Source organism: Oryx dammah, unplaced genomic scaffold, assembly GCF_014754425.2.
Source record: "Oryx dammah isolate SB20612 unplaced genomic scaffold, SCBI_Odam_1.1 HiC_scaffold_18, whole genome shotgun sequence".
Classification (NCBI taxonomy): domain Eukaryota; kingdom Metazoa; phylum Chordata; class Mammalia; order Artiodactyla; family Bovidae; genus Oryx; species Oryx dammah.
Genome location: NW_024070202.1, coordinates 43,953,263 through 44,097,441, shown reverse-complemented (window position 1 = coordinate 44,097,441; position 144,179 = coordinate 43,953,263). Strand labels below are relative to the sequence as shown.

Sequence of the window (144,179 nt, the reverse complement as noted above, 5' to 3'; positions counted from 1 at the left end):
TTTGCCAAAGGTTGTGTACCATAATGTCTGGAACTGTATTTTTCAGTGGATGAATGGATAAAAAAGTGGAAAGACAAGTAGATAGAAGATAAGATAGCTTATCATTTTAGATAATTTTTTAATGTTTTCTTCTTAAGAAATCTTGTTTTCTAGGTACTTTAAAATATAAATGACCTGTTTTTTAAACATGTTTATATATGGTTGTAAGCCACAAATCCCAGTTGGAGAAATTTGGGATCTAAAAAATTGGGGGAAATTATCTTATAATTGTATGATGAGTAAAATGATTTGAAATATATTACGTATGTTTTTGAACCTTTGCTCTGAGAAATAATCATAAATGTCCATTTATTATTTCTCTAACTACTTAATATGGAAGTTGAGGAATTAAAAAAAAAACTCTTAAAGCTCTATGTTCTGGAATTATTTTTGTAGAGATATTAGTTTGAAATGCTAGTCAACAATATGACTCTTTAATAAATAGTATTTATTAGAGACTATACAACTACAACTAAAATCACTTCCAAGAGTAGGAGATCTAAAGAGAAAATTTATTTTCAGATTCAGTAGCATGGACTTGGGATATAGAAATACCTCAGTAAGCAGTATCTCTAAGGTATGCATACATGCCTTTTTTCTTGTATGTAAAAGATAGTACCATCAGTTTATGCCAGAATTTTCAGTTTTAGGATTATTGAGTAACAACATCGTTGTTACAGTGTTAACAATTATTGTTAATTTGTGTTATGATCCTTGTTATGTTTATGTTGTATATTTTAGGAATGATATTATTGAATTCTGAATTTTTTCCTCACATGTGTGTTTTTTTTTAAGCACCTTAGTTTAGTATTTACTTTGTCATGCAACTGATAATACATCCTTAGTTCAGTTCAGTTCAGTCGCTCAGTCATGTCCAACTCTTTGCAACCCATGGACTGCAGCACGCCAGGCCTCCCTGTCCATCACCAGCTCCTGGAGTTTACTCAAACTCATGTCCATCAAGTCGGTGATGCCAGCCAACCATCTCATCCTGTGTCTCCTCCTGCCTTCAGTCTTTCCCAGCATCAGAGTCTTTTCCAACGAGCCGGTTCTTCTCATCAGGTGGCCAAAGTATTTGGAGTTTCAGCTTCAGCATCAGTCCTTCCAGTGAATATTCAAGACTGATTTCCTTTAGGATGGACTGGTTGGATCTCGGACTCTCGAGAGTCTTCTCCAACACCATAGTTCAAAAGCATCAATTGTTCAGCACTCAGCTTTCTTTATAACCCAGCTCTCACATCCATACATGACTTACTGAAAAAACCATACTCTTGACTAGACAGACCTTTGTTGGCAAAGTAATGTCTCTGCTTTTCAATATGCTATCTAGGTTGGTCATAGCTTTTCTTCCAAAGAGCAAACGTCTTTTAATTTCATGGCTTCAGTGATTTTGGAGCCCCAAAACATAAAGTCTCTCACTGTTTCCACTGTCTCCCCATCTATTTGCCATGAAACAATGGGACTGAATGCCGTGATCTTAGTTTTCTGAATGTTGAGTTTTAAGCCAACTTTTTTACCCTCCTCTTTCACTTTCATCAAGAGGCTCTTTAGTTCTTCTCTTTCTGCCATAAGAGTGGTGTCATCTTTAAGTATTTGATTACTAGGTTCTATTTTTTTTTTTTTTGTGGCCCTTGATACAGTTCTGTTATGTGGAAATATTAATACATAAAATAACTTTAATGAAATGGTTGAAGGTGGTCAGAAGTTTTTTAAAAGTAATTTTAGTAATCTCTGCTTGAAACAAACAGTACACTAGAACCTAATCTCTGGTAGATTCTTTAATTTCTAAAATACCTTTCAACTTCAAAAGTTGGTGATTGTTTTAACTGGTAATAAAAGCAGCCAAAGAGAGCAGTATACATTAGGACAAATGTGGCGACAAAAGGTGTATATATAAGAGGATCAGAAGATACAAAAGTACAGCAAACATTATTGTAGGTATAAACTAGGAATCCAAGAACATTGTTCCGTTCTTAAGTCCAGTGAGTAGGAGGTTGTGTTCTTGCAGTGTGGGCAGTGGCTCTCTTGAGTTGCATTTCTGCATTGCCACATTGATTCCTTTAATTATTGGAAATTCAACAGGCTCAAAATCTGACTTCCCCTAGAAGGTCTTTTCCTCTTTTGTCCTTTTTTGTTAATGGCACTTTTTCACCCAGAATAAGGAGTCTTTAATGGCACCTTCTTTCCTTTGTCACATATAGTCATTTGCCTGCAAATATCCTTACTTTCTCTTCCTGTTCCAGTCCCACCTGTTCTATACCTCATGCCTCTATTCTTGTCAATGTCTTATCTACCCCTTAATGCCATTCTGCATGGTACATTCATATTTTCAGCTTCTTATTTTCCCAACTATATCCTTAATATTCTCATCTATAACATTTCCTTTCTCTGATTTCCTAGCTTCAGTGTACAGATTTTACCACTTTATGATTTACTACCCTTTCACTTTTTTGTTGGATGGTTATATAATTCTTAAAGTTAGGGGACATGTCCTTTGCATTTTTGTATCCTTTCCAATGCTTGCTGTTCTGAAATTGAAAATGCAAGGAAAACGTACGGTTGGTGTGTTTGTGTGTGTGTGTTTGGTATTTGGCAGCAAAACCTGACTTGACATGACATGAGGCTATTTATGTTTTAATTATTACAAATTGCTATGTTTTTGTAGGTTAGAAACAGTTATTTAACCTACTTCCTGAGAATATTTATTAGATTTTGGTACAAAAATATTGAGTGTTATTTTGGGTGTATGATTTTTTAATAGAAATAATAAGCAAATGAATCACTACCATATTAGAGGAATCTTTATGACGCAGAGTCTAAAGTCTGGTGATAGTCGAGGGTCTAAAAGTGTAATGAAAAGTCCTGATTTACTTGAAGCAAAACCAGTTTATACTCGTCTAGGTGTACAAGTCCTAATTTGGACAATAAATTGTATGGTCACCCTATCTATAGCAGATATTCCTAAAACAGAAGCCTCCAATTTGAGAGGTAGCTAATGAAGGGTGAAAACTTTCATCTCATAATGTAACTCTTGTTTTGATTAGAACAAGATACACAGTAAGATGTGTAAGACACTTCAGATGCATCTGATATTAGGAGATGGATACACTAAAATTTGCTGTAGAGTTAAAGTCTCTGATTCCTTTTGTTGGGAATACTTAGTAAAAAAGGACATTGGCAAGAAACTGTTATATAAAGAAGATGCCATGATGGACATGGAAGAGGTTCATTTGATTAAAAAAAAAAGCAAACTACAGTTTCAGAGTTTTTAGTTGACACAGTTCATAGGGTCACAAAGAGACAGACACAACTGAGTGACTGACTTTTTAGTTGATTATAGTATCTAGAAAGATGTTTGTTTGTTGTTTGTTTTCTAAAATTATCTAAGATGTAGGCAAGAGTGAAAATCATTCTTGTCTTCTGGCCCAGAATTAACACAGCCTAAAATGAGGTACTTTCTGAAGCTATAAACTAATTCAAGGCAATGTTTTATATAATAATTTCACATCTCTATTCACAATCACAACTAAATACAACCTAAAGCTGTACTAACTCTGGATCATCCGTTTTAATGACTTCACTGGTCCATGCCACCAGCAAGAACCAAGTATATCCCTGGAGGCTCTGCCTGCCTTTTTTGGGTCCATTTGGTTAGGCAGTGATATAGGGGTTGTGTACCCTAATGGAGTAGGCATTCTATGTTGACAGAAGGATGGTGGAACAATGAATGATTAAAGTTCGTTTCAGGACCTGTTTAAAAATAGTAGGTAGCAATATATGTCTCCAAGGAGTTTAGGACATAAGACTTACTTTGTGGTTCCCCCTCCTCCAACATCTGCATGTTACAAATCTAGTGGTAGTGATGCCTTAAAAAAAAAGATCTTTGATCTTCATTTTCTTGAAACATCTGTTTCTTTGCAGGAGCATTTGAAGTATGTTGAAATGCTGCTGTATACGATTGACTTTTTTAGTAACTGGAGATGGACTTTTTTTTTTAATATTTTTCTCATTGAATCTGGCTTTTCATTCTTAAATATAGAAGATATAATGCCTATTTTATTATCTAGCAAAATTAACATTGCTTTAAAAATTCAAAAGCCCAGTAAAAAAGTTTATCTGAAACATGAGGAAGGAAAATTATTTTTCCCTTAACCTTAACGAAGCTTTTTTTCCCCTTGGCAGAATGAAGTTAACACTGAAAATATGATCAGCTCCATAGATCATGACAAACAAGATTCCCCCCCTCCAAAACCACCAAGGACCCGCAGGTATTGTATGTCATATTTTGTTTGAAAGGATACTTATCTTTTACTTACTGTTACTAAAACAACAACAAAAATCTGAATATTACTAAGTTTTTTTTTTAATAACTTCTCTTATCATTCTTTTGTTTAGAATGTAGCATATGTATGGCAGCTGATCTTTTAATGGTATACTATAAAAAATTATTTTCAATTTAGATAAATTTTCAGTAGTATACCAGAACAGTGAACATAATCATGAATTGATTATAGCTCATCTTTTGATATGGCACAACTAAAATTTTAGCTAAAGATTTACTTCAGTTTTCTAATAACAAGTAATGAGTGTCAGATTATTTGCATGTTGAAGTTATATGAAGACGTTAAATAATATTATTAGCAAAGATGAGTTAATTTATCTCTAGATTATCTTACTTTCATACCAAGTGCTCATTTATAATAGATAAAAATATATATTCCTGTTACCCTTTTTCTCTCCCATTTCTTTCAGGTTAGTGCTAGGTCAGGTAGATGGTAGTTTGGAAAGAATATATGTAGTCAAAATGATTTTGTTTCAAATCCTTTTCAGCTGCTTATAAGCTTTGAAGTTGTAAGTCACTTAATTTATTTGATTTTTTGTTTTGTGTTTGTTTGGTTGGTTTGTTGGTTTCTTTTTAAGTATTTTCCTGAGGAGTAAATGAAATGAAGTATATGAAAATGCTACGTATAGGACATGGAACATACTTGTTTTTCACCAAATGTTGTTTTTTTCTTTACAATGTGGAGTTAAGATTGAGTTACTGAATTAAAAGGAGGCACAGTGGAAGATTTGTAATAACACTGTTGGGATGACTTTACTGTTTCTTATCCTGAGCATAGATCTGCCCAAACAGCTTGAACTTCCTCAAAGTAGAACTTTGTTGTATAGGATTCACCAATTTTTTTCCCCTTAAAACTTGATAGTAGTTGACTAAAGTTGGGTGAGGCAACTATGATTGTGTCTTCTCATTGAGTTACTGTACTTTATGAGATCCTTCTTTACAAACGTAAAAGCTTATTATAAGTAAGAAAAAGATATAATTGTTATTATATATTATAGTCTCTAGAATTCTTTTGCATGCTTCTCTAAGGAATATCGGGAAGCCTATACAGATGGTTTTAGGCGTCAGTGTTTAAATGCTCAGGGTGTCAACTGCCCACTAGCACTTCTCAGCAGTTCTTGTTTGATTTTCATTTTTGTATTTGCTGTGGAAGGTAGCCAGTTTAAACCTATAGAGATTGCCAGTTCTCTAACTTTTTTGTCTCCCATATCAGTTCTTCAGTCTTAAAAACACTGTAATGACCTTAAAGGAAATTAAGAAACACTGTTTTGCTACACTAAAATCTTTTCATTTGGATTTTGAGAGTGAGCCAAGGTAGAGGTCCCCAAACTGTGCACTGATATTTGTGATTTATATGGTCATCTATCTCCAACAACAAATAGTGGTAGCCTCTTCCTAATTTTGAAGGAGAATGAATAGAGTGTTCTGAATTTTAAACCCTTCTCATATACCTTTTTTAAAACTTTGACTCCTGTTTTTCTTCAACAAACAAAAAGGTAATTTTTAAAAGTACTAAATGAGTGTTAACAGAAAAATGTTCATTCAGCTTACATCAGGGTTTTATTTGGGGATATATACTCAAATTTTTATGTGTGTGTGATTTGTGTAACACACTTAGGTCATCTTTCTTATTCATGCAGTAGAATAAATTCGGAGAAGGCAATGGCACCCCACTCCAGTACTCTTGCCTGGCAAATCCCATGGGCGGAAGAGCCTGGTAGGCTGCAGTCCATGGGGTCGCTAAGAGTTGGACACAACTGAGCGACTTCACTTTCACTTTTCACTTTCATGCATTGGAGAAGGAAATGGCAACCCACTCTGGTGTTCTTGCCTGGAGAATCCCAGGGACAGGGGAGCCTGGTGGGCTGCCGTCTATGGGGTCGCACAGAGTTGGACATGACTGAAGTGACTTAGCAGCAGCAGAGTAAATTGGCAGAATTTTGTTGTGTTCCACAAAGAATACTTTGCTAACTGAAAATAAAATTCAAATAGCATAAGACTTATTTTTTTTAAAAAAAGTATACTTTGTTTTTTAGTATGGCTGCAGTAAGCAAGTTAATCTGTTGTGTAGATTATATTAGAGTTATTGGAGAAGAAGGCTCGTTTGTTGTATTAGATTTAGTCAGTCATATGATTCTGGTTTATAAATATTTAAATTGTAGATTTAAAATGAATAGAGCCAGGAATTATCAGACATTTGATAAAGATTCTAACATGAAAGACATATCCAAATAAGCAGGGGAAAAGGGGATATGGATGAAATAGAAAAAACACACAATGGTGGGAGAGGCCTGTCTGTTTTCTCAGTACTTAATACTACAACCATGAAATAAGAACCAGGGAGCCAGATCATAACAAAGAAGATACTCTTGGAAATTAAAAATAATAGCATAAGTTTTTAAAATTAAAATTTAATTTTAATTAAGGAAGGCTCAAAGATAAGGAAATTTCCCAAGAAAATGAAGAAAAAGAGAAAATGTGGAGAAAAGATATTAGAGAATCAAACTGGGAAGTATGTCACATAGTAATAGTAGTAACAATAACTAAACCTAGCCATAGTCTGGAAGGAGACTGTAAGGGAATAAATGAGCAAAGAAGTCCCTAGTATTAACGTAAATGTTTGTATAGAGAGTTCTCAATATAACGGATTAAAAACTGTAATACAATGGATTTTGAAAAGTTAACACCGTGAGATTGTGGGCTTCCCTGGTGGCTCAGAGGGTAAAGAATCCACCTGCAATGCAGGAGACCCAGGTTTGATGCCTGTGTAGGGAAGATCCCCTGGAGGAGGGCATGGCAACCCACTCCAGTATTCTTGCCTGGGGAATCCCCATTGGTAGAGGAGCCGGGGGGGCTGCAGTCCATTGGATTGCAGAGTCAGACACTACTGAGCAGTTAAGCATGCATGAGATTATAGAACATCAAAGGTTTTTTTTTTCTTTTTAAAAAAAGAGAGAGAAAGAGAGAACCTGAAAGCTCCAAGAGGGAGAAAAAACAGCTCACATTCAAAGAAACAGGAATCATAATTCTGATATAAAATTCTGAAGGAAAGTTATATCTAGTCTAGAATTATATTCCTTTTCCAAAAGTCAGTAACCTTGAAAATATAATAATTATGTAGGTCTCGGGAAAGTTGTTTCCTTTTTATAGTTTTTAAGAAGCAGTTGGAGGGTGTAACCCACTAAATCAAGTGTGTGTACCTCGAAAAAGGAAGATGGGATCTGGGAAGCAGGATCGTCTGCTCTGTGGTGGCCTCTGGGCCCAGTGGTCCAAACTGAAGTGGGAAGATCAAGGTTTCTAAGACGGATGTCTGTGGTATTGATGGTTATGTGGCCAGTTATTGGCCTCTCTTGGTGGTTATTGACCAGTTGAGAGGAGGTGTTCAAATCTGCAGGAAAATTTCAAGGACTGAATTACTGATAATATATAGGAAACCCAAGGTAATTATTAGGGAAAAACAAGAGTTATGTAAGAAAAAATAGGAAATGATGCTATCATTGCTATGAATGATAGCTTTAGTCATAAGACTGAACTAGCCAAACATTAGTAATCTTAGGAAGATGGAGAAGACATTTACATAGCTGGAAGACAGTAAAGTATGTGTGAAATAGAAAGATCCAGAATAAGTTTGTGCATTTTATAATACTTTGAAATATGGATGTAATTCTTAAAAACGGCAGTTTTTAAAAAGTTGAAACTTTAGGGAGGGAGAAATGGAGAGAATAGCATGTAATACACTACCGTATGTAAAGTGGATAGCCAGTGGGAATTTGCTGTATGACTCAGGGAACTCAAACTGGGGCTCTGTGACAACCTAGAGGGGTGGCATGGAATGAGAGGTGGGAGGGAAATTCAAGAGGGAGGGGACTTACGTATACCTATGGGTGTTTCATGTTGATGTATGGCAGAAACCAATACAATATTGTAAAGTGGTTATCCTTCAATTAAATAATTTTGTTTAATTGAAAAAAAAAAGAAAGTTGAAACTTGATGTTTCAGGGTAACTGGAGGGCTGGGAGGGAACTGCTGATTTTTTATTAAAATTCTTAATATTATTTGACTTCTTGAAACAATGTTCATATATTACTACCTTGTTAAATATTTGATTTTCTTAGTTGGGCAAGTTTTAATTTTTTATTCATAACCACAGACTTTATTTGTTGACTTTTAACATAAGAGGCTTAGCTACATAACTTACCTATCAACTTATTTTTTAAAAGGATGAACATTCTTATAATACCTTTTTTTCATGTTTTCCAGTTGCCTTGTAGAAGGGGATGCTAAGGAAGAAATACTGCAGCCTCCAGAGCCTCACCCAGTGCCCCCCATCTTGACACCTTCTCCCCCTTCAGCTTTTCCAACAGTCACTACTGTGTGGCAGGACAATGACAGATACCATCCAAAGCCAGTGTTGCACATGGTTTCATCAGAACAACCTTCAACAGACCTCAACAGAAACTATAATAAATCAACAGAACTTACAGGGAAAAATGAATCAACTATTGAACAGATAGATAAAAAATTGGAGCGAAATTTAAGTTTTGAGATTAAGAAGGTTCCTCTTCAAGAAGGACCAAGAAGTTTTGATGGGAACACACTCTTAAATAGGGGACACGCTATTAAAATTAAATCAGCTTCGGCTTCACCGGGTACAGTTGATAAAATCTCTAAGTCACAGGAATTGAGTTCAAGAGATCTAAAAGTTGATGACATTTCCCAGAATTCCTGTGTGGACTGCAATGCAACACAGTCAAATAAAGATCCGATTATTCTACCAGAAGCACCACAGAAGAACTCAGACACACCTCCAAGGCCAGACCACTTACCTCTTGACGGAAAAGGACATTTAACGTGGTCATTTCGTGGACCTGAGAACACTCTACCCATGCCTGATTCATCTGAAGGCAAATCCTCAGACATCCACTGTCAAACAATGAAAACTGTGAGTTCAACACCAAGCCCCACAATACAAGTTGAAACCCATGATCTTGCAGATCATCATGAGAGTTCCCCTCTATTCAGAGCACCCCTCAGTTTTACTAATCCTCTTCACTCTGATGACTCTGACTCAGATGAAAGGAACTCTGATGGTACTGTGACCAAGAATAAAACCAGTATTTCAACAGCAAGTGCCACTGTTTCTGCTGCCACTAGCAGCATTTCTACAAGGAAAGTATTACCAATGTCCATTGCTAGACATGATATAGCGGGAACAATACATTCAGGTGCTGAAAAAGGTAATAATAATAGTATCTGCACTTAAAAATTTTTACTCTGTGCCAGTCAGTCACTGTTCTAAGCAGTTTTGTTATATAATTCATTATGTTTTATTCCACACATTACTCCGGAACATACAGCAAAATTCAATTATTTTTTATGCTAATTTTTAAGTAAGCCTCTACCATTGGCTTTCCTGGTGGCTCAGTGGTAAAGAATCAGCCTGTCAGTTCAGGAGACGTGGGTTTAATTCTTGCGTCAGGAAGATCTCTTGGAGAAGGAAATAGCAACCCACTCTAGTGTTCTTGCCTGAGAAATCCCATGGACAGAGGACCCTGGTGGGCTACAGTCCATGGGGTCACAAAAGAGTCAAACATGACTTAGCAACTGAACAGTAAACAACAATTTTTGTTACCTTAGTTTTATTTTATTTTTATTGTTACCTTAGTTTGATCACATTGCATTACCAGACTTTGTGTTTCCAAAATATTTCAGTTGTTGTAACTGAAAACTTTCTCTTCCTATATCTTACAATTGTTAGTATAAATGGGTCAAAGTTTCTATGATTGAATAGTTGGAAATAATTTAGAGAAGGTAGAGTTACTTAAAGTGACACTGACATATTGGCTATTTAATTTCACCCATGTATGTTACAGAGAGTAAAGGATTCCCAGTTGGCTCAGTGGTAAAGAATCAGCCTATCAGTGCAGGAAATGAGGATTCTATCCCCGGGTTGGGAAGATCCTCAGGAGAAAGAAATGGCAACCCACTCCTGTATTCTTGCCTGAAAGATTCTATCGACAGAGGAGTGGGCTACAGTCCGCAAAGAGTTGGACATGACTTAGTAACTAAACAACAAAAACATAACAGATAATCTATTTCATTATCTTTTATGATCTTTTAACTACGACATACCTTTTTAAAATTGTTCTTAGTAAAGGCTCCTTTCAATAATGAGTTTAACCAAGGAGCAGTATTGCAACTGCTTAACAGAATGAAAGTGAAAGGTGAAAGTGAAGTCGCTCAGTCGTGTCCGACTCTTTGCGACCCCGTGGACTGTAGCCCACCAGGCTCCTCCGTCCATGGGATTCTCCAGGCAGGAATACTGGAGTGGGTTGCCATTTCCTTCTCCAGAGGATCTTCCCGATCCAGGGATCGAACCCAGGTCTCCCGCATTGCAGGCAGACGCTTTAACCTCTGAGCCACCAGGGAAGCCTGGGAAGTTTAATTCAGTCAGTAAAAAAATGGGATGTTTCCATATCTAGTCATCAGTGCTACTATTGTTGAATTAATGACTCTTTAAGCAATCTAAGCATCTCAAGATAACATATGCCCTAAGTTCCACGATGTATTACTGGGTCTTGAAACTCCTGTTTAATCTGATAAAAATTACCATGATTGCTATCCTAAACAGACCATAAAGTTGAGAGCCAATATATAAACACAAAAGCTATTTACTGATAGATTATCAATGGTCTTTTACTTGTCCATGAACTTTGGTAGTGACACATACAGACTGCTATTTATTATGTGTGGGCAAAATTAGTACTGTGAACATGAAAGATGACTGTTTCTAATTCTGACCTGATAAGTTCACCCATACTGTGGTTCCTGTTTTCCTCATCTTAAACATTCTTTATTTATCATTTCCTTTATTTTGGGGATGTATCTGATAGAATAGATGAGAGTCTAAGCTAGTTTCTTAAGTTTACTAAGAATTAAGCTAGGTCTTGATTCTTCTGCATTTGAGGGATCCTTAGAAGATACTGGTTGCCATAATATTATAACAGTTTGGCATAATTTAAAATTGTTAATATTTTTTCCCTCAACTTCAGGATTTGAAAAATAACTGCTAGGTTATAGCTACACAAGAAAATGCCTGGACAAGAAATTGTCATTTTTGGTTTTTTTGTTTGTTTTAGTGTATAAGGCAGTGCAGTGTGACCAAAACTATGCTTAAATGACTTTGGCATTAAAGATTTTCCTGTAGATCATTCTGTGTTGCAACATAACTACAGGCAGTTATTTTTTTGTTTGTTTTGATCATACTGTACTGGGATCTTAGTTCCCTGACCAGGACTTGAACTTCTATATCCTGCAGTGGAAGTGTGGATTCTAAACCACTGAACTGCTGGGGAAGTCCCTCAAGCAGTCTTAAATTTTAATGTTATTCATTCTTTACCGTGTAGATGAACCATTGGTACCAGGATTAGATTATATGTTTGCTTGTTTTAAAATTTGTTATAGAATAATTTTGATGCCTGAAACAACCTTTTGCATAAGTTATTGCCTGAAAACAAATTCCTGGCTGTGAATTCTGATTTTAATATTGACTCAGGCTTCCTGAAAGATTTCTCAAACACGGCTACACTAGGCTCCCATAAAGTGCTATTATTTACAAAAGCCTATGAAAATGTGCATCTCTGGTTAGCTAACATCTGAAACAGAATTTTATTACACAGAAAAGGCAATTCAAAGATCCAAGGAGAAACATGCAATTGAGAAGCCAAGTATACAGTTAGAAAATAAAGTCTTAAAAATGAGGACTGTTACAACAGAAGAGGTATAGAGTTTCCAAAATATACTTGATACTTGATGTAAACAACCAGACTACTTCCTGATTTGTTCATTTAATTATGAAATGACACCACAATGCCAAGACTGTGCATTCCTTCCTTCCAGTACCCATCTCTTCACTGTGAGCTGTTAGTAACAAAGGGACAAGGGGAAATAGGATTAATACTCCAGACTGTTACTGCCAGGCAAGGTGGATAATTCTTTTACTTGCTTTAACTTTTATGCAAGAAACAGTTACAGTACTGATATATACATATATATATATATATATATATATATATATATATATATATATAAAGTACTGGACTGGAACTTTTCTCAGGAGAATCCAAGGGGCCTTATTTTCTTTGGCTTCAGTTAAATAAATGTAGGAAGGACCAGAGTAATCATACCTGGCCTCATGCATGTTGAAAATTGAAAAGGCTTTTCTTGATTTTCACTCTCTTTTTAATGCATGTCCTGTCAAATGTAAAACAGCAAAGTATCATAGCACAATTGTTAATATTTTTAAGGGTTAGGGATACACAGAAATGTATCTTCAAAGTATGGTCATATGCACTGTTCACAAGATTTTAGGCACTAAATAAATGAACATTGCAAAAAATTTTTTTCCATGTGAATCATTTTACTGGACCCTTTTTATAAATTATTTTTAATTGGAGGATAATTGCTTGTCAATATTATGTTAGTTTCTACCATACATTAACATGGATCAGCCATAGGTATACATAAGTCCCCTCTCTTGCCCTAAAATTTATAATGGTTATATTTTGTGTATTAGAAAAATAACTAGCACTATCAATCTATTTTAGTCATGAATATTTATTTAAAACATGACTAAAGTACATCATTAAGTTGAAAATGAGTGGGATTTAAATATATATTTATATGGTCCACAGTATGGCAAAACTCATAAAAGGAGTTAAGCAGTTGATTATAGTTCGTGAAAGGATCATCAGCAAGCCCAGTAGAAAAGGCACTTGCTTGCTGGCTTCTGTGTTGGAGATGCCTTCAAACTCAGAGGACAGTGTGGTTGATGCCTAGAGGGTGTCAGGAGAATCACTGACATTTCCTCTGTGCAACAATGATGGAGGGTTTTGCTCAGTAAGCTTCCTCATTCTTTTTGATAATGACTCTAGTGATAAGGATATCTTGTTTTATTTTTTGCACTTTTAAAGACTGGTTCTCTAGATACTTGTGACAGTGATCTTTAAGAATGTCAAAAAAGCTCTCATTTTGTTTAGATAACAAGTTCATTTTTAAATGAGTTAACATTTCTAACAAGTTCATAATTTGTCTAAATTTTATGTATTTAATATAGATGTTGATGTTAGTGAAGATTCGCCTCCTCCCCTACCTGAAAGAACTCCTGAATCATTTGTACTAGCAAATGAACCCAGTGAGTATATCTTCTGATTTTACGTATTTTATACTCATAATAAGCCCTGAAAAACATGGCTAATTGTAATCTGTTGTTCTTGATCTGCATAATTAAATTCAAAAACAGGTTTGAATTTATACTGATAAATGTTATTAATACTTTGTATGAAAAATACCTTAAAATGGTGTTTTTATTTGCTAAGACTGGTAATAAAATGGCTGCATTTATGTCAAATACTATAATTCAGTTAAATGTAATTATAACAGTATATAATTTGTCTTTTCATTCATTAAAAATAGCACTTAGATGAAAAGACATACATTTAAATTCTGTTGTTGGCAGCGTCACTCAGGTGATGTTAAGTAACACTTAAGTCCACAAGAATATCAGTGAAAAGTGGGAGAAAGTGATCACATACATATTTCTCCTCCTCATCCTGAAAAAGAGTTACAGAAACAACTTTACTATATTTACAATGTCTTGCACTCAGTGGAGGTGCTCACTACCAGTCTTATCCTTTGCATTTTACCAATATTTTATTAATTTTAACTGATTTTAAGAATTTTAAAATAGTAAAGCTGTAAACTTCACTAATACTAAATAAATAAGTCTGTCATACCTGTAGATTACACTCTGATATCGGAATTTTTAAATTTCAAGGAAGAAAAAATTGAAGGAATATTCTTCAGTTAATAAAAACTGGGAGAAAATTTAGTGGAAGTGATAATTTAGTATCAGTTTTAAAATATTACCTGAATGCAAGAAATTTCAAGGATTAAAGATGTAAATTTTAATTGCAAGGTTTTGTTTTTCTCAGATACATCTGTAAGAGCTGAGTGGAGTGAACTTCAAAATCAGGAACAGTCTGAACAAAAAAAACCTGAAGTGAGTCTTTTGGGGATTAGAACAGCTATAGCTCAGTATTTTTGTTCTTTTATTAATTGATGTTAACAGTTGTTTATTATTACTGTTGCCTTAAGACTATTAAATATAATTTTTGATAATTGTATCTTATGCTATGATTTCAGATAAAAAGCCTATATAAAATGTCAGATCAAAAAATTTTTTAAAGAACATGACCATTACTTCAGAGTATTATTTTCCAAGCTGCTTTTGAAATTTGTAAATTATGCCTTGTTTCAAACCATTTTGGAGGTATGAATGGAACAGGAGTTACTATTATCAGGGTCATAGTACATCCTAGATTTTGTTCTTTCTATTATAAAATCAGGTATATAGTCTCTCCCTTTGTTTCTTCTGGTTATGTGAGGTTTCCTTTCACATTCAGGAAATGTTTTGGTAGCTCAATATTTTAGTAATGGGAATGCTATTTTTATCAACATTAATATTTTGCATATTTTCCTCATATTTGAATATCTCCAAAATTGGAGTTTATCTTAAAATTGGTTAAAAAAAATTGTGATATACTTTAACTGGTGCATAAAGTATTGGTAACATAATAATAAAGATATGTCTTACAGTCAGTAATATAATTTGATGAATACAGTAGAGGCTTGGCAAGATGCACCTCTATGCATATTATCTCATCAGTAAATGCTGCAAGTTCAGTTTTCATCCAGAAGGAAAAATGAATTTCCCTGTCTTTTTATTCCCAATATAAAAACACATTAAACTTTTTTAACTCTTAATTGAAAACACCATTGTTTTCTTTTCCTGTGACACAGAGTCAAAGATAGATCTTGATTTATTGGGATATATACTCATAACACCACGTTTTCTATATTTTGTGCATGAAAGGAATATACTATAATAGTTTTTTAATGTCTTCCTTATAGGGCTTGATAACCTCTGGAAGTGAAACATGTGGTAAGTTGGATTGCTCTCGTCTGCTATAAATTATATAGATTAAGTTACATAAAATAGCATGTCTCATGGTGTACACATTTGGTTATTTGTTCTGTTTTTGGTGTTTTTGTTATTATTTATTTCTCCATGTGAAAAAATATGTAGGATGACTTCTGAAACCTGAATTATATAGTGTAATTCTTTTAAATTTATTATTATACCAGGTATTATTATGGGTCAGGAGCATAACAGCATTTATTATCAGTCATTAATGGCTGATAGGAAGGAAATCATTTTTAGAATATTTTCTTATATTTTATTTCTGTTATTTATAAAAACACCTAGAATCTAGATGTGCCAGTGATTTGAATAAATGCCCAAAATTAACCTAGATGATTGAATAGGGTTGTTTTGGAAATTTTCTTTTTAGGACTTTCACATTTGTGAAGGCCATTTTCCATTGCATTGTTTTTACTATCATAGTAAAATAGGTCAAATTATTGTTCATTCCTTTAAAGGAGTAACCATGTGAGCGGCTCACCAAACATCCTAGCCTGTACAATTCCCTCAATTTATCTATCATCTCTGCCCTAACCTCTCTTCTGCCTCATCTGGTGTCACTCTGAATCTGTGCCTAATGGGGCTCATTCCATCACATAAACTATTTATTACTCTCTATTTACTTTTCTGAGGCAACATATAAGGAAAAAGAGCAGAAGTTTTAGGGTCTAAGCCTACCGAGACTGGAATCTTATTTTTGCCATTTCACTTATGATGTGATTTTGGGAAGTGACCTAATCTTTCTAGGCCTCAATTTTCTTCTCTGTGAAATGCAGATAATAATAGTAACCTACTGTAAAGTAGGTTATGATTGTCATGAAGGTTTAAATTAAATCTTATATACCCAGTGCCCAGCACACGGTCGGCACTGAAATGGTAGCAGTGCTGTTCTTATTATCTGTATTATATCACTACTGCTAGATCCCTGGGTCTTTTATTTTCTTTGTGTCTGTTAACTCCTTTCTGGTTTCTTTTTCTCCTCTATTCAGTCTAGATACTTTCATCCGTCACTTTAATCACACATATAGTTATCCTTAACTTTCTTGTCCCTGACTCCCATGCCGTCTTATTTTATCCCTCAAGATTACTCAATACTGCTGGGGAACATTGTTCAGTTTTATAGATTGAGCATACAGTTCTGAGATTGATCCACAATTGAGCCCTCAGCATTTATTTTTTTCTAAAATCATGAATCCCACTAACTCTTACTTCATCTAACTTTTTACTTCATTCAGAAAATTGAGGCTTTTAATCTAAATCATCATTTCCTCATGGAAGGCAACCATGACTATATCACCGCCACTAGTTTCATCTACATGCCTCTCTTCTTTGTCCCTATACTTACCACACTGCTATAATAATTAATGTTCTTGTCTGCTTCTCCTACTATACCAAGGGTTGGCAAACTATATCCCATAGGCCTAATTCTGCTCTTCGCTTGTTTTCTTATTCTGCCCTTGAGCTGAATAAATGGTTTTTACATTTTTAAAGAGTTGTTTAAACATAAAAACAAAGAAACGCAACATTGTAAATCAACTATACTCCCATAAAATTAAAAAATAAATTTTATTGTTTTTTAAACCAGAATTAACTTTAGAAAATAAAAACAAAAATCAATGAAGAATATGGGACAGAGACCATATGTGGCTTACCAAGCCTAAAATATTTATTGTTTAGCCATATATAGAAAAAGTTTGTCAGCTTCTTTCTAGACTATGAGTACCTGATGACAAGGATAGTCTGTCATTTGACTTGTATTCCAAGTTTCCAGAAAAGTTCCTTACAGGGGTATAGGCAATGTGTTGGAGGTGGTGAGTGGTGAAAGAATGAATCATAGATGTTGATTTCTTTTGTTACTAGTCTTACACACTGGCAGTTAAATAAGTAAACTACAATTTAAGCAATGCTAAACCTTAAAAGAATTACATTTTTAGGTGCAAATATTAACTCCATTAATAAACTATGAACTTATTTGCTATTGATTTCCACAGAAAGGCATTTCAGTTGAAGTTAAAATAAGAGCATAAGGAGAAGTCTCACATAGCAGAAGTACTCACTGCAGATTTCTAGGTGCCTGTAAGCACACCTAACATGGTTTCCTGTGTTCATTACCCTTGCATTTGCCTGGGCCTCTAAAATTATGATGCTCAAGAGAAAACTGCTCTTTTAACTATTTGCCCACATTAAAAGCAATTAGAGGAATTTTTTACATATTATACTACAAATGACTGTGATTAATAATGGCTTTGGTTCGCATTTTAGATCATCCAGCACGAGGTATTCATACAGAGACCTGTACAGAATGTCCACCTACTTTTAGTAACAAGAAAGATCAACTATCAGAAAGTCCAACAGAAGCCACAGAGATTGGTAATTTGTTTACAAAATAATTTTTAAACTATAATTGTGTAGTTATTGCTGGCAAGAATGAAAAACAGTTATTTGCCATCACTCCAGAATTTCCTTAAGGCAAACTTTATCAAACTTTTTGCTATGATTTCTTCAGGTTTTTACACGACACTTGGTAAGAATAAAACATGTACTATCAAAGTTGCTTGGAATTAATTGTAAAATAAATTTATCCTGTTTCATACTGAGATTAAAAACTAAGATATAAAATGCATATGTAAACAAATCTTACTTTTGTGTTGAAAAGACTAAAATATTCTAAGTGTTTCTCTTACATTTTTATAGAATTGAGTTTTATAAAAGAAGCAATTATTTTCTCAACTGTATGAAGAAATTAAGAGTTGGTTTATGTTTGTAGATATTTGTTTACATGCTAAATTCCCATATGGAAATTTATTTGTTCCAGAAAAGAAGAATGTCTACAGATATGGTTTAATGGTATAAAAGTATTTCTGAACACTAGCCAACTATTGTGGTATTTTGATTATAGGTTTTGGTAATCGCTGTGGAAAACCCAAAGGACCAAGAGATCCACCTTCAGAATGGACATGATTCAGGGAACTAAAAGACACTTTAAATTATACTGGAAAATTCAAGTGCCACTGAAAGCCAGATTTATAGTATTCCATCTTAAAAATGTGGGACTAACAGCAGTGTAGATTGTTACCTTAGTGATTTTTTCTTTTTTCTTTTTTTTTTTTTTTTGCTGGGACCATCTACCTGCCTTATATTACACTTAGGAAAAGTATTATATTTGGTTTATTTTGTAACTTCAAGTATTATTGCCTTAATGTCTCTTAACCCTGTTACACGCTGCTTGTAGACATGTTAATATAGTAATACTTTTTATGATAAATTGAGTTTAAGGACTACTCTTTTTTGCTAATGTTTTATCATGTATGCATTATTTTGTATATGTACAGGGCAAGTAGGTATATAATTTGATAAAGTTGCAGTTATAAAATATTATTAACAGAAGATGTAAGAAATTTCTGCATGGTCTAAATCTTTGTGTACCTTATTTGTAAATTATTTGCCCTGAAGTTTTAGAAAATAGTTTCAGATTTTTAAAATTGCTGGATTCATGCAGCCAGCTTTACAGGTTATCAGAGATCAAAGATTGTAATAATAATACATTTTGTAAATTGTAAGCAAAAAGTTATTTTTATATTATATACTGTCTAATTGTCCATCCTAATTGTCTTTGTTTTCATCTAGTCATGGAGATTCAGTAAGTGCCTTGGAACAATATTGAATTCTCTTAGCTTGTGTGTGTTACTTTAATATTTGAACTCAACTGGGATTAGAAGACTATCAAACTATATGTATGTTTCAGGATATTTGACCTGCCATTAAAAAAACAAAAACAATTTTACAGTGCCTATTTGTTTTGGTTTTTCATTCCTCATTTTTTTAGAAAATTAGACTTAATATCCACCTTCCTGCCAGCTCAGTCTTATCTTTAAGTCATTTTGTGAATGGGGTTTAATCTCTTGATTAAAAAATAGGGAGCACCTTCTGCAGTAACATGGCTGTGCGGTTCTAAATATTTATCTTGAGTCAGCCCTATGCATACTTCTCAGCCTTATCATTATTGCCTACTGGGATCCAGGAAAACTCCAAACATAGGTGCGCTTGGATAAGGGGAACTGGTTTCTTCCCATCTTGCACTGCAGTAGAGGTCCTGTCCAAGTTTGAATTTTGACATCGTGGATTGAAGTTGATAGACATCTGTACTGTCCCTCTGCATACAAAAGAGGACGAAATTACAAGACTAAGGTGAGATAAAGTAATCATATATAAATAGAAGGAGGATCATTGTGGAAGAGAAAATACTACTATAATTTCATGTCAAAAATTTTTCAAAGTTTAATAGTCTTAGAATTTCACATTTTCCTCAGTCTCCATATACTTTATGACTTGTATAATATGGCACTGAAATCAGTTGTAAGGACTTCTTTTGGGAAGGAGTTGCTTTGGAACACCTTCATTGAAGTACTTCATTGAATTATACATGTATTCAGAGGGTGCAGAAAGTATACTAACCATCACAAAGTACACACTCCTATGAGTGTGACCACCCTCAAGCAGTAGAATAGACTAGCCACTGAGAAGCTTCCCTCTGGCTGTGTAAGATTTGTTCAATATGTGCAGCAGTTCCTTTATTCATTTTTCATTGCTAGAGTTTTGTATTGTGTGAGTATATCACAGTTTGTCTGTTCTGCTATTAACAGACATCTGTGTTGTTTTCAGCTTCGGAAAACTATAAAAATTTTGTTGCTATAAATACTTTTTAATGTGTTTTGGTGCACTCATATATATATATATATGCATCTATTGGTTATATAATTCAGGAGTGCAATTTTTATTAGAGTATGCATATATATTCAGCTCTGTAGATATGGCCAGTTTTCAAAATTGGTTGTTCTGATTGTTAGGTATTTCCCTCTCAACTAATGGGGTTGAGTACATTCTTTGGAGCTTAGGACCCTATGGCTGTTCACTTTTGTGAAGGACCTGTTCAAGTTTCAAAAAGATACTGTTTGGCATAGCTACTAAAGCTGAGTACGTACATATTCTATCGTCTGACAACTCTGTACCTGTTTTTCTCTTTAGTTATTTGTCTTTTTCATATTCACTTGTTGGAATTATTTATATATTCCACATTTTAATCCTTGTGGGATTGCCTGGGGTTTGCCTTTTCACTCTATTAATGGTGGTTTTTTATTTTTAATAAAAGGAGTTCTTAAATTTAATTAAATCCAATTTATGAATGTTTTATTATTCTTTTTTGGTGTTCTCTTTTAGAAATATTTGCCCACTCCAAGATCACAAAGATATTCTTCAGTTTTCTAGAAGCTTAATTTTTTATCTATATTTTTATTTTGTTATGTTTTTATCTAAAACTGCAGAATTAATTTTTGTATAGAGTATGAGGTAGATTTCTTTTTCCTTGATGAGTCACTATTTAATGTCCTTTCTTTATTAAACATATATACTTATCATCATAAGTTATATATTCATTGATCTTAGTCAGTTACTAGATTTTTTTCTTTCTATTCCATTGCCTATCTTTATGCTTTAAATTCTGCCTTTTTCCATCTTTAGCTTTCTCCCAGTGATTTTTATATTGCCTGCTGCTGCTGCTAAGTCACTTAAGTCGTGTCCGACTCTGTGTGACCCCATAGACGGCAGCCCACCAGGCTCCCCTGTCCCTGGGATTCTCCAGGCAAGAACACTGGAGTGGGTTGCCATTTCCTTCTCCAATGCATGAAAGTGAAAAGCGAAAGTGAAGTCGCTCAGTTGTGTCCGACTGTTAGCGACCCCATGGACTGTAGCCCATCAGGCTCCTCCGTCCATGGGATTTTTCCAGGCAAGAGTACTGGAGTGGGATGCCATTGCCTTCTCCTAGACAGTCCATAAAGTTTTTATTCATTTTTATTTATTATATAAAGCATATAATAAGTTTATTTGTATCTGAGATAAATTATTGCCAAATTCATCCTGCCACTTTATCTGAAACCTCTACCTTGTAGCTCATACTACAAAGACTTTAAATCTTTCCTTTTCCATTGTAACACTGTCAGTTACCTTTCTTTTGGAAGCAGTTTTTCACAAATAGTATTTTTTACTGTAGTATTTTTCACTTTATGGACATTTTTTCCTTATATTGATAAACAGAGCAATAAAGCCCTAGTTGTATGTGAGTGGTGAGCTAGGCTCAGACAATAGTTAAGTGACCTCCTCACAGGTAACAGCCTTGTAGGACATGTGGTTATGTTTTTGCCTGAGCAAATTTATATAACTGTATATCCTCAACCCCTGTGGTCACTTAAAATAGCTGAATCTATGAAATTCTTTCTTTTTTAATTGTTTAAAACATTTCTTAATGCTATGGCCTGTGTCATTTTTTAAACTGAAGTATAATTGACTTATAGCATTAGCTTTAGGTGTACAACATAGTGATCCAGTATTTTTATACATTACAAAATTATCACCATAATAACTGTAGTCACTATCTGTAACCAGACAGTTATTACAATAGTGACTATATTTCCTATGTTGTACATTACATGCCTGTGACTTGTTAATAACTAGAAGTTTGTACCTCTTAATCTTTATTACCTATTTCACTCATTTCCCCACCCCTTTTCCCTTGCAACAACTGGTTTTATCATCTATGAATCTGTTTCTGTTTTTTTTTTTTAGATTCACTTGTTCTGTTTTTTAAGTTCCGCATATAAGTGAAATTGTACAGTATCTGTCTTCCTTTGTCTGACTTAGCATATGCTAATACACTCTAGTTCCATTCTTTTGGTTGCAAATGGCAAAATTTCATTCTTTTTCAGGGCTAGGTAACATATATTCATTGTACATATACACCACATGTTTATCCATTTATCTATTGATGGGCACATAATTAGTTAACTAAAAAGAGACAATTTTGTGCTAAACGTGATGGGGAGCAATAAAAATAATGCAGTCTGAAGGTTTGAGAGAAATTCAAGTAAAGAATGACATCTTAATTTTATATTTAGTCTTAAAATGTGTTCTGATTGTAATATTTTTGTTGAAGTACATATTTGGTAGTCTTGATTGCAATCCATGAAGTCACTCTAGTTTAATCTTAAATCACTCTTGTGCTAGATTTGGAAAAACTTTTGCTGTTCTTGTTTTCTTACACAGATATCTCCTCTAATTGCCTGCTTTTGAAAGTGAAAGTAAATATGCTAGTCACTCATTCATGTTCAACTCTCTGCGACCCCATGGACTACTGTAGTCTACCGCAATCCTCTGTCCATGGGATTCTCCAGGCAAGAATGCTGGAGCAGGTTGCCATTCCCTTCTCCAGGGGATCTTCCCAACCCAGGGATCATACCTGGATCTTGTGCATTGCAAGTGGTTTCTTTACCCACTGAGCCACCAGGGAAGCCTTCCTGCTTTCAGTAATGTTATTTTAGATTTTGAAAAAAGATTTTCGTATATATCCATTCAATAATAGCTAAAAGTAGCTCTAGTTTTTAATACAAACTGTATTTTCTTAACAGATTTGCTGCAGTCTGTTTTCCCTGCTATTTGTCTTTAAGGTGCACAAGTCTTATATGATAGGCAAAAATGACCAATTAGATCGTGAACAATTTAACCAGTGAAAAAGCAGCTGTGCTTGAGTAGCTCAAGGTGTGTCTCAGTGTTCTAAACTACAACAAATCTGGGCTTTATTGAGTTAGTGGGGGAAGAGAATTCCAAAGATTCCAGCCACTTTTCATTTTTTAGAGATAAAATGCCGTATGTACTGAAATCATGATTTAATGTAATAGGAGTTGTGACATATCTCTTGCCAACATTGCAGCTGGAACATGTAAGTATACAAATATGCAATACATCTGTGATGTTTTAAAATATTGTGGTTTTTAAATTTTGTCTTTATCTACTTGTATGTAAACTTGTTTTCAATACTGTCTAAAATTGTGAGAAAGAATTTACTGTATTAAATATAAAAATCAAAGTATTTAGTTTTCTCTTTGCGTTTGAAATAAGTACACAAAAACATTTTCATGCAGCTTCTATATAAGCACTTTTAAATACCAGTCTGAGGATACTACATTATGTTGTGTAATTTGAAGGATATAGTGATTAGCTGAGGTTAACATTAGAAAATCATTTTTTGTTAATTTTTTTCCTGGCACTGCACCATTTGGCCTCCAGGATGTTAGTTCCCTGACCAGGCATTGAACCCTGGTCACACAGTGAAAGTACTAAGGCCTAACTACTGGACTGCCAGGGAATTCCCTAGGAAAACATAATTAAAATTATATATGGTAAACATTTTATTGTGTCAAAAAGGTAAAATGAAGTTTATAGGAAATTTACTATTACCATTTAGAAGAACAATAGTCTCAACATTTTTTCAACTTAAAATGAGTTGTCCATTTTCATATTTCATCTATCAACATCAATATCCATGGAACAGATAAAAACAAAAATCTGTATGTAGAGATTTTACATTTAGACTTTGCTTTCATGTGAATTCACTTGAATTTAGGGCAAAAGGTTTTTGAAAGTTGGATTCTTTAACCTTAATATCTTTTAGCAGTTTCAGTGGTTGCAGGGATGGGACATCATTGAACTCTTCCCCATTGTGCCAGAAGGGGGCAAGCAAAGCAAGCAAAGGAAATTTATAGGAAAACTTCCGCCCTCCTGAAAAAAAAAAAAGACTTCAGAAAGGCACTCAAAATTCAGAAAGGTACAGCCCCAAAGCTTCCTGGGGTGGCTTCACCGTTTGAGAGTGTAAAGTCCCTAAAGCCAAGTGCCCGCTCCCCCATAAGCAAATCTTAAGGCATCAATACACGTTCATGGAGACTCAGGCCTATCTAATAAAAATTATTAACCTTGCAGAATGCTTACCAAGTGCCAGACCTGCTAATCTCTGAATACGTTACCTTTCTTAATCTTCACAAAAACCTTGCCAGATGGACATTCCTGTTTATCTGGGGAACACAAACTCAAAGTCACAAAAAATAGCAAAGCCAGGATTTAACCCTAGCTCTAATAGGAGCTCTAATAGTGCAAAGTCCTTGCACTTAACTACTGACACTACTATATGCCCTGGTTTTCAGAGAAGCTAGGAGTGTAGGCTTTAGCAGGCAAGAAACATGATATGTTAGCTGACTAGAAAGGGGATTAGTTTCTTAAGTCAACTGTCACTAATAGGCTTTAAAATACATGGCTTGAAAACTGATGGTGGGCCAGTGGTTAAGACTTGAACTCCCATGGAAGGGGACATCCGGGAGCTAAGATCCCAAAAAGGTGGAAAAATAAAACCAGATGAGGTCCATTTGCCTGCTTTTCCTTGGTGTCTCTGTTTATTTCCTATCCTGCAGTAGAGTAATTCTAGGGCAAAAGTATGGGACATAAGTCAGAATCTGGAGTTTTACAAACTTGGTCAATTTTAACTTTATAGTTAACTTGGTCAGATACTGTGGCAGGTTGGAAATCACGGCCACGATATTTCCAGCTCCTCCCATCAAGGTGAAGTTTGTTTTCCCACCCCGAGTATCTGGGCTGGACTTGTGCTTTGCTTTGACCCATAAAATGCAGCAGATGTGTTTTCTTGGCTGACTTTATCTAGACCTTGAGAGGGCGGGCTACTTCAGTCTCTTGGGGCCCTGCTATCATGTATAGACACTCAGACTAAAACACTGAACAATGAGAGAATGATGAGAAACTACATGGAGCGCTAATACAGCCGACACCACATGGAGGAGCGTCTAGGAGGACTTCCTAATCACCAGAACTGTGAGAAACAAAGTGATGTTTTAAAGACATTATATTTTAGCATAAAGTTTATTATGTAGTATATAACCAAAACAAAAATGGGGAACAAAAAATGTATAAGTTAAATCTCAAAATATTTAATGTAGATTCCACTTTTTTCCTCTCTACTGTCACTTTTCATAAAGGTATAAAATATCCCTATGTGTTCTTTCTCTTCTTATACAGTTGGTAATGAACTGAAAATGTCAAAAGGCTACAGCTAAAAGCCAAGGACTTTCCAAAATCTTAAATAATACCTTATGAAACTCTGTAAGCAGCTCCAAGGGCTGGAAAAGCATTTCTCTGAGCTCTAAAATAAAAGGGCACAGTAGTAGTTCTTTTAGCAATTACATTCTTTAAGGCTATAATGATATACATAAATAATCTGTAATGTGAAAGGTCTTAAGCTCAAAGTTGCAAGTTAGCAGTAACAAACACTGTGTTATTATGTCCATATATTGCTGTCACTCACTCAGTAAGAAGGCACTATCTTTATATCCATTTATAGATAAGGCAATCAGGGTACAGAGAGAAGTTATGTAAGTTGTCCAAGGTTACAATGCAGGGAAATTTTTCTGTCTCTGAGGGATGAAGGGGGAAGGGTAGGAAGCAGAAATGGAGTTAGATGGTATTATGTATTCAAGTAACAGCTCCGTGTAAGTAATTCTTCCCAGGGAAGTAACCATGAGAGCAAGGAGGCTGTTGCATGTCATTTGAGGCCCATGATGTGTCTCCAGTATTTCCAGCTTTTATCCATCGCCACGGCCCCCTCCACCCTATAGCTATAGAAAATAGCGCCTAAATATACCTTGGAATTTTTCTCCTCTGTGTTTTGCTCATTTGGCTCCATCCAACAGCAACCCACTACACAGAACCTTCTTCACATGTGTAAGTGGAATCACATAACTTTAAAAGTCCACCAGTAGTACTTTCCCCACAAAGCCTTCCAAATTCTCAATATGTTAATATTACTCTCTAGACTTCCAGCAGAATCAATCGCTCCTTCCATCATGTTTCTTTAGCTCTAGGATTCTAAGCAATTTTTTCACATCACTTTCTTAAAATTTTTTTTTTTTTAAATTCTGTGGCCGTACTCTGCAGGATGTGGGATCTTCGTTTCCTGCCCAGGGATCAAACCTATGCTCTCTGCAGTAGAAGCACCAAATCCTAAATACCAGACCACCAGGGAAGTTCCTCCTACATCACTTTAATTAGTTGTTCATGCAATATATCTTCCATAGTAACTTGCAATTTTCTTGAGTGCCTAACCCACTTTTCTGCTTACAGTGTGTATTGGAAAACATTCATTGTAATGATATATCTGAATAGAGGTGGCATTCAGTCAGGGTGAAGAGGGCATCTTATCCAGACTCAGTTACTATAATATAAACTTAAGAGACAAGTAGAGGTGACATTTCTGATACTGTCAGTTTCAGGATAAGCAATCTCTTTATTTTCAGTTCAGGTTAGAAAATTCCACAGCAATTTCATATAAGCAAGAGTAGCAGGTGAAACTGGGGATTCCCTGGTAGCTCAGCTGGTAAAGAATCTGCCTGCAGTGTGGGAGACTTGGGTTCGATCCCTGGGTTGGGAAGAGTCCCTGGAGAAGGGAAAGGTTACCACTCTAGTATTCTGGTCTGGAGAATTCCATGGACTGTATAGTCCATGGAGTCACAAAGAGTTGGACGTGACTGAGCAACTTTCACTTTCAGGGGACAAAATCTAGAAGCAGAGGACACTAACAAAACAGTCAACCCACCAAGTTTTAGATTGCTTATGAAGCACAAAGTTTAGTGGAAACTAGCACTTACTACTAGTTTCACTGATAGATAAGCTGACAGACAGCCCAAGTCAAATGGGGCTGCAGTTCCTTCCAGGAGGTATCCAGTCATTCTTTTAATCAATTAATACCAATTTTCCATTAGGCAGAGAAGCCACAATTTTGGTGAATCATTTTTAGGAAGACAAGGTAGTACTTTGATTTCATAAGTCACTTGGAATCTGGGGGGAAAACACCTGTATGTGCTTGAGTATTTGCTTTTAAAATTAATTAAAAATAAATGTAATGATATCCATTTCTAACAACATAAAACCATGATTTAAAAATCACTGTATTCTGCAATGGAATATTACTCAGCCACAAAAAAGAATGAAATAATGTCATTTGCAGCAACATGGATAGATGTAGAGATTACCCTCCTAAGTGAAGTCAGACAGAGAAAGACATATATGTGACATCACTGATATGCAGAATCTTAAAAAAATGATGCAAATGCAGTTATTTATAAAACAGAAATGGACTCAGACATAGAAAACAAACTTACAGTTATCAAAAGGGAAAGTGGTAGAGGGATAATTAGGAATTTGGGATTAACTAAAACACAATACGATATATAAATAAACAACAAGGATCTATATAGCAGAAAGAACTATATTCAGTGTCTTGTAATAACCAATAATGGAAAATAATATGAAAAAAGAATATAGATGTATACTTTCTGGATTATTTTCCATTATATATGTGTTTTCCTATATATATTATTTTCCATTATATTTATGTGTGTGTGTGTGTGTGTGTGTATATATATATATATATATATATACACTGTGCTATGTACATGAAACTTTTTAAATTAACTATCTGTTAAAAATATTACTGTATTCTAAATAAAGCCTTTTGGTCTAAGCCAGTGTTTCTGAAACTTTTTTCCATTATTGCTCTACCCCTACAGGAGAATATTTAAATTAAATTTAAATTCTCCCTAGTGAGAGAGATAAGGAATAAGATTTTGTTGGGTAGAGTTGAGCTTTGAAGGGATCCAAGAGTTTTTTGCCTTTAAGAAAGTTTCAGAATGCATGGTATAAGCCCATTAACAGAAAACTGCAAACTCAAGATTGCAGCCAACTAGTTTCAGAGTCACTGGTGGTCGGGTGTCATCCCCTTGGCTGTGTCTGATAATATTAAGACTCTCAGTGTGCTACTCACCCTTATATCACCCTGCTGGGATGATGTTTCAGGTTTGTCTCCATCTTTAAAATGAGACAGTAGTTTCATGCCCTCTTATAGTTTCAGGGACAAGGCAACAATCTGAAAATACTTAAAACACTGAATCTAATATTTATTTTATGGAATCTAAGAAATCCGTTCTCTTGAATGGAGACATCTGATAATGTGCCTTACCCATTTATTAGCTAAAATGCTAATAGTGTTCCTTCCCTGACTCTGCTTCCTTGTTCCTTCCTAAACATACTATTGACAAGTGTACTTTAAAATAGACATTTGTTTTCATCCACACCCAGAAAGGCTATAATAGGTGTGTTTCCCTTAATGAACGCTATAATTTCCTTTTACCAAAGGACTGCTACAAGGATTAAATTATTTAATATACATAAAACGCCTAGCATAATATAGTTTCTTCTTAGTATAAAACACAAAGCCATGAATTGTGAAAGAAACAACATATAATCAACTGAAAAGCAAAGATCTTACTGTGTAAGTGAATAAAATGGCTGTTGACATGACCATAATACTATTATCAAATCTAAAAAATTAAAAATAATTATTAATATGATTAGTTTTCCAAGTTTACATGTTCAAATTTCCCTGAGAATCTCATAAAATGTTTTTGACAATTGTTTTGTTTGAATGAAGATACATACAAGATTCACACACTCCATTTACTTGATCCATCTTTTAAATTTCTTAATTTTAGGTTCCCCTCCCTTTTTTCCCCCTTGCCATTTATTTGTTGAATTGTGTCAACTTTCCTATATAGTTTCCCACATGATTTTGCTAACTGCATCCCTGTGGTATTTTAAAACATGTGCCTCTATCCTTCTAATTATTGTAAACTTGAGAGCTGGATCTAGTGAGCTTCTCAGATTCAGGTTTAATGTTTGGGGCAACAATGCCTCATATATGCTGTCATCTACTGATACCTAGTCAGAGTGTCTTGTAGTCTCAGTGGTAATATTGATCAATGAATGCAGTCAGGCTGATTTACTCATCAAAAAATGTTCAACGTTTCATATAATGCCATCCTCCTCTTAATATGCCTTCCTCCTGTTGATCTGCCTTCCTGGGCTTTAATATCTAGAAAGCTAAAAATGCATTTCTCAAACTGCCTTGCAGCTAGAGTTACTGATGTGATTTGAATTCCATCAACTATAGGCAGTTGTGTATAGTCAGCTGAGTTGTGGAGGGTCAGGTTGTGAAGCACCTTCATGACAGGGTGTATTATAGTGAAAGAAACGTGCTGTGGAAACAGTAGTTGTAGGGGTGTCTTCCCCATTCAGTAGGTAACCTCCTGAGCATGGCCTGATCAACAGTCCTTTGACAGCTCAGTTCTTTAGCCTGGATTTGTGAGTTACTCCTGAAGTTCAATCCACTGGCTGTTTCTTCAGCCCTGCCAACCATTTGTGATAAGACCATGTAATACATCCCTTTTGGCTTAAATTACCAGAGTGGATTTTGTTTTCTGCTTTGAATCCTGACTAATATAGCTCCACTAAGAAAAAATATTTTCAGCAATTGTCAAACAGTTGCCTCTCACTTTTTTAAAAGAGTGAATTTAGTTAAGCTTGTTAACAATTGCCTGAATATGTAAAATAGATATCCTAGGAAGATAAGCCTTTTTAAAAGAAAAAAATCATATAGCAATTTCACATTAACATTGTATAAACTTTCTAAAAAAACAAAGAAGTACCTTCCCTGCCAGTTTTACTGAGAAATAACCAGAATCACTGTACAAGGTTAAGGCATACAGTATGATGGCTTGATTTACATATATTGTGAAACGATTACCACAATAGGTTAAGTTAACATCTATTATCTTGTAGATGCAATAAAAAGAAAAGAAAAAAAATTTTTTCCTTGTGACGAGAGCTTAGGATTTACTCTCCTAATAACTTTCCCATGTCACACAGCAATGTTAGCTACAATCACCATATTATACATTACATCCTTGTACATATTTATAACTGAAAACTTGTACCATTTTACCACCTTCCTCCAATTACCCCCCTCCCAGTGTTTTTTAAACATTTAAAAATTTATGTTAAGAAAAATTAATCCACATCCATTAATGAAGACAATTTTATTGAAAAGTAATTTAAATATTATCTTCACAAAATTTTAATTCTATAATATGAAGTAATAGGTATAAATCTTCAGAGTCTGGCAAAGAGATTTTTATTCAATATTTTATTACATAAATGTAAAACAAGTTGAAAGAAACTATATATCATGACCTATTCAGTGACAAATTATACCTGTCACCTGAACTCTAAAATTAAGTTATATTTGTTTTACCACACATCTAATCATCTATACAACTCTCAATCATACATTAATCCATCTTATTTTTTGATACATTTCAAAGTAAGTTGCAAGCATGAGTACAGTGCATGCATGCTCAGTCATGCCCTGTCTGACTCTTTGTGACCCCATGAACTGTAGCGCGCCAGGCTCCTCTATCCATGGAATTTGCCATTTCCTACTCCAGGGGATCTTCCCAACCCAGGAATCAAGCTCTTGAGTCTCCTGCATGGCAGGCAGATTCTTAGCAACTGTGTCACCTGGGAAGCCCGAAACATGAGTACACTTCATGCCTAAATACAGAATAGCCAAAAAAAAAAAAAAAAAAAAAATCAAGTATAGTATCTGGCCACTGGAGGGCTTCCAAATGCCATAAAATGCATTAGAAAGTAAACTAGTCTATGGAAGTGAAAGTCGCTCAGACGTGTCTGATTCTGCAACCCCATGGACTATACAGTCCCTGAAATTCTCTTGGCCAGAATACAGGAGTGGGTAGCCTTTCCCTTCTCCAGGGGATCTTCCTGACCCAAGAATCGAACTGGGTCTTCCTGCATTGCTGGCGGACTCTTTACCAACTGAGCTATCAGTTGGAAATCCAAACTAGTCTATAGTGTTTAAGTTGTCAAGTCTTGGGGAAGGTCTAGGTAAGAAGTTGCATGGAGTGTAAAGGGCATCAATCAGACAGAGAGACCCAATTTGAAATCCAGCAAAATTGCAACATTTTTTATTTTTACCCTCATACCTCTCCTCCTCTTTTTACAGCTACTTCAGTTATAAAAGAGAAAACACATAACTGGCCCCTCTCCCACTCAAATGATTTGTGCTATTGAAGGTAGAAACTCTTTAAACCAGAATCTCAGAAAACTTGATGGAAATCAAGATGTTGTACTTGCAGAAATGAGCTAGCATCATGAACTCAATGTTAACTTTCCATGAGGGCAGGAGCTTAGTTTATCATTTATCCCTAGCATGTAGAACACTGCCTAGCACATACTAGTGCTCAATAAATATTCACTGAAGGAGTGGGTGAATTCAAATGCTTAATTCGAAATATAATATTCATATATTTCCTGTCATTACTAATCAGAGGTTTTTCTAAAATAAAAATAAGCTTCAACTTAAAAATAAGTGCATAGGTTGATTATCTAGAGCTAGAGCTGCAATTATACAGAAATGACATATGCATATGCAGTGGGAACTTCGGCGCAAGCCTATAGTGTATCCACCGCTGAGGCTCACCTCACTGGTGAGCAGGTTTTGCCGAAGCCCCTGGCTGGGCAGAAGCCACACTGCCTTTTGATGGAGACCACAGGAAAGCATCACAGAATTGTTAGGGCACTTCTTACACACACTCTGGGACTTCCTAGAAACAAATATGAAGTCTGTCTGTGACCCAGTGGGGACAAGTCAGTGGAATCTAAATTATTGCTATTGATGTTATTCTCCTTTTGGGCTTTTAGACTGGTGACACCTGAGGAAATTCAAATGTGCTGCAACTTTAAAATTACCTTGTTAGGTGATCATTTTCTTTGAGATTTCCTTGGCCTGGAAGAGTATTTCCATATTCAGCACAAGTTCATCAAGCTAGCACACATCTCAACAGCTACTGTGATTTTTTTCCTCTTCCTTTTTTTTCTTTTTCTTTTTCCCTTTCTCTTTGTCTTTTCTCCACCGCCCCCGCCCCCACCTCTTTTTTTTTTCCTCTGTGTCCCAGCGCTTGATGACAGAACCGGTAGACTGTGGCCACTATTACTGAAGACATGACACTGAGGGCGCCAGAGCCCATCCCTCATCTGTACCTTATGCGGATCGGGACTGCGCGCCTGGCCCTGCCAAGAAAAGGAGGGTCCACAGGCACTGTCTCCCTCCCTGAGATCCCCAGCCCGACCCCCAAGTTTAGTCAGCCATACTCACTCAGTCGCCGCCTTCCCTTGCTGTGATATTTTAAAAAACATATATTTTTGTCTCTTGGAGAGAATGAGAGACAAATTGTTTTTTAATGTGTCTATATAGAGGGCAACATAAATAATTTCAGATCTATCTGTTTTCCTGTTATAGATCACAGTTGGTGGCCTACCTAGATGGGAATCAAGGACAAACGAGATTTAAAATCCATAAAATCACCTTGTATTTTATACTCAAATAGGTATTTAGAGAAATTTCATAGCATAAGCTATAAAAGGTTAAATGTCCAAAGTAATCTGCTACAGCAAGTGCTACCCTCGCACTAAAGGTAGGTAAGATCTGCAGGCCCCTACAGACTTTCAAATAGCCCAGTGAAGATGGTCATTAAAACATACCGTAGAGAAACCACATTCTTCCAAGTGAGCCATCAGAGGCTCCCTGACACTTGGTATAATGTGATAGAATCCAAGCAACTGGATATTGGTGGGAGGTGGTTGACTGAGACCAAATATTCATTTGTTCTTTCTCAGAATGTTGCTTCTCTATGTCAAGGTTTACATTAACCACAGGTACATTCAGTGAAATAAGAAACAAGCAGCAAGCGTCATTTTCATAAAGGTAAATTCATCCAACTGAATTGGATTCCTTTTCTGTCTTTACGACCTTCCTATTTATTTTGGTGTTAAGATATCCTTTTTGTTAATAGTGGTAATGAATGATAGCTTCATGTTTTCATTGTACTTACCTTAGTAAAAATGAAAGTAAAAAACTCCATGTTAGTCTCCAAAATTATCTTGAAAATTTAATTGTACATGAAAGTCCAATGTCTGGAAAAGTCAAAAAGTCTCTTCCAAATTAAGATTCTGTAATGCAAAAATAAAATAATCAAGAACTCTATGAATTCATTTTCCCTATTCAGGTACTGGACATGAAACTGAATAAATAGAAAACTACTGGTTGTTAGGGCAGGAGTTCCTCCATTTTCAGCCCCCTAAAGCATCTGAAATTCCCTCAAGGAATGTAATAAAATTAACTATTACAACATAGCTTCTGAAGTCAACTGCCTAAGCTCTGACATTTACCAATTGCATTATCTTGGTCAAACTACTTAACCCACTTTGTGCCTTGATTTCTTTATTCATAGAATGAAGATAATAATAGTGTCTACATCATAGGGCTGTTATGAATATTAAATCAGCTAACCTATCTAAAGATTTCATCATCACTTTTTCATCATCATAAACTGAAACTCTGTACCGATTAAACAATAACTACCCATTATCTCATTCCCGGGGCTTCCCTAATGGCTCAGTGATAAAGAATCCACCTGCCAGTGCAGGAGATGTGGGTTCACAGGCTCGACTCCTGAGTCAGAAAGATCCCCTGGTTAAGGAAATGGCAATCCATTCCAGTATTCTTGCCAGGAAAATCCCATGGATAGAAGAGCCTGGAGGGCTACAGTCCATAGATGGAAGAGTTGGACACGACTTACCAAGTAAACAACAACAACCCCATCCCCCAGCCGCTTGGTAAACACCATTCTACTTTTCATCCCTATGAATCTGACTAATCCAGGCACCTTAAATAAGTGAAGTTATACAATATTTGCCTTCTGTGTCTGCCTTACTTCAGTTAGCATAGTTTCCAAGGTTTACTCATGTTGTAGTATGTATCAGAACTTTTTAAGGTTAATAATATTCACCTCTATGGATATACCACATTTTGTTCATTTATCAATAAAAACTTAGGTTGTTTCCACCTTTTGGCTATTGTCATATTACATATCCTTAATAAATTACTTGAATTATTCTTTAAAATAAAACTTACTACTTTTGAGAGGATCTTATATGCAAGACACAAAATCAAACAAAAATTTACTCTGAGTTTCATATCTCATCACCACCAAATAATTGGACTGTGTTTATAAAATTACTGTGATGGGCTTCTCTGGTGGCTCAGGTGGTAAAGAACCTGCCTGCAATGTGGGAGACCTGGGTTCAATCCCTGGGTTGGGAAGATCTCCTGGAGGAGAGCGTGGCAACCCACTCCAGTATTTCTGCTTGGAGAATCCCCATGGACAGAGGAGCCTGGCATGGTATATAGTCCATGGAGTCACAAAGAGTTGGACATGATTGCGTGACTAAGCACACACAGGTAGTAGGTAATTCATCTTTCTGCAATATCATTGCAAGTCACTTAAGCTCTCTTAATTTCATCATCTGTAGAATAAGAATAATAGACACCACTGGAGAAGGAAATGGCAGCCCACTCCAGTATTCTTGCCTGGAGAATCCCATGGATGGAGGAGCCTGGTAGGCTACAGCCCGCGGGGTCGCAAAGAGTCGGACACAACTGAGCGACTTCACTTCACTTCACTTTGGAGACCTATTACCTCTTAAATTGGTGTATTTTGCTTGTTTCTTGCCCTTCTGACTTAAAAGAAAGTAAGTGTTGTCACTGATTAAAGTAAATAGTAGCATTTTCCATAATTTCAACATTTCAATCAGTGTTTCATTCTTGTTAATGTAATCTAACCCAAATTCTGTTCAGGAACACACTTATTCACTGTCACATTACTTTCCTTTTTGCCACAATGGTTCTTGAGATGCTTGGCTTAAATATGCAATAATACCACATTATTTCCATGAAAAAAAAAAAAAAAAGAATAATAGACACCAAAAGCAACAAAAGCAAAAATAAACAAGTGGGTCTATATCAAATTAAAAAAACTTCTGCACAGCAAAGGAAACCATCAATAAAATGAAAAGGCAATCTACTCAAATGGGAGAAAATATTTGTGAATCACATACCTGATAAGTGGTTAATATCTAAAACTATAATGAACTCATATAATTCAATATCAGAAAACAAATAATCAGATTAAAAATTGCATAGAACAGTTTTCCCTGAATAGGCTTCCCTGGAAGCTCAGCTGGTAAAGAATTCGTCTGCAATGCAGGAGACCCCAGTTCCATTCCTGGGTCAGGAAGACACCATGGAGAAGGGATAGGCTGCCCACTCCAGTATTCCTGGGCTTCCCCGGTGGCTCAGCTGGTAAAGGATCTGCCTGCAATGTAGAGACCTGGGTTTGATCCCTGGGTTGGGAAAATCCCCTGGAGGATAGCATGACAACTCACTCCAGTATTCTTGTCTGGAAAATTCCCCCATGGACAGAGGAGCCTGGCGGGCTACAGTCCATCGGGTTGCAAGAGTTGGACATGACTGAGTGACTAAGCACAGCACAGCACAGAAGATAGCACAAGCTTTTCCCCAAAGACATACAGATAACCGGTTAGCAGGTACATGAAAAGATGCTCTATGTCATTAATCATTAGGAAAATGCAAATCAGTATCACAATGAGATATCACCTCATATCTGTTAGAATGGCTGTTATCAAAAAGACTAGAAGTGTTGAAAAGGATGCAGAGCAAGGGAACCCTTCTGCATTGTTGGTGATGTCAACTGGCGTAACCACTATGGGAAACAGTACTTAGATTCCTTAAAAAATTGAGAATAAAACTACCATATGGTCCAGAAATTCTGTTGCAGTCAGGAGACCCTTTCCAGGGCCCGAGTGGGCACTCGTTTAACTCTCAGAAATGAACTGTCTGAGGAGACTCACATGCTGACAAAGCATGACGCTTTATTGGGCAGGGGCGCCTGGGCAGAGAGCAGGGGCGTAAGGGAACCCAGGGAGACTGCTCTGTCAGGTGGCTTGCAATCTCGAGTTCTATGGTGAAGGGGTGGGCATGCATTGCTCAGGCAAGATGGATGCCAACAAGAAGGATTTGTGGAGGTGGTAGGACTCAGGACACATGGCCACATGGTGTCTCCTTTTGACCTTTCTCAAATTTCTTCCAGTCGGGGGTGGCTTGTTAGTGCCATGCTCCTTACCAGGCCCTCCTGTTGTAAAATAACTCACACAAATTGTTACTATGGTGCCTGGACAGGGTGGGCAGCTTTAGTCAGTGTGTTTCCTCCAACAATTCTACTTCTGGGTATTTATCCATTAATTGAAAAAGATGAGTGCACCCCAATCAAGACAGCCTTTTGTTATAGCAACCGAGATGTGGAAACAATCCAAGTGTCCACTGATGGATGAATGGATTAAGAAACTGTGATATATACATATACACACATACACAATGGAATATTATTCAGCCATAAAAGAACGAAATCTTACCATTTACAACCTCAAGGGTATCATGCTAAGTGAAAAAGTTAGAGAAAGACAAATACTGTATGATCTCTCTTAAATGTGGAATTGTATACGAAGCCAAGTGTATAGATACGGAGAACAGACTGGCGGTTACCAGAGGTAGGGGGTGGGAAGTGAAAAAAATGGGTGAATTATGTTGTTTTGTTTTTGGCCATGCCTTGCAGCTTGCAGGCTCTTAGTTCCCCAAACAGGGATTGAATCCCAGCTATCACAGTGAAAACAGAGACTTAATTTGCCAGGAAGAACAATAAAAGTATCCACCTTATACGTACTACACAAATTTAAATACTATACAATATAAATGCCGTTTTTGTTATTATCTATCAGTTTGCCAGTTCAATATTTCAAGTAGAACGAACAATGCTGGCTGCCCACCCAATGTCCATTTTGTTCCTTCTCCTTCCTAACTACTCCTTTGTTCAAATACCTACCTCTTGTCCTTACAGTCCATGAGATTTATAGATGCTAGCCAAACTCCCAGCTCCAGGAAACTCATGTTAGCCAATAAAATTCCTTATGGTTTAGACCAATTGGCATTTAACCATATCACTTGTTGCTGAAAGCATCCTAACTGGCATAGATCAATCTTAACTTCCAAAGAGAATTAAAACACTAGACTGATTGCTGGTACTAAAGTTGGATAAACAGGTCCATGGAAAGGGGAAAAAGAAAAAAGGAAGGATGAAAAAATGTGAAGAAAGTGAGTCTTAGATTATGTCTTCAACAAATAACAAATTTATATCATCACCCAAAGATTAAAAAAATTTTTTTTTGAAGAATGGCAAGAGCTAAAGGATGAATGAAGCGGTGTCCTAAATATGTTAAATAGTACACATCCTTACTTCACTGTGAAAAGTGATTATCAGCTAAATGAAGGCACATTCAGTTCTCTCATCTCTGTAGACAGAAGTGAGGGATGTAATTACTAGCATAAGGGCTACAGAGATCGTATGAAGTTAAGGGGAAAGTAACTTGACCATTATACAACTTCTTAGGGATCAAGTAAAATCCCACAATCATGCTATTTATCTTGTCACTGGCAAACTCACTATTATGAAAAAATGTCTGTTTTCTCATTCTACTCTGTTGTAATAATAAAGAATTTCTCTGGTCTTTGTTCTGAGTTCCTGTCACTTGGCCTCTAGGGGAATTTTCTGAATGATAAGAGTATCTTTGTCTTGGATCACACCCAATTTTATCTAATGACATGGCTCAGGATGGGGTTTAGTTAGCAGAAAGACCAACCAAGTGTTAAGAGGGTTGAGCTTTGAGTCACCTAGACCTTCAGAAAAGAAAGGAAGGCTGGAGATAGAGTTCAATCATATGACCAATGTTAGTTCCTAAATAATGAAACTGTAGTAGAAACTCTGGAAACTAAGGCTCAGTGGAGTTTCCTGGTTGGTGAACATACTGATATTCTGGAAGGATGACATGCCCTGATTTTGCGGGTAGAGGGCGTGAAAGCTGTGTCCAAGACCTTCCACGACTTCAATTTTAGCACAATATACTTTTCATATATCAAGTTAAACACTTGGTTTTATACTTCACTATTTGTGTATCTTTCTCTTCTCTCTAGTCTGTAATGTCCTAAAGGGCACTGATTGAGTCTTGTTGCTTTTAGGATCCTCAGTGTCTAAGATCAGGGCCCTATAAAACAGGGGGTAGGACATAATCTTTAAAGGAATGATATATCCAGTAAGGATAAGACATAAGGTAGTTAGAACCAATCAGGCCCAAGATGGTAGAAAAGCTGACTTCAGTAGACCTTGAGCCTCCCTATAAAACATTTAGCATGTTAAAGACACACCCACCAGAAATAGGACTGTTCTGAGGCTGACTGTCAAAAAAGTGGGTGGTGAGGCAGTTTCTGGAAATCCCCATCTCTTCCCCCAAATAGTTGGAATATACTCTTACTTCTTAGCCTATAAAAACCAATCACCCCATATTTTGGGGTAACTCTTCTGGGATGGACTGCACTCTGTCTGTGGCATATGTATCTCTCTAAATAAAACTGCTTTCACTTTACTGTGGCTGGCTTTTGAATTCTTCTTTGCGTAAAGCTAAGGATTCCCACTTGGTGGCCCATCCCAAGACCTGGGATGTGACTACCCTCTAGCACCCCATTTTTCCTGCAACTACAGGGTTTAGAATGCTGAAGGAGTAGGGAAGAACCAAATAGCAATCTCAAGGGGATGCTAATGTGCTTCTTCAGAGTGTGGCTGAGAGTTTTGCTTTTTGGACCACTCATGATGTTCACTAGTTTCTAAGCATGATTCTCCAGCATACTGAAAATACTGGTATCTTTCCCCTTTGCTTAAGTTGGCTGAACTTGGTTTATAATCCTTACAGATGAACTCTGACAGGAGTACGCAAAAGCAGCCTGTTCTTTCTGCAGTTTTCAGTAACCTTTCCTGGTACCTAGCCATCTGAATCCTTTCCAGTCTGTATAACAGAAAGATGCAGAATTATACAAGCCTTGCTGCTGCTGCTATGTCGCTTCAGTCGTGTCTGACTCTGTGCGACCCCATAGACGGCAGCCCACCAGGCTCCCCCGTCCCTGGGATTCTCCAGGCAAGAACACTGGAGTGGGTTGCCATTTCCTTCTCCAATGCATGAAAGTGAAAAGTGCAAGTGAAGTCACTCAGTCATGTCCGACTCTTAGCAACCCTATAGACTGTAGCCCACCAGGTTCCTCTGTCCATGGGATTTTCCAGGCAAGAATACTGGAGTGGGGTGCCATTGCCTTCTCCAATACAAGCCTTAGTGAATGATAAATAATTCACATTTATACCAAATGTTCATGGAACAATCTTGGAAATAAAAATACAAGGAATCCTTCTATGGATTTAACATTTAACTTTTAATGCTAACTTTTACTAAGTTGCAACAAACAGAAATACCAGCTAAGACAGCCACAGATGAAACAAAGTCAAGTGACATCTGACGATTATGATGGGTGTCAAGTGAATGAGACTCGGTACTGAAATGAGAGAGAAATACTTACTAGCACTATATTAAGACATATATGAGAAAAAAGATAAAAGCAATTATTTTTGTTTGATTTGGCACTGGCCAGGCTTCAGTTGGATCAAGCTATATTCAATTTTACATGCCACGCTGTAGGAACAAAACAAAACAACTTGGAGAGTGTTCAGAGAACAGGAACTGATTAAAGGTTTGCTAAATTAGACCTATGAGAAATTGTCAAAAGAACTGGGCATGTTCAGTCAAATGCAAAACATCTGGGCAGGATGAACAATTAAGTACAAGTATATGAAGGGATGGTTCCCAAGTCTGAGGTTTAGGTTAAACAGCAAGTTGAAAATCATGGGATTAAGAACATAAAACAAAACAGCTCAATGTTAAGTGTGGAGTAAATATTGTGAAAACAAATGAAAAAGCTTTAAAAAAAGTGATGAATGGATGTATCTGTCAGAATTCTTCACATACCACTGTTAAAACAAATTCAATGTTAGGCTTAAATAGAAATAATCTAGAAAATGGAAAAAAAAATTTTGATAGGTTGCATTTAAAAAGTGAAAATATTCAGATCAAATATTAAGAATGTTTTTTAAGAAAAAAATGGTCTACCTGAGAGCCTTCTTTGGGACCCAGGTTTATCAGAAGAGAAGAGAAGCCCTGATACTAAGTGTCTCAGCTCCTGAATGAGGATAATTCCCCTGTGTGTGTTTTTTTGGGAATGGGGGCAGTATAGTGAGCAGCTTGTCTGGCATCTAGAGGAACCCTCATTAAAGATTCCCCATGGACTTCCCTGGGGGTCCAGTGGCTGAGACTCTGCTCTCCCACTCCACACACCCAATGCAGGAGGCCTGGGCTTGATCCCTGGCCAGGGAACCAGATCCTGCATGCTGCAACTAAGACCCGGTGCAGGCAAATAAGTACTTAAAAAAAAAAAGAACAGGGTAAAAAAAGAGACTCCCAGAAATGCCCACCAAGATACATGATTCTCTCCCTGTTATTTATCCTTTCTCTTTGTCAAATAGAAACAGTTCCTTCTCTGAAGTAACTTCTGCTATTCGGAGGTCTTGTTGGGCAAAGCAAGTAGAAAACTATTTGTTCTCCAGTTTATATCCTTTATTTCTTAAAAAAAGAATTAGAATATAATTGCTTTACAATATTGTGTTCGTTTCTACAGTACAATGAACTGGATCAGCCATATGTCTACATATGTCACCTCCCTCTTGGACCTCCCTCCAAAAAGACAACCTTCAGAATGGGAGAAAATATTTGCAAACGAAGCAATGGACAAAGGATTCTCCAGAATATACAAACAACTGAGCTGACCTGCCTCTTGAGAAACCTGTATGCAGGTCAGGAAGCAACAGTTAGAACTGGACATGGAACAACAGACTGGTTCCAAAAGGAACCAGAGTATGTCCTCCAGGAAAAGGAGTATTTCAAGGCTGGATACTGTCACCCTGCTTATTTAACTTATATGCAGAGTACATCATGACAAATCCTGGGCTGGAGAAAGTACAAGCTGGAATCAAGATTGCCAGGAGAAATATCAATAACCTCAGATGACACCACCCTTATTGCAGAAAATGAAGAGGAACTAAAGAGCCTTTTGAAGAAAGTGAAAGAGGAGAGTGAAAAAGTTGGCTTAAAGCTCAACATTCAGAAAACGAAGATCATGGCATCCAGTCCCATCACTTCATGGCAAATAGATGGGGAAATAGTGGAAACAGTGACAGACTTTGTCTTTCTGGGCTCCAAAATCACTGCAGACCATGACTGCAGCCATGAAATTAAAGGATGCTTACTCCTTGGAAGGAAAGTTATGACCAACCTAGACAGCATATTGAAAAGCAGAGACATTATTTTGTCCACAAAGTCCATCTAGTCAAGGCTATGGTTTTTCCAGTGGTCATGTATGGATGCCTGAGTGTTGGACTATAAAGAAAGCTGAGTGCAGAAGAATTGATGCTTTTGAACTATGGTGTTGGAGAAGACTCTTGAGAGTCCCTTGGACTGCAAGAAGATCCAACCAGTCTATCCTAAAGATCAGTCCTGGGTGTTCATTGGAAGGACTGATGTTGAAGCTGAAACTCCAATATTTTGGTCACCTGATGTGAAGAGCTGACTCATTTGAAAAGACCCTGATGGTGGGAAAGATTGAGGGCAGGAGGAGAAGGGGACGACAGAGATGAGATGGTTGGATAGCATCACTGACTCAATGGACATGGGTTTGCGTAGACTCTGGGAGTTGGTGATAGACAGTGAGCCCTGGTGTGCTGCAGTTCATGGGGTCGCAAAATGTTGGACATGACTGAGTGACTGAACTGAACTGAACTGATGGAGCTCAAAATCAAAGAAAACAAACCACTCAATCAAAAAATGGATGGAAGACCTAGACATCTGTCCAAAGAAGACACACAGATGGCCAAGAGCCACATGAAAAGATGCTCAACATCACTAATCATTCAGTTCAGTTCCGTTCAGTACAGTCGCTTTGCAACCCCATGAACTGCAGCACGCCAGGCCTCCCTGTCCATCACCAACTCCCGGAGTTCACTCAAACTCATGTCCGTTGAGTCGGTGATGCCATCCAGCCATCTCATCCTCTGTCGTCCCCTTCTCCTCCTGCCCCCAATCCCTCCCAGCATCAGTCTTTTCCAATGAGTCAACTCTTCACATGAGATGGCCAAAGTACTAATCATTAGAGAAATGTAAATCAAAACTACAATGAGGTATCTACACTGGTCAGAATGGCCATCATCAAAAAAATCTATAAATAATAAATGCTGGAGAGGGTATGGAGAAAAAGGAACAGTGTTGTACTGTTGGGAATGTAAACTGATACAGCTACCGGGAGTTGGTGATGGACAGGGAAACTTGGTGTGCTGCAGTTCATGGGGTCGCAAAGAGTCGGGCATGACTGAGTGACTGAACTGAACTGACTGTGGAGAACAGCTTGGAGGTTCCTTAAAAAACTAAAAACAGAACTATTGTATGACACAGCAATCCCACTACTGGGCATGTTCCCTGAGAAAATCATAATTCAAAAGGACACATATAAACCCCATTGTACTCTTTACTTCTTAAATACAGAGGGAGATGAAACCAGGAAGTTTGCACCACTTTCTTTTACTTTAAAGTTGTTTTACTAGCCTCATCATTTAATTTTTAACTTAGACGCAGAAATTCTAACAGTAATCTCACTTAAGTGTTCTTGTTCCCTCTTTAGGTTTGGCACCTGAATCCTGCACCTATTTGTTTACTACAATTTTGATGCCAATTACAGTGTGTAGGTTTTCTCCCCCACCCCATCAATCAATTCTCAGTTACCAATTGGGTGTCCTACTACTTAATTCAGTTCTGACACTATCTACCAGGAGACAGCATCCAATCCCATAGGTTAAGGTTCCGTCCCATCAGGACACCCTCTATCTCAGACACCAATCAGAGATCCCAGTGGTTATCTGTGCTTTTAACTGACTGGCTATAAACAAAAGGTTCCCACAACCCCTTCCCAGGGCTTGATTAATTTGTTCATAGTACCCACGGAAACATTTTACTACTAGGTCTCTGGTCTATCATTAAAGGATTTAACTCCTTCAAAGAGAGCCAATTCTTTCCTTGCCTTATGCCAGTTCCACAGCGCCCACTTACAACACACCTGGCAACAGTTAATGATTGATTAACGCACATTCTCACGATTCTCTTAAATGTAAATGAGCCTAGATTCAAGTTGTAAAAGTGGGTAGCACCCTCAGGTCTGCAGTATCGTTGAAAAAACAAGACCAGCAGCTCTGGTGATAGAATATGCTATCCAGTATCACAGGGCAAAGTCCTGACAGGACAGTCTGATGAAGCTGTTAACAAGATCAAAAAGGTTCCAGATAGCACTGGAGTGTGGAAGACCAACACTGGAGTGTGATCAGCGGTAAAAAGAAAACCTGGTATCTGTAACATATTTAACTCATGACATTGAGGTTAAGAGTGTTAATATCAATTTCATTGTATTAATCTTTTAGTTTTTTATTTTATTTGACAACGCCTCATGCCTTGCAGGATCTTACCCAACCATGAATTGAACCTGGGCAGCCGTCAGTCAATGTGTGGAGTCCTAACCACTGGACAGCCAGGGAATTCCCTTTGTTCAAAAAAAAAAGTTGGGGTACTGAATCTTAATTTCCTATTGGGCCCCTTTTCCCCCATAATCTGCTTAATTATACTGTTTTGATGTCTTCCTGACAGTAATTTTCTTGTTGCTATTATATTATTACTATGTATGCTTATTGGATAAATAAATCTTTAGGAACTACAGAAATGTTTTAATGATTGAAACTCAAATACATCTTATTAACAATTCAGGCAAGCAAATAGTTAACTCATTTTTTAAATTAAGACTTTAAATATGAACATGTACTACATTCACATGGCTTAACATTCCACAGATACAAGAGGACATACAATAGAAGTTTCCCTTTCATGCTGGTCCTGGCTATTCAGTTCCTCCTCCCAGAGACAGTTAATGCTATCATTTTCTTTGGACCATCTTCCTGGGGACAAAAGTACTTGTTTTAAATTTAATAAAAAGATATAGTAAGAGCCAAAAGGTAATTTAGGACTGTTTTTAGTGTTATGCTGTAAACAGCAAATCCAGAGAGATACACCTGTGTTGTATTTTTCACTACCAAAATGTGGTCAGGACATTCCTGTTCACAAAAGAAGCTGTGCAACGCTGGACATCTGGTTTTTAAGTGAACACCCCTGAACAACTGCCTACAATCAGTTCACTGGCTCCACTGTTGAAGTATAGCCTGTAACTAATGTGTGCCACAGCTACAGAGCAGAGGGGTCAGACAGGCACTTGTCCTTACAGTTCAGGCCAGTATCACATGATATTTTAAAAGTGTACACAAGAAAAATCATCTCATTCATATGGCATGGCACATGGCCCATCACGTGCTGGGTCAGATTCAAAGCTTTTGAGAGAAAAAATACAGGCCAAATAATAACCCTGCCTGGTGGCACTTCTCTAGTCTAATTCTATAGCATAAATTCTGGGGTGGAATTTATGAAGATAAAAATTAAAAAAGAAAAGACCGATGTAACAGTTTTATTTTCAATAGCAATGTTTACAACAAATTACAAATTATATCCTTAGTAATTACTTAAACTTATGAAATAGAAACTTTGAATTTCAACTTAAAGTTATATAAGGAGGTGAATAGTTTTTCAAATTCTTTTAGAGACACACACATGCCTGAGGATCACTTTCTAATCAATAAATACTGGACTCCCAATCATCTCCAACTCTGTGGGCGACTTTGAGTGAGCACTCCATTCTGGGCTTAAAGCGGGAGGTGGGGATGGGAGAGACTGATGGGAGCATGAGACGAAGGAAGGTAGGCAGAATCAGGCCAGCAATGAGTATCTGCTGAAGCCTCTGCTCCGTGTGGCTTTGTGACTACCCTCTTCTAGTGGCTGGAACTGCTGCTATCCTGTCCTTCGTTACAAAACTCACCAGGCCAGCAAAGGATTAGGGAGCTGTGAGGATCAGGAGCCTTCAACTCACCACCGAATTACTCCAGGTGGCCAGCACAGTCCAGTTCTGTGTTATGACTGAGAAAGTCAGAGAGCCTTCTCCTTGTTGTTTCTCCCCCATTCCCTTTCCATTGCCTTTAACCTACTAGAGTGAATTTGGCACTGCTGTGCTCTGCTGACTTCACTCACACTTGAAAATGAGCGTTGACTACCAAGTACAGAAATGGTAAAAACTGGTCTGCAGGAGCTGGAGAACCTGGCAGAAAGGGTATTTTCCACTCTTGGTGAGCTGCATGTACATTTTTCTCCTCAGGTAGATATGCGGGAACCAAAGATGCTAAGCTTCTCTGTCATCTCACTCTCTCTCACTTTAAGAAATAATCTCAGACAACACTAAAGCGACACAGTTCATTTCTGTGCAGAGTGCCTAATTTTATTGTATTTTTTTTGAGGGGCTTCTCACACCGTGCTGATTTTAATAACCAGCATTTGTGTCCCATGTTTCACATCAGTGTCTGAGCCAGTGTCTACACAGTTGGCCATTTCTCCGCAGCCAGGACTCTAGATATAGCAGATTGTTCTCAGGTCTCCGAAGCTTGCTCTGCAGGCGCTGTTTGCTTAGGTCTTAATCTCAGAGTGGTGTCGTTCTACAGGGGCTGTTAGACCTGGCCTGGCTGCGTTTGGCTCAGTCTATGGAACTGGCTGAAGCTTGGCCCTTCTTGTTCTCTTTTGTCTTCTTGTAGTTATAACTTTTGGGGAGTAATTTTTTCTTGAACACACATGGAGTGGTCTTTTTACCTTCTTACATATCTTCACCACCTGTTAAGGCAATGGTGAGCCCAGAGGTCACTGGTTGGGAGAAGGGTGGGGGAAAGGGTGGGGGACTAAGGAGGAGGTTTGTGCCAGGCTGGGGCAGGATTATCTTGGGGTGGGGGAGGGGGCAGAGGGTATAAATGGGAAAGAGGAGGAGCTTGGGCAGGGTCATCTCACCTTGCCTCTTGATCCAGGCTGAGAGAGGGTTTTCCTTTTCTTCCACCGCTTGGTGCTTGTGGTTTTTGGCTCCCAAGATTGACCGGTCACTTTTGCCATGTTGAAGCCACTCAGTTGTCTACCTGTCTGCCAGGTCTGCCCTCTGTATATATACCTCTCCCCAGGACAACGAGGAGTCACACCTGTTCTGCTTTGTTTGGTCATCAGGACACTCCTGACAGCCAATGGCAGCTTTGGGGAGCTGATACATCATAAAGGACCACTCCTGAGAGGTAGAGGTGCTGGGGAGGCCCAGATGCCCTGGCTAGAAAAAGTACCCAGTAAAGAGCCATTCCTCACTGACTTGCTGTCCCTCCTTATCTCTCTCTGTTCTGGTTGTACACAAGGCAGAGAGGGGTGTTTTCTCTAAGTCGTTCCCCATGGTTCATTCTATCGACTCCCACCCTTTACCATCACCTAGTATTTGGATATCTTAACCTAGGAATTAGGGAATTGGAGGAAAGTGTTTGAGCCATGGTGTTCTTTATTGTCAGTCCAAACAAGAAGTCTTTGAAATACAACTCAAGACAAGATGGGTGTGTGCATGTGCGTGCACACTAGGGTCACTCATTCCCCAAAAATTAAAGTTATGAAATAAGATTAAATTAAGTATCTACCTACCTACCTACCCATGTTTATGGGTACTGTATGTGAATACCTTTGGAGATTGGATGGAAATTCTTGGAATGAAATTAATCTTCAAAGAATCAGGGATTTTTAACTTCAAATTTTGCGATGGCCGATAAGCAGAGATCAGAAGTAGAAGCTCCTCTCCAGACCAGAGCTCACCTTTCTCCCTATCTGTACCGTCTCCTCTACAAACAGCAATAATGACAAATCTATGGACAGAAAGTAGATCAGTGACTGATTAGGGCTGGCAGGAGAGTAGAGGAAATAGGAAGTGACTACTAATGGTATGTGACTTCTCTGGGGTGATGAAAATGTTCTGCAATTAGATTGTTGGGATGGTTATACAACTTTGTGAATATGCTAAAAATCACTGAACTGTTAATATGCCAAAAACTCTATAGAGTATGATTTATATTAAAATACGACTTTAACCACAATTCTGATTCAAATTAGCTGATAATGCATATTTATCTCTTTCCCCTCAAGAGGCCATAACACAATGATAATAAAAATTCGTAAAACCACAATATGAAGAGAATGCTAGAGGTCATACATGCCTGAGAAAGTACATTTCTAGAAGGAAAACTTGTGGAGATGTTAGCTACTGAAACAAGAGGGCAGGGAACAGTGCAGCAGAGAAAGGCAGAGTGTGGTCGAGGGACAGCCACACTTTCTGCAGAACCTGGAAGTATCTCAGTATGTAGTAGTTTAGTCACTAAGTCATGTCCTGCTTTTGTGACCCCATGGACTGTAGCCTGCCAAGCTCCTCTGTCCATAGGATTTCTCAGGCAAGAATGCTGGAGTGGGTTGCCATTTCCTTCTCCAGGGGATCTTCCCAATCCAGGGACTGAATCTCTGTCTCCTGCATTGCAGGCAGATTCTTTATCAATTGAGCCAGCAGGGAAGCCCAGTGAAAGGAAGAGTACTCTAGAACTCAGAGGACGATCTTGATACTCCTCTTATAGCTATGAAGATGGCTTAGGAATGGGGGCGGGGGGAGGGACTAGGGCAGTAATCTGGTTTTTAATTATTTTGGTTATTATTATTCCAGAAGAGGCCTGCCCACCTGGAGCTAGTGTTCCTTTAAGATCCAGGAGAATAAATTGGCAGTTTATAGGAACAGACCGAGTTGCCCTCATTAAAAAGGCTTTAGTGACTGGCACATCCCAAGACAAAATTTGCCTTCACATGGAAAACTTGGTCTACTGCTTCAAATAAATTTAACTCTTGCTACAGCTTCATTTTCTCTTACAGATTAAAAGAGGTCCAGGCAGCCATGCCAAATTAAATTAAATTTTAAACTTCCAACAAAAGAAATCAGCCATATTTGCCAAGATTCTAGAGGGTAAAACTACATACAATGGGTGGGAATAACATGGGGGAAATGTTTGGTTTGGTTAAAAGAAATTACTTCCTAACAATTAGGGGGAATTCAAAAGTAGAACAGACTACTCTGTGAGGTAACAAATCTCCATTCATTGAGAACCTATGTGCTGATCAATGTTATATAAAACAACCATTAAGACTCATAGCTCCATTCAAGGTTATTTTCAGTATATGTTGGAGAAAAGAGAGTTTTGTCTTAATGTCCTTCTGAGTTCTCTACCAAGTAATCACTCTTTAGCTTACCAAAGACTTCTCTGTGAGTACCTAGACTCAACTCACCCCCTAGAACTGGAGGTAGAGTCCTCACAACAGAAGCTATCCCCTCACAATCACACCAGAGGAGGTATGAGAGGGGCAAGCCTTCCTTAAAAAAAACAAAAAAAACAAAAAACCTTTTTTAGTTTAAGTTGAATGAATGGTTTTATTGAGCGTAACAAAAAAAAAAAAAAATTTCCCCTCATTTGTGCTTCTGTACATGTGGTAAAATGTCTTCAAAAGGGATATTCACTGGGAGTAAGTTGACTGTAGTACATAACCAGAATGTTTCTCTGCTTTTTTTCTCCATGGCATTGACTTTTTTTTTTTTTTTACAAGTCTGTTATCTTGTAGAATAATCTGCATTTTTCATTTTCTTTGTGATTTCATTTAAGATGGTCACTTCCTCAATAATACAAAGACCTAGGAGAAACTCTGAAATTACTTTCCTCACGGGCTGGATTAAATTATCAAAAGGTTAATTTCTTTCCAGGATTGGTCTGGGGGTTGAGGGGCTATGGTAGTTCTAGGAATAAAAAGAGAAACCAGATACATTCCCTTTGCTGAGATGCTGAAGCAGCAAGGTCGGCCCACTGGCCTGGCTCTAACACAGTTAGTGGCTTCGGTGGTCTACTTTCTCCACCTCTGCTGCACTCATGAACCCGGGTTTCCCTTCTTCCATTTTCAATCCCCAGCAAACAATTCCTCACATGGCTGTGAGTGAGGCTTTATAAAATCAGATCCCCCAGTTTTTTTTTTTTTTTTTTAAACAGGGTTTGTGAGGTCTAGTCCTTACCTACTTTTTGAACTTCAGCCTGTCCTCATTACATCTTATATACAGATATTTATTTACAGGTACACAGATATTTATTAAGTCATACACAAATATTTCTGCAGTGCCTATTTAATTTAAAATACATTGTTCTATATTATTTTTTAAAAAATGTATTTTCTTTGTTGCTGCACTTGGGCTTTCTCAAGTGGTGAGTGGAGCCTCCTCTTTGTTGCAGTGCGCAGCCTTCTCACTTGCAGGGTCTGTTCTTGTGGCAGAGCACAGGCTGTAGGCATGTGGGCTCAGCAGCTGCGCTGTGTGGCCTCTAGGGTGTGTGGGCTTCCGTAGCTGAGGCACACAGGCTCAGCAGTTGTGGTGCACGGGCTTAGCTGCTTCGTACTATGTGGAATCTTCTCAGACCCGGGACTGAATTCATGTCCCTTGCGCTGGCAGGGAGATTCTTAACTCACTGCGACATGAGAGAAGTCCTAAAATATAGTTTTAGACAAAAGAGAAAGATCTTTTCCTCATAGAACTTAATGTGCTTTTGTTGCTTGAACAAGCTCAGCTCCCTCCAGAGCCCATCTCAAGGGCCTTTGCCCAAGCTCTTCCCTGCCTAGAATGCTTTTCTTTTCACTTCCCGTTCCTTTTCTGACTGTTACAGTTTCTCTACTTGTGCAGTAGAACTCCATTTGTTTCTTTCACAGCTTATACCAGGGAGTGTGTGTGTGTGTGTGTGTGTGTATAAAGAGGTTTCTTTGTGTGTAATCCATCTATTCTGTAAAGCTGGATCACGTTCACTTAGTTTGCCAGGCAGAATAGCAAAAGAGTTGGACATGACTTAGCAACTAAATAACAAATATACTTCAAACTTTTCATAATGACTGTTAGCATATCATAGGGGTTCAATAAGCACTGGTTAAAAGAGTAAATTGTGATTTATGTGTTATCAGATTGACCACCTGACATATCTTGATCTTAAAAAAATTAGTTGTCTAATAAACGCTTTGAATGTAAAAACTGTAATTCTGAGTCTCCAATGCTATCCCCTTTCTATATGGTGCTAATTTTTATAACAAGGTAAGCATATAAAAAGTATACATAGTTTCAAATATTTATCAGCTTACAGCAATATCATTATAAGTCATGGGTGAGGGAAAAAATAACCAGATACTCAACTGGACAGACAGGTTTTTGAGTCCAAAGGTAGCAAAGGTGTAGTTAAATGAATAGAGAGCAAAACCAAAAATTATTAAAAGAACTAGGGTAAAAGCAGAGAAAGGGAAGTCTCTTAATGAGAACAGAGGACATTATATCCTTGACCAAGTAGATACAGGTCGCAGACTGCTGTGCTGGTCATAAACGAGGGGACCACATTAGAGACAATAGATATATTCTTATATTCCAATTACCCTGTGGGAAAGCAACTTCAGGTATAGGCCCTATGATCATAGGTCAGTAGCATATTTTTTTTATTCCTATCACGTAAATTCCTTTTCATCCTGCTAACATTACACAGTGAATATAAAATACACATTCACAAAATACAGAACTTCCAGGCTAGATAGAAAAATCAAAGATTTAAAACATCAAAAGTTGGGCTACCCTGGTGGTCCAGTGGTTAAGCATCTGCCTTGCAATGCAAGGAACATCGGTTCAATCCCTGGCCCAGGAAGATCCCACACACCAGGAAGCAATTAAGTCCCTGCGTTACAAATACTGAGGCAGCGCTCTAGAGCCTGTGAGCCGCAACTACTGAAGGCCGCGGGCTTAGAGCCTGTGCTCCCCTACAGAAGTCACCACAGTAAGTTCACACACCACAACAAAGAATAGACCCTGCTCCTAGCGACTAGAGCAAACTCGATAAAACTGGTGCAGCAACAAAGACCCACCACATCCCTCCAATCTTAAAAAAAAAAACAAAGGTCTATAAAGTACTCTTTGATGGAGTAAACGGCATAATTATTATATAATGGGCTTCCACATAAGAATTCATTTGAAGAAAGAAAGCTTTTAGAAAGTCTGACAACTACTTATCTAAAGGACAGTAGAACTATTACAATGATACAGATTTTTTTTTAAAGTAGCATTTCAAAGTGCTACTATTGATTTGTATAAGGCCAAAAATTATCAAATAGTCCATGTCCCAAAAAGATCTAAAATGCCCAAAATATAATATACATAATATACTTTGTACTGACATAATCATTACTCAATGTATTGCTGACTTTTGGATCTTGCTGACCTATAAACAGGCTTCAAATGCATAATTTGAATTTAGTGTATCATTCCTGAACTTAAAAACTGTGTTTTGGAACCTCAGGCAAGTGACTAACATATGTCATATATAAAAAGGACTGGTTGTACTTAATACTTGAAGATTATGTAGCTAGAATAAGGCATGTTTTACCTGCAATCCTCTTGCAATTATGATATAGTATTAAACTGTTCACAGCTATGACTTCTTTTGGTAGGATCCTGTTTCTGGTTTTAGTTCCACTTCTGCCTAATGGGATTAAATACTTTTCTTAAATATAATTTTTTCCCCTAAAACTGCTGCAAAATTATCACGGTATCTGTTTTGAGCTACAGGTAAGTATTTCCTAAGTCCTTCTGCCTTTAACATAAACTATACCAACCACAAATGAAAGTTATTTGCAAAGTTTAATGTTTTAAAGAAGTAAAGTACTGGAAGTCAATAAATCAATTCAACATAAGTAAATTATTGAATCCTGAGACTGAATAATTATAGGACATAAATAATTTGAAATCTTAAATATAAACCAACTCTTCTATTGCTTCTCATAATCTAATCAAGGCCTCCAAACATTTTTAAAATAAATTTTTATTGGAGTATAGTTGTTTCACAAAGTGTTATTAGTTTCTGCTGTACAGCAAAGTGAATCAGCTACATGGATATCTGCCCTTTTTTGGATTTCTTTCTCATTTAGCGCACCATGGAGAATACTAAGAAAGTTCTATATAGTAAGTTGTCATTAGTTATCTGTTTTATATGCAGTAGTGTATAGAGCCTCTACACTTTCTGATCACATAGCATGTACTCAATTTCTAGGGTTGCTGTAACAAAGTGGCCCACTCTACTGCAATACTATAGGGCTTCCCTGGAGGCTTAGAGGTTAAAGCATCCACCTGGAATGCAGGAGACCCGGGTTCGATCCCTGGGTCAGGAAGATCCCCTGGAGAAGGAAAATGGCAACCCACTCCAGTACTCTAGCCTGGAGAATCCCATGGAGGGAGGAGCTTGGTAGCTTACAATCCATGGGGTTGCAAAGAGCTGGACACGACTGAGCAACTTCACTTCACTTCTACTGTAATATGGAGGCTTCCCTGGTGGCTCATATGGTAAAGAATCTGCTGGCAAGGCAGGAGACTCGGGTTCAATCCCTGGGTAGGGAAGATTCCCTGGAGAAGGCAACAGCTATCCACATTAGTATTCTTGCTGTTGTGCCCGAAGTCTGAGTCCCCAAAACTGAGAGAACAAGACGTCCACAGCAATGCAAAAGCATAAAGGGGTTTATTGCTAGCTTGAGCTAGGGCCCAGGTCTCATCCAGCACAGCCCCCAGAGCCTGTCCTGGCTCCAGTTTGGTCCTAACACTTGCCTGGAGAATTCCATGGACAGAGAAGCGTGACTGGCTACAGTCCACGGGGTTGCAAAGTTGCACGACTCAGTGACTAAAACTGACACTAATATGACCTCATCTTGACCAGTTACATCAGTAATGACTATTTTCAATTGAGGTCACATTCTGAAATATTAGAGGTTAGGATTTCAACATAAATTCTGTGTGTGTGTGTGTGAGTGTGTGTGTGGTGGTGGTGGGACACAATTCAGCCTCTAACACACCGTAATACACATATATTTATTTTTTTAGAAATTATTTACATTCAGTCCTGCAGAAAGAATTATATACACTGTAGTCCTTATACAATTAGAAAATCTGAAAAGACACAGGTAAAATATACATATAAATAGTAATACTTCCTTTATGAACCCTAACATGTTGTGTTGCACATTCTGTGGATTATACCCAGCTCACCAATTTCAAGGATAGCATCATCTCTTTGGCTTGGTACCTCCTACCTTCTAACATCTTCCCTCTGCTTCCTTAGCCTGCCTCTTCGGTCACCTTCCACATACCTGGTGTTCCAACCAATCTGAAGCATTTGCATGAGCTAGACCCTTTCTCTGTTCAACAACTCTGCACACGCTGTTTCCCATTGTTGAAATGTGCTCATTCTCTTCACTTCACATGAACACATAGTGAACTCCCAATCATTTTCTGAAATTCAGCTCAAATGTCATCTCTGGAAAGCTTTCACAGACTGTTCTGGGCAGCACAATGCACTTTTTCAGGGCACGTTGTTCATATCTCTATTACTATAAATTTCTATTTAATATACATGTAACACACACACATATATTTAGATTGAACTGATATTTGAACATTCTGACCTAAAAAAACGACGCAATTTCATGTGGTTCAACTTAATACTTGACAACAAATCCACTGAGAGTATGGACTGTATTTTTCATTTTTATATTTCCAGTGACTATAATGGAGTTTGACAGAAGTATATATATCCTTAGTACATGCTTCTCGAAATTAAGGAAAGGCTTACACACACCTTCCATTTTCAGATTTTCCTGTTCAAGAATGGGTAGATATTGACTTGATCTTATATGAGTTTCATTGGGTTTATTTAGTTTAATAGTATTTTACTTTCCCTTGCTTTTGTATCTCTGTATATGGAGAAATCTCTTCAAGAGAGACACTCATTTTTTAAAAAACAGAAGCTATATAAGTTTTGTTTGAAGCCAATATAAAAACATTTCACAACTTTACTGTTTTACTTTCAAAATATTTTTATGCTTTTGAAAAAAATAATCATAAAAAGGAATATAAACAGGAGAGCTAAATAAAGATATTAGCTGTATAAAGTAAGTGTGGTATTTTAAATCCCAACAATATTTTAGTAATAGCTAATATAAATCTAATTTTAGAATGTCAAAATTTTCATATTATTTGGTTTGTAGAAAAGCTGTGATAACTGAAATAGCATTTAAGCATTACATGGAGAGTTAAAAGGCAAGGTATGGAGAAGTGTTCAGCTAGAGTTAGGAAGACGTGGTGAAGCCTGGGAGAAATTAGCAGGAAGTGAGACAGATAACATTTTCCATGCTTCCTCATGAAGCACGTAAGTTAACAAAACGCATGCAGTGCGTCTTCAGCATGCCAAGGCAGTAAAGAGCAGCACAGTTCAGAGCCTGGCTCCCATCCACCGCAGAGACTCTTCACCTTTTATGGCACTTCACACTCCTTATACTCAAACTACAAAAAACTTGTTGCAGAGAAAACCACATTAAACACGTCATTACTTCATGTCTTCTTCTAAGTGCTCTTTCCTCAGCCTCAAGTCTTTTCCCATCTTTTTGCCTTCTAATTTTTAAAAATTCAGCTCAAATATCATCATCTCTGGGATTTTCTCCCTCACTTCTCCAGCTAAAGTTGATGATCTGTCTTCTGCATTTTCACTGTATCCAGTGCATGCCATCATTGTATTATTTTAACCACAGTGTGATAATTTAACTGTTGATATTTATCTTCTCAATTATATTACCACATGGTGCTGGGTACACTAGATACTTACTGCCATTTGTTACACAAAAAAATTAGTAAGAAATGAAGTGAGAGTCTGGAATAACAAAGCACTGATGAAAAGCTTATTTGGAAACAGAAATTGTGACTACAGAGTGAAGTCCGCCTCGTCTATTGCTATATTCCTAGCATTTAAGTCTACTGCTTGGTACCATGTGGGTGCTTTGCAGGTTCTAGCAGGGGAGTGTAACTACTCATATACCCCTGACCAAAGAATGGTCTTCTTTACTAGGGAAGGTGGTCCTTTTGAGTGTGCAGCTTTGGGAGGGACACACATGGAGAGGTGAGGTGGGAAGCAGACACTTGCCTGGCTAGTCAGATCAGCTGAAACAACCTTGGCAATTAAAGGAGTGACAGATGTTGCAGCCAGATTGCCTTCAGAGCCTGTAAGTGTGCACTAACTAAATACTTAACACACATGGAAAATAAGAAAAAGCAGACTATCTAATAATGGAAGGTAAATTGAAGAAGGGCATCCGTAAACAAGTAGTAAGAGAAGTACCTCTAGTTTAAGAGGTAGTTATATCAAGGAATAAAGAAGCTGTAAAAAATAATAAGATCATTGATTAGCAAAATTTTTTTAAAAAAGCTACTAAACATAAATATGAACTGGGGGAAGAGTCAATATAAGTTCATGTAAATATGATTTATGCTTTCAATTAGAGTGGTCAAAGACATTAGCATGTCCACATAAATAAAAATAACACTGTTCTTTACATCTGCAAAAATTCTGTATCTTTTGCCACTAATGTATTTATGTTTTCCTGCTTAATGCCTCTACCTTGGGCATCAAAAGTGGTACTTAATCTCCAAACGGAGTTAGCTGTTCATTTACAAGCATATCATACCACTCGTGTCCAACCCTTTGCAATCCCAGGGACTGTAGTCCGCCAGGCTCCTCTGTCCAGGGAATTCTCTAGGCATGAATACTGGAGTGGGTAGCCATTCCCTTCTTCAGGGGATCTTCCCAACCGAGGGATCGAATCCAGGTCTTCCACATTGCGGACGGATTCTTTACTTTCTGAGCCACCGGGAAGCCCATGACGGCATACCTGTACTTTATACTGGTGCTGCATTATTTTAGGATTGCTTTCCTATGATATACTGAAGCACTTAACTTGGTATCATCATCAAACAATATTTAAGAGGACCTGTGTACCTCTAATACTGATGCCCATGTACTGACAGTCCAATGTGAAGAAACAGAAATCACTGAACGTCTTTATCACTCACACTTTTCACATATCAAGGTAATGGGCAAGCTATGCTGGTAGAGTTTGTAAACTCAGATGGCAAGATAAAGACTACAGGACAAACTCGACCCAAGCTTACAAGAAATATACACATGGAGAGCTTACCATCTTTGCTTGGCACTTGGACTTGTCCATCTATGCTGGCAAGGTTTCATGGCTTGGTATTCAAGGTTTCCAGGTACCTGATTTGTACCTTCTTTTTCTGTCCTCTCTCACTAACTCCCAGTGACATTATTTTAGAACTTAGTGTTTTCTACTCATTGGAATCAAACACAGGGATTAAACATGAGAAAGACTAGGATAAAAATCCTAAAAATAGCAATTATAATAGACTTAATTAGAGCTTGTGTTGGATTTAAAAGTTAACTTTAAAGTGGGCATTTTATGTTTTTTATTTTTAGTTTAGCTGTTTTAGTTATGCATCTATTTTTCAATCTGATGGTACACAGAAGCAATAGTTCATCTGACGGGAATCAAGAAAAGCCAGCAGTGGCATCTGAGGCAAGATACATGTCGCTTCATGGCTCTGTTCATTAAGTATTCAGAAAAGCTTTTCAAATTAGAATCTGTGAAACTAAAAAGTAAAATCACTTTATGGCAGTCAAAGGTTTGCAATTTTCTGGCTCTACTGACATATGCACAAAACTGCTCTTCTGTGGGTCATCTCTTCTGGGAATCTGTTAGACCTGCTTCAGGATGTTCAGGTTACCGAACTCTGTTACTGAATCACAGAGTGTCTTGCGAGTTCAAGCCACTGTTTTTATAGATCTGTTTGTCCACACCTTCTCCCACTCTCACTCCCTTCCCTAAAAATATTCCTGGCCTCGTATGAGATAAAAGCACTGTGTTTACCAGCAACCAAAGAAATGCTGCATCTTTTCTGAATGTGTTATTTCCTAAACATAATAAAATGGCATGATCAATGTTTAGATTTAAAAGACTTTTTTAAAGATGTTTTAAGACTTCTGTTTCCTCTTACAAGATAGGATATATTAGAAAATCAGTTCAGTGTCAGAATAAATATGGAATTTCAGTTCAGTTTTGAAAAACACCTGGGAAGGATTTTCAAAACATAGGCTGACATGAAATGTTCACAAACATGAGGTTTACACAAGACACTAAGTAAACATCATCCCTCTACCTACAGTGATGGTCTGAAAGTGTGGCTGAAACTTAGGAAGCAGAGCACAGTTACTCTGGAGGTGTTTTTCTGTTCAAGAACAAAGCAAAGGATAAGTGGCAAAGGAAACTCATGAATTGGATACAGGGTTGGGTTTCCAATCTAGAAATTCTATGAGTTTATCATCTTTCTTTACACCTCTTTGCCACACTTAGGTTTCAAGGTTATACTATATACCTTATGCTCTACCCACCAATTCTTAGCTAAAAAGTTCCCTCTTTTCAGAAAACTGACTAGTACTACAAAACTTATGCTTTCCTTTTCAGAGATTTACAACACTGAGTAAGGCTCCTGTCATACATTTCACAGGCTTCCTACCCTTTTCTTAAAAATAAGCATCAAAATGATGTGATGTCTTTCCAAACAAAAATTCTGGCAGCAAAATTAATCTCCCGAGACGTTATGGATGGTTTTCAGTTACTCTATTTGGCCCCTTTTATTCTTTCTACATTCTTCCTGCTTGGTGGTTGCTGCTGGCTCTCCCAACGAACCCTTTAAACAGAGGGCACTCTCTCATCTACAATTATCAGCTTCCTCCAAACTTAAGAACATACTCAAACTGGAAAGACTACGATTGGGCAAGCAGTTAAGCCACATTTGTTGTAAAATGATATTAATGGTTAAGAGTTCAACTTGCCTACAATGTTGAGTAAGTAAAATATGGGCTGAAAGTTTTACACTTTGATAGTTAAGAGTCTTTCTTTTTCCTCACATCCAAGTTTCAGGCAGGGAGAAAGGGGGAAGGGCAAAGAGGCTAAATACCCTCTCGTAATCTTAAATAGCTGTCCTGAAAGCCTTGCCCAGACTTCCAAAACGTCACTGTATCCCTAGGAATAAGGAAGGTTGGGCGGTCTACACTTTTTCTTTTTCAAACTAGGCACACTGCACCTGAATGAAATGAAGTTAGGGTAGTAAGGAAAAAAGGGGAACAAATATTAGCCATCTTTAACAGCCATACTGAATTTGAGGTGCTTTTGACATACCTGTGGAAGATGCTCAAGTGGTTAGGTCACAAACACAAGAGGACCAGGAGGTTTACAGATATACACTGGGGAGCTGTTACTATAAAAATAATTTACCAACTTTATGGCCATGTTTGTCCCTTGGACTGCAAGGAGATCAGACCAGTCAATCCTAAAGGAAATCAACCCTGAATATTCACTGGAAGGACTGATGGTGAAGCTGAAGCTCCAATACTTTGGCCACCTGATGCAAAGAGCCCACTCATTAGAAAAGACCATGATGCTGGGAAAGACTGAAAGCAGGAGGAGAAGGGGATGACAGAGGACGAGATGGTTTGATAGCATCACTGACTCAATGGACCTGAGTTTGAGCAACCTCCAGGAGATGGTGAAGGACAGGGAAGCCTGGCATGCTCCAGTTCATGGGATCTCAAAGAGTCGGACACGACGGAGTGACTAAACAACAAGAGGAACAATGTGAGGGGAAAAAAAAAGACCCTCAAATTGAAACCTGAGAGTCTCTAGAGGAGGCATCTATAAACTATCATGAGAAGGAGCTGATATAATGAGCCTGAAATGTTCTTGAGATACACAAGTGAATAGTGGCAGTTCAATTTGAATGAAATTAAGATTACGGCATCTGGTCCCATCACTTCATGGCAAATAGATGGGGAAACAGTGGAAACAGTGGCTGACTTTATTTCTGGGTGCTCCAAAATCACTGCAGATGCTGACTGCAGCCATGAAATTAAAAGACAATTGCTCCTTGGAAGAAAAGTTACGACCAACCTAGACAGCATATTAAAAAGCAGAGCCATTACTTTGCCAACAAAGGTCCGTCTAGTCAAAGCTATGATTTTTCCAGTAGTTATGTATGGATGTGAGCGTTGGACTATTAAGAAAGTTGAGTGCCGAAGAACTGATGTTTTTGAACTGTGGTGTTGGAGAAGACTCTTGAGAGTCCCTTGGACTGGAAGGAGTTCCAACCAGTCCATCCTAAAGGAAATCAGTCCTGAATGTTCATTAAAGGACTGATGTTGAAGCTGAAACTCCAATACTTTGGCCAGCTGATGCGAAGAACTGATTCATTTGAAAAGACCCTGATGCTGGGAAAGATTGAAGGTGGGAGAAGGGGAAACAGAGGATGAGATGGTTGGATGGCATCACCTACTTGTGGACCTGAGTTTGAGTAAACTCTGGGAGTTGGTGATGGACAGGGAGGCCCTTGCAGTCCATGGGGTTGCAAAGAGCTGGACATCACTGAGTTACTGAACTGAACTTGAATAATTCTCCCTTGATGTCCCCATATCCATCCTCTATTTATTAAAAAATTGTATTTTGGATACTATGAAAGTAGTGAAAGTGTTAGTCACTCAATCATATCTGAGACCCCACAGACTATAGCCCTCCAGGCCCCTCTGTCCATGGAATTCTCTAGGCAAAAATACTGGAGTGGGTAGCCATTCCCTTCTCCAGGGGATCTTCCCAACCCAGTGATTGAATGCAGGTCTCCTGCATTGCAGGAAAATTCTTTACCATCTAAGCCACCAGGGAGTTGTATACTATACGGCTAAACAAATGCTGTTTGGGTATTTTAACTTTTTCATGTAATCCAATCTCATAATAATTGTCTTTTATTTTTTTTAAGTTATTGTAGTTATTTCTATATGCAACAACTCTACTTATAACATATGGTATATCTCAACCCTGAGACCTCAAATAGGTTCTTTTCTACTTCTTAAGAATGACTGTAATCAGGGTGAGGGAAAGGATTAATCATCACAGAGTCTAGTGTTGATGGATGCCTGAGAAATTAACAGTGAATCTGTAGACCAATGTGTTCTCTTGTCATATATTTATATGGATGCAAACTTGGTAACAATCTTATTTGTCAACAGAAAAGGCAATAATGTAATGTTATACAGCTTAATAAGTTTCCTGTTCTATAGTTAATTCCAATAGTTCTTTTAACAGGTTAGGTGTAGATGGATGCAATGCTTGTCAATAGTTGTTTTTTTTTTTTTTTTAACCTCAGTAGTATAACAGAGGGCTTTCAGATGAATACAAAGAAACTGGTCTTGGATATTATGTTTTGTTCCAGTTCAAAAAACTTTTTGAAGTTTATTCAGAGTTGCTTAACTGCCAGGATTCTGAAGATAGTTACAGAAGGATCAAAATTGAGCCTCTAAGTCCTATTTACTACTCTATTATCCAAATATACTTTTTCTGCTAAAAGACAAAACTATGTCAGTATTTTTCTTAAGAGTTCTGACCTTCCTTATATGAGGTAAACATCCATAAAATCTCACGGTATAAACTTGGCATTGTTTGACCTATTCAGATCTGCAGCTAGAGCTATTCTGTACTTTTGGAAATGAGTTTTAGAAAGGTATTCTGAGTTGTATAAATTTTCAATGCATCAGTGTGCTAATACATTGAGAAAGAGTGAAACATTTACTAAGAAAGTCACTATGACTGAAATGCACATGAAGGTATAATCAGATTAATCAGAAAGCTAAAATTTTTTTACTTCTTTGTGTATATACCATTGCATCGTCATAGAACTATTCTATCAGTTCCTGGTGAACAACTAAGTTGGTTAATCAAAATTCAGGCTGAGTCATTAATTGATTTATCCATTCAATAAACATTTGGTGAGTGTCTAATGCATACAAGGCATTTTGCTAGAGCCACAACATAGAGTACTAATCACTATATGATCATGATATTGCTGAATGGCAGAGATACATTAAATAATATATAAAAGTGAATAAGAAAGACATGCTCCTTATCCCCAGAGAGCTTACTGTTTACTGAAGGAGACAGATGATAAAAAGGTAACAGTTGTAAAATAGTTATAATCTGTGATAGAAAGATAATGCTATGTCAGAAAATAATGAACAGAGGAAGGCCTGTCATGACATCTGAAAGAAGGGAGTCGGGGTGGGAGGGAGGAAGCATTCCAGGCAAGGAAACAGCCTGGGCCAAGGGTCTGAGGCAGGACTGGGAATGATCAGGGATCAGAGAGCAAGTCGTGTGATTGATGTAGCAGGAGCAAAGGTGAGTGTGGAAGAGATGTTTACCCTTTCACATGGTATAAAGGTACAAATCCACATCCTAAAGCCAAGAGTCTGCAAACTATATATTGCAGGTCAAATCTATCCTGCCTGTTTTTATAGTTTTACTGGAACACTGCCCTCCCCATTCATTTATATATTGTCTATGGTGCTTTTGTGCAACAAGCAGTAGTTGCTACAGAGACATATGGTATGCAAAGCCTAAAATATTTACTATCTGGCTCTTTACGGAACAAGTCTGCTGCCTCCTGTACTAAGTGTGGAGTAAATTAGAACTGACAATATGTAAGTTGAAAAGGTCAGGCTTTCCTAAAGCATAGAACCATTCTTTATAACTGCTCAATGTTGATTTACATAAGACACATAAAGATGAGCAGGTCAGTGTTACAGAGGTAGGGCTTTAAGATGTCCATTCCAGAAGGGTAGAAGAGATGTCTTTAAGATTAATACAGGGTTTCATAAAGCACAAGGACCTTTTATCCAAGGGGGTCAAGAACCTGGACAAGGCCCGAGGATAGTATACCTGCAAAGTAAAAATGCAGTTAGGTTCAGGAGTACTGGAGGACGTTATATAAAGAAAAAAACTGATTCTTTCTGACACACTAAGCACTGCTAACATACATTTATATTACAGCTAGAAGTTTGCATGTATTTCTCTGCGTGCCTATGTGCTCAGTCGCTTCAGTTGTGTCCAACTCTTTGTGACTCCCTGAACTACAGCCGCCAGGCTCCTCTGTCCATGGGATTCTCCAGGCAAGTATACTGGAGCAGGTTGCCTGCCATGCCCTTCTCCATGGGGTCTTTCCGAGCCGGGATTGAACCCACAGCTCCAGCATCTCCTTCATTACAGGCAGATTCTTTACCCACTGAGCCACCTGAGAAGCCCATATATTTGCTTAGCATCTATCATTTCTAGCAACTGACAAAAGTAGGGCTGTGAGTTAACAAATGAATAAAACTCTTAGAAGCTACCTTAAGCAAAGCAACTTACTTTTTTTTAGACTGGAAGTCAGACTAGGCTATCTGACCCACAGATATGTTTGTCTTGTCTTGAGTAGTTTCTTAGGATACCTCATATTAAAAAAAAAAAAAAAAAAATCAAGGGAATTTCCTGGTGGTCCAGTGGTAGATTCTGTGCTCCCAACATAGGGAGTGCAGGTTTGATCCCTGGTTGAGGAACTAAGATCCCACATGCTGCATGGTGTGGCCAAAAACATATATAAATGAATAAAAATAAACGCATACTCCCATTCATTAAAACATTTTGAAAAAAATCTAGATATTTAGCAAGTTGGCTTGCTTCATTTCTATATTGCTACAATCAGCAATGTACCCCAGTCTTCACCACTTCCTATTATATTACATTCAGCCTGCCTTATTATTTTTTTAACCTATCAAGAACATTTGTTTGTAACCTCTGGTCCTCATCTTATCATGAAGATCACAAATCTGTTCTTTATATACTTCTTTTCAACATTTATTTTCTAACCATGTCCCAGATGCTGTGCATACAAATACAAATAACACATCATCCCTGCCCTTGAGGAGCTCTCAGGCTAGAGGCTGAGACCAATGCGTTAAATGATCCTAGGCAGAATGCTGACAGCACAAAGGAACAATCAACTCTACTGTGGCAGGTCAGGAAGCAAAGCACTAGGGAGATGCTTGAACCCAAACTTGGAGGGGTATTCCAGGCAGAATAGACAGAGCAACAGGAATGCTACTCTTTTGGCAATTATACATAATCAGAATAGACGAAACGTTGTAAAGATGCAGGAGGGTGAGAGCGATAGGAGTGCTAAGGTTATATCGAGATGCATGTTGATGTATGCCAAAATTAATACAATATTGTAAAGTAAAAAAAAAAAAAAAAAAGAATGGCTTGTATTTACACTAGAAAGAGTGACTTTTATCCCATATGCAAAGTGAAGAGACTTTGGCATAATCAGGTTTATATTTTAGAAATATGATTTTGGAAGCAGCATGGAGGACAGTTTCTGATGGAAGACTTCCAGTTAGGAAGGTATCAACGACAAAATCCAAACTGGTTTGAGGCCTGAAGGCAAGAGGCAGCGATAGGAATGGAAAAGAGAAACTAGATAGAGACAGTGACGACTAATGAGGAAGATGAGGGTGAAAAAAATGTCAATCAAGATTACTTGCAAGCTTGGACTTGAATGATGAGGTGTATAAAAAAAATGCAGGAGAATTAATGAATGGGAGGATGAAAATAGGTGGTATAAAATCTGAGGTGTAAGTGGCTACATACATGGCAATATCCATTTGGCATCTGGATAAGAGTCAGGAATCATGTGGAAGGCCAAGGCAGGAGACAAAGACTAGGAAGCTGTCAGCATTTATGATAAATCAGAAGACACCAAGATGCATAGTATCACAGAGGGGTGTGCAGTTAGATAAAGAGCAACTACATATTCCTAAGAATCCCCAACACTTACATGGAAGAGAGGGAGCAATGCTTAGCAGAGAAGCAGGTAGATGTGGGGCAGGGGTAGCAGTATAAAGATGAAGAGAATTAGAGTACCAGGAATTGAGGTGATGGCAAAGGTGTGGTGCAGATTATATACATAGATTCTAGGCTGGATAGAGAAGAAAATATAGAAAGGATGAATTTGTATAGGGTTGCCAGATTTACTGGAAACTAAAAAGGGACATTCAGCTAGATTTGAATTTCAGATAAACAAAGAATACTTTTTTAAGTATAAACATATCCCAAATATTGTGTAATACATACTTATACTAAAAATTTATTCACTGTTTATTTGAATTCAAAATTAACTGGGGGCAGGGGATTAACTGCTTGCTGGGTATCTGAAAATTTAACTGAGTGTCCTGTATTTTATCTGGCAATCATAATTAATTTAAAAGCAAAGATGTAGAGATGGGAGTTCTCTGAGGTTACAAGGCAAGGGCATATTGTAGAGGACTGAGAAAGCTGAATATTAAAAAACTGCAGTTCAGAATTTCACAGATGGAAGAGTGATGAAAAGGATCAAGAAGGGGTCCATTGGAATTTGTGGCTGAAGCAGAATGGAAATGTAAGTCCAAGGAGAAACACTGAGACAAGAATAGTACATGGTTCATTAGCATGGACACTGACTTCAATCAAAATGATGGCTAGAGGGTAAAGGGGATGAATATGTAGCAAAGTCTTTAATAATTAAAAAATAAAGTAGAATATGGGAGAGATTAAAAAATATATATATAGTCTGTATTCTTGTCTGACACATGACAGCCAAGTGTCAGACAAGAAGATGGAGAAATAGGGTAAAGGGGAGTATGTTTTCATAGAACTGCTGTTGCAGAGGAGTGAAAAGATATGGGAGAGATGTGAGTAAAAAAAAAAAACAACAAGCAGACAGAAATGGGGATGAGAAGAAAAGGAACAAACAAGTTAGTAACCTAGTCCTGACAGGGAGAGAAGGCTTCTCGAAGTAAATGAAGTGTAGCTTGAGCTGAGATCCAAAGGATGTGATGTCTTACAGGTACCTCATATTCATCCGCTGCAAGATCAAAGAGCATCCCAAACTTGTCATATTTTTAGTGCTTCCTAGTTCAATGAATGGTTCTACTGTCTGTCAAGTCATGCAGGTTAGAAATATAGGAGGTATTCATGATATCTGCCTCTATTACATCCATTATGCAAACCATCACATAAGCATCAGGCAAAGAGAAAAGCATTCTATGTAGAGGAAACAACATATGCAATATTCCTAAATTGAAAGATAGTATGGTGCATTCTGGAAATTAAAGACCATTTACTTTGAAACAGAAGAGGAAGGGACTAGATCATGATGGGTTTTGTAGGTCAATTAAGGATTTTGTTGTTTATTTTAAGATCAATGGAAGCCATACACGGGTCTGAAGCAGGAAAGTGACATGATCAGATTTATGTTTTGAAAAGTGTATTTGGGTAGAATGGCCAGCAGATTTGAGAAAATTAGAAAAGAAGAAGAGTAGATAAAAGGCTAGTGCAATTATCCAGGTGAGAGGGGTGGTACTTGAAACAGGGTACCAACACTGGACATGGAGAGAAGTGGATGGTTTCAGTGCTAGTTGCTGAGACCTGGTGGCTCAGACAGTAAAGAATTCACCTGCAATGCAGGAGATCTGGGTTCGATCCCTGGGTTGGGAAGATCCCCTGGAGAAGAGAATTGCTACCTACTCCAGTATTCTTGCCTGGAGAATTCCATGGACAGGGGAGTCTGGCAGGCTATGGTCCATGGGGTCACAAAGAGTTGGATACGACTGAGCAACTAACACTTAATACTTAGCGCTAGTAGAGATTACGGAGAAGGCAATGGCACCCCACTCCAGTACTCTTGCCTGGAAAATCCCATGGGTGGAGGAGCCTGGTAGGCTGCAGTCCATGGGGTCGCTAGGAGTTGGACACGACTGAGTGACTTCACTTTCACTTTTCACTTTCATGCACTGGAGAAGGAAATGGCAACCCACTCCAGTGTTCTTGCCTGGAGAATCCCAGGGATGGGGAAGCCTTTTGGGCTGCCGTCTATGGGGTCGCACAGAGTCGGACACGACTGAAGCGACTTAGCAGCAGCAGCAGCTAAGATATTAAGCCAGTAGGACTTGGTGATAATAGTAGGAATTCTCCCCTAGTCGTTCAGTCGTGTTCGACTCTTTGCGGCCCCATGGACTATAGCCTACCAGGCTCCTCCCTCCATGAGATTTTCCAGGCAAGAATACTGGAGTGGGTTGCCATTTCCTTCTCCAGGGGATCTTCCCGACTCAGGGATCGAACCCTGTCTCCTGCATTGCAGGCAGATGCTTTACCTCTACCACCAGGGAAGTCCTCTCAATGTTGTTAGGAATTATCTAGTTGTGAGGGATTGATTGATTCCAGGGGAAAGAAGAGATAACTGAGCATGTTTTGTAACAGTCCTGCCCTTAAACTTGGGTAAGGTTCCTCATCCTGCTACAAAGGGCAGGGAGTCCATGAGGTCAAGGGGTCATGTCTACCAGGAGCATGCACACCTCTTTCAGAGTGGCTAGATTTGAGGGCAGATGGAGCAGCTCATTACCCATCACTATTTGCAGGGGGTTTAGGGAGGGCCTTCCCTGGTGGCTCAGAGGTTAAAGCGTTTGCCTGCAATGCTGGAGACCTGGGTTCAATCCCTGGGTTGGGAAGATCCCCTGGAGAAGGAAATGGAAACCCACTTCAGTATTTTTGCCGGGAGAATCCCATGGATGGAGGAGCCTGGTGGGCTACAGTCCACGGGGTCACAAAGAGTCGGAAACAACTGAGCGACTTCACTTAGGGATGTGGACATGGCTTGAATATGTTGAGTGAGGTGGGTGAAGAAGCTTGGAATGGGAAAAGAATAGGGTCAGTCTGAGGACTCTAGAAGTCTGAGAATTCTAAATGTAAACTTGGCCTTCCATATTATTATTTACAGAGGTTTGTGAAGGTAGTAGAGTAGAATGTATTTTTAATAATAGTTTGATGATTCATAACTTAAATATGAGAATTCCAGTTGAGCTATTTCAAATCTTGGAAGATGATGCTGTGAAAGTGCTGCACTCAATATGCCAGCAAATTTGGAAAACTCAGCAGTGGCCACAGGACTGGAAAAGGTCAGTTTTCATTCCAATCCCAAAGAAAGGAAATGCCAAAGAATGCTCAAACTACCACACAATTGCACTTATCTCACACGCTAGCAAAGTAATGCTCAAAATTCTCCAAGCCAGGCTTCAGCATTACATGAACCGTGAACTTCCTGATGTTCAAGCTGGTTTTAGAAAAGGCAGAGGAACCAGAGATCAAATTGCCAACATCCGCTGGATCATGGAAAAAGCAAGAGAGTTCCAGAAAAACATCTATTTCTGCTTTATTGACTATGCCAAAGCCTTTGATTGTGTGGATCACAATAAACTGTGGAAAATTTTGAAAGAGATAGGAATACCAGACCACCTGACCTGCCTCTTGAGAAATCTATATGCAGGCCAGGAAACAACAGTTAGACTGGACATGGAACAACAGACTGGTTCCAAACAGGAAAAGGAGTATGTCAAGGCTGTATATTGTCACCCTGCTTATTTAACTTATATGCAGAGTACATCATGAGAAACGCTGGACTGGAAGAAACACAAGCTGGAATCAAGATTGCCAGCAGAAATATCAATCACCTGAGATATGCAGATGACACCACCCTTATGGCAGAAAGTGAAGAGGAACTAAAAAGCCTCTTGATGAAAGTGAAAGAGGAGAGTGAAAAAGTTGGCTTAAAGCTCAACATTCAGAAAACAAAGATCATGGCATCCGGTCCCATCACTTCATGGGAAATAGATGGGGAAACAGTGGAAACAGTGTCAGACTTTATTTTTGGGGGCTTCAAAATCACTGCAGACGGTGATTGCAGCCATGAAATTAAAAGACGCTTACTCCTTCTAAGAAAAGTTATGACCAACCTAGATAGCATATTCAAAAGCAGAGACATTACTTTGCCGACTCCGTCTAGTCAAGGCTATGGTTTTTCCAGTAGTCATGTATGGATGTGAGAGTTGGACTGTGAAAAAGGCTGAGAGCCGAAGAATTGATGCTTTTGAACTGTGGTGTTGGAGAACACTCTTGAGAGTCCCTTGGACTGCGAGGAGATCCAAGCAGTCCATCCTAAAGGAGATCAGCCCTGGGATTTCTTTGGAAAGAATGATGCTAAAGCTGAAACTCCAGTACTTTGGCCACCTCATGCCAAGAGTTGACTCATTGGAAAAGACTTTGGTGCTGGGAGGGATTGGGGGCAGGAGAAGAAGGGGACGACAGAGGATGAGATGGCTGGATGGCGTCACGGACTCGACGGATGCGAGTCTGAGGGAACTCAGGGAGTTGGTGATGGACAGGGAGGCCTGGCGTGCTGCGATTCATGGGGTCGCAAAGAGCTGGACACGACTGAATGTCTGAACTGAACTGAACCATACTCTTGCTCAGGCTCTACAAATTAGGGTCAGGCCTGATAAGAGAGTGTAAAAGAGTATAGTGCAAGTAGTAACATATTCAGATGATAGTTCAGTTTAGCTGGACCCTTTAAGAGATAAGATTTTTCAGACTTCTGCATGGGTATAAATGATGTAAATTTCTTAGTGATTTCAGTGTGATTTTGAAAAGCTTCTTAAATATCGCAGAAGTTTAGAGTGCAGAAGGGATCTTGGTGGTCATGTAATAAAATTTTCTCACAATAAATAAACCAGAAGTTCTGACAGAAAACGAGCACCCTAACAGAAATCACAAAGGTAGTCAATACCACATAATTTCCAGCCCCAAACTCTTTGTCCACTCTTGCACCATTGTTACTTTGCAGGTAGATATCTACTGCCAGTCAACTCCAAAAGTTTACACTTATTTTTATTGTTTTGCATTTTTAAAAAGTACAGTAAATACTTTTCATTACTTTAAAAGTTCGAGGTACCTCAAAAAAGTCTATAAAGCAGTATTAAGTTTTGACTCCAAAATATTCTTAAAACCAACGCCCTTTATCCCTCAGAAGTGAACACAAAATTAAGAATTCCAACTTCATGAACTCCCAAGAAGTGGGAATTCTGGAAAGTTACTTTCAATTGTTTTCTACAAAGTTACAGGCAACTTAGGGCACCTTTTGGGATTCAAAATATTCTCTGATTGGTCATCTACTCATTTGACTACATATATATATATATATATATACATACATACATATTTCTTTGACTTTTTGGTCTCATGTAAGATCTTGGAATAAAATTATAATCGTACTCTTCACTTTGGTTGCAATTACTGTAACCCATCTCCTCAAATTCTTTATCTTCTAAGCTACAAATCAAAGCACACACTTAAAAAACATCAAACACTCAAACTGCTAACTAAACGCTAAAATACACACAAAACCCTCTTTCTTTTCAAACATCTATAAACATCGCTATTGAATTTTTCTTAAGGGTATCTAATAATAATTAAAAAAGAAATTTCTCTAGGAGTCTTACCTTCAAGCTGGATAGTAATCCGAAAGTTCTAGGTTTGCAGTTAGTTATTTTCCCTCAAAGCATTAAAGATGATCTTAGCAAGACAGTAACGCATCTTGTCAGGACACCAAGCGACCTTTAGCCCCTCCCATCAGCCGACTACTGCCTAATAGAAGGAAGGATTTAATTTCCGGCAAAATTTTCTCTTCACAGCTGAGAATCTGCGAAATTCGGCTTTTTGAGGGGGAAGAGAGAGGGGAGGGACCAAAAGGACCCCAAGGGAAAAGGAGGGGAAAGAGGTACAAGAAAAAGTCGTCGAGGCAGAGACGAGCGAGACCTGGGTTCGTACTGACTCGGGGTCTGGAGTGAAGGCTCCTCTCAGACATTCACTGGGCCCCCGAGTTCAAGCGGGCGACAACTCGAAGACCCTCCCCTCACAGCTTGCTCCGCCACTAACTACGCTTGGAGAACCTGTGACCTCCAAAACGGGTATGCTAGGCGATTCCCCACACAACTTCGGGTAGAGATTCGCGGCTTTGATTGGTTCTTGGAGATATCCCTCAGCGTGGCTCGCCCAATGGAGGGCCAGACCGATCCGCCTCTTCCCCGCCCCCCAAGGAGAGCCCGCCCCTGCCCCGCGCCCGGGAGCCGAGGAGAGTAAATACAACAGGAGCGCAAAATGGCGGAACCGCCGAGCCTAATGCAAGGCGCCCCTGCCGCCGTCTCGGAGAAAGAATCGTTCGGCAAAGTGCAAGCCCCACCCCGGGACCCGCCGGGTCCTCTGTCCGCCAAGAAGATCCGGACTGAGGAGAAGAAGGCGCCGCGTAGACTGAACGGAGAAGGAGCCAGCAGCGGTAACAGCAGGCAGCTGCAGTCTCCCGCCGCACCTTCGCCTCAGAGCTATGGCAGCCCTGGGTCTTGGAGCTTTGCCGCTCTGTCCGCTGCCCCCTCCCCGTCGTCTGCTCGGAGCAGTTTCTCCTTCTCCGCTGGCACGGCCGTCCCCTCCTCTGTCTCTGCTTCCTCCTCTCAGCCGGTGCCGCGCAAACTGCTGGTGCCTCCTACGCTGCTACACGCTCAGCCTCACCATCTCCTGCTGCCCGCCGCCGCCGCCGCCGCCGCCGCCTCGGCCGGCGCCAAGCCGCGCAGACCCAAGGAGAAGCGAGAGAAGGAAAGACGGAGGCACGGTCTCGGCGGGGCGGGCGAAGCTGGCGGGGCCTCGCGCGAGGAGAACGGGGAGATGAAGCCGCTGCCGCGAGGTGGGTGCCGAAGCCGGCAGCGGGGAGGGGAGGGCGCCCGGGGTCCCAGGCACGAGCTCGCGCCCGCGGGGCGCGGGCTAGGGGCGTGCGGGGGCCGCGTGCGCCAGCCGGGAGCGGGCGGGAGGCTTCCCGTTCACTGCAGGCTGTTTTGCGGTCCCCGTGGGGACAGGAAATGGAGCCTGTAATTTCGGTCGCAGAGTGGGGAATGGCCGAAACTCATTTTCTGTATCGTTTTTGCCTCCTAGTTAATGCGCGGCAGGGTTTGTAGAACTCGATCTAGAGGACCCGCCTGGGTGTGTTTGGCTATGGAGGGAGATTTGAGGAGACGGGATCGGGAAAGGTTTGGTCTTGTAAAAGATGTGCTTGACTATTAGACCGTTTAGACATGGTCACGAATTTATATTTGTGACATTGGCTCCCAACGCCAGAAAATCCTATCAAGAAAAGGGGTGTGGAGAGTATTGGCGTCAGCTGGAAGCTACCAGAGGCCTGAGCTTTTCATCCCTATTAGGGAAATGAGGTAGTGTGCAGGGCCTGGAGTGTGCTGTTTCATAAGGTACCCTCCCTCCACACTTCTCTCCCTTAAGTATTTTGAGTGGTCCTCTCTGAAATATCACCCTTCAAAAAGAATTTTCAGCCATATTCTTTTTTTTTTCTTTCTTGCAGCAAATGATAAAGTCAGGAACATTGACTTTTTTTTTGGCCAGACCAAATACTTGGCTGCAGAATGTTTTAGCATCAGAGAATGGCAGATTCGTTACTCTTTATTTTTTAAAATTTATTTTTAAATGGAGGATAATTGGTTTACATTCTTGTGAGAAAGGCACATTCTTAAGCACTCTTTGCAGACAGGACTACACGGTCTTCTTTTAAAATGTAGGCTAAGCATATATAATTTTCAGAAAGTATTTTTGTAAAATAGATAGTCCTGTTTAGCCATTTCATGCACAATGTTTTGAGAGTGGTACACGTGGAGACTGGTTGAAAATTAGATTTTTATGTGATCAGAAGCTGAAAGCACGTAATGATCTTTATTATAAATGTACATTGATACACGGTGTTGTCAAAGTATGTTTTAGGAAAAAAATGAAATGTCAAGCATTACTAATCTAATGGTACCTTAGATCATGAAAAATTCTCTGTATTTTTTCGTAGTTTTAAAAAAATGCTGCACATGAGTATGTAACAACAGTGTTACTTCTATGGCCTGCCTGTAGCAAATTTTTGATATCTAAGCATAGCCGTCAGGTACTCTGGCACAAGATAAAAGATCTCACAGATTTGAAGAGTTTTGTTTCTAGAAAAGTGGTTTTGAGGATGGGATTTGTAGTACTTTTAGTCTGAGATTTTAGGTGATTTTTGTTTTAAAGCAATTTTGTTTGAATAATTACATTTAAAAGTTGAAAGTGCCTGGAAGTCCGCATTTACAGCTCAATATTAGTCTTACTTGTGATGTGTAAACAGTGTAATTGCACTTCTAAGTTCTTTGAGGAAGTGAATATGAATATAACATTGTCAACGTATTGGAATGGCTGAAAATAAATAAGGATCTTTAATAATTCTAACTCAAAAACTGGAGCACATAAATCACTTTTAAAGTGAAATGGCTGTTAAAGAAGAAGTTTTCTAATCTTAAATTGCATTTAGAATCCTCTGAAGGCTATAGTTTACATTATTAAGCCTGAATATAAGCAATGATAGCTTTTACATTAAGATGTTTTTTCATGATTTATAGGTTTTTTGAGTAGTGACAAGATAGTAATACTATGGTAAAATTTTCTCTTTCTTGGATGGAAATGCTGTTTTTATAGAGAGAAAACTAAAAGTCATTGAGGAGGATTGCTTTTAGTGTCTTGATGGTAAATTTCATGATGAAAATCTGATCGAGCCCCCAAACTCCATTAAACAATTAAGCTCCTGTATTTATTAGTAGAGTTTTTTTAAAATAAGTTTTCAGTCAGAACTGCTGCATTTTTACATTGGCTACCATTCCAGCAGAAGTTATTTGGATTAAATGAAAGTGTGTGTGTGAAAAGTAGGGCATTTAGTAAATGTTACTTGAGTCAGAAGCATGATTTTTAAAAAAAAAAAAACCTTATAAAAGATGGGTCAGTCCAGATTGAGGACAGATCTGTTGACAGCATATCTGAAAGTTAAAAGTGATGGACAGGGGGATTATAAGAATTTACCAGTCTCAGCCCATTAAGTATAAGGAGTGATGCCTCACACACCTAAAAACTCTGAGGCCATCTTGTCATAGTGCTGGAGTTGACTTGCATGATAGCCTTAGTCATCAAGTAAAAGTTAAATTTCTTTCTTATAAAAAGAAAAAGTGGAAAACATCTTAGATTTTTAAAATTATGAATAAGCAAGTTTTGCTGTATAAAGAGGTAATCTAAAGAGTTCACAGCCCATTTTCCTGTAAGACTGATTATTAACTGATAAGTGTAGAAGATAAAAATGAATATTTGCTGGTGTCCGCCATTTAACTTACAGCAAAAAATAGAATAGACATATTACTAGATAGCAAGCTGCCTTAACTGAATCCAGTTACCAATAAAACTTGTACCGATTTTCTGATTTTTGTTAGCATTTTTGCTTTGCCTTTATTAACTTAGTTCCTTAGAATGACCTTGCAAAGGAACAAAACCAGGACATTTCACTAATTTTTCACCTTGAAAGTGTGGTTAAAGAATTTAATGAAAATAGAGGCTTTCCTTAGAATTGAATAATTTGATAAATGTAAATATCAGTGATTTTAAAGGGATAGATGTTCAAAGATTTTTCAAACTGGGCTTTTTCTTCATCTTTCTAATACTGTTATTTTGCAATTTTAGATTAAATTCAGGTTAAGAGTATTCATCATTCTGACCAAATATTTGTCACTGGTGAGATAGTAGTTTACTGTGATTTTATTTTATTGTGTAACCTTTTGTTTTCCATACTTTGTTTTTTCATTTGCTAAGTTTTGTCTCTCTCTGCCCTCTAGCAGCTCTATAAAATGCTTCTCAGTACAATTTTCCACATGGTCAAATCTGTCAGATGAACTTAGCAGTTCCATTTATTCCTGTAGTCATCCCTTCTATAGCTGTCTTTCTTCCCGCTTTATTCTGGTTTGTTCTCTGTTTAGGCCTGCCTCAAAGCTGTCATCTTGGGACATTCTGGGAGTTTGTTTCGCTTTTGTTGAGTCCTTTTTTCCTGGATCCCATGCCTTCCTTTTGGTTTGTTCCTTCATTTTGGCTTGCTTGGGAAGGTTTATTTCTACCCTCACACTTGACTGTTGGGCTGTTGAGAGATTTCTGTATTGGAAATTATTTTCCGTTAAAAGTTTGGAAGTATTACCTTATTGCCTGGCTTCCAGTATTGATGTTGAGAACTTTGATTTCCAAACAGCTGTCTTCTGTTCTATTTGGGAGATTTCAGTCCTTTAACCAAGTTGTAAAATTTCAGATGTCTTTTTAAAAAAATGTTTTATGAGCTCTTCTCTGTCTATATTATAGCATTTTATTTCTTTTTCACAGGTACAGCATCTTCTGTTATCTCTTCAAGGATATTAATTATAGTTTCTTTGGCATGTTCTTCCATGCCTTGCATTGTATCTGCTTCCTCTAACTTTTTTCCTGTTTGTTTTGGTCTCTTTCTTTTTGCTCAAAGCTTTCTTCAGATCTGTGTGATCCTTCGCAGTGCCTTTATAATCAAGAGAATGATTGAAAGCTCACTGGGCATGCATGAGCATGCGTGAGTGCCCAGTCACTAAGTCCTGTCTGACTCTTTGCAACCCATAGACTGTATAGTCCCCCAGGCTTCTCTGTCCATGGGATTTTCCAGGCAAGAATACTGGAATGAGTTGCCATTTGCTCCTACAGGGTTTCTTCCTGATCCAGGGATTGAACCTGTGTCTCTAGGATTCGCAGGCAGATTTTTTTACTGTTGAGCCACCTGGGAAGCCCTCTCATAGCTTAGTGACTACTGAACTCCCTTATTTTTTATCTTTTGTTTGTCTGTTTTCCTCTAGGTGGTTGGTAAGAGGGCTTTCAGTTTCTTCCTTCATTTTTCTGTTCATCTGTATAAACGGAATAGTGGAGAGAGAAGAGGATTGGCAGAAGTAATGAGTTTTGATGTCAGGGTTCTGATGCTGGATATGAGAAGAAAGCTACAAATCTCACTGATTTATAAGTTTTCAGTAAATCTGCCTGTTTTCATACCAACATGTAATTTCTCCCTTTTTCTGTGTGTGTCATCCGAGACTGGAGCCACACTCTGATTCAGTTTTGCAGAATACCTCTCATTCCCTTAGTGTGTGTGTGAGGAGGAGGGGGCGTGTGGAGAGGTGGGGAGGGTGAGGCAGTATGGTTCTGTCATCTTGCCTCTCCCAGCACTTCGAATTTCTAAGCCTTTCTGAGGTACTGTGGTGTAAACAGAGTTGTTTCTTATTATTTCTTTCTATAAGGATTTATATTAACCTTCTTTCATTATGCTAAGTCATTTACTATTCCACCATCAGCTTTCTGTCTTTGTAAGTTGTATTTCAGGTTAAAATTATAATTTCACATAGTTATATTAAATATGGAATTTATGTTTTCAATTTTTTTTTTCCTTCCCCTTATTGTTAGGGTCTGTTTTTCAAGAAAATATCTTAAATTTTAGCCTTATTTTGATTTGTGCCTATTTGTGGGACACTGGTGGTGAAATGCCTTAATCTTTTTGAGCTCATACTCATCTGTTATTATAGGTATTCCTTTTCACAGCGTGAAATTACCTGAACCTGGCATATTGTAGGCGTTTATAGGGATGTTAGTCCCTAACTCTTCTTTCCTATAGAAGACATTGAAGACATTTAGTTTGACTTAATTCATGGGTAGGTATAACCTGTATAGTTTTCCCATTGGTATCCAGGTTTCTGGTATACCAGAATTTTTGGTATTAGTATGAGCCATACTAACTTGTTCAAAGAAGTTTATATTTCAGAAGTTTATATTACAGTTAATAGTAACTCATTCATTTTTCACCATCCTCAAATGAATTAAAAATTTCAAATTATAGATAAACTATATAAATAGGATATTGAAAAAATAGTACTTGGTTTTAGAGTAAATCAAGATTGCTGGGAGAAATATCAAAAACCTCAGATATGCAGATGACACCACTCTTATGGCAGAAAGCAAAGAAGTAAAGAGCCTCTTGATAAAAGTGAAAGAGGAGAGTGAAAAACTTGGCTTAAAACTCAACATTCAGAAACCTAAGATCATGGCATCTGGTCCCATCACTTCATGGCAAATAGATGGGGAAACAATGAGAGAATATTTTTTTGGGCTCCAAAATCACTACAGATGGTGACTTCAGCCATGAAATTAAAGACACTTACTCCTTAGAAGAAAAGCTATGACCAACTTAGACAGCATATTAAAAAGCAGAGACATTACTTTGCCAACAAAGGTCCGTCTAGTCGAAGCTATGGTTTTTCCAGTAGTCATGTATGGATGTGAGAGTTGGACTGTAAAGAAAGCTGAGCACCAAAGAATTGATACTTTTGAACTGTGGTGTTGGAGAAGACTTGTCAGAGTCCCTTGGACAGCAAGGAGATCCAACCAGTCCATCCTAAAGAAGATCAGTCCTGAATATTCATTGGAAGGACTGATGTTGAAGCTGAAACGCCAATACTTTGGTCCCCTGATATGAAGGACTGACTTGTTGGAAAAGACCCTGATGCTGGGAAAGATTGAAGGCAGGAGGACAAGGGGACGACAGAGGATGAGATAGTTGGATGGTGTCACCGACTCAATCGACGTGAGTTTGAGTAAGCTCTGGGAGTTGGTGATGGACAGGGAGGCCTGGCTTGCTGTAGTCAGTGGGGTCACAAAGAGTCAGACACAACTGAGCAACTGAACTACAGTAAAAAGAATTCTGATGAAATAATTGTGGCTTATGTAAAATTTTTTTTGTGTGTGATTAAGGAGAATTAATAATAAAAGTACATTCTTACCAACTAAAGTAATTTTTAATCTCTTTAAACATTATTTTGAATACATTAAGCTTTATACATGTTATTTTTTTTAATTGTAGGTTGAAAATATTTAACTTTTTATCATGAAAAAATCTAATACTAAGGAAACCAGAGCCATATGACTTCTGGATCTATCCATCATCCTGTTTTCAACAATTACCAACAATTTACAATTCATGTTTTGTTTCTTCTCCTCTGCTTATTTTTGTTTTTTGCTCAAGTATTTTAAAGCATATGCTGAATATATATCATTGACCCCCAAATAATGAGCATTGAATTTTCTTTTCATTATAGAATAATGCTTATAAAATTTAAACAATTCAGTATATATATTGGTACTTTAAAGAGGGGCTTCCCAGGTGGCGCTAGTGGTAAAGAATTTGCCTGCCAGTGCAGGAGTCCTGAGAGATGTGGATTGGATCCCTGGGTCAGGAAGGTCCCCTGGAGTAGGAAATGGCACGCCACTCCAGTATTCTTGCCTGGAAAATTCCATAGGCAGAGGAGCCTGGCGGCTTACAGTCCCTGGGTCTGCGAAGAGTTGGACAGAACTGAGGGACTGAACAAATACTTTTAAAGACGGCAGTTTTCTTCCACTCCCAAACTATCAGAAACAGTATTTCAGTATCTCCTGAAATAAATAAGCTTATGTATTTTTTAGATTCTTTTTTAAAAATTATTTTCTTAAATTCTAGTAAAATACACAACATGAAATTTACAATTTTAGTCATTCTTTTTTTAAAAAATTCTGGAGGCTAATTACTTTACAATATTGTATTGGTTTTGCCACACATCAGCATGAATCCGCCATGGGTGTACATGTGTTCCCCATCCTGAACCCCCCTCCCACTTCCCTCCCTGTACCACCCCTCTGGGTCATCCCAGTGCACCAGCTCCGAGCATCCTGTATCCTGCATCGAACCTGGACTGGCGATTTGTTTCACATATGATATTATACATGTTTCAATGCTATTCTCCCAAATCATCCCACCCTCGCCCTCTCCCACAGAGTCCAAAAGACTGTTCTATACATCTGTGTCTCTTTTGCTGTCGCGCATACAGGCGTTTTAGTCATTCTTAAGTGTATAGAATACTGGCATTAAGTACACTCAAATTGTTATGCAACCACCACCACTGCACCAGCCATTTTCAGAACTTTTTTCTTCTTCCCAAACTGAAACTCCATACCCATTAAAGAATTACTCCTCTTTTGCTTCCCCACTGCTCACCCCAGCCCTACCTAGCCCACCACCATTCTACTTTCTGTCTGAATTTGATGACTCTTAAGTACCTTGTATGAGTGGAATCAAAGTATTTGTCCTTTTGTGACAGACTTACTTCATTTAGTATAATGTCTTCAGAGTTCATCCATGTTGCAGCATGTGTCAGAATTTCCTTTCTGAAGGCTGAGTAATATTCCATTATACGTATATACCATATTTAGTTTATGCATTCATTCTTTGATAGATGCCTGAGTTCTTCTATTTTTTTGTCTATAATGAATAATGCTGCTATGAACAGGGTGTACAGATACCCAGTTGAATCTCTGCTTTCAATTCTTTTGGGTGTATACCTCAGAAGTAGAATTGTTGAATGCTATAATAATTTTATTATTGTTGTTACATTTATAGTTTGCCCATAACTATTTTTATAGCAGTTGCACCATTTTACATTTCCACCAGCAGTCCCCAGAGGTTAGGTTAGCTTTGTTGTTTTATTGTTGTCATTTTTAAGGTTAACTCTTTAGTATCTGAAAACTAAATAAGTAAGCAAACAAACCCCCATAACAGCTAATTGATGAGATATTTGCAAAGTCAGTGTGCATTCAACCACATCAATATAAGGGGAAAAAAAATGAGGGGTTTGGTGGGAGAAAGAAAAGGCTTTTATTGAGTGCTTGTCAGGTGCCATGGTGTTAGCTTAATATTTTTCCATTAATACTTGGAGATTTGTTTATCATTTTCAGAATTGCATAGCTAATGTCTGAAGAATTTGAATCAACCCTGTCTCTGCTAAGATCTAAGACTACTTTTTTACACAGTGCTTCAGTTAACTTGATTTTTTTCCTTTTACACTGTGATAACAGAAAGAGAGTAAAGATGAACTTTTATTTTTACAAATTATTTTTCCCCTAACTTTTTATTATAAAAAAATTTAGAATTCAGAGAAGTTGAAAGAACAACATGATGATCTTGTGTAGATTTTCCTTACTGCATTCCTTCTATGTTAATATATTTTTTTATGTCAATATTTTATCATGTATTTTCGTTGAATCATTTGAAACTGAGTTGTAGACATCATGGCACTTCATTCTTGCATATTCCAGCCATCATGTCCTACAATTAACTACATAACCATAATAATAGAACATTTAAGAAACTTAATATAGCCAGTCCATACGCAAGTTCTTCCAGTTTCCCTCAAACCCCTCATCATACTGAAACATTTTCTGTTTTTTTTTTTTTAATCTAAAATTATTCTGGTTACATTTTCCATATGATAAGTTGACTTTTTGAAAATACCAGTTTAAGATATTTGTTATATATTTTTCTATTTTTATGATTTTTAAAGGGTTGCTTTATTGTCGTAGCATTGAATTTGTTCCTATGTATTTCTTATAAACTGAAAGTGAGGTTTAAAGGCATGATTGATTTCAGATTAAATAGATTTGGTGAGAATATGTCACAGATGTGCTTCATATTATAGCCCATCAGGAGGCCTGTAATATTCAGATTTTGTTGTAAGAAATCATGTTACATTTGATCACTTGGTTGAGATGACCAGTGTCACCATTTTAATAGTTTATTTTTCACCTTGTATTTAGTTTATAATCTGTGGGGTGAAACTTTGCGAATATCTACTTTGCCAATTGTCTTTTACCTAAAGACTTTAGTATTAACTTCTTGATCCCTGCTTGAATTAGCCATTTCAGTTCAGTTCAGTCGCTCAGTTGTACCTGACTCTTTGCAACCCCATGAACCACAGCATGTCGGGCCTCCCTATCCATCACCAACTCCCAGAGTCCACCCAAACTCATGTCTGCTGAGTTGGTGATGCCATCCAACCATCTCATCCTTTGTCGTCCCCTTCTCCTCTCGCCCTCAGTCTTTGCCAGCATCAGGGTCTTTTCAAATGAGTCAGCTCTTCGCATCAGGTGGCTAAAATATTGGAGTTCCAGCTTCAACCTCAGTCCTTCCAATGAACACCCAGGACTGCTCTCCTTTAAGATAGACTGGTTGGATCTCCTTTCAGTCCAAGGGACTCTCAAGAGTCTTCTCCAACACCACAGTTCAAAAGCATCAATTCTTTGGCGCTCAGCTTTCTTTATAGTCCAACTCTCACATCCATACATGACTACTGGAAAAACCATAGCCTTGACTAGTCGGACCTTTGTTGGCAAAGTAATGTCTCTGCTTTGTAATATGCTGTCTAGGTTGGTCATAACTTTCCTTCCAAGGAGTAAGCGTCTTTTAATTTCATGGCTGCAGTCACCATCCACAGTGATTTTGGAGCCCAGGAAAATAAAGTCAGCCACTGTTTCCCGATCTATTTGCCATGAAGTGATAGGACTGGATACCATGATCTTCATTTTCTGAATGTTGAGCTTCAAGCTAACTTTTTCACTCTCTTTCACTTTCATCAAGAGGCTCTTTAGTTCTTCACTTTCTGCCATAAGGGTGGTGTCATCTGCATATCTCAGGTTATTCTGGTTAGGATAAATAAGAATTGATCACTTCTATAATTTAGCTTCCTTCTTATCTCTAATAATTTCATAAACCTAACTTGGGTTATTAAGATTATTAAGCAATAATCAGGCCTTATTGACTTTGCAAATACTGTTCAGTGCAGATCAGAAGTCCTTTCTTGGTTTTTAGAAAGTTAAAAATTGCCTCTTTTTCATTTACATATATACTTATGACTTCATTTTCTGTCTTCTCTGTTCTGTGATGAGGTAGTCTGGTGATTCTCCTTTATTCCTGGGAATATTTTTTCTACAGTTCTCCATTCTTATTTCTGACCCATTCTGTTACCCTTTGAGCCAGCTGCACAGCTTTCATACTGATATTTTCTTGTGTTGCTCTTCTGCGCTCTGGGTCCTGTTTCCTATGTCTCAAGTCTTCTTCCTTCTTTGTGTACTCCTTTACTTCAGCATACCCTCAAGTAACTTCCTAAAACAGGATGCATGCATGATAAAAATTTTGAACTTTTGCTTATCTTAAAATGTCTTCCTACATTCTTGATTCATAGTTTGGCAGATTCTAGAGTTCTAGGTTAGAAAACATTTTCATTCTGAATTGTAAAGGCACTGCTGCAGTACTGCTTTCTAGCGTCTAGTATTACGTTGAAGAGTCCAGTTACACATTGTTACCTGATATATATATATATTTTTTATCTTCTCCTCCTTTGGAGGCTTTTCGAGTCTTGTCTTTATCCCCAGCGTACTGCAGTTTCGTGAGGGTGTGCTGGTGCAAGGTGGGTAGAGTGTGGGGGAAGGGGGCTACAGTGCTGAATGCCATTCTTTGTACTTGTCCGTTAAAGAATCTGCACTTTGGAGACTGATTTTTTGGGGGGGGATTTATTTATTGATTATTGGAGAAGGAAATGGCAACCCACTCCAGTGTTCTTGCCTGGAGAATCCGAGGGACGGGGGAGCCTGGTGGGCTGCCATCTATGGGGTCACAGAGTCGGACACGATTGAAGTGACTTAGCAGCAGCATTTATTGATTGATATTTTTCTTATACAGTTGTTTCTTTTTTGTGAAATTTGAGTTTGCTTGATACTGGAACTCCTGAATAGATCCTTTGGGTTGCTTTATTTTCTGCTACTTCTCACTTCTTTTTCTGTTGCTCTGCTTTCTGGAAGATTATCTAAACTTGATCTCTTTTGGTCTTTTAATTAAGCCTATTAGTTTTGCTGTTGTATTTTTAATTTTCAAAAGTTCTCTTTTTAAAAATTTTCTGATGCAGTTCAGCTTAAATATTTTAGGAAAGTACAATCAGCTTGTATTTACCTTGCCTAGGGTATCTGGGAGAAGGCTGTCGCTACCCACTCCAGTACTCTTGCCTGGAAAATCCCATGGGTGGAGGAGCCTGGTAGACTGCAGTCCATGGGGTCTCAAAGAGTTGGACATGACTGAAGCGACTTAGCAGCAGCAGCAGCAGGATATCTGAGTCTTAGGCCTGTTCACTTTTTTCAGAAAATGAATGTTCAGTGTTTGCCTTAAGGGGTGAGATTGAAATGATCACTTGAATGTTTGGGGTGAGGGTAAGAGAACTGGGAAATCAAACTCTTTCTCATATAAACTTATAAACAATTTCTCTTGTTTTAAGATCCTTGTATGTGTGTATATGTGTGAATACATACAAACATAACAGATGTATACACATAAATGTGTGTGTGTTTACATATACATATGCACAGTATACATTATACGTCAAACTTGGGATTCTTTTATAGGTTTACACTTACATATATCAATTTGCAGTTTTCCTCCAACGTATTTTGAAAATTTTGCCTGTGAAGTTAACTATTATTTAAACATGATTTTGAGGGGGCTTCCCAGGTGGCGCTAGTGGTAAAGAACCCACTTGGCCAGTGCAGGAGATGTAAGAGACGTGGGTTCAGTCCTTGGCTTGGCAAGACTCCCTGGAGGAGGGCATGGCAACCGCTCCAGTATTTTTGCCTGGAGAATCCCATGGACAGAGGAGCCTGGTGGGCTAGAGTCCGTGGAGTTGCAGAGTCGCACATGACTAAAGTGACTTAGCACGTATGCACACAAACATAATTTTTAATGACTTCATAATCTTCCATTTCTTAATATACCCAAATTTAACTAATTTTCATTATTAAACATATAGTTTTTTACTATTAAAAATAATATAGAAAAAGAATAATATAGGGTGAAGACCCGTTTTTTGCAGAAAAAGAATAATATGGGGTGAAGACCCATTTTTGTGCAGACTTGGTTTTCTTTTTATTAAATCCTACTGGTGGAATTGTGGGATAAAAGGAATGATGGGTTTTAATATTTTTTCAGTGTGTTGTTAAATTGCCCTTCAGTTGACTCATTAGAGAAGACTCTGATGCTGGGAGGGATTGGGGGCAGGAGGAGAAGGGGACAACAGAGGATGAGATGGCTGGATGGCATCACCGACTCGATGGACGTGAGTTTGAGTGAACTCCGGGAGTTGGTGACAGGGAGGCCTGGCGTGCTGTGATTCATGGGGTCGCAAAGAGTCGGACACAATTGAGCGACTGAACTAAACTGAAGGCCATCAGTTTATACTCATTATCATTGTGTAGAAGTACCTATTTACTTCACCTTTGCCAAGCAGCACTAGTTAAGAAAAAATTTTGTGTTTATATAAGATGATGGACAGTTTGTGATACCTGTAAGTCAAATCATTATGTTTTATACACCTTAAACTTATTATTCAGTGATATATGAATATCCCAATAAAACCGGTCAGTTTGATAGGTGAAAAAAGTGATTTTACATTATTTTAATTGAGTTTTTCTTCATGTTTATGGGACATTAACATTGTTTGAAATGTGCTTGTTTTATGTGCTTTGTACCTTTTTCTATTTACTGTTTTCTTTTTAAGATTTTTATTTTTCTGTTTATAATATTTTCCTTTCTTGGTGTTAAATTGTAAGAGTTCTTTGTGTAAAAGCAGCTCTTTGTAAATAAGAAATTACCCCATTGTCTTTTGGGAAAAATTATTTGTCTTTATTGAGGCTAATCCAGAAAAGTTTTGGATTCCTGCTGTTGTTGAAGAATAGCTTCATTAAATCTTAAAACTGTTTGTCAAAAATGACCAGGTCACTTAGAAAAGGGATATATATACATTTGAAGGACTAATCCTGAAAGGTTTTCAGGACTAAGAATTCCCTTTCTTGCCGTGGAAAAGAAGGAAGAATTAACAAAGATCAACCTAGAGTACCTTACTGGAGAGAAAGTCATGATGAACTATAGAAAATAACAGTAATATCTCACTTTATTGCAGGACTTCTTTCATGCATCAAACAAGCATTTATTGAGGGAGAACCATCTCTGCCTCACGGAATGTACGCTGGTGGGAGCAGGAATGATGCTAAGGAGAGAGATCTGTTTGTAGCTATAGCTAGAATACAGTGTGAGATGGAGAGCCTGCTTGCTGTTCAGTGAAGTGTTAGTGGACCTGGTCTAGTTTCTTAGCACAGAACAAATGAGAATGAGCCCATCAGTGACTGCCAGAAGTTAGAGCTGCCACCTCTTTTCCCTGGGTGATAAATGACAGGTGAAACAATAAAAATGAAATGATTCTCAATTGCTGTTTTTTCTTCTGTTTTTGAAGGCAGTATGAATATGACAGTGAAAGTTACAATGAATTATATTTTTGAAAACAGTGATGTATGTAGAAATGTAATTAGAACTGTTAAAACATAGGTGGCAATCGTGTGTTATCTGGAAATCTGTGAATTAATTCTGAAGATTCCAGGTGAATGACTTGTTGATATATTTGATCAGTTTCTTAAAGGTATTCACAGTTCTTTTTCTAAGTTTTGCTTTCTTACTGGAGCAGTTCATCTAATATTTGTGTATGCGTGTATATTTTCATCCCTACGTTATTATAATAACATCAATACTTGTGGAGTCTACTGAATTTTATTATAACCAGGTGAAAACAGTTATTCTGTTATTTAAGAGCTGGTTTCCAGGAGACTTCCCTAGAGGTCCAGTGGTTGAGACTTAACCTTCCAGTGCAGGGGGTGTGGTTTCGATCCTTGTTTGGGGAGCTGGGTTCCCATATGTCTTGTGGCCAAGAAATGTAGACCAGAAACAGTATTGTGACAAATTCAGTAAAAGCTGGGGAAAAAAAAAAAAAAAAAAGACGCATTTCCAAAGTGGTGCTTAACATAAGAATCAACTGATACCTTATCAATTTTAAGGTTCTTTAGTCAAGCACTAGAATTCGTTTTTGCCTCTTACACATAAGTGCTCAATAGGAATGTATTGGGTGAATGAAATGTATGTTATTATACATTGCTGCATATATGGTTTATGCTACTAAATCATAAGTTGACCATATGTTTGACGAATCCCATTTATATTTTGTTTGAAACTATTTTCATTAGCTTTCCTTTTTATGTCTTAACTTTTCCATATGAGATATGTCTTTAGCCCATGTGTGTTTTTCCACATACATAATTTATAGTATGCTGTGAGTTGATAATGACTTACTTATTCCTTTTTTTTCCTTCATTCTTCTATTCCTTTGGCCTCTTTAGATTTAAATTGTTTTTGTGGGTCTCTTAGCATCTGTGTTCCATCTGTTCTGTATCCCCCTTTCTATTTTAAAATAAAACTTGTCCTTATGTTAAATTGGACTTTTCAAAACAAATACTTTGGTTGTTCTTATGATGGAATAATTCTTACATTTATTCTAAGAATTGTGATGGGAAGGTGAGCTAGAAATTCTTTCCAAGCCATAGATTAAACCCTGAAAGTTAAAATTGTACAAATTCTTGGTCATGGAAAGAAATAAAAACTTAAGAATGATCGTTGAAGAGCAACCTATTCAGTAAACTAGATGCCAAGGGAATCTTTGTTTTGTGTGTGTGAAAAGACCTAGAAGTGGCCTTTATAAATAAAAATGCATTACTGTGTAGTAGCAGCAGACTTGAGGTTGTATAGACAGTGGAGTTCTCAATTGTTATGGCCCAAAATGTTTATTATACCTCAGTAGTATGGGTAGATAGATAATAGGCAGTAAATGCAGTGATGTTGTCAGTCACTCTTACTGTCTTGGCTGTGTCATTGTTTTGTTTCCATAGGTGCCTTTCATATAATGACTCCACACCTTACTTTTACTTGAACTATTTAATACTGTACTTGAGGGCATATTTTAAGACCCCTTTTTGTGTATTCAGTTCAGTTCAGTCACTCAGTCATGTCCAACTCTTTACAACCCCATGGACTGCAGCAGGGCAGCTTCCCTGTCCATCACCAACTCCCGGAGCTTGCTCAAACTCATGTCCATCGAGTCGGTGATGCCATCCAGCCATCATCCTCTGTCTCCCGCTTCTCCTGCCTTCAGTCTTTCCCAGCATCAGGGTCTTTTCTAATGAGTCAGTGCTTTGCATCGGGTGGCCAAAGTATTGGAACTTCAGCTTCAGCATCAGTCCTTCCACTGAATATTCAGGACTGATTTCCTTGAGCATTGACTGGTTTGATCTCCTTGCAGTCCAAGGGACTCTCAAGAATCTTCTCCAACACCACAGTTCATCAGTTCTTTGGCACTCAGCTTTCTTTATAGTCCTCTCACATCCATACGTGACTACTGGAAAAATCATAGCTTTGACTGGTTGGACCATTGTTAGCAAAGTAATGTCTGCTTTTTAATATGCTGTCAAGGGTGGTCATAGCTTTTCCAGGAAGCAAACATCTTTTTAATTTCATGGCTGCAGTCCCCATCTGCAGTGATATTGTAGCCCCAAAAAATAGTCTGTCACTGTTTTCATTGTTTCCCCATCTATTTCCCATGAAGTGATGGGACCAGATGCCATGATCTTAGTTTTTTCAATGTTGAGTCTTAAGCCAGCTTTTTCACTCTCCTCTTTCATGTTCATCAAGAAACTCTGTAGTTCCTCTTCACTTTCTGCCATAACGGTGGTGTCATCTGCGTATCTGAAGTTACTGATATTTCTCCCGGCAATCTTGATTCCAGCTTGTGCTTCATCCAGCCTGGCATATCACATGAAGTACTCTGCATATATGTTAAATAAGCAGGGTGATAATATGCAGCCTTGACGTTCTCCTTCCTTAATTTGAGAACAGGCTGTTGTTCCATGTCTGGTTCTAATTGTTGCTTCTTAACCTGTATACAGATTTCTCAAGAGGCAGGTCAGGTGGTCTGGTATTCCCATCTCTTTCAGTATTTTCCACAGTTTATTGTGATCCACACAATCAAAGGCTTTGGCATAGTCAATAAAGCAGAAATAGATGTTTTTCTGGAACTCTCTTGCTTTTTCCATGATCCAGCGGATGTTGGCAATTTGATCTCCGGTTCCTCTGCCTTTTCTAAAACCAGCTTGAACATCTGGGAGTTCACAGTTCACATATTGCTGAAGCCTGGCTTGGAGAATTTTGAGCATTACTTTACTAGCGTGTGAGATGAGTGCAATTGTGCTGTAGTTTGAGCATTCTTTGGCATTTCCTTTCTTTGGGATTGGAATGAAAACTGACCCTTTCCAGTCCTGTGGCCACTGCTGAGTTTTCCAAATTTGCTGGCATATTGAGTGCAGCACTTTCACAGCATCATCTTTCAGGATTTGAAATAGCTCAACTGGAATTCCATCACCTCCACTAGCTTTGTTCTTAGTGATGCTTTCTAAGGCCCACTTGATTTCACATTCCAGGATGTCTTTGAACATAAAAGTACTTAAAAAAAAAAAGGAAAATCTGTAAGAAAATATATTTATAAATAAAATCTATAAAAATTGGATCATGCTATATTACAGTTTTATTTCCTGAGAAACTAGTTTAATTTTATTCTGCAAAAATATATTCTGTTGTAGATTTATAGCTCATATTCTTTATTTGCCATTAAAATTCTATAGTTGTTTTAATCTTTGGTGTTAGAAGTGAGGATCATGGTTACCCTTAGCAGTACTTCATAAAGACTGAAGGGAACACAGAGGGGTACTGGGTGCTGTTTATTTTTGTGAAAATTGAGCGGTTTATGGTACTTACATGTTTTTTTTTTTTCTGTATGTATATTATACTTTAATAAACTTTTAATAGTTATTGAAAAACACTTTTAGGTTAACAAATATTTAGGGGTAATTGGGAAAAGAAATGTGGAGACATTACAGATAACTGTTCTTCAGTTGTGATTTTAAGTGATATGTAACTAGTTCATTTAAAAAGTGTGATTACTTATGCAATATTAACTTATATATGTTTTTAGGCTCCAGCTATTGTGCTGCCATTTTATGGCTCCAGCCTATGATATGATTTCAAGGATTTTAAAACATCAAAAAGTAAGAGTAGTGAGCTAATCTGAAGTATAATAACAGTTTGATCAATTCTAGAACTTTAGAATAAGTTGTATATGAGCATATATCAGAACTGGAAAAGGTTAGTTTTCATTCCAAACCTAAGGAAGGGCAATGACAAAGAATGCTCAAACTACCGCATAATTGTCCTCATTTCACATGCTAGCAAGGTAATACTCAGGATCCTTCAAGCTGGATTTAGACAAGGCAGAGGAACCAGATATCAAATTGCCAACAGCCATTGATCAAATGGAAAAAGCAAGGGAATTCCGGAAAAAGCATCTGTTTCATTGACTATGCTAAAGCCTTTGGCTGTAGATCACAACAACCTGGAAAATTCTTCAAGAGATGGGAATACCAGGCCAACTTACCTGCCTCCTGAGAAAACTGTATGTCAGTCAAGAAGCAACAGTTAGGACCGGACATGCAACAGTGGACTGGTTCAAAATTGGGAAAGGAGTATGTTAAGGCTGTACATTGTCAACCTGTTTATTTAACTTACGTGCAGAGTATATCATGTGATATACCGGGCTGACTAAATCACAAGTTGGAATGAAGATTTTAGGGAGAAATGTCAACAACCTCAGACACACAAATGAAACCACCCTAATGGCAGAAAGCAAAGAGGAACTAAGGAGCCTGTTGGTGAAGGTGAAAGAGGAGAGTGAAAAAGTTGGCTTAAAACTCAGCATTCAAAAAACAAAGATCATGGCATCTGGTCCCGTCACTTCATGGCAAGTAAATGGGAAAATAATGGAAACAGTGACAGACTTTATTTTCTTGGGCTCCAAAATAAAGCCGATGGTGACTGCAGCCATGAAATTAAAAGATGCTTGCTCCTTAGGGGGGAAAAAAAAAACTATGACAGACTTAGTGTATTAAAAAGTAAAGACATCACTTTTCCCACAAATGTCTGTATAGTCAAAGCTATGGTCTTCCCAGTAGTTGTTTAATGGATGTGAGAGTTGGTCCATAAAGAAGGCTGAGTGCTGAAGAATTGATGTTTGCAAACTGTGATGCTGGAGAAGACTCATCAAAGTCCCTTGGACTGCAAGGAGATCAGACCAGTCAATCCTAAAGGAAATCAACCCAGAATATTCACTGGAAGGACGGATGCTGAAGGTGAAGCTCCAATACTTCGGCCACCTGATGCAGAGAGCTGACTCATTGGAAAAGACATCGATTCTTTTTTAAAAATAGTTTTATTTATTTATTTTTGGCCATGTTGGGTCTTTGTTGCTGTGCGCGGGCTCTCTGTAGTTGCAGCACACAGGCTTCTAATTGACATGGCTTCTCTTGCTAAAGAGCACGGGCCCTAGGGTGCACAGGGCGCAGTAGTTGCACTCCCAGACTCTAGAGCAGAGGCTCGATAGCTGTGGTATTTGGGTTTAGTTGCTCCGTGGCGTGTGGGATCTTCCCAGATGAGGGATCAAACTTGTATCTCCTGAATTGACAGGTGGATTCTTGACCAATAAGCCACCAGGAAAGTCCTCAAATCTGTATTTTTAAAAGTAATACATTTCAAAATATTTGTTAAGTACATAGATTTAATGTTTTTTAGGAATTATCTGTTTTAGTAGTACAGAGAGTGGTTCAGTATGGTAGCCCCTGGTCTCACATAGCTATTGAACAGTTAAAGTTGAGCTACTTTGTATTGAGATGTGCCATAAGTGTAAACTGTAGACTGAATTTTGTAATCTTATTATGAGTAAAAGAATGTGAAATATCTCAATAACATTTTTTTAGTGTCGGTTCCCTGTTGAAAAATATATTATTAAAATTAATTTCACTAGTTTCCTTTTGTTTCTAATGGCTGCTAAAAATGTAGATTTACTTATGTGGTAACCCTCATATTTCTATTTGACAAAACTAATCTAGACAGTAATCTAAATAAACATTAGATGATTAATACCTGAATTTAGACTAGTATTTGTAGAAAGAGAAGTATGAAGGGATTTGAAGAAATTATGCCATTGGCATATGTGGTGTATAATCTTGGCTGTTACAGGATGTTTTGCAGTTTTGTGTCATAGCTTTGTAATCGTAGTGAGCTTTTTGAGGACAAGGACTTTATCACTATTTTAAAGTTCTCCTCTACATTGTTGTTACTGAGTGCATAGGAGCTTGATTGAACAAACAAGAATTAAAAGGACATCAAATAATTTTGCAGAAACAAAGTTTGAATTTTAGAATGTGAACCAATGATTCTTTGAGTTCATATATGCTTTATTTTAATATCATAGTATCACTAGTTAGCCAAGTCAGTCATGTCTTTTTTAAAAGATATAAGGGTAAGGAAACTTAACATCTAGTCTTTTATATATATATATATATATATATATGTATGTATATAGTATATATATATCAGACTCTGGGTAGTTTTTTTATATCTTCCTTCATTTAGCCCGGGTGTAACTTATGAAAATTTATCATTCATTTCATTATTTACACATTAGGCCATTGAGAATGAGTATTTTTTCCAGTGTTATGTTAACCAATATGCCCAACTTCAAAACTAGCCCTTTTTCCACTGTAGTTTACTCTCGTGATTAAAGTGAGCCAGTTATTTTAAGTGATTTGAAGTTAGGCTGATGATGTTCCTAAATGAAGTAGGTGAAGAATAATCTGTAGAATAAAATAGAATAAAATTTGTAATGATACATTTTGACAGCTTATGATATATATATTCCAGTGTTTAATATATGAGAGGAAATTTAAAAATACTTCCTAAAAACTTAGAACAACAATTACATCTTTTTTTCATTCTGATTTCCTTGGTGTATTGTAACTTGAGAAATTGGACTGTAGTTCATGAAAGAAATAAAATTGTAAAATGTTTTGAAGTATTTATTTTGTCTTTTAGATAAAATCAAAGACAAAATTAAAGAGAGAGATAAAGAAAAGGAGAGAGAGAAAAAGAAGCATAAAGTAATGAATGAGATCAAGAAAGAAAATGGAGAAGTAAAGATTTTGCTGAAAAGTAAGTTTATATTAAGTGATTTCAGTTGTACGATGTTAACATTGTTCAGTATACTTATTGGCTTAGTGATTAAAATAAGAAATGTTACTTGGTGCTGAATTTTACTGAAAATAAACATTTGTGTTCAAGATATGAAAAGTTAATAGTGGACTTTTCTAATATGTCTTTAATATATTTATTTAGTGAGTTATTGGAAGTAGTAAAGGTAATTATTAGGTTCCTTGAATCATTTAAAAATAGGTTATGTAATTCTGTGTTTACATTACTGGTTTATGGATAATCTAAAAGAAGAGACTAAAGCGGTTTTTACCATGATAGAGAGGCATGGCAGAGGCAGTGATCTTACCAGTGTTTGATGGTAATCACTGTGCCTAGTTTAGAGGGAGCATTTTACTCTGAGCTAAATAACAAGTTGTCCTGTTTCACTGTCTGTTTCTTGCATGCTTAAGAATATCCTCTTTCTGTTTCCTATTTTTTTCTCATTATAACTGTTTTAGTTATTTATTATGTGGGGGTGGATGGTTAGGTAATAATATAGATCCTATCAATAAATATGAACTCTTGGAGAGAGAATTTGTGATAGATAGTTTTAAATTCATTCAGATAGGAAGGTAAGAAGAATCAATGGCATTTGCTTGCTTGATAGCTAGCAAATTCATTAACTGCCTCATCAAGTCAACAATTTGTTGATCATAACACGTTGACTTTTATTAATTTCGTATTGAATTTACATGTGCATAAACCTTTCTGTCTACATATGGGAGAGAAGTCCATAGCACTGTAGGTGCAATGAAATACCTGGTTAATTACATAATTTAAGGTACACAGACTTAGATTCTATGATTTCATTTAACTCTTTGTCCTGTTTCCACATGCTCTTTGGTGCACTTTGGCTAAGCTCTTATTTTCTACTTGTCAGAACTTTATTTTCTAAAAAATTCTTTAGATCCTGAAGAAACATGACAGAGCCAAAGTTGGTGACTACTTGGTTAATGCTCGTGGTCCTTTTGTTTTGTTTCTTTGCCAGTGTGTTTGATATGTGTTGTCCAAATAGATTGTAAGCCTCTGAGGCAGGAATTGAATATAATCACACTAGTGCTATACAGCAGCTTACGATTAACACTTGGAAAGTTTTCTTTCCCTTACCGTATTGGTTTAGTCATTTTTTAAATTGCTTTAGTCACATAGTCATTTTATTATTCGTTTGAGTGTCAGTGTTGTAAATTCCTATGACTTGGTTGAATGTTAAATTCCTTGCATACCATTAATGTGAAATATGTGAACCTCGAAATTATATATGCAAGCAGAATTTTAAATAATCTAAAAAGTGGAGATTTTTCTAGTAATATACAGTGGCAACCTTGATTTTGAAATAAATGAAAAGCTTAAGAGATAATTAAGCTAAACTGAAACCTAGTGATGATAGAGGGGAATAAAAGAGATTTGGAAATAAATTGATCTCTGGGATGACATAGGAAAACATACTTACTGTAAAATGGAGGTAAATAATAATTACTGCCTTTCAGGGTTGTGGAGATTAAATGACGTTAAGTATAGGGGAAGTACCAAGTACAGCATCTAGTCCACAGATATTCAATAAATAGATATGAATCTTTCTTGTTAACATGTACGAAAGATGAACTCTTGTGATTAAAAACAATGAGAAAACTTATCTCTCCTCGGAGGGTAAAAAAAAGTGAAAGTGAAAGTCGCTCAGTTGTGTCTGACTCTGCGACCCCATGGTCTATACAGTCCATGGAATTCTTCAGGCCAGAATGCTGGAGTTGCCTTCTCCAGGGGATCTTCCCAACCCAGGGATTGAACCCAGGTTTCCCAAACTGCAGGCGGATTCTTTACCAGCCACAGGTAGTATGTAGATGATTAAATGAATAAAAACATGATTAATTTGTGAGATTGTGCCTGTCCCATGGTAAGCAGTGAGTAAGTATTAGCTGTTGTTATTTTCAGCACAGTTTGTCCTGCTTGTATGGCCAGCCATTTGCCAAGTGAGCGTTAAGATCAGGGAAAGGCATCCTTTGTTATTGGTGTCCTGAAGCAACAAGAAAATCAGTTAGGTTGGGAGAGTAAGTATGCTATTCTTTACTGCCTTGTGCCCATTTTATGGTTTTTAACTTTTCTTCTCTTTATAAGTTTCACCTTCTGATGATGCTAACATTGTAACTTATAGCAGACACAGGCATGGAGTGGGTGATGACCCTTGAATATCTGAAATAGATGCTAACTCTTTCTCCACACCAGTCTTATTTCCTCCAGATTTTCATTAAAACTGCATTGAGTATGACTAGAGGTATATAGTGATTACATACATAGCAGAAAGGTATTATTAATGGAGAAATCTTATAAATGTATTTCACTGATAAAATAGGCATTTGCTTTATTACAGTTTAAAGGAACAAATAAATTTGAAACATAAGCTTATTTAGCTCATTTTAAAAAGTTCTAATGTCACCAATTACTTTTTCTGAATATACTTATATGTTCCAGTCATTTTTATGTTCTTTATTGATAAAGGTATAAGAACATGGATGTTACCAGTATAGTATTTTTGAGAGTAAATTTTGTCATTATAGCATATCAAGGAGCTTGATGGTGAGCAGGTGAAAAGAGCATTAAAAGAAGCCTATGTTCAAGGTTATCGGTAGTGTACTAAAGGTCATGGGTAGGTAATTCTTGAAAGGAAGAGTGAAAATATTGCTGTGCATAAAAGGAAAGTCATTCCCAGAGACCACAGGCTGAAAATAGCTAAGCTAATTACTACTTTGTTTCTGTATATGATAATAAAATTATGTATATTACTTCCCATAGTGAAGTTGCTCAGTCGTGTCTGACTCTTTGCGACCCTGTGGACTGTAGCCTACCAGGGTTCTCCGTCCATGGGATTCTCCAGGCAAGAATACTGGAGTGGGTTACCATTTCCTTCTCCAGGGGATCTTCCCGACCTAGGGATCGAACCCAGGTCTCCTGCATTGGAGGCAGACGCTTTACCCTCTGAGCCACCAGGGAAGCCCCTATTATTTCCTATATTAAATATGAAACCAGATCCAGTGTTTCTGGCAACCTTTATTAACATTAAAAATATACTAAGATTAGGAATGGGAATTAATTCTAGTGATTTTGTAAGTTTTAAAGATTTTTAAAAAATAACTTGCCATTAGTAACACATACTGGTTTTTCTTTTTTATCTGTGTTTGTGATTTTTTTCCTGTCTCTATCAGAGTGTCTCTTCTGGCTGTGTGTCTATCTCCGTTTCTCTTTGTGTCTGATTCTTCCTTTGGCTATCTGTGCATGTAGGGAGCGCTGGGGTCTAAGTGTTTGATATCTACTGTTCATATGTCTATGGATCTTCAAGGGGAGGGTCTCCCATCAACTATACTTCTATACTTTTTGAGGATCCAGATTACTTAGCAGTTCTTTCTGTTACGGATATTTACCAGGATCCTCTAATAAAACACTACAGTTCTGATGTATTGGGCTCTGTTGGAAGAATTATGAATTGAGTAAATATGTACTTTAAATACCTTTTAGTAGAAGAACATTAATATTCAAAATAGTCTTCTGCCTTAAGTATTTAAAAATTTCCTACATATGTATCTATTGCATTTCATGCATCATTCCAAGATAGGAAATGCATGATTATATAAAACTTAAAAATCTATCTAGTAAAGGCTAGTGTTTGATTTGTTTTAAATGTAAAGAATGCATTTTATCTGTATCCATTGGAGGGGAGGGGTCCCAAAGACTACCCCCAGATTTGATGATTTGCTAGGAAGACTCATAGACTCAGCATAAATTTGTACTCATGGCTATTACTTATTATGGTAGAGGATACAATCAGTAAGGACAAAAGGCACGTGTGGCAAATTCTGGAGGAAGCTAGGCACAAGCTTCCAAGAGTCCTCTCGTAATGGAGTCACACAGGATGCACTTAGTTCTTCCAGCAGTGAATTGTGACAACATATATGAAATGTTGTCTACCTGGAAGCTCATTAGAAACTCAGTAATTAAGGTTTCTGTTGGGAACCGGTCACGTAGGCACCCCGTCTAGTAGCAAAATCGAAGGCTCCCAGAAGGAAAACAGGTGTTCAATGTAAACCATATTATTTGCAGAAACAATGAGCCACTTTTATCAGAGAACAATAATAATCTTCCCAAAATGCAAGTTCTCAGGTGCCAACCAAGGGCCAACCTTGCAAGAAGGCCTTTCTAAGGATGGCACTGTCAGGCATTTTGTGTTAATTCTCTTCTCCTCATGGTGCTCACTTTAATATTTAATTATAATTTGCCATGTAAGTTTAATTATTTGATTTTCAATATAATAATCTTTTGACTAATTTGTTATTAGCTAGCATTTCTCAGTTTCTATTATACTACAACTATTTTCATCCATCTTTATGACTAAGAAATGAACTATTGTACCTGTTTTATTTTAATGTAACATGTATTCTGAATATTTTCTGTCTTTTAAAAAATGTATTAGGTGTAAATGTAATATATTTTCATTCAAATGAAATTCTGCTCATATTGGCAAGCTATTTAATTTGTGCAATTTTACATTTATTTCCAGTTTAGTTATTAATTATACCTAGAACAATTAAACTGTTTTAAATTCTGGGTTTTTTTTCATTATTGATTTTATTTTTTTTAAGTTCTTTTCTAATTCACTACTGTCTTTTTTCCTTGACTCATTTGGATTTCACTTACATATATAAACTTCTTTTTATCTTTCATTTTGATTAACTCCCTATTTTAACTTTTTATTACTAATTTTGTTCCTAAGATATTAACTGAATCTGATGTTTTGATCATTTATACCTGGGTAGCAAGTATGAATTTGTTAATATATTTTTAACTTACTTACATGTAGACTCTTGAGAAAATTAACACTTTGCATTTTATGAATTTGCAAACTTGTGCAATCAATAATGTTATATTTTTCATTTTGCTTTTCACAGTGATACCACTTTGGCCTTCATTTCATACTCATGAATTTTCAGAAGAGATGGTTAATTATTAACATTAAACTTTCCATTTTTAAGAACTGCTGTGAACTTGAGAGAATTTTTATGCTTTCTGAGTAAAGGTTAGGATATGATGAAAAACTGACTGAACTGGAAACAGGGGATAAGCCTATAAATGTCAGGTAGTCTGTTGGTGAGAGAAATCTTTGTATTCATGGATTCGTTAAATGTTCACAGGTAGCAATGTACTAGATGCCAGAAATGCCAGGAGGGATTCAATGATTGGTGAAAAAAAGTGTTTCACTATGAATTCATTAAAGTTATTTGTTTCACTCATACATTATCCTGAAGGATATATGTTATACAGATATCCTGTGAATGAAAAAAATAATAACTTTGTATGACTATATCATATGTATTCATATATGTAGAATATGTAATAACAGTTTATTAGTTTAGAGCGAAGATATTTCAGTTCCAAAGAAAAATGAAAATAATGTAAGAGTTGTCTTTATAGGATGGGTAAGAAAGTCCAGTAGTGAGTACTGGGGCAAGGCAAAGATGTTTTGGGGAAAGGAAATAACTTTACCAGTAGTAGAAAGATAAAGTAGGATTAGGTATGTTTCATAAGAAATTGTAAGTAGTGTAATTGACCAGAGCATGGGGGTACTTGAGGACACTGAATTTGGATTCCAGACTGAAGAGATTGTATTTTACTTGGTAGTCATTGAGAACCCTTGAAAACAGTTGAATCAAGGGATGAACATGATCAAAACAATATATAAAACTTATAGAATTAGTGTTATGGCTGTAGCATTAAGGATGAGAGTTAGTCATGAGGTTTTTAGATCAGAAGCTAAGGCATAGTAGTATCGTGGAAGTTAAAAATAATCAAGGATGAGGTGGGTAATTACATAGAACCTTGGAGAGATCAGGAAAAATGATTTGAGAGAATATCATTGGATTTGATATTTGAACAATCTGGGATGGTAAATTTGAGTAGACTGGAAACAGACCCAGAATTTTTTTTTTTTTTTTCAGACCCAGAATTTAAAGGATAGAAATAGTCATGGAATAAAGATAAGACGTTGGTGGATATAGTGGTTCTTTATGAGGAGTTTGATGGTCAAAAGAAGAGGCGAGAACTTTAAGCAGGAGTTTTGGAGCTGGTGGGAGGGACTTGTTTTTGGAAAGTAGGCAGGACATCTCATTCACCAGAGAAAGAAAAGAATGCTAGAGATATGTGAAGATTGGAAAATTTAGATAAAGAAGCAGGTTGTGAAGATTTAATTCATGACTGGTTATCTTTAAAAGTGAAATAACAGATGGAAACAGTGAATCCTTTTTTTTTCTCCATTGTCATCTTAATAACTTTTTTATTTTGTCTTAGGAACCACAATATTTTCTTGTGAGGATATTTGTTCTTTTCTGTGTTTTTTATTGTCTAGAAATAAATATACTGTGATAATATTGTATTTAATATGTACACTTAAATTCAATAGCTGTATAGCCACTGTACATTAATCTTTTATTCTTTGGATTTCTAAATTTTTGAGCCTAGTGTCTACTTACCTTTGGTTACGGAGGTTCATTAATATATAAACTTATTATTGACCCATTTCTTTTTCTTTTCTTTTTCTCTTTGCCAGTACATGGATATCATTTGTACTTAGGACATGAGAAATTATTCTGATTTTGTCATCTCTTATGGTATCTTGCTGGGTTTTCACTGGGAATTTTGTAGACTCTAGTAGATCTAGAATAGCCCATTTTAGATTAAAGAGTAATTTATGGAGAAGGAACTATGGTAAAGAGCTAAGGAATTTCTGTGTTTGTTGCTCATATACTATGCAAGTGTTTTTCTCCTTTGCTGATTTGTAAATCTTGACACCTGTATGTAATTTTTAAGAACTTAAAGTAAACAAGATACATATCAATGGAAAATATCTCATGTCCTAAATGCAGGGCATTCATTGTTCACATTGGCTTTTCTTCAGCTTTCCATTTCTGATTTTTATTTAAAATTTGAAGACTATGATTTCTAAAACATTAATTTCATCACTTCATTAAATACTGATTGAGCATCTACTTCATGTTAGAATGGTACCACTCACTGTAAGCATAACTGTCTTAAGCCTTCCTCTTTGTGTATGTGTGCCTATGTGTCTGGAGAGAGGGAAAGAGTCTGACTAAATTATGATTATTAATACTGTGTAAAACAAGTCCCAAATATAAACTTCATTTTGTGTAAACTATAAAACAGGTCCTGAAGCATGATATTTAAAGAAACTAAAATGAGTAGTTTAAAGAAAATTTTTCCCAACAGGTGGGAAGGAGAAACCAAAAACAAGTGTGGAAGACTTACAAATTAAGAAGGTAAAGAAGAAAAAGAAAAAGAAACACAAAGAGAATGAAAAACGGAAGCGTCCAAAAATGTATAGCAAATCTATTCAAACTATCTGCTCAGGATTGCTGTCTGATGTTGAAGATCAAGAAGCCAGAGGTATCCTAAATGATAACATAAAGGATTACAGTGGAAAGAGTTTGGATACCAAGAATTATGATTCCAAAATTCCAGAAAACAGTGAGTTTCCATTTGTCTCATTAAAGGAGCCACGGGTTCAGAACAACCTCAGAAGGCTGGACACTTTGCAGTTCAAACAGCTCATCCATATTGAGCACCAGCCTAACGGAGGTGCCTCAGTTATCCATGCCTACAGCAGTGAACTCTCCCATCTGTCTCCTGTGGAGATGGAGAGGTTTGCAGAAGAGTTTGTGGATCTGGTGTTCAGTGAAAATGAGAACTCTGCAGCTTTCTATGTAATGGGTATTGTTCATGGGGCAGCTACTTATTTACCTGATTTTTTAGACTACTTTTCATTTAATTTTCCCAATTCACCAGTGAAAATGGAGATATTGGGAAAGAAGGATATAGAGACAACGACTATGTCTAATTTTCATGCTCAGGTAAGAGGTTTTAGTTGTGTTTTTTTTTTTAAACTTTTAATTATATGTTTTAGACAAGTTTATTATGTTCTTTGATCGTCATTTTCTTACAGGTTTGCAATAAAAAAAAGGTAAGGATATAATGAAACCTCTTGGGGATATTAAAAATAAATTACTCTCTTGATGTGAACACTAGAGTTTAAATTTCAGCTTCTATTTGTCTGTCTTTTCTTAAAGATAGTGAAATAATTAAGATTCTGTTGTCCTTTTATCCTTGAATTTATTTTGGGAGTGAACTGAATTTACCTATTTATTATTCCAGTCCATACAATAGTTCTGTTGCCTGAATGTCACTTAAAATTGTCTTCTTGCTTTATGAAATAGTGCTTTAAAAGTGCTTAGCATTGGATTCATCATATGGAAGGTGCTAAATAAATGGTGGGTATTCAATATATTGTGGTACAAAGGAATCATTAGTTAAATATGTGATTATGTGAGATTATTAGCATATCAATGCATATATTGAGCTAATTTCTATTTCCTACCCTTCTCGTTGTAGAATATACATTATTTTAAATTATTTATTTTGGCTGCATCATGCAACTTGTGGGATCTTAGTTCCCTGACTAGGATTGAACAGTGAAAGAATGGAATGCTAACCATTGGACCGCCAGAGAATTCCTGAATATACATTATTTTAGAAAGCAGAGGCAGAATCCAGTCCACTGGCTTTTAGAAGTGAATATAGGCCCATCTAAAGGCTGGTGCATTATTATTCATTCTCAGATCAGAGACTGCTTAGGCCGAAGATTAGCAATTTTCATGTTTATCTGTGCTAAAGTTTCTGGTATTCTAAGTAATAATTGATATTCTGCTTTGAAAAGAGGAAAGAAAGTGAAGAAAGTTTCAGAGAGGTCTTAGTGATCCTCTGTCCCAATCTTTCTCAACTTAAACAAGCACAGACAGGAGTCATTTCAGGTTTTACGGTGGGCAGCAGTGCCAGAAGTAGAACACCGTCTCCTTAACCTTCACCCAGGAGGACCTTTTTCCTTATTTTGAGTGTGTATCTTTTTTTATGTTGGTTAATATCTGTTCAAGTTATAGTTTCCACTTTAAATGATAGTCTGGACATTCAGTCACACCCACACATACCAACCTTCCCACCCCACAGTATGTTTGGTATGTATTCTATCATATATTGAAGTCTGGATAATGTGCTTGTATTTAACATTTTAATATGTGTGTGTTGGGGGGGGGCTACTAACTGTTGGAGAATTCGAATTTAAGTATTTTTTAGAGCTGAAAGGGAGCTGTAGAGCATTTGTCACTTGCTCTGTCATTTTATAAATTTCAGAATGGTTAGTGGACTGGCATCTAGTAATAGTGTCTACTATTTATTGAGTGCTGCCTATTGACTACCAGGAACTGTTTTAAGTACTTTATATGTAATAACCCATTTAATCTCTGTTACCATTTAATTTTAGCAGTGAGGACAGAGAAGAAATAATTGCCCAGAAACCTTTGGTATTAGATCATTGATTTGTTTTTCATTTATTTTATGTCTGCTAAGTGCTAGGTTTTATGGTAGACCTCTTGGCTTCCAATGTAATTTGTTTCCACTGTATCATAAACTTTCTTTTGCCATACAGTGCAAGTTATTTCAGTCATCTTTTAAATGTCATAGTACGTTTATTTGCTTTTCAGATAGATTTTAAGGTTAGGAAGTATTAATTTTTTATTACTTGATATTTATTAAATGATAAGCATTTTCATCCTAACTTGTATAATACATACAACACAAAACCATACTTCTGTTGTTAAATACAGTATTTTGCTGGGACTTGTTAATCAGGCCGGTGTGTGACTAGGTAGTGAGGCAAGTCCTTGTAGAGCCACCTGCCCTGATTGCCATTACCTGTTAGAGTTCTTGGATACCACATACAGTTGCATCCTTTGTTACCAGTTGTGTCTCTGGCCCTGTATCTGTGTGATTCACCAGCTACAGGGACTGCTTTTCCCTCTTTAGCTTTAGATGTGGTGGCAGGAAATTGCCTGTGCAAGGTCCATGTGCCTTTACCCAATGGTCCTCCAGATCCAGCCATTCCCGTGGTGTCAGAAAGAATATCTAGCGAAAAGCTTTCCTGAGCTGCTCATTTGATGTTTCTCCAAACCAGATTCTTTGTTTTTTTAAGAGCTTAGAAGACTGAGGAGGTTGTTTTCTGCAGACTAGTTTTCTGAATATTTGTTTAATGAAAATCAGAGCAGCCAAAATCATTTGCCCTATATTTGTAGACACTAAACGATGACAATATAAGTAAGATGTAGCTATTTCTATGATTTTTATAGTGATAAGGTTTATCTTTGTAATATTACTCTGTAGTTTTCACAGAACTTCATTTTTATATCTGTTTAGCCTTTATTCTTGAATCATGTTAATTTAAAGATTTTTTGGTGTGTGTATCAGTGTCTATCTGTGTACACACACATACACACACAGACACATGGCGCTGCCAAAACGGATCAAGGCACAAGACATCCTGTTCTTTGGTCAATGGTTTTGGAATTCTTTTTACTTCTATAATTCTGTTTTTCATCTTCATCTATATCCCTGCAGATTGCCTGAAAAATTTGAAGATATGGTGGAATTATGTATTGTCTTATAGGTTATGTCGTTTTTCTGATGTGACTCTGAGGTTAGTTATATAATATCAGTCAAACTGTATGATAAAATTCCATTTGAGAATAAAAATGGATTTTTTTGGGAAAGCTTGTAACCTATCTATATCAGATATTTTGCCACAGATCAAATAAAAAAGCCTCAAAACTAAGTGGCTTAAAGGTATTCCTCACAATTCGTTGGCCTCTCTGGAAAGTCTCTGTCAGCTCAACTGGTGGCTGGATAGCTTCATTCATGTCTTGTGGTTTTCAGATCAGTTGTTCTTAGGAGACCTTGCTTATATGTCTGGTGGTTTGATGCAGTGTCAGTTGGGGTGATGATCACGTATTTCTCATCTTTTTGCAAGTTAACTTGGGCTTGTACCCATGGTGTTAGCTGCAGGATTTATAGAGCAGAAAGAGTGAGTCTCTGCTTGTTTTGTGTTTGCTAATGTCCCACTGGCCAAAGGAAGTCATGAGGCCAAACCCAGATTCCCTTCTTGATAGTGGGAGTGGCACAGTCACGTTGCTCGGAAGTGAGTTACATGCTTGGGAAGAGATTTTGGCCATGTGCAGTCATCCACATCTCTCTTGGGCTTCCCTTGTGTCTCAGACAGTAGAGAATCTGCCTGCAATGCAGGAGGACCCGGGTTTGATGCCTGGGTCAAAAAGATCCCCTAAAGAAGGGAATGGCTGCCTACTCCAGTATTCTTGACTGGAGAATTCAACGGTGAGGAGCCTGGAGGGCTACAGTCTGTGGGGTCACAAAGAGTAAGACATGACTGAGTGGCTAACACTTTCACTTTTTCACATCTGTCTTAGTCTACCATCTCTATTTTGTTCAAATAGTCATTTGGGCATTTATCATTCTCCTGTCTTTCATGGGAGAAGAACAGAAAGGCAAGTAAGACAATATTTTTATCTGTCAAGGAATAATTGAGATTTCTGTCTTGACACACAGTATTTAATCAGTGTGCATTCTAAATGCTGTAGTAAGAACTTACTACTGTGAGAATATGAAAACTGGGGCAGTTATCTTCCAGTCACCTTTTTCCCTCCCTCAAACCTGGTTCTGGACAGGAGGAAAAGGGGACGACAGAGGATGAGATGGCTGGATGGCATCACCGACTCAATGGACGTGAGTTTGAGTGAACTCCGGAAGATGGTGATGGACAGGGAGGCCTGGCGTGCTGCGATTCACGGGGTCGCAGAGAGTTGGACACGACTGAGCGACTGAACTGAACTGACTGAAACCTGGTTCTGAGTTACTACAGGCAAATAACTTACAGCAAGTGTTAACTCATGATGAAATCTACCAATATTTTAATAGCGAGTTCAGTTCAGTTGCTCAATTGTGTCCAACTCTTTGCAGCCCCATGGACTGTAGCATGTCAGGCTTCCTTGTCCATCACCAGCTCCTGGAGATTACTCAAACTCATGTCCATTGAGTCAGTGATGGCATCCAACCATCTCATATCATCCCCTTGTCCTCCTGCCTTCAGTCTTTCGCAGCATCAGGGTCTTTTCAAATGAGTCAGCTCTTCTCATCAGGTGGCCGACGTATTGGAGTTTCAGCTTCAGCATCAGTCCTTCCAGTGAACACTCATGACCCGATTTCCTTTAGAATGGGCTGGTTGGATCTCTTTGCAGCCCAAGGGACTCTCAAGAGTCATCTCCAACACCACAGTCAAAAGCATCAATTCTTTGGTGCTCAGCTTCTTTATAGTCCAACTCTCACATCCATACATGACTACTGGAAAAACCATTGCTTGAGTAGACAGACCTTTGTTGGCAAAGTAATGTCTCTGCTTTTTAATATGCTGTCTAGGTTGGTCATAACTTTTCTTCCAAGGAGCAAGCATCTTTTAATTTCATGGCTGCAGTCACTATCTGCAGTGATTTTGGAGCCCCCAAAATAAAGTCTGACACTGTTTCCACTGTTTCCCCATCTATTTGCCATGAAGTGATGGGACTGGATGACCTGATCTTAGTTTTCTGAATGTTGAGTGTTAAGCCAGCTTTTTCACTCTCCTCTTTTCACTTTCATCAAGAGGCTTTTTAGTTCTTCTTCACTTTCTGCCATAAGGGTGGTGTCATCTGCATATCTGAGGTTATTGATATTTCTCCCGGCAATCTTGATTCCAGCTTGTGCTTCTTCCAGCCTAGCGTTTCTCATGATGTACTCTGCACATAAGTTAAATAAGCAGGGTGACAATATACAGCCTTGACGTACTCCTTTTCCTATTTGGAACCAATCTGTTGTTCTATATCCAGTTCTGACTGTTGCTTCCTGACCTGCATACAGGTTTCTCAAGAGGCACGTCAGGTGCTCTGGTATTCCCATCTCTTTCAGAATTTTCCACAGTTTATTGTGATCCACACAGTCAAAGGCTTTGGCATAGTCAATAAAGCAGAAATAGATGTTTTTCTGGAACTCTCTTGCTTTTTCGATGATCCAGCGAATGTTGGCAATTTGATCTCTGGTTCCTCTGCCTTTTCTAAAACCAGCTTGGACATCTGGAAGTCAACAGTTATTAAATCTGATTTGAATCTTAGCCTTGGCTCTGCAAAATGAGGGGAGAAAACTAACAGTTATTGAATTTCTCTGGGGTCATTCATTCATCGTGCTAGGCCAGTGAAAATGATTCAACATGGCATCTTTGACCATTGCCTTCCTTTGTACTGACTTTTCATTTTGACCAGTTGTGCTTGACATATACAGCTTAAGTGTTTGACCTGATCTGCTGTGGCAGGTGGCAGGTATCAGATGTTCGAATTGAGAACAGAGACTTTTTCCTTTATTGTATTAATTTAAATAATAAATAATAACACTTTTATTCTTATTTTAGTTATAAGGATATTTTTGAAATAAAATATTGATTAAATGTTATTGCCTGGTACATGTTTTACTTTGGAAGGATATACTAGATGTGATGGGGAATAGCTCCCCCTTGTGGCACATTTATTTTTGTTAAATGGTTGGATTGCCGTGGTGAGCTCGACTTTTTTTTTTTTTTTAATAAAAATTCACCAGAATTGAACCAGTAGCTTCTTCTGCTCTCATTTCCACATTTTTTTTTTTACTGTAGTAACTATCCTCTTGTTTGTATATATATATATTTTTTGGATTGATGATGATACTTGCTAGAAGTATCTTACTATAATTTATACTATCCCCTGGAGAAGGAAATGACAGTGCACTCCAGTGTTCTTGCCTGGAGAATCCCATGGACAGGTAGCCTTGCGGGCTCTAGTCCAAGGGGTTGCAAAGAGTCATACACAACTGAGCGACTAAGCACATACTGTATACTATAAAGTATTCTGTGGAATTTTTAATATCTTGGGATGTTGATAGGCACACTAAAAGACAACAGGTAAATAAGAAAAACAGATTTTGAAATCAAAACAGTTTGTCTTATGCTGGGTGAAATGTTTATTTATTTTGAGTCTTCTCACAGCCTTTATAGCGTTTAATAATGTGTGGTGAACCTCCTAACCAGAAGAGCTTTCCAAACTTATTGGACTATAGAGCCTTCTCTTCAGGGACTGGCATATCAGGGAGCACATTTTGGGAAACAGTATTATTTCAAGTGAGTCATTCCTAGTGGTTTTTTTAATTACATATGTCCAATTTGCTTCCCTTGTTGCAGCAATTTTTATAACTAAAATAAGAGAAAATAGTATATTTTTAGCAATGCATTTCCTGTCATAAAGGCTACTTTTTTCTTTTATAGCAAGCCAAATGTGTTTTTTGTTTTTGTTTTTAAAGATTATGTGAGGAATAATGAATAGGCATTTAGTTTAAACATAATCTAATTGAACAGTCCGTTTCCCATTAACCAAAACTGAGATTATGTTGTTGACAGTTACTTACAGTGGGTACGAAAAGTCTATTTCCTCCTCTCCCATTCCCCTTACTGCCCTTCATAACATTTATAAAGAATAAATGGAGTGAATAAAGGGAAATATGAAAGTGTAGTCATGATGGTGGTAGGTTTTTTGTGGAGTGGAGGACTCTAGGGGAGGTTTAGGTTAAAAATGTTACATCTGTTGATAGCTTTTACAAACATAAGAATAAGTATCCTTTCTGTCTTTTATTATGTTGTCTTCTGAGAGATATACCTTTTAAGGAATATATATACCTTTTAAGGTATACCTTTTAAGGAAGCATATAGGGTAGGTTTTAATGCAGTGATGTATGTTGATATTTTCAATTTTTTAACTGCATCAGAAAACTAATAATTTGATTGTTTACTGAAGCAAATACAGTGATCTTATGCAAAGTGTCATCACAATGTGAGTATTTCCAGATAAGTGGTTTTTTTGAATAATGGAAGCATATGGTTTTAAGGACCAAGATTTTATTGAAGATACCCTTTTGACTGAGGATTGTTGTTGTTATTCAGTCACTGAGTTGAGTCTGACTCTTTGAGACCCTATGGACTGCAGCGTGCCAAGCTTCTCTGTCCTTCACTGTCTCCCGGAGCTTGCTCAAACTCTCAGAGTCAGTGATGTCATCCAACCATCTCATCCCGTGGCCCCCTTCTCCTCCTGCCTTCAGTCTTTTCCAGCATCAGGGTCTTTTCCAATGAGTGGGCTCTTCACATCAGCTTCAATACTTTTGAGCTTTAATACTTTGAAAAAGTATTGGAGCTTCAACTTCAGCATCAGTCCTTCCAATGAATATTCAGGGTTGATTTCCTTTAGGATTGACTGGTTTGATCTCCTTGCTGTCCAAGGGACTCTCAAGAGTCTTCTCCAGTACCACAATCCAAAAGTGTCCATTCTTTGGCACTCAGCCTTCTTTATGGTCCAACTCCCATATCTGTACATAACTACTGGAAAAACCATAGCTTTGACTGTGGGGACCTTTGTCAGCAAAGTGATGTCTCTGCTTTTTAATATGCTGTCTAGGCTTGTCATTTTCTTCCAAGGAGCAAGTGTCTTTTAATTTCATGACTGAGCATATTTAACCTAATTTATGTTTTTCCATCTGGATTTGTCATTATGGTGTTATAATTTCGATGAGCTAGGGCAGCTGCAGTTGTGCATACCTCTTGCCACTCCTTTCCCTTGTAATTGTGGTTTCTTATCCTTTAAGATTTTTATATTAACTGGAATTATGCCAAGTGTAGAAACATATATGTAAGAAGAGTATCTTCATATGAGTCGTGGCTTTTGTGACATTTATTTTAACTGTTTAGATATTCTTTCAGCACTTAACCTTTTTCCTTTTCTCATCCCACTGCTCTTGAATTGTAATTGTTGGATAAATTATTTTTGGATAATTGAGACTTTTTTTCTAATGATTATTCTAGATTTCTTTTTGTTCCATGCTACAGAGGAAACTTAATTATTTGCTGTATAATATTTCATTATTACAGATGTCATGTAAATCAAAGCATACTATTTTTTTTGTGAGAAGTATGTGATTATATTCTTATATCTCGTTTCATCAAGAAGTATGTATGTTTTGAATTTGAATATGTGTAGTTTTCCATGTTTGAAACATTAATTGTTCAAATTTAGTGTATGTTTGAAGTATCGGGTTATTAATCTAGAAAGTGATAGTGTTAGTTGCCCAGTCATGTCCCACTCCTTGAGATCCTGTGGACTGTAGCCCGCCAGGCCCCTGTCTATGGAATTCTCCAGGCAAGAATACTGGAGTGAGATGCCATGCCCTTCTCTAGGGGATCTTCCTGACCCAGTAATCAAACCCTGGGTCTCCTGCAGTGCAAGTTTTTTACCATTAATAATTGGTAATTCTTTACCAATTGCAAATTACAAATTCTTTACCAATAATAATTTATTATTCTGAGCGACCAGGGAAGCCACAAGAACATTAGAGTGAGTTGCCATTTCCCCCTCCAGGGGATCTTCCCAACCCAGGGATTGAACCTGTGTCTTCTGCTCTGTAGGCAGATTCTTTACCCACTTAGTATTAAAAGTTGTATTAATATGAAGTTGCTCAGTCTTATGCGACTCTTTGTGATCTGAACCCATGGACTGTATGTAGCCTATCAGGCTCCTCTGTCCATAGTATTTTCCAGGCAAGAGTACTGGAGTGGGTTGCCATTTCATTCTCCAGGAAGGAATTAAATGATATGTATTAAATGGTATATAATTAAAAGTTACATTACAGTGTGTTTATTTATTTTAATTGGGGGTGTGCATGCATGCATGCTAAGTCACTTCAGTCGTGTCTGACTGTGACCCTATGGACTGTAGCCTGTCAGGCTTCTCTGTCCATGGGATTCTCCAGGCAAGAATACTGGAGTGAGTTGCCATGCCCTCCTTCAAGGGATTTTCCTGACCCAGGGATTGAACTCGTAGCTTTTAATGTCTCCTGCATTAGCAGGTGGCTTCTTTACCACTAGCGCCACCTAGGAAGCCCCTAATTGGGTTATAGTTGATTTATATTATTATTAGTTTCAAGTGACAAAACAGTGCTTCACAGTTTCTTTAGATTATACTCCATTTTAAAGCTCTTATAAAATACTGTCTCTATTCCACATGGTGTACATTATTCCCTTGTAGCTTATTTATTTTATACATAGTAGTTTGTACTTAACTCTCTGCCTCAGTCTTGCTCATCCCCCCTCCCCCCACCCCTCTTCTCACAGGTAACCACTAGTTTTCTATATCTGTCTGTTTCTTTTTTGTTCTATTCATTAATTTTTTAGATTCCTTATATAATTAATAACATACATAGTATTTATCTTTCTCTGACTTATTTTACTTAGTAATATCGCTCAAGTCTATCCATGTTGTTGCAAATAGAAAAAAAATGCATTCTTTTTTATAGCTGAATATTATTCCACTGTGTGTGTGTGTGTCTTTGTATATGTATATATACACACACACACACACCATGTCTTTGTTACCCATTCATTTATTGTTGGACACTTGGGTTGCATCCGTATCTTGGCTGTTACAAATAATACTGCTTTGAACCTTGGGATGCATTTATTTTTTTGGATTAGCATTTTCATTTTTTTTTGAATATATACCCATGAATGAAATTGTTAGTTTTTGAGGAACCTCTGCTGTTTTCCACAGTAGCTACACCAGTTTACATTCACATTAACAGTATACAAAGGTTCCTTTTTCTTCACATCCTCTCCAACATTTGTTATTTTTGATCTTTTTGATGATAGCCCTTTTGACAGGTGTGAAGTGATGTTTCACTGTAGTTTTAATTTGCATTTCCCTGATGATTAGTGATGTTGAACATCTTTTCTTGTGCCTGTTGGCCATCTATATATATTTTTTGGAAGTTCATGTCTGGCCATTTTTTAATTGAGTAACACTGTATTTTAAAATGCAGGTTACTTTCTCAAGCTAAGATTGTGATTAATTTAATTTTTAAAATTTAGTTTTAAATTTAAATATATTTATATCCATTCTATTGAATCATCAGATTATTATCTTTAATATTTGGAGAATCAGTGTTTAGAAGAAAATTCTTTTTTGTTTTAAACCCTATAGTTAAGTATGTGTAATTTATATAGAGACCATACTTTCTAGTGGAATATATGTGTGGATTGCTTTTTGTTTGTTCAGTTTTGCTGTGAACCGTTTCACTTGAGGGATCTTGTTTCCCCTATCAGGGACTGAACCTGGACCCTTGGCAGTGAGAGATCGTGGAGTCTAACCACTGGACCACCAGAGAATTACTTATCTGTGATTTTAGTAGTGGACAAACAAAATGTATTTTACAGTTTTAGCACATTTTGGTGAAAAAGGAACGGACTTGTGCTTTTATTGTAGCAAATTATATGTGTAAATGAATTTTACATATATATGTATTTTGCCATGAGATGACAAGAACTATGAAGATTCATGTAGCATATTTAACATTATAATCCAATATGTAGAGTCTGTATTTACTGTATTCTTTAAAATTTAGTTTATTCCATATATCCTTTGAAATATTTATGAATTTTAATAGGACAGACTTCAAAAAATCATTAACAAATATAGTGTTGTTTTAAGGGTGTCAAACATAGGAGAGGAGGAAAAATCAAATTTGTTTTAATCTATTGTGTTAAAGTTTTTAACATTTAGGTCTGTACTAATTTAGACACGTGTTTCATTTTATTTTACTTTTAAACAAAGAACAACGTATGTAATCTTGGAAATTAATGTAAAAGTGGAAATTTGAATGAAATGAGATAGCTAGGTCAGTAATGTTCTCTTCAGTCAGTGAAATAATCATTCCAATCTAAAGTAGCAACATCTGGATAAATCAAAGTACTTAAATTATAAAATATATCTTTAATATTATCACCAAAGAAGCTTTACCCATTCTTGCTGTTACTAAATGTTGCATGTTTTTACTTAACATTTAAACACAGAAATTTTATTCAAAGAGGGCTGAATGTTAAACTTATTAATAGTAGCTCTGTTTTTCTAATTATTAACAGTATTTATCCTCCTCTACAGTTAAATAAGTTATAGTAGGTTTTTTTTTTATGTTGTAGAATGGAAGTAGTTACTTGAATTGCATGGAAACCACTTGGTAGAACTCCAAAGTCTATTTAAGTTAGAGAAATGAATTATTTCATGTATAGTTTGGCTTATTTTTACCTATTAAATAAACGGTAATAATTTTAGATTAATATTTTCTCAGAGAAGATTGACTCCTAAATCTCTCCTAGCATTAAAGAGCATTCTTTCTTTATTGGTATGTCTTTTGACTGTGTGTCAGTTCAGTTCAGTCACTCAATCATGTCCGACTCTCTGCGACCAGCCCAGGCCTCCCTGTCCATCATCAGCTTCAGGAGTTAACTCAAACTCGTGTCCATTGAGTCAGTAATGCTATCCAGCCATCTCTTCCTCTGTTGTCCCCTTCTCCTCCCGCCTTCAATGTTTCCCAACATCAGGGTCTTTTCAAATGAGTCAGCTCTTTGCATCAGGTGGCCAAAGTATTGGAGTTTCAGCTTCAACATCAGTCTTTCCAATGAACACTCAGGACTGATCTCTTTAGGATGGACTGGTCGGATCTCCTTGCAGTCCAAGGGAATCCTAAGAGTCTTCTCCAACACCACAGTTCAAAATCATCAATTCTTTGGCAGTCAGCTTTCTTTATAATCCAACTCTCACATCCATACATGACTACTGGAAAAACCATAGCCTTGACTAGACGGACTTTTGTTGGCAAAGTAATGTCTCTGCTTTGTAATGTGTTGTCTAGGTTGGTCATAACTTTTCTTCCAAGGAGGAAGGATATTTTAATTTCATGGCTGCAGTGATTCAGGAGCCCACAAAAATAAGTCTGACATTGTTTCCACTGTTTCCCCATCATTTGCCACGAAGTGATGGGACCAGATGACATGATCTTCATTTTCTGAATGTTGAGTTTAAAGCCAACTTTTTCACTCTCCTCTTTCACTTTCATCAAGAGGCTCTTTAGTTCTTCTTCACTTTTCTGCCACAAGGTTGGTGTCATCTGCACATCTGAGGTTATTGATATTTCTCTCAGCACTCTTGATTCCAGCTTGTGCTTCCTCCAGCCCAGTGTTTCTCATGATGTACTCTGCATATAAGTTAAATAAGCAGGGTGACAATATACAGCCTTGACGTACTCATTTTCCTATTTGGAACCAGTCTGCTGTTTCATGTCCAGTTCTAACTGTTGCTTCCTGACCTGCATACAGATATCTCAAGAGGCAGGTCAGGTGGTCTGGTATTCCCATCTCTCTCAGAATTTTCCAGAGTTTATTGTGATCCACACAGTGAAGGCTTTGGCATAGTTGATAAAGCAGAAATAGATTTTTTCCTAGAACTCTTTTGCTTTTTTGATGATTCACTGGATGTTGGCAACTTGATCTCTGGTTCCTCTGCCTTTTCTAAAACCAGCTTGAACATCTAGAAGTTCTTGGCTCATGTATTGCTGAAGCCTGGCTTGGAGAATTTTGAGCATTACTTTACTAGCGTGTGAGATGAGTGCAGTTGTGCAGTAGGTTGAACATTCTTTGGCATTGCCTTTCTTTGGGATTGGAATGAAAACTGACCTTTTCCAGTTATGTGGCCACTGCCTAGTTTTCCAAATTTGCTGGCATATTGAGTGCAGCACTTTCACAGCATCATTTTTAAGGATTTGAAATAGCTCAACTGGAATTCTGTCTCCTCCACTATCTTTGTTTGTAGTGATGCTTCCTAAGGCCCACTTGACTTCACGTTCCAGGATTTCTGGCTCTAGGTGAGTGATCACACCATCGTGATCGTCTGGACCATGAAGATCCCTTTTGTACAGTTCTTCTGTGTATTCTTGTCACCTCTTCTTAATATCTTCTGCTTCTGTTATGTCCATACCATTTCTTGAATTACAAAAAAAAGTCCTTTATTGAGCCCATCTTTGCATGAAATGTTCCCTTGGTATCTGTCATTTTCTTGAAGAGATTTCTAGTCTTTCCCATTCTGTTGTTTTCCTCTATTTCTTTGCATTGATCGCTGAGGAAGGCTTTCTTATCTCTCCTTGGTATTCTTTGGAACTCTGCATTCAGATACTTATATCTTTCCTTTTCTCTTTTGCCTTTTGCTTCTCTTCTTTTCACAGGTATTTGCAAGGCCTCCTCAGTCAGCCATTTTGCTCTTTTGCATTTCTTTTTCTTGGGGATGGTCTTGATTCCTGTCTCCTTACAATGTCATGAACGTCTGTCCATAATTCATCAGGCACTGTGTCAGATCTAGTTCCTTAAATCTATTTCTCACTTTCACTGTAGAAACAGAAGGGATTTGATTTAGGTCATACCTGAATGGTCTAATGTGTATTCCAGGTCTGAATGTGTGTATTCTTACATATAATCTCTTGGAAAGAAAAGAGTCCAGCAGACCATCCATTCATTTGACTTTTGTTTTAAAAGTATGTTAAAAGTACCCATTTCTTTGTAAGAGGTCTTACATTTAGTTGTGCTTCAGAAGGATTCTCTCACTGGAAATTCCTCCTTCCTCAAGTTAATTTGTTGATAATTGAGTCACTGCTCAAATGGTTAAGTTGATAATTGTTGATACTGTGATACAGTAGAATGAACCAGCTGTATGGCAAAGACTGGATTCTGGCCTTGTTAGAACTAGTTAACAGTTTAGACAGTTATCAAAGTTTACACAAGACAAAGAAGTTTGAGGCACAGAAAATTAACTCACTTGTGTGAAGTGGAAATCCTGCCTCTCAAATATGTCTTGTAAATCAAATGATGCATTTCAAACCACTTGTAAACTTGTGTTGAACAACAAAAGGTGTTTGATTTCAGTGAGATATTTATGAATTTTAGTATAAGTCTTTTAATTTTAATCAAGTCTCAGAAAGTCATGCTCATTTGCAGATCCAGTACTGAGGCCACAATCTCAGAGTCAGCTAACAAAATTGATACCAATCCTGATAATTTTGCTAAATTTTAAGTTGATATTTTTAGCTTTGTTCAGCTGCATTACAGAAATGCATAACAATGATTAATTTTACTTTCGTGGTACTGTTAGTATATCTAAACGTGTAGAGCCTAAATATTGTGGTAAAGTCAGATACTCACTTTCAGTTCTCTCAGTATTGGAGATGCTAGGAACTTTTGGGAGGCAGGAGAAAGATCAGACCATGAGTACAAAATGGGGACACAGACTCCAGCTTTTTTTTTTTTTTTTCGTAACTTGAAGAATTTGGGTAAGGTTTTATGTTTCTGAGAAGTGAATTTGTGGCAGTTCATGAAAACTTAACTTTGAAATTCTGGTGAATGAACTTATTAAGGAAATAATGTATAGTTGATAACACTGCTTTGCTTATTATTCTAAAAAATAAAATTATCTAGTGTTTTAGTCAAATATTCTCTTAAGATAGAACTTTTATTGTCCTGTTTTTGATGTAGGTGGGGGCTTAGATACTTTGATACATGATATTGTGTTTACCAACTGCGGTTGTAGGGATTCAGCTTGTGATCTGAACATATTTTAGAGTCTGTGTCCCTGATGTGATGAAAATTTAGCCATCTAGATTTACCTGGTGTATGGGACTTTCCATTTTAAAACCAGAATAGACCCAGGTAAACTGAGACAATGTTATTTCCCTAAAGTTAGTGGCCACAAAGGCCAATCCAGACAAAAAGATGTTTATTTATGAAAGGAATTTGTTTTGCTTTAAGAATACTCATGTTTACTAGCGTTAGCATATGAGGTTTCTCTGTAAGGTTTAGATGTACTTTTGAAATTTAGGACCAATAATTCTTGAGGTATAGCCTCTTTTATTTTGGTTTAAATTTGAATGATAACCATTTGCTCACACTGTACAGGTGGCTTTACATAATTACTGTTTTCTTTAGAAATCTGATATCAGTCTTTCCAGTTAAAGAAACTAAAACTGAAGGAATTTAACTGATTTCTACCCACATAACTGGTAGATAGCAAATGTAGATTTGGAACCTAGGACTTTTGGTTCTCTAGCTCTCGTAGGTTTTCATCAGAGAAATATAAACTGAATCTTAGATTAGCATGCTGAGATGTAGAAAGGAACATAATTCCTGGTGGCCTTTTTGACATACAAAGTACTGATGATGGTTAAATGCACTGTTTTCAGAGGGTCTATTTTTGAAAATTCTGACAAAAAGGTATGAACCATTTAGGAAAATATAGGTATAGGAACTTTTGAATATAATTTCAGTAGCATTATAGATCAAATAATAAACTGTGTTGAAAGGAGGAACTATATTGTCAGGAAGTATGCTGTTTATCTCAACTCTGTTTTCATAAGCAGTGTGTAGTAATAGCTAGAGAAGGTAAAATACCTCGATTTTGTGCAGATTTTTTGTTGTTGTTTGTTTTATTGTTTGTAAAAGGCATTTTTGTTTTATTTTGCTTGCCTCACATTTTGTTTTAAAAATCTGAGACAGCATACATAATTTAGGATTATGCAGTGGTAACAGGAATTTGTCTTATGTTTAATGAAATTAAATCCGTATCCTTCAGGTAAAAAGAACATATTCTCACGGTACTTACAGAGCTGGCCCAATGAGACAAATCAGCTTGGTGGGAGCAGTTGATGAAGAAGTGGGAGATTACTTCCCTGAGTTCCTTGACATGTTGGAAGATTCACCATTTTTAAAAGTAAGAGAAAACAATGTGAAGCAATCTAAGTTGTGGGTGTTACTTTCATGCTACAGGTGATACAAATCATGGGTTTTTCAGAATTATAAAATTTTTGGTTTCAGTTGATTTGGCAGGAAGGGAAGAAGAGGTGAGAAACTAAAAGTAATTCTTGTGTTGTGTGTGTAACTTTTCAGGTACTAATTCTAATAGCAAAGCTGAGTGGTAGATCAGAAAATAATACTTGCCTTTAGCTGCCACTTTAGGAAAGTAAGTTCCATTGGTTTATCACCTTTTTATATACTTGAGTGTCAGAGGATTTAAGAAGTACAGGATAGATGCTTACCACAGTGTTTGCAAGTGGGGAGTGACAGTTTGGGTGTGTGGAAAACTGGCCTGGCAAGTTGTATAACTGTATTTCAGCTTTGGAGATCCTAGCTGGGTGGGGCAAACCAGTTAAACTTTCTGGGCTTCAGAGTCCTCATCAATAAAATAAGGTATTTAAACAATGCAGCTTTAAGACCCCTTTAAATTCTTTAAATGATTTTGAGCTGGATTCTGTTTTCTTTCTTCCTTTCCTCCCTTCCTTTTTTTCCTTCCTCCTTTGTTTTTTCCTCCCTTTCTTCCTTTTTCATTGTTTTCCCAGCAGTTCCTGCATTCCAGAAAATATTTCTTCTTATGGGCTGCTAGCACTGTCCTATTGAGAGAAAAATCTCTGAACTATGTAGTTAGGTCAGTTATTTAATCAGTAATTCAAAGGTCAAAGTGTGACAAGATTAGTTTATCTCTAATACTTGGTACATATTCTGTAGAACATCTCTCTCTCTCTTTTTTTTTTTACTTCTCGCTCAATTTTCTAGCCTATGTGTGTATACATATCTTTTCCCTTTTCATCCTACTCCATTTTCCTTTTATTTCCTTTTTTGTTCCTTTTAAACCATTGGTTCCTTGTCTGTTTCTCCCAGCTAGTGACATGGAATTTGGTTGCATTTATTTTGAGTGGCATTTTAAAAATACCATCATTTCTTTTACAACATAGCATTTCCTTCATATTCTCAGAATTGAATTAGAAGTTTCAAGCCTCGTTCAAATTTATTTTTAAAAAGTTGCTAAGATAATAAGCTTTCTCGACTTCTAGCTGTAATGCGAGATGCCAGAATAAATGGAACTGTATCAGAGTTTTGAGTGACTATAAATTAGACCTACCATTCTGTTCATACTTAGTCAAACAAGTAGAACCAAAATGTCATGAAACTTTTAGTTAAGCAAAAATTCAGAAGTTTTCTAAAATACATATATACATAGTTTAGAAACATAAACTGAAATGGGAGCACTGAATATGAAATAGAAAAAGTGAAACAAGCTAAATAAAAATTAAAGATCATCATATTATTGTTTTTAAATATGGCTGCTTCATTAGAATCACATTTGGAACTTTGGATAAGGGGGGAAAAACAACGCCTGGGCATTTATATTTGTCAAAAAAATTCCAGGATAATTCGAATGTGCATCTGGAAAACAGGAAATTAACATGCTATACAGTTTTTTTTAAACTGAAGTACAGATTTTGTTCAAATTTCACAACATTTTAAGCTAGTGTCCATTATTTGTTTTCATGCATTATTTTTAAGAGTTCACATCGTATTTAGTTGCATTGAGCAGCTACAGCTGCATGCAGTAAATTCTGATAAATTCTTTTTTTCATTTTTATTCTGTTACAGATATTTTCTAATTTTCCTTGTTATGGCTTCTTAGATACACCTATCATTTAAAAGTGGATGCTTAATTTTCAAATAGATGGGTTTTTAAAAGTATCTTTGATGTTAATTTCTCACTTAAATGCTTTTTTTTTTTCCTATAATTACCCTCTGTGCCTTTTTACGGAGAAGGCAATGGCAACCCACTCCAGTACTCTTGCCTGGAAAATCCCATGGACGGAGGAGCCTGGTGGGCTGCAGTCCATGGGGTGGCTAGGAGTTGGACACAACTGAGCGACTTCATTTTCACTTTTCACGTTCATGCATTGGAGAAGGAAATGGCAACCCACTCCAGTGTTGTTGCCTGGAGAATCCCAGGGACGAGGGAGCCTGGTGGGCTGCCATCTATGGGGTCGCACAGAGTCGGAGACGACTGAAGTGACTTAGCAGCAGCAGTGCCTTTTTAGTCTTTTAACTTTATTGAGGCTTTTCCAATGGTAAGTCAAAGATTTCTCTTGGTAAATGTCACATTGTACTTGAAAATATGTGAGTTATTTTCAGATATCTTTTGATACTGATTTCTAACATAATTCCACAGTGATAAGAGAACAGATTATGTATGATTTCAATACTTTCAGATGATGACATTTTTGCACTGTTTTATGTCCCGGGATATGTTCCAGTTTCTCCTGGTTTATATAGTCTGTGGGAACTTGAATAGGATTTGTATCCCGTTGTGTGAAAATTCTATAAAACTTAATTATGCTGAATTGGTTCGTGGTGCTTTTCAGGTCTCCTATATCCTCCTACTTTTCTGTCTATTCATTTTGTTAATTTTTGAGAGTTTGATATTGAAACGACAACTAAAAATCTGAATTTATTTACTTAAAAAACTATAATATATATTAGAACTATATGTAACTTTGTTCTGTATTTTCCAAGTCTCCTGTATATGTTATCATACTTTCATAATTTAAGAAATAAAGAAAAAATCATTTAAATATTTATATTTCAGATTTTGATTTTAAAAGTAAATGAGATAAATAAATGCATTCTTCCTGGAGAGATGTAATTTGACAACCTCCCCTTTTGAAAAGGGGGTATGGTTTATAAATACACCATTCAGTGGACAGTGACCCTTGGTCATTTCTCTGTTGCTCCTGTTTTCAGAGATTTTAATCCCTGGTTTTAGACCAGCAACCCCTTCAAGAAACTACTACACAGGAATAAATTTTAATTTTGGTTTAGTTTTCCTCTTTGTTCTGTGAGGTTTTAACTAATCAAAGAGGTAGCCCCCTTTTATTTGAGATATCCATTTTTTAAAACTCAGTTGGTCATTTTTATAGATTGCCATGGAAGATAACTTGCTTATTTGCCAATTTGTTAACATTATATTGTCAGGTTGGTTTATTTTTCTTCCTCGGTTCTTGCCTCGTCGCAACAAAAATTTGGAACAACTGAGTAAAGGGTTGAAGACAACTGACAAGTTACAGCTCAGTTCAGCTCAAGCAGGCAGATCTTTTATTAGACAGACACCCCCAAAATATGAGAGCAGGTCCACCTCAAAGGAGTCTTCCTTTTCCATCTGGGTTCCCCCTTTTTATATTTGCAGTTTCTTTCTTTTGGTTATGCCCTGTGCAAAATAGGGTTTGTACTCACCACCAGTCAATGAAAGGGAATGCAAATGGGCATACACGCAAGGCCGAATGACAATTGCAAGTCATATAACAGTAGGCTGTGTTGTTTATATCTTTCCAAAATTCAGTCTGGTATAATCAGATGTATATTTATGAACCTTTAATGAGCTCCTAACTGCCTAAGATTACCTGGGGAAGACCCTGTGGTTATTTTGTATCCACTGTGCACCTAGTGCCCATGTGCAGGAGTTCAAAAGTCTCTGGTTATTTTTGTAGCATATCTGTGCACTTTTCTATGTGTGTCTAGGATGGGTTTTAGCCTTGTGCTCATGCCTAACTTCCTACTTAACAATATGACCCATATATTTGGTAGAAAGAGTAACAAATGATGAATACAGTGAATCATACCTCTGGCAGAATTGGAGAAGTGGGGGAAACCATCCAAGAATAATTATTCTCTTGATGTATCTGAAATAGAATATTTTGAAGGCAAACTTATGAATATATAGAAATACATTTAAAACAGGTACCTAATTCAGATGTATATATGAAATTTTGTGAAGGACACAGTAGTCTTTAATGTATGTTTGAAGATTCATTTTAAAAAATAATCGATTTCTGTGTCATTATTTGCCTCTAGTGTACACTGCCCTGGGGGACACTATCTAGTTTAAAATTAGAGAGTCGGAAAGATAGTGATGATGGTCCCATCATGTGGGTGCGCCCGGGAGAACAGATGATCCCTGTGGCTGACATGCCAAAGTCACCTTTCAAAAGGAAAAGGTATGTGGGATATAAATGTTTATTGTTGGGAATGAGTGTTTGTACATTAGTATGTATGCATTTGTTGAAAGTTGGAGGAAGAAGGTAGGGAAAGTTTAGAGCATAATTGAAATGTAAATTCAAAAATGGTTATCCATGCTGATATAATTTCTTATAAATATCAAATATAAATCAAACATGAAAAATGCAGGCAAATGACATATTGTAACCAGAGATGGGGAAGAAATGTCATTCACAACAGGGACATTATAAACTGTATTGGAATAAATTGAATAAATATTCAGAAACAAATTTAAATAATATTTTAAGAAAACTAAAACATCTATGGAGTATATCAAAAAAGATCTAAGCAGATGTTTAGATCTGTACTCTGGATTGAATACAAGTGGTAGTCCATTAGAATTTTAGGATTCATTTGGACTCACACTTCCAGCACTGGATAAAATAATTTTAAAATTCATATGGAATAACAAAGTCAGCAAATAGTCTAGACAGCTGTAAAACAGAAGATACATGTGAGGAGGGACCTCATCTTACTCAACATTGAAAATTACCATAAAGGTCAAAAAGATCACTGGAATAGGATAGAGTACACAAATAGATCAAAGTATAATGGGAACTTAAAAATAAGATAAATGAGAAAAAGAAGTTTATTTAATGAATAATGCTGGCATAATTGGAAGGCCATTTGAAGGGAAACAAAGCCATAACCCCAGTGTTATATAAGAAGTAAGGGACTTGAACATAATAAGTAAAAAAAGAATAAAAATATCAAAATAAAATACTTAAGCTTAAGAGAGACCTTCCTAAACAAAAATGCAAGAATATAATGGTGATACTGTTGTGAGAAAAAAGACATCAAAACAACAAAGCTCAAAACTGGACATTAGTAATGTGACAGACCAAAGTTAATATACAAAGAGCATTTCTAAATGAGAAGAAAAATGTGAAAAATAAAACAAAAAAACCCAGTAGGATAAATAGGCCCTAGGTAGTCAATAGTATATTCAGTTCAGTTCAGTCGCTCAGTTGTGTCTGACTCTTTGAGCCCCCAAAAAGAATTGCAGCACACCAGGCCTCCCTGTCCATCACCACCTCTGGAGTTCATTCAAACTCATATCCATCGAGTCGGTGATGCCATCCAGCTATCTCATCCTCTGTCATCCCCTTCTCGGTCTTTTCCAATGAGTCAACTCTTCGCATGAGGTGGCCAAAGTACTGGAGTTTCAGCTTTAGCATCAGTCCTTCCATTGAACACCCAGGACTGGTCTCCTTTAGGATGGACTGGTTGGATCTCCTTGCAGTCCAAGGGACTCTCAAGAGTCTTCTCCAACACCACAGTTCAAAAGCATCAATTCTTCAGTGCTCAGCTTTCTTCACAGTCCTACTCTCACATCCATACATGACCACTGGAAAAACCATAGCCTTGACTAGACGGACCTTTGTTGGCAAAGTAATGTCTCTGCTTTTCAATATGCTATCTAGGTTGGTCATAACTTTCCTTCCAAGGAGTAAGTGTATTTTAATTTCATGGCTGCAGTGATTCAGGAGCCCACAAAAATAAGTCTGACACTGTTTCCACTGTTTCCCCATCTGTTTGCCATGAAGTGATGAGACCAGATGCCATGATCTTCGTTTTCTGTATGTTGCGCTTTAAGCCAACTTTTTCACTCTCCTCTTTCACTTTCATCAAGAGGCTTTTTAGTTCCTCTTCACTTTCTGCCATAATAGTGTCATCTGCATATCTGAGGTGATTGATATTTCTCCCGGCAATCTTGATTCCAGCTTGTGCTTCTTTAAGCCCAGTGTTTCTCATGATGTACTCTGCATATAAGTTAAATAAGCAGGGTGAGAATATACAGCCTTGACGTACTCCTTTTCCTATTTGGAACCAGTCTGTTGTTCCATGTCCAGTTCTAACTGTTGCTTCCTCACCTGCATATAGGTTTCTCAAGAGGCAGGTCAGGTGCCCTGGTATTCCCATCTCTTTCAGAATTTTCCACAGTTTATTGTGATCCACACAGTCAAAGGCTTTGGCATAGTCAATAAAGCAGAAATGATTATTTTTCTGGAATTCTTTTGCTTTTTCGACGATCCAGTGGATGTTGGCAATTTGATCTCTGGTTCCTCTGCCTTTTCTAAACCCAGCTTGAACATCAGGAAGTTCATGGTTCATGTATTGCTGAAGCCTGGCTTGGAGAATTTTGAGTGTTACTTTACTAGCATATGAGATGAGTGCAATTGTGTGGTAGTTTGAGCATTCTTTGGGATTGGAATGAAAACTGACCTTTTCCAGTCCTGTGGCCACTGCTGAGTTTTCCACGTTTGCTGGCATATTGAGTACAGCACTTTCACAGCATCATCTTTCAGGATTTGAAACAGCTCAACTGGAATTCCATCACCTCCACTAGCTTTGTTCGTAGTGATGCTTTCTAAGGCCCACTTGACTTCACATTCTAGGATGTCTGGCTCTAGGTAAGTGATCACACCATCGTGATTATCTGGGTCATGAAGCTGTCTTTTGCACAGTTCTTCTCTGTATTCTTGCCACCTCTTCTTAATCTCTTCTGCTTCTGTTAGGTCCATACCATTTCTGTCCTTTATTGTGCCCATCTTTGCATGAAACATTCCCTTGGTATCTCTAATGTTCTTGAAGAGATCTTTAGTCTTTCCTATTCTGTTGTTTTCCTGTTTCTTTGCATTGATCCCAGAGGAAGGCTTTCTTATCTCTCCTTGCTATTCTTTGGAAGTCTGCATTCAAATGGGTATGTCTTTCCTTTTCTCCTTTGCCTTTCACTTCCCTTATTTTCACAGCTATTTGTAAGGCCTCCCCAGACAGCCATTTTGCTTTTTTGCATTTCTTTTCCATGGGGATGGTCTTGATCCCTGTCTCCTATACAGTGTCACGAACCTCTGTCCATAGTTCATCAGGCATTCTTGTCTATCAGATCTAGCCCCTTAAATCTATTTCTCACTTCCACTGTATAATCATAAGGGGTTTGATTTAGGTCATACGTGAACGGTCTAGTGGTTTTCCTTACTTTCTTCAGTTTAAGTCTGAATTTGGCAATAAAGAGTTCATGATCTGAGCCACAGTCAGCTCCTGGTCTTGTTTTTGCTGACTGTATAGAGTTTCTCCATCTTTGGCTGCAAAGAATATAATCAAGCTGATTTTGGTGTTGACCACCTGGTGATGTCCATGTGTAGAGTCTTCTCTTGTGTTGTTGGAAGAGGGTGTTTGCTATGACCAGTGCATTTTCTTGGCAAAACTCTATTAGCCTTTGCCCTGCTTCATTCTGTACTCCAAGGCCAAATTTGCCTGTTACTCCAGGTGTTTCTTGACTTCCTACTTTTACATTCCAGTCCCCTATAATGTAAAGGACATGTTTTTGGGTGTTAGTTCTAAAACGTCTCGTAGGTCTTCATAGAACCGTTCAACTTCAGATTCTTCAGTGTTACTAGTTGGGGTATAGGCTTGGATTACCGTAATATTGAATGGTTTGCCTTGGAAACGAACAGATCCTTCTTTCCTTTTTGAGATTGCATCCAAGTACTGCATTTCGGACTCTTTTGTTGACCATGATGGCTACTCCATTTCTTCTAAGGGATTCCTGCCCACCTTAGTAGATATAATGGTCATCTGAGTTAAATTCACCCATTCCAGTCCATTTTAGTTTGCTGATCCTAGAATGTCAACGATCATTCTTGCCATCTCCTGTTTGACCACTTCCAATTTGCCTTGATTCATGGACCTGACATTGCAGGTTCCTATGCAGTATTGCTCTTTAGAGCGTCGGACCTTGCTTCTATCACCAGTCACATCCACAAATGGGTATTGTTTTTGCTTTGGCTCCATCCCTTCATTCTTTCAGGAGTTATTTCTCCAATTGTATATTGAAGTAAAATTAAAGTGAAGTCGCTCAGTCGTGTCCGACTCTTTGCGACCCCATGGACTGTAGCCTACCAGGCTTCTTGTCCGTGGGATTTTCCAGGCGAGAGTACTGGAGTGGGTTGCCATTTCCTTCTCCAGGGGATCTTCCTGACCCAGGGATTGAACCCAGGTCTCCCTCATTGCAAGCAGACGCTTTACCCTCTGGGCCATCAGGGAAGCTCATATATAACTGTATATTAAGTGTATGTTAAAAGAATTATGGGATATTATTTTTACCCATTACATTGGCAGAAAGTATTAATAGAGCAATTATATTACAGGGTGGTAGGTATATGAGCAAACAGGGTCATATATATTATTGGTCGATGAGTAAGCTTCTGTAATCATTTTTTTTAAATCATTTTTTAAAAGTAAATCTAAAATAGGTCATAAAGCTTAACGCACACACACAAACTCTCTCTCTCTCTCTTTGAGCTATGATCCATAGTTTTGGGAATCTGTCCCCAAAAATAAAAGCACTAATGGTAAATATATAAGAATGTTAGTTGCACCATTTATAATAGTGAGATTGAGTATAAAATGATCTCATTGTCCATTATTAGAATTGTTGAATTCATTTTTGGTATATTCCTATGAAAGAATGGGGCTTCCCTGGTGGCTTAGCTGGTAAAGAATCTGCCTGCAATGTGGGAGACCTGGGTTCGATTCCTGGGTTGGGAAGATTCCCATGGAGAAGGGAAGGAACAGCTACCCACTCTGGTATTTTGGCCTGGAGAATTCCATGGACTGTATATATAGTCCATGGGGTCGCAAAGAGTTGGACACAACTGAGTAACTTTCACTTTCACTTATAGAAGAATGCAATGAAATAGTTAATTTCATAGTATGAATTTTGTCTGTTGAGCTGAAAGAATATCCGATGAAAAGAGCTAAATGTAGAGTATATGTTAAGTATGATTCTGTTGTTATGAAAAGAAAAAACACGTAGAAAAGTGTAGAAAAATGTACTTTAGGTTAACATTGTTTGGAATGGAGTAGGTGATCCTGGGGGGAGGTAATATCTTTTTGTTTTACATGTGTAAAGATGGTCTCTCTTTATTATTAAAAAAAAAAATAGGGAAAAATGGTGATAGAGTGGAATGTAGGTTACATGAGAGCATGGACAATGTTGTGCTTGTTACTAGTGTCTCTTGCACCTAAACAGAATGCCTGGTGGTTGATAAATAAATTTTTGTTGAATGAAATTTTTACAAGTTCATTTTTACATTGGGAGTAAATGGTAAACTTGGTATGTATCTCAGTGATTAATTTAAATTTATCAATCATTTGAAGAATCCAAAAGCCTCTCCCCAGAACAATGCAGATGTACAGACTGTTACATGTAATTTAAGGGAGTTCACCAGCCCCTTGAGGAACTCAAGGATTAAAATCCATGGTATATATGGTCATTTCCCATCACGTTATAGTCTTACCAACTAATGAGAACATTGTCCTAGGCACTGTGCCAAACGCTTTCTTTTTGCAAATGCTTTTAATAAGTCTCAATTCATTAGAATGTGGTATAATGAGACCAGACTTGCTTGTTTGAAAACCTGTTAGCTTTTCACAGAAAGCAACATCATCGTCTAGCTTTCTGGTATCTGTAAAACATTAATCACAAACAGGAAAAAAGGATATTAAAGCATTGCATATGTGTCTGTGTCTCTGTGAATGTTTGTATAAAACTTTTAAGACAAGAGTGCGCAAACAGCAGTGAAGTAGTAGAGATTGAGGGTGGGAAATAAAGAGGACCAAAAGGAAGAGTGACCCTAGGGGATAGACTAGGATGAGGTAAGAAAATAATGGGGGCAATCCTGATTTGTTTGTGTAAGCAAAAGAAAAATCATACAGGGTGATAAACAAGATGATGACTCCCAAAGTAAATTCTTCTCACCCTGTTCCCCTTCTGCAGCAAAATTTGAGAGGGTTTCTGCTGTGAGTGAGGCTAGATGGTAAGCAGTTTCTGTATACATATGGATTCTAGAAGGTGAGTGGTGGAGGAGAGGGCCAGTGGGAGATACCTGTCCTCCATAGTGGAGCTAAAGTGTTTTTTTTCCCCTCCTACTTATGGTAAACTACGTGTGTTTTATGGAAGCACTTATTGCCAAGTGTTTTCTTGCTGTTTATATTTTGGTATTTCTCCCATAAGAATATAAACTCCCCCAAGAATAAGGAATTTGTCTTATTCACTGCTGTCTTGTTGACTAAAGCCTACCTCTGTCTCTTTATCTACATATATATATGTAATTTTTTTTTTAAACAGAACTACCAATGAAATAAAAAACCTGCAGTACCTACCTCGAACTAGTGAGCCCCGTGAAATGCTCTTTGAAGATAGAACAAGAGCTCATGCAGATCATATAGGACAAGGTTTTGAACGACAGACTACAGCTGCTGTTGGAGTGTTGAAGGCTGTGCACTGCGGAGAGTGGTATATGTTAACTACTGCTATTTAATGGCTTCTAAACTTTTTCTTGGGAAGTTTTTCAGTAATTCTTCCTAATGTGGGGGAAAAGGTTTAATTTTCCTGTATTTGGATATTGTTTTTGTGTAATTGCACTAAAGATTTTCAACTGATAGAATCTAGATTCTATCTTTTGGATTTGACTGAAATAGTTTGATTTTCTGCGTGACTGGAGTTGAAAACAGTTGTCATACAAACAGTAATGGAAAACCCAAGATTCACTTGGTGCTTACTATATGTCCATTTACAAATGTTCAGTTAATTTTCTCTGCTTTTTGGCTCATAGTTTTTACACAAGGAGACTAAGGACTCAAGACTATCAAATAGTATCATAGTCATATAGCTAATAAGTGGTAGAGCTCAGTCTGATTTCAGAACTGACTCCAGCTTCTTGTGTTTTTTCTTCATACTGTTTTAACTTGCTGTCTTTTTAAGGTTTGGTATCTATTAAGTGTTTGTTTACCTTAGTATATTAGTATTTTTCCAGCTTTGCTTGCAAGTTTCACTAAATCTTTTTGATAGATGAGAAAAAATGGATAATTTTTTTAAGGAAAATGGATAATATATTTAAGGTGGTTGTCTCATACATTAAGAGAATTTCCATTTATTAAATTGATAAAACCTGTAGAGCAAAGCTATATTTATACTGTAAGGTAACTTTGGTCAGTTAGGTTTTGTTTTCAAATTGGGTATCGTTTGGGTATGAACCTTAAGTTGAAATACGTTATTTTGCTTTTTAAAGCAGTTGCATTAAATACTTAGCATATAAGAAAGTTTTCTAAGTAAAAAACTTTAATTCTGAAAATATAAAATGTCAATACTGTTGCATAGATTTCTAAGATGTTTTGAATAATATGGCCTGTATTTTCTACATGAGGAAATTGTATTTTCAAGAGTTGTGAATACAAAATTGACCCTGTGTTCAAAAGAGAACATTTAAAGTAATGTGTTATAAATTAATACTTTATGGGGAAGCCAGTGTAAACTGACTTTGTTCCTTAACATAAATGAAGGAAGCTTTATCAATTTCAGATATGCATAGTAGCTAGTACCAAGCTAACCCTATGATTTCTTTAGGAAAATGATGTTAATAATTTATTAGTTTATGATTCAATAATAATAATAATTTATAATTGTGTTTAAGTTAAATGATAATACCTGTGATGATTCCCATACAGTTTCAAAGCTCTTACTATAATCTGGTTTAAAATGCTAATTTTGTCAAAGAGTAAAGGCAGATTTGTCTGTGGAAATCATTACAACAAACCCATTTCAAATTAATGGGATTTTTCTTGAATGTTTGGTAAAAAGATTTAAGAGTGGCATCAAAATTTATTAGAGTGAAATCTGATTTATAGATAGTACTCAATAAAGTTAGCCACATATTTATATTTTTCCTCAGAGATAAATATTCTTGCTTCTTGGCCTTAACTTTGTTTAACTCTCTTTCAAGTTTAATTATTGTTTTTGTTTGCTTTTTCTCCACTTTATATGTGATTTGATGTTGGAGGTTGTTTCCTGTCCTTCACAGGTCTATCATAGTTCACTGTAGTTACTGAATTAAAAAGTACTTGAAGCTAGCAATTTCACAGTGAAAAAGACTATTGTCAAATTACAAATATATTGGGGGCCAGATTTAAGAATATTCTTGAGATGGATTTTGGAATGAGATGTTGCTAGTTACGAATTTTCTCACTTTTGTAAAATACAGTTTACTTTATCTACCAGTGCTGCTTTGATCTCTTAGTATTATACTAAAGATGGTAAGAAAGTAATTTGGTTGATACTTTTAAGATGGTTTCATGGCTCTGATGCAAACATGGTTTATGATTGCTTTACTGTTGATTCTTGCTGTTAACCTAAGCTATACTAAGGAAATTGGAGCACTGTCTTAGTGTTCTTATCTTAGCATTTTAAGTTCTTTTTTTTCTCAAGGAGACATTATTTTATCTTAGAGCTTGGCTTAACATGAATTTGAGATAAAAGACTTAAATTGATTTAGACTATAAAGAGATCTTTGGAGAAGGAAATGGTAACCCACTCCAGTATTCTTGCCTGGAAAATCCCATGGATGGAGAAGCCTGGTAGGCTACAGTCCATGGGGTCACAAAGAGTTGGACACGACTTAGCAACTTCACTTTCACTTTCATAAAGAGATCTTAAACTAGATAGACTTGTGAAGTGTTGGTCAATTTTATATCACTTTTTAGTATTAGGAAGACAGAATTCACATAGATTTATAAATTTAAGGTTGCCTCTTTGAATTCAGTTTTTTGAAAAATCAACTAATGGAATATAATTTATATTCAATAATACAAAACTTGTTATAAGTATACAGTTTAGATGTGTTTTGACTAATATATACAGCCATGTTAACCACTACCAGAACTAAAATATAGATTATTTTGTTTTTCTTGTATCCCTTGACAGTTAATCTCTCCCCATTCTTACTCTAACTCGAGACATCTATTAACCTATTTTCTGTCTTTATAGGTTAGCATTGCCTAGTCTAGAATCTCATGTAAATAGAATCATATATTGTCTGACTTCTTTCACTCAGCATGATGGTTTTTAGATTTATCTAAGATCTAAAATTTAGTGTTAGGTGTCTTAGTAGTTCATTCCTTCTTGTTGCTGAGTGGTATATCATTGTATGGATATATCAGAATTGATTTATCCATTCACCTGATGATAGATATTTGAATTGTTTCCAGTTTGGGGTTTTTATGAATAAAGCTCTTATGAACATTTCCTTATAAGACTGTGTGTGCACATATAATTTCATTTCAGTAAATACATAGACATGGAATTACAGGGTCTTAGAATAAGGTAAAATAATTGTGTGTAGAGATAATTCTAAGTCTATAAAAGAAGTACTAGAATTTACTAAGTTACAAGACAATATTAAAAAGTTAGTTGTATATAACTATATTTTAGCAGTAAATACTTAGAAACATTTTGAAAATGAAAAGAAAATGCCACCTTATAGTAAAATAAAAATTATAAAATACTTAATTTTTTAAAATAAGTGACTTACACTAAAAACAACAAAACACCAATGAGAAAAATAAGATTTATAGAAATGTTAGAGATATACCTTGTTTATGGATTGAAAGACTCCATATTATATGTCAGTTCATTCTTTTTCCCCACTTTTCTTTCTTACCTTTTTTAGTGTTTTCATTATATCTCCACTGACTTCCCAGGTGGTACAGTGGTAAAGAATCCACCTGCCAGGCAGAACACACACATGGGTTCCATCCCTGGGTTGAGAAGATCCTGTGGAGCAGGAAATGGCAACCTGCTCCAGTATTCTTGCCTGGAAAATTCCATGGACAGAGGAACCTTGTGGGCTTCAGTCCATGAAGCTGCAAACAGTTGGACACAACTGAGCATGCACTGTTATACCTCCACTATTTGTTTAGTAGTGGTTGCCCTAAAGTTATCATAGTGTATCTTTAAATAATATTATACCTTTCTATGTAATGTGTAAGAATTTTCAACAGTGTACTACCATCTTTCCATGCCCCCATTTATGGCCTCTGTGCTAATTATTATTATACATTTTGCTTTCTATATTCTATAACATCACCCCCCCCCCCCCATATGTTGCTTACTTTGGCATTAAGGATCTATTTCTGAAAATATTTTAAAAATAATAAAATAACTTTCATATTTACTATTACTTGCATTCTACATTCCTTTGACTAGATCTACATTTTCATTGAAATATCGTTTTCCTTCAGCCTGAAGAAGTTCTTTAACATTCTTTGTAGTGCAGACTTCTGGTGACAGATTCTCTCAGTTTTTGTCTGAAAATGATTTTATCTCAGACTTTTTTAAGGATATTTTTTGGGGTATAGAATTCTAGATTTACCTTTTATTTCAAATACTTTAAAGATAGTCAGCTTTCTTCTGGTTTGCATGGTCTCTGATGTAGCCTGCAATCATTCTTACACTCTTTCCCTGTATATTAATATGATGCATAAGTTTTAGATATTCTCTTTATCACTAGTTTATTAAAATAAATTGGTTATGATTTGCCTCAGTATGATTGGGGGGGGGTGGTATTTATTTTGCTTGGAATTTTACTCCAGAATCCATTTTGAGCATCTTTTATAAACATGTATGTGTATATTCTTAATTAATTGAAGAGTTTGGGGGTTTTTAGAAGTATAATTAAAGATACTATTAACCTCTGCAAGTAGAATGGTAACAGTTTATTTTATAAGCACTTTCCTAATAAATGTCTCAATTTTTTAAAAGAGTTATTTAGGGATTTACTGTATCATTGCAGTTATATATGTCTAGATTGAAAGAATGTATTCCCTTCCTCTCCATATTTACCTCTGACTTCTGTGTTGTGTTTTTAATTTCATACTTAATTTGTTGAAGTACTGACCTTAACTATAAACACTTAGGTTTTTGATTTGCATAATTTAACCAAGTGAAGTCAATTTAATTTTTCAAAACATCATTACATATAGCCATAATAAAATGAGATGAGCCTGCTCCTGGAAATCCCCGCCTCTTTCCAAGAGTCCTCATGACATGTCTTCCTTCTACTCCTTAAAATTTCCTTTGTTCTTCTCCCTTCCTTGATCAGTGAATAAAGTTTCTGCTCTGCTATTGCCTATATATTATAGAAAGAATAAAATGAGTTGTTTTTTATCCATATTTAGGTTAAATCTCATAGTGTTATCCTTTGTTTAAATATGTAAAGTGGTATTCTAATTACAATTTATTTCTAAGATAATACTTTGATTTTTGACCATAAATTAGTTTTGCTTTGAATTAATATATATATATGTGTGTGTGTATATATATGGACACACACACACAAGGCTACATTGAGTCTTAGTTGCAGCAAGCAGGATCTTTTGGATCATGTGGGATCTTCATCTCAGCACATAGACTCTCTAGTTGTGGGCCACGGGCTCAGTAGTTGTGGCACATAGGCTCCAGAGTGTGTGGGCTCAGTAGGTGTGGTACCCAGGCTTAATGGCATGTGGGATCCTGACTGTGAATGGAACTCAAGTCTCCTGCATTGCCAGGTGGATTCTTCTTAAGCAGTGGGCCACCACGGAAGTCCCTTTTGCTTTGAATTTAATAAGGACTTAGCTGAGTGAAACATTAATGGCAGACTCTTCATTATCTCTTGTTTTTTTTAGGCCTGATCAACCCCGAATAACCAAAGATGTAATTTGTTTTCATGCTGAAGATTTCTTAGAAGTAGTTCAACGAATGCAGTTAGATTTACATGAACCTCCACTGTCCCAGGTATATTTAAAACTATTATTATCCTCAGTTTAATTTTTATTGTGGAAAAGACTTATTGGTATTTTGTGTTTTGTTTTAGTGTGTCCAGTGGGTTGATGATGCAAAACTTAATCAACTGAGGAGGGAAGGCATTCGCTATGCCAGGATTCAGCTATATGATAATGACATTTATTTTATTCCAAGGAATGTTGTTCATCAGTTCAAGACAGTTTCAGCTGTATGCAGTTTAGCATGGCATGTTCGGCTCAAGTTGTATCATTCAGAGGAGGACACTGCTGAGAATACAGCTACTCATGAAACAGGCACATCACCAGATTCCACATCATCTGTTCTTGGACCTCACACTGACAGCACAATTTGTGCTGTAAGCAAAACCTCCTTGGATTCTATTTTTTCAGACAAACTTCATTCTAAATATGAATTACAGCAGATTAAACATGAACCTGTTCCATCTGTAAGAATCAAGGAAGAATCTGTGAATGTTTATATTCCTGAAAAGACTGGAGCACCGAATAATATGGATAGCAAGAATGTTAAAGCAAAATTGGATCATGTTCAATTTACAGAATTTAAGGTTGAAGTGGACTCTAAATTTGAAAATAGCAACAAAGATTTAAAGGAAGAATTGTGTCCTGGAAGTCTCATAAGTCTAGTTGATACAAGGCAACATAGTTCAACACATTCAAATCAAGAGAGAAAAGATGATGACATTTTGTGTTAAATTTGTACATACCATTAAATTTTTTTTTTTTCTTAAACTTAATAGTGTAATAAAGATTTGAAAGCAAGCCAAGGACTTGCTCCCAAGTCTGTTACAAAATATAGTGTAAGTAGCTTTGTAACATTCCTCAGTGCCTGTCCATAACTGTGAAGTAGCAAGCACTTAGGGCCAGATGCACTGTAAACACTGCAGGTTTAAACAAAAGCAGTCTTTAAAAAAATCATTTGAGTTGGAGTTGTAGGTTTTAGAATAGAGCTGACATTACCATATATATATATATATTTTGTAATATGAGCCAGAATTCTTTTTTGACAATTAAGGCTTTTCCATAGAGTTTATTTATACCAATTTTTTTTTTCATTTTAAATGTGTCAGCACTGTAGTGTAAATAGCTTTTAAAAAATCTTTTTAGTGTGATTTATACTGAAATGTGAGACACTTAATAAAGGTTCATAACAATAAATATGTTTTCTGTTGGGTCTGCCAAAAAAAAACCCAAACCTGTTCATTTACATCATTTATTTCATCTGTTACGTTTCTGCTGGTATATCAAGTGCTAATGGAATGCAAGTGTATGTATTCAAATCTAGTTAATATTTAAGTTTCCCACACTGTGCAAGCATTTTTAAAACCAAGATTCAGTTATGAAAGTATATTTATGTGTGTGTGTGTGTGTATGTATGGGAATATATATATGTTATCATATTTTGCATAACTTCTTAAATTGCTGAATGAGTATGTGAAACTTCCTATACTCCCTGGAATATATTTTAAAAGATTTCAATGTTAAGCAGTTTAGGTAATAGAAAAATGTTATAAGTTGGGAGAAAAAAGGTATTTTAGTGGTATCTAACCTTCTAACTAATGAAGCTATGTGGCCAGATTATATAGCCCTATTAACATGAATTTTCTTTGTAGTGTGTGGAATAAGAAGTTGAGAAAATTTTCTAATTAATCAGCACCTATACTGTATCTGATAGCAGCTGAGAGAAAAATGTTCAGTTACAGAAAGTTTAATTGAGTGCAGTTAAAATATTTTATTACCTATTTCTTGAGGAACAGGAGAAAAAGATGGAAATATAGCATATTAAAATAAGAGCAGTGACTTAACTACCATATACAGAAGTATAAATAACAAAATAAAATTTGTTACCTGATCTTTCTAAGCATCCCTCTCCCTACCTTACTAAAGTAAACCAACTTAGATTTTTTTTTCTTTGAAAAGAAGCTCTGGAAAGTAAAACTGGCATAGGAAACAAGATTGCCAAAGATGATTAAAACAAATCTCTTCAATGATGGACTTTAGCACTGTTTCAAATTGCTTTCATTGTAATAAAAGTCAAGCAAATGTCTATTGTTTGCTTTGATGTTAAGAACTCTGCATTTGCAATTTATTTTCTTCTATTTGAATTTGATATTTTTCTGGGCTCATGCTTTGGTTGATTACTTTCAGCTGGAGTTCTTTGTGCTGCTGCCTTTTGAGCTTGTGTAGCTATTCCCATTCAGTGGCTTCTACTCTGGCCCATAAAGCTGCTTATCTCTCTGATTAGGGAGAAGCCACTTAAAGGCATTTCACTAGAAATAATAAACTGTAGCAATGGTGTCATTTCTGACCTCCAATTTAAAAGGGCAGGCAAATATTATACAGATATATCAATGGTTTGTAAGAAATCAATCTATTTGCAGCATATGAATTTTCATGGAGTAAGGAAAGTATAAATCATCAAAATGTAAGTAGGGTTTTTGTTTTATAACTTTCTTGTTTCTCACTACCTTTGTCTTTAATTTTAAGCTAAATTTATGTATTTACACCTACTTTGGGGAGAGACAGAAGTTTCTAATAAACCAGTATTGAAAATTGAGAGAGAATGTGATTAAAATGTTTAGGTTTTTCAAGTAAAGGGTGGCATATTTAACAAGGTTTGCTTTAGCTCCAGTTCTCCAGTGTCACACACATAGATGCATGAGACCATACTGTAAGAAAAGGTCTTTAGGATATCCCTCCAAAATATATGAGCCTTAAGCTTTTAAAGACATATCTAAAACAACGAGTGGTTACTTTTTAAGTGTAGTTTCCTATTTAACCTATTGTCAAACTTCTCCATATTTTGAAAATTTAATTGTTTTGTAAAATGCATACATCCCCGTAGAGGTGAAACCAGTCAGTGAACCCAGATTTTCAAGATTCAGCCTTGTTATGTTGAGTCATGCTTATCTTCCTGTCTTACAGATTATAATTTTAAAATTTTCTCCAGACGCAAACTGAGAGCTTATTGGCTCCATTTGCTACATATAAATAATTCTTATTTCAAACTTTAATATTGGTATTAAAGTTTTCCTAGCTAGTCCACTCCAGTTCTTTATCGGAACAAAACTTTTCTGCTATTATTTCCAATTTCTTGGACCAGAACAATAAAGCACATAAGATAGTTTCTATATGAACGTACACTATATGGAATAAATGTTATTATGTAAATTATTAAATTGCTATACAGACCTTTACAAAAGAACAGCAAAACTAAGGTACCTCGGTGGTGTCTGCTACAGAGATTTTTTTTTTTCTTTTTAATTATTTTTGGTCATATCCTTTTTGGTAAGTAATATATATTCGATACTCAGGTTAGCTATGAAAAGAATTAAGCATTTGTGATACTTGGTTGAAAACTTTTACTAAAGCCATATTTATTATCTTCTTTGTCTCTACAGCTATTGACCTTAAAGGTTAGGTTGATCTAGCACAGCACTGTGTGTGTATGTGGTTGTGTGTGCGCGCGTGCGTGCCTGTGTTATAAAGTTATCGGAAATACTGTTTTGTTTCCACATATATTCATTTTTGTATCCATTCTGTAACTGGGAAGGGGTGGTCATGAAGGTAGGAAATATTTTATTTCTTGGGTTAAGTATTCAGGGTTATTTCATTGGTGTTCCTGAATGTAAACAGGTTTTTCCTGAATACTTACGGCAGGTAAGATCATCTTTGTAAATAATAGATTAGCACTCTTGTGGTATATTTGGATTATTTTTGGGGGTAACTTCATTGTCATGTAAAGCAGGTATCAGTTTATTCTGCATTTAGCAAAGGTGCAGGATTTATTTTTGAAGTTGGAGAGGAATCTTCCTTGTCTTCCACCTTTCAATAAATACTAAAATTGATAATTGTAATATTTTAAATTTGTTTTGTAATTATTTTCTTATATTTGACATTTTATTTTCATCTTATCATATATGAAAGTTCTTGTTTATCTTCAACAGAAACCATAAGATCTTGAAAGTGATTCCAATCTGAAAACTGTTTTTTCTCTTAAAAACTATGAAAAATTGACTTCTGTCAACAGAGAAAAGAATAGTAAAGCTCACTTTAAAAAAGGTTGCTAAACTAGGAAGGTATGGGTGCTGGGGTGTAATGGTAAATTGCCTCTCTTCCCTGTAGATATGACTGTTTTTATCTTAAGGCGGGAAAGGACAAAAGTGCCATTGTTTTCAAAATACTTTTAGCCTGGTAAAGTGTTACTTGATGGGTTTTATATGTAGCTCATTCTTAATCTTCTTTCCTCTTGTTTAACTACTGTTGATATGTAAACAAAATTTTACTGGTTTTAGAATGTGCTATGAAAGAGTTTTATTAGAATATGCATAGAAAGAGTTAAGTTTGGTAAGATTTGGCTCTGACAGTATACCTCAAATAAGAAAGGAGGACAACTCTGCTCCTGCTAAGTCGCTTCAGTCCTGTCCGACTCTGTGCGACCCCGTAGACGGCAGCCCACCAGGTTTCTCTGTCCCTGGAATTCTCCAGGCAAGAACACTGGAGTGGGTTGCCATTTCCTTCTCCAATGCATGAAAGTGAAAAGTGAAAGTGAACTCGCTCAGTCGTGTCCGACTCTTCAAGACCCCATGGACTGCAGCCTACCAGGCTCCTCCGTCCATGGGATTTTCCAGGCAAGAGTACTGGAGTGGGGTGCCATTGCTTTCTCCGAGGAGGACAACTGAGGAGAGCTATAAAATCCTATCTCTGTTTTGGCTTTTTTGTTCAGCTCTTCCTGTAACCCACTGCATACTGCAGATAGGAATGAGGTTTTTAGAATGTTAAGCACAAGGAACCTAAAAGCAGTGATGTCTCCTTTTTTAAGTTTACAGATGTTGTATATCATCTCTCTACTGGGAGAACAGGGAAAGGAAGGGGAATACATCTTGCTAAAAATTTTACATTTATCTTCCCTTCAGGACTTCAGACCCAAACAAGGAATGTGAATAACCTGAGAACAAATGTAGGAAACTGAATTATGTTAACTAGAAATTAAAAGTAGAATTTGTACTACTTGTATGCTCTATTACTATTCTCTACCTTCTAAGAACTGTACTATTAAAATATGAAACTCTGGATCTTCAACACATTTTGAGATTTAGATTTTATGCATTTATGTTTTTAAAATGTTAATTAAAAAATATTTTTACGTTTATTTGGCTCCTCCAGCTTTTAGTTGCAATCAGTCTTCATTGCAGGGCATGCAGGATCTTTTAGCTGTGGCACATACGATTTTTTTTTTTCTTAGTTGCAGACTGTGAACTCTTAGTTGCAGCATGTTGGATCTAGTTCGTGACCAGGGATCAAACCTGGGGCCCCTGCATTGGGAATGTGGGCTCTTAGTCACTGGACCACCATCAGTTCAGTTCAGTTCAGTTCAGTCGCTCAGTTGTGTCCAACTCTTTGCGATCCCATGAATCACAGCACACCAGGCCTCCTTGTCCATCATCATCTCCCGGAGTTCACTCAGACTCAGGTCCATCGAGTCTGTGAGGCCATCCAGCCATCTCATCCTCTGTCGTCCCCTTCTCCTCCTGCCCCCAGTCCCTCCCAGCATCAGAGTCTTTTCCAATGAGTCAACTCTTTGCATGAGGTGTCCCAAGTACTGGAGCTTCAGCTTTAGCATCATTCTTTCCAAAGAAATCCCAGGGTTGATCTCCAGAATGGACTGGTTGGATCTCCTTGCAGTCCAAGGGACTCTCAAGAGTCTTCTCCAACACCACAGTTCAAACACATCAATTCTTTGGCGCTCAGCCTTCACAGTCCAACTCTCACATCCATACATGACCACAGGAAAAACCATACATGGGAGTCCCTAAAATGTTAAATCTTTACACTTTCCTATAAAGTTCATTGCTGCTGTACTGCTGAATACTACTAAGTGTGCAGACTCAGAGGCAAGTCAATGTACTTGCAAATATTTTACATTAACAGTGTTTTAAAATTTTTAGACAGTTCAATCCCCACTCCACTCTGCCAAGTTTCTTCTTTGGTTGAAAGACTTTTTTAAAAACATTTATTTGACTACATCAGTCTTTATTGTGGTGCTTGGGTTCAGTAGTCGTGGTGCACAGGCTTAGTTGCCTCAAGGCATGTGGAATCTTGGTTACCTGATCAGGGACCTAACCGGCGTCCTCTGCATTGTGAGGCAGATTCTTAACCACTGGAACGACAGGGAAATCCTGAAATTTTGTTTTTTAACTGAATTAGATTTTTATGTGAAAAATCTCAAGTCTTAAATGAAAAAACGTTGAGTCTGACTTTATGCTCTTGTTCCCTTTGTCTTCCTAACAAACATTTTGGAAATCTGTCTGCTTCACTTCCTCATCTCACTAGAATTTCATTCTAATTCTCAAAAATTTAATTGTTCAACCGAAATGATTCTCCCAACTGTTGACTGTCAAACCCACTGGCTCCATGTCTTAATACTTCCATTTAACCCTTGTAACACTTGTTATCGGTCTTTTACTCAGTAAAACTCTACATGACCTGTTGTGGAGTTTTTCATTGTTTTCGGTTTCTTTGGATGGCGTCTTTTACCTGTCCACTACTATTTAAGGCCCCTGGAGAAGGAAATGGCAAGCCTCTCCAGTATTCTTGCCCGGAGAACCCCATGGACAGCGGAGCCTGGTGGGCTATAGTCCATGGGGTTGCAAGACTCAGACACGACTGAGCAACTAAACCACCACCACCATTTAAGGCGGTCTCTGGTTCTTCCCTTTAGGTTTTTAGGTTATGTCCTTGAACTATCTTCATGACACCATGACTTCAGTCAGCTTTGGTTTCTTACTTAACCTCTAATGATCCATGCTATCAAATCTAAATTCTTCTCTTTACCCTTGCCCCCGAGAATTAGCTGTTTCATTCCCTCCTAATTTTGCTGTTGTATCACTCTACACAGTCATCTCATGGTAATCTGATTTCTATATCTTTTTCTCTGTTGTCACTACAGTTGACTCTTGGACAATACAGGTTTGAACTGCGAGGGTCCACTAATACACATTTTTCAACCTGTACCATATTACTACACAACCTGTTACTGATTGAATCCAAGAATGTGGAACCTTGGGTGTGGAGGGCCAGAGAGCCAACTGTAAATTATAGGTGGATTTGCCAGCATGGAGGTCAGCGCTCCGAACCCCACACTGTTCAAGGATCAGCTCTACAGTGTATTATTAAATGTTTTCCTGCGTTGACCCCAGAACTGTTTATAACTTTTCTACTCCTCGTTATAGTAGATGTTCACAGTCATAGATCTTCATCTCATCTAGATTTTTAAAATAGCATAAACTGTTCTAGGCTGCCTGCAGTCCTCTGCCTCTACCCCTATTCCAACCTGTTATGTTACCACCTGGTAATTAATGGCTTCACTAAGTATTTCAAGCTTCTTTCTCAAAGCAAAGTGTGTTCTTTTTATAAATACCATCAGTAAACATTTCTACTATAAAGGAAGTATTCTTAGCTAAAATCTAGAAGATAACTTTTTGCCGTACTTACTGTATTATTACAGTAGTTTTGCTTTTCCTGTCTTTAAGTATAATCTCACTTCTATGTCTTTCATTAATGTTTTATTATTTAAGTATATCCCAATTACTGAGACTGATATTGTGACTTTTAAGAAGTATTAATATATATCTAGTTTTCATCCCTGTTGCTTGCACAGGAATTGGACACCCTTGTAATTTCCCAAGTGATAACTGTGAATAAGGTGTCTTGAATTTATGTTAATGAGGAGAGTTTTGGAAAGGTCGTAGGTTTGAGGCCAGTTGCCAGGGGAACCAACCTAGTGATTAGAGTTGAAACTTTCAGTCCCCTTCTCTCCCCCAGGGCTGGAGATGATTTCAATCACCAGTGGCTAATGATTTAATTAATCACACCTATGTAATCAAGCTTCCATAACATCCCAAAAGTACAGGGTTCAGAACGCTTCTAGGTTGGTGAACATGAAGAGATGGGGGAAGAGTAGTGTGCACAGAGAGCATGGAAACTCTGCACCCCTTCCCCATACCTTGCCCTGTGAATCTCTTCCATCTGGCTGTTCCTGAGTTAATATCCTATAATAAACTGGTGTTCTAGTAAGTAAAATGTTTCTCAGTTACGTGAGCTGTTCTGGCAAATTAATCAAACTTGAGAGGGTCATGGGCACCTGCAGTCTAGAGCCAAGTAGGTCAGAAGCAAGATGACAACCTGAATTTGTGATTGGCATCTGAAGTTGGGGGGGGAAGGAAAAGGTGCAGTCTTCTGAGACTGAACCTTAGCTTATGGGATATGATTCTATCTTCTATCTCCACACAGTGTCAGAACTGAGTTAATTCCTTGGTGGTGTGGGGAAAAAACAAAAATATCTGGTGTCCAGATCAGGGAGGCACACATCAATAATACTGCTGCGTCAAGTTGCTTATTTAGTGTGGCAGTACACCAAATTATGGAGAAGGAAATGGCAACCCACTCCAATATTCTTGCCTGGAGAATTCCATGGACAGAGGAGCCTGGCAGGCTCCAGTCCATGGAGTTGCAGAGTCAGACACGATTGAGCAAATTAAGAATGAGGAGTTCTACTTTCTGGGATTCTTTCAGACATTTAAGATTGGTTGATCCTTACGTGTAAACAAGTTGCTTATTGTGCTGCCTTTTACATATAATTCTTACCTAAACCTCTTTTCCTTTCCTTGGAGACCAGCCCCACCGCTCCTCTTAGTAGTGTCATAAAAATTTCTACTTTTGCTTATTTTGTGGCCTATAGCTCAGAGGTCAGCAAACTACTTTGCCCATGGGCCACATCTAGACCACTACCTGCTTTTTGTATAGCCTGTAAGGTAAGAATGGTTTTTGCGGTTTTAAATAGTTGAAACAAAAATCAAAAGAATATTTTGATATGTGGCAATCATAGAATGTTAAATTTCATTGTCCATAAACTGTTTTATTGGAACATAGCTAGGGTCTGGCTGCTTTCTTACCACATGAGCTAAGCTGAATAGGTGTGACAAACCCATATGGCCTACAAAAGGTTTAAGTATTTACTGTACACCCCTTTATGAAATAACCTTACTGACTCCTGGCCTAGCTCATTCTTTGCACATGATGCTGGTCCTTCTCCTTTTCTCTCTGAGAGATTATACTTCGTGATGCTTTCACAAATATAGGTTTTCCTAAACTACAAAATCTTATCTGGTTTCCCAGACACAAAAGCTTTCTTCTGCTTCGAATGTACCCGATTAATAGATTCCAGGGACAAATAGTTTAGATCTCTCAATTGAATTAGGAATACCTAGTCAAGTCTTGGAACATTATGTTCCCCATATTAACTATCCTTCTTAATCCTATTTTTACATATCCAAAATACTAATATATACCAATTATAGGAAAACATTTGTAATCAGTTTTTTTTCATTTAACCTAGCTCTGTAGTTTCAAATGAAGAGTTAAGCAGTATTAATTTGTTGTGTTGTGTCTGAAACTTTGTCACGTTATCTGTCTACAAAGAAGAAAGGAAAGGAAAGTGAAGTCGCTCAGTCGTGTCTAACTTTGCGAACCCCATGGACTGCAGCTTCCCAGGCTGTTCCATCCAGGGGATTTTCCAGTCAAGAGGAGTGGGTTGCCATTTCCTTCTCCAGGGGATCTTCCTGACTCAGACACAGAACATGGGTCTCCTGCATTGCAGGCTGACGCTTTACCCTCTAAACCACCAGGGAGAACTAGATCACAGTTCTCTAAGCAATCTTCTCAAGCTTCCTTGGTGGCTCAGCTGGTAAACAATCTGCCTGCAATGCAGGAGACCCGGGCTTGATCCCTGGGTCAGGAAGAGCCCCTGGAGAAGGGAATGGCAGCCCAATCCAGTATTCTTGCCTGGACAATTTCATGGAGCCTGGCAGGCTACTGTCCATGGGGTCACAAAGAGTCGGGCACAACTGAGCTAGTAACACCCTCAAGTACTAGCAGCCAGAAATCATTTTCTTGTTAGATATTTTTAAAATGAACACAATACTACTTTAGAGACTCCCAAAGCTAAGAGGGCTGTATACGACAAAAATAATCACCCTGACCCTGCTTTAGGGTTATGGACTCTGGAATTCTTTTAAGTACTGCCACCTATGTGCCTGTTAAGTCGCTTCCATGGGATTCTCCAGGCAAGAATACTGGAGTGAATTGCCATTTCCTTATCCAGGGGATATTCCCTGACCCAGGGATCCAACCCTGCATCTCTTGCAGCTCTTGCACTGCAGGCAGATTCTGAGCCACTGAGGAGGCCCTACTGCCACCTATGTTTCACGGGATTGTTTAAGTCCTATGGTAGGAGCATCTGTAATTTTTCAAACCAAGACACTTGTAAGAATTAAAGGGGAACTACGTCCCTGAGACCCCAAACCAATAGGCATAGCCTGGACTGTCCTGACATAAATGGGATGGATGATTCCCCTAACATTAGGAAGAACCAAGCTTCTGCTCAGTTCTTAATATGCTATGTCTAACTTATTTGTTCTAAATGGAAGGCAAAGATAACAATGAAGGTAGCCTAGACAAAAAAATGAAAAAACTCAAAACTTAGATTCTTTCTGAATATAAACCTTAAGTGGCACCCCTAATTATTTCAGTAACTAGATTTTCTTCTTCATAATTGAGAAGCACAAATGACTATTTACATGGTCATAATGGGGCTATGATATATTAAATGTTTATTCAAATATGTAGACTAAAGGCTTTTAATTACTTTTTTTTTACTTTTACTTTACTTACTAAAGGCTTTTACTTTATGTTTATGTACTTTTAATATTGACCACATACTTAAAACAGATTATTCAAGAGTCAAGTAGAAACATAAGATCCAAAACAAACTTTATTCATATAGAACAATAAGGGTATTAATAACTCAAATATTGAATGATTAGGTTTTGGGTCAACTAGAAGTCACCAAGACTATTTTAATGGAAGCAGTATAAAATTACATTTGGTATTTTTCTCAGTTCTCTGGCATTCTTCAAGCTTGCAAAGATTCAGTACACTTTAATAACAGCTTGCTGAACAGCAATAAAATGAGCTGATGTCCTTAGAAGTCAGTCTCTTACAAAAAAGACGTTATATCCAAGCTCTATCAAAGCCCCAGCCAGTAAGGCCCATAAAGGAATGAAGACATAAGACAGATTCATGGTGGTAAACTGTTCCAGTTTAGCACAGAGTGCAAGACAGAAGGCTAATTTAAGTAACATTGCAATGAGGTACCAGGCTTTTTTTTTAATATTGTGTGATCCATGTCGAGGGTCAAAGCCAGACTTACATCGCCCAGCCATTTTCACAATCAGCATGACAAGAAGGATAGTATCAAATATCCAGACTGGAATAAATATGAGGAACCAGTTCCAAGGTGCCTTCTCATCCAGTTTCAACACCAACATGATCAAGAAGAGTAATGTGAAAAGCCAGGTGAGTAGTACTCTCTGAGCCAAGGACATTCTCATTTAAACAATTTAAAGAAGCTGTTGCAGGGTCGAAAAAAGGAAAATATATCCTAAGAGAAGGAAAAAAAAAGTCAAGATCTTAAATTTTGGTACCAGAAAAAAAAAAAAAACAACTATTTCTATTCCTGGTTTACAAAGCTGGCTCTTTTTCTCTCATAGATTTCCTAATTTTGAAAACATTTTATCATCTCCCTTTCATAATCCATCAAATTTGTAGCCATCTTTGACAACATCACATCCATCATTCCATACAGCTGTGACAAAATACAATTGTTAGTATATCCACTGGGTATAAGTTCTATTCAAGATGTTTTAAAAACAGCCTGCTTTTCTTCATTGTTTTTCACACAAATCCAGGCACTCAGGATCTTTTTCCTGTACTTCAGGGATGTTCTTAATTAACCTTTCTTTGTACATTTGCACACCTATTAATTTTCATTCAGTATCAAGGAATACTAAGAAAAAGCATTCAAAATCAAAGAAAGGGTGGTATAAAGCCAGGAGAGGAGTTTTAATAAGGAGGGAACAGTTAAAAACAATTACAACATTAAGTAGAAATATGATTGTACTGAGGTCACTGGGCTAAGTAACATAGAACACATTGGTAACACTGGATTTTCACATAGTTTAATCCATGGGTCTTACATTTTTTAATCAAATTTTCTCAAAGTTCTTATAAATATCTATTTTCTTAGTCTAAAACTTTTTAGTAATACCCATTTTTTTGGTTTGTGGTACATAGCTTTTTTACTACTTGCTACCCAATAATCAAAACCACTTAAAAAACTTGTGATTATTGGATGTGAGATTTTTTAATAATTGGAGCTATTTTTTATATTCCTATCCTGTCTTACTGATCGATGTCTGTTTTGCACTAGTACTGTATCGCTGTTACTAGATATGTTCTAATATCTGGGAGGCCTAGTATCTACTTACTATTTTCTTCTCCAAAATATTTTCTCTTATTTGGCCCTTCCAGTTTTTCAATGCTAAAATCACTAAATTAAAAAAACTCGAAATTTTGATAGGAATCCATCAATCTGTAATACTTAAGTATAAACACATTTAATCTTCACACACAAGTTTACAGTATGTTCCATATTTATTCCAATTTTTATCAGTCTTGTGACCATCTGGAAAAAGGGTAAACAGAATGGCAAGTCAGAAGCAAGGTTGCATGAAGTTGGGTGAGGAGCTAACAGAAGATAATAAAATGCAATCAGGTGACAACATTTTATTCCTCTGAAACACTGGGAGAAGAGAAAATGAAAGATAAGACTTACAATGAGGATGATGAAGGATCAAGAAGAGATTTTCAGTAAGGGAGAGAAATTATAAACAAAGGGAAATAAGCCACTGGGGAATGACAGGCTGAGGATGAGAGAGCATATGAGATGGCCAGGGGAAAGATAAGCAGGTCACGGGGCTGGTAACGAAAGTATGGGTGACAGGAGTAAAAATGCAGGGAGATAAGAAATACTGAAAAAGGAGGAAACTGGCTAGATAAATAAAATGTCCTAGCCTATCATCTTTAAGTAGTTATATTCTAGGACTAACTTTGATTGTTACATCTTTACTACTTTAAACAGCAGGTAGCTATCACGGTGCTAGAGTATTTATCTCTGCTTCGTTTCAGTAATGATCTCAGTCTCCAAGCTCCCTTCTTTCCCTTATACTACCTATCTGCTTGCACTCAATTTGTTTACTTAGCTTGAAGATACTTCACTGCAGTATGAGAAACAGATGCTTTTGCTCCCAGGAAGGCATTTTCTGTGCTGGTCTCCTTTCTTGGCCAGAGGCTGCCATAATGGGATGTGGAACCAAATTTGGAAGAAGAGGTGGAGAGGTGTGTACTGATTAGTAACTACAGATGGGTTTCATACTGTAAATTCAATTTGCTCAATTCCCGTTTCCAATCCCTCTGGCCGTTTTTGTTAACTTTAAAAAAAGTTTACGATAATACATTTGCTTAAACATAACTTCTATCAGCCAGCTATTAAATGAGTCAAGCTTTCCGTCTCCCTCCCCCAACATAGGTCTGAGCAGTAACTCAACAAGAAGGGTAACTGCATTCAAAACAGGTGCTTTAAGACTGGAAGTCAAAAGACTGCAAAAAAAACACAGCCTTGTGGCTGCAAGTTTTTTTTTATGTGGGATGCAACAAAGTTTTGTGTGCACTTTCACTAAAAGCACTCTATTGATATTTAAATGATGCTTGAAGGATCACGGGTGCTGGGGTACAAAGATGACATACAACTCCGATTTATTAATAAATCTCCATTAATTTATTATATTTGTTTCCTACTACTCTTCTCTTTTAAGGAGGGTGGGGGAGCTGCACACTCCAAAATTTTTTAAAGAATTTTTCATTTGAGGTGATTATGTTTTGCACGTGAAGACAGTTAAGTATATACCGCCTATCCGCCTAACACCTGCACTTCCCCTAAATGGAAATCTAAAGGGCCCTGCCCCCACACAGGCCCAGCATCTCGGTATCAGGTGTGTGTGGACGCGATAACTTGTCCGTGGTGCTTGCCACACCATTTCCATTTCCCTTCTCGCGACTGCCAGTACACTTCCATATGAACTCGTCCTATCCCAAAGACAGTTTTGCTTAATGAGCCCACAATAAAGAATTCCTCCAGTCACCTTCGAAAGGTACCTACTTCCAACAGCCTTGGCCAACCTGACCA

General features: G+C 37.2%; 3 protein-coding genes, 2 long non-coding RNA genes and 1 other non-coding gene across 6 annotated transcripts in view; 2 read left to right on the top strand and 4 right to left on the bottom strand.

The window, feature by feature from the left end:
* Positions 1-19,211, top strand: part of PTPN12 (protein tyrosine phosphatase non-receptor type 12) — an 85,522-nt gene extending 66,311 nt beyond the window's left edge. Inside the window, exons 12-18 of the mRNA XM_040260753.1 lie at positions 4,222-4,307; positions 8,642-9,618; positions 13,497-13,574; positions 14,374-14,441; positions 15,353-15,383; positions 17,685-17,792; positions 18,322-19,211. Coding sequence (XP_040116687.1) covers positions 4,222-4,307; positions 8,642-9,618; positions 13,497-13,574; positions 14,374-14,441; positions 15,353-15,383; positions 17,685-17,792; positions 18,322-18,383 — 1,410 coding nt within the window. The 3' untranslated portion in view covers positions 18,384-19,211. The remainder of the gene's footprint in view (positions 1-4,221; positions 4,308-8,641; positions 9,619-13,496; positions 13,575-14,373; positions 14,442-15,352; positions 15,384-17,684; positions 17,793-18,321) is intronic.
* Positions 19,212-32,165: 12,954 nt separating this feature from the next.
* On the bottom strand, positions 32,166-32,308 carry LOC120878288. The gene has a single exon (XR_005724497.1). It is a non-coding gene; the product is annotated as a small nucleolar RNA SNORA57 (small nucleolar RNA).
* An 11,612-nt stretch (positions 32,309-43,920) lies between these two features.
* LOC120878137 lies at positions 43,921-47,582 on the bottom strand. Its single transcript, XR_005724475.1, has 2 exons — positions 46,092-47,582; positions 43,921-45,920 (listed from the first exon to the last, which is right to left on the bottom strand). It is a non-coding gene; the product is annotated as an uncharacterized LOC120878137 (long non-coding RNA).
* An 8,303-nt stretch (positions 47,583-55,885) lies between these two features.
* LOC120878138 lies at positions 55,886-69,878 on the bottom strand. The gene is made up of 3 exons (XR_005724476.1): positions 69,311-69,878; positions 66,610-66,613; positions 55,886-56,361 (listed from the first exon to the last, which is right to left on the bottom strand). It is a non-coding gene; the product is annotated as an uncharacterized LOC120878138 (long non-coding RNA).
* Positions 69,879-69,922: 44 nt separating this feature from the next.
* RSBN1L (round spermatid basic protein 1 like) lies at positions 69,923-135,188 on the top strand. Its single transcript, XM_040260752.1, has 8 exons — positions 69,923-70,545; positions 90,451-90,567; positions 97,873-98,513; positions 114,102-114,239; positions 118,193-118,335; positions 124,530-124,697; positions 129,902-130,010; positions 130,090-135,188. The coding sequence occupies exons 1-8, from the start codon at positions 69,969-69,971 to the stop codon at positions 130,729-130,731; spliced, it is 2,535 nt and encodes an 844-aa protein (XP_040116686.1). The 5' UTR covers positions 69,923-69,968; the 3' UTR covers positions 130,732-135,188.
* Positions 135,189-140,845: 5,657 nt separating this feature from the next.
* Positions 140,846-144,179, bottom strand: part of TMEM60 (transmembrane protein 60) — a 3,912-nt gene continuing 578 nt past the window's right edge. Inside the window, exon 2 of the mRNA XM_040260751.1 lies at positions 140,846-141,536. Coding sequence (XP_040116685.1) covers positions 141,085-141,486 — 402 coding nt within the window. The 5' untranslated portion in view covers positions 141,487-141,536 and the 3' untranslated portion in view covers positions 140,846-141,084. The remainder of the gene's footprint in view (positions 141,537-144,179) is intronic.

Excerpts from the sequence above, each read along its gene's own strand:
- RSBN1L (XM_040260752.1), top strand. The coding sequence starts at position 69,969 with ATGGCGGAACCGCCGAGCCTAATGCAAGGCGCCCCTGCCGCCGTCTCG. Across the intron at positions 90,568-97,872 it reads AGTAAAGATTTTGCTGAAAA|GTGGGAAGGAGAAACCAAAA; the intron begins GTAAGTTTATAT and ends TTTTCCCAACAG. Across the intron at positions 98,514-114,101 it reads TGTCTAATTTTCATGCTCAG|GTAAAAAGAACATATTCTCA; the intron begins GTAAGAGGTTTT and ends CGTATCCTTCAG.